Below are 122,005 nucleotides of genomic sequence, written 5' to 3' on the forward strand. Positions count from 1 at the left end.
GCCCTCTGTTTTCTTGTGGGATCATTGATGAGTCCATTTTTCTCTTTCAAGTGGTGGTAGTTTTTCTGTTATGGCTCAGATCATGTTCCTTCCCTTTTCCCCCCTAGTTTTAAATCTAATCTCATCAGACTATAATGCCCAGTATCCTTAGTCCTGCTGTCACCTTCTGATACTCGCAGTTCCCCAAAGTGCCTCTGATTTCTCAGTGGCTTTAGCTTCTTGTTTAATGTCACTCTTTCCAGCTCTGGTCCAGTTAGTTTGTGGTGCTTTCAAAGTACAATTCTGTGGTCCTTGCATCACCTTTGCCTCTCAGTTATTTCTCTCTTCCGGTGATCTTTTTAAAATCCCATCGTGCCCCCAGCGTTCCCACAGTCATGGTCATCTGTGGCCAAAAACTTCAGGTTTTTAATTTTACTTTTTTTATTAAGACTATCTTAGGGGCATCTGGCTGGCTCAGTCAGTGGAGTGTGTAACTCTTGATCTCGGGCTTGCAAGTTCAAGCCCCACATAGGGTATAGAGATTACTTTATAGTTTTTATTTTATTTTTTTACTTTTGAGACCAAGAGAGACAGAGCATGAGTGGGGGAAGGGCAGAGAGAGAGGGAGACACAGAATCTGAAACAAGCTCCAGGCTCTGAGCTGTCAGCACAGAGCCTGACGCGGGGCTTGAACTCAAGAACCGTGAGATCATGACCTGAGCCGAAGTCAGATGCCCAACCGACTGAGCCACCCAGGCGCCCCTAGAGATTATTTTAAAAAGTAAAATCTTTCATTTAATGATATCTTTATTTTAGAGCATTTTTTGGTTCACAGAAGAGGTGAGGGGAAGGGAAGAGATTTCTTATGTACTCCTTGCCCGTCTTCCCCATTATCAGCATCCCTCATCAGAGTGGTATGTGTTACAACTGATGAACCTCCATTCACATGCCATAATTGCCCCAAATCTGTAGTTTAGGTTTTGGCTCACTCTTGGTGCTACATTCTGTGGGTTTGGGCAAATGTATAATGACATGTATCCATAGAGTATCATGGTATCATATAGAGTAGTTTCATTGCCCTAAAAATCCTGTACTCCAACTATTCGTATCTTAGTTTTTGACATTATCAGTTACTGGAACCCCTTGGTAATTTCAGTTCCTGGAGACAGATCGCCCTCTGATTACCATTTCCTGTCTTTGAAACTCACTCCTGCTAGGACCCTGACTCCAGCAGTCCTTCTGTCCTTGTTGGTACCTTCGATTCATTTGGTCCTGTTACATTTTCACTGTTCTTCTTATATTCTCATCCCTTTTAACTGAATGAGCTTAAGTTCCCTTGCACGTCCATGTAATTCCTGTGGCCTTCTCTTGCTTTGTTGAATTTATCAAGTTTCAGCTTGGTTCAATGCAACTCTGTCCTCTCTGTGCCTTCATTTGTTCAGCTGAACAAGACTGGATATAAAAATATAACCTTGCTGATTGGCTTCACTTTAAATCCTAACTATGAATTTTAAGTGGGCCCTTAATGTTGCCTCGTGGTCATTCTATATTTCCCACTCACCTGGCTGACCAGATCTGAAACCTGTAATACTTTACCCCCCACTGCTACTTTAGGAGGATGACCTTGTTTTCTGTTTCAGTGAAGACACAAAAACCACCTGAAGAGAACTTTGCTAGACTCCTGCCACCACACCTGCCTTCCCACCTCCCCACTAAGACATGCAGCCACATCCTCTGCCTTCCTGTCCATCACCATGTATGAACTGTATTCTCCAGCACTGCTGCTTGTACTTTATCCTAGAGCCCCATTTTCTCTCTTCTACCCCAAACATTCATTGTTGCAGAAGGTTTCTGCCTGTCTTTCATAATTTGTCAAAATTTCCCTTTTTTCCTGGATCGTATTCCATCAGTATACCAGCATGCTTTTTCTTCTGTCTTAAAAAGAAACACTTTGATACCACTTTTTCAGTCAGTGGCCTCCCCACCAATTTGCTCTGCTTTTTAACAGAATTCAGAAATCATCCAGTATTTGTGATCTCCAATTCATTACCTTATTTTTCAACTTTTTCTTTTAAAAAATATCTTTAAAAAATGTTTATTATTGAGAGAGACAGAGTGCAAGTGGGAGGGGCGGAGAGGGAGACACAGGCTCTGAAGCAAGCTCCAGGTTCTGAACTTCAGCACAGAGCCCAACACAGTGCTTGCACTCACAGACCGCGAGTCGGATGCCAGCCAAGCCGAAGTCAGATGTCAACCAACTGAGCCACCCAGGCCAAGTGCCCCTCAAACTTTCTAATAAAACTTTTCACTTCCATCACTTTACAGTGCTGCTCTTGTCAGCGTGACTTCCATGTTGTGAAATTTAACAGTCTGTTCTCAGCCATCATTTTGTTTGAGCCATCAGCTTCACCTGACAGAACAGAGCACTCCTTTCTCCTTGAAAGGCTTTCTCTGCTGGGCTGCCATGAGAGTGTATTCTCTCCCAGTTTTCCTTTATCTTGCTGACTTTGTCTTTGTCTCCTTTGCTGCTTACTCTGCATTTTCACCAGTAAAAAAATATTGGCCACCTTGGGGCTCAGACCTTTGACCTCTTGGTTTCTTTGTATTCACTCAGTTCCTTGACAGTCTCATCCAGATCATGGTTTTCTAAGCCATCCATACATTGTTGACTCACAGATTTATAGGTTCAGCCACATCATTTCTCCTGAATTCCAGATTTGTATATTCAGACAGCCTCTTAACGTCTCCATTTGGATGACTAATACACATCTCCTAACTAATATGTCCCAAACTGTGCTCCTGATCTTCCTTCTCAGATTGCTCCATCCAGTCATCTCTGTTTGAATTGATAACAATTCCATCATTCTGCAGATTCAGACCAAAACCCTCGGAGTCATCCTTAATCCCTTTGTCTCCTGTCTCACAAGCAATCTAAGAGCAAATGCTGTGGTTCTACTTTCAAGTGGCCAGAGTCAGGCAGCTTCTTAACCAAGTGTGTGGCCACTGTCCTGGGCCAGGCCAAAATTGCCTTTTGATTGGATTACTGCACTGAACTCCTATTGATCTTCTTGATCTACCCTTATCCTCTTTGGTCTGTTTTGAGCATAGCAGTCCTGTCCATATGTATCTTGTTTAATAGGGCATCCATCTTTATATTTTGTTATTGAGGTATAACATACAGTGTACAGATCTTCAGTTCTGTAGCTTGATGTCAGGAATCTGTCATCCGTAGAACATCCCCAGCAGTCACCTGCTAGTACTGTCTCCCCAGCGGTAACCACTCTCACCATGGATTAGTTTTTGCCTGTTTTTCAACTACATATAAGTGAACCCATATAATCCAGATTGATCTCTTTACATCCAAGTCAGAATATGTTATTGCTCTGCTCACAACTTTTGGATAGGTCTCCATTTCTTAAATGAGAACCCAGAGTCCTCCAGGGCCTACAAGGTGCCCCAACTTCCTCTTTGACCCCATCTCTTGCTCCTCTCCTTTTGTTCCCTCAGCCCCAGCTGTGCTATCCTTGTTCCTTGAATACACTAAGTATGCTCTTTTTTTTTGTATCTTTTGTCTTCAGTCTTCTGTTTGCCTGGAATGTTCTCTCCTAAGCATTCTTCCTTGCTTCCTTCAGGTCTCTGCTTAGGTGCCACCTTGAAGTCTACCCTAATTACATTATTTGAAATTGTAGCCTCCTCTCAGCATTCCCCTCAGCCTTCCTATAGAGCTTGTCTATTAAACTTACATTTTTTTAAAGGGCACTTTTATGTTCACAGCAAAATTCAGCAGAAAGCAGAGATTTCCCATGTACTTTCTGCCCCCACACATGCACATCTTCCCTCATTATCCACATTTGTTACAACTGATGAGCCCACACTGACACATTATCACCCAGAGCACATGGTTTACATGTGCTCTTGGGTGTTGTACATTCTCTTGAGTTTGGACAAATTTATGAGATGTATTTACTGAGTATTATACAGTAAGTATAGTATTGTATAGAGTAGTAGTATACAGAGTAGCTTTATTGCCCTAAAAATTCACTCTGTTTATCCCTCCTGATCTTTTTATTGTCTCCATAGTTTTGACTTTTCCAGAATGTCATATAATTGGGATCATATAGTATGTAGCCTTTTCAGATTGGCTACTTTTACTTTTAAGCTTCCTCCATGTGTTTTCATGGCTTGATAGCTCATGTCTTTCTTTCTTTCTTTTTTTTTTTTTTTTTTTTTAAATTTTAAAGTTTATTTTGAGAGAGCGTGTGTGCATCTGGGGGAGAGGTGGAGGGAGGGAGGGAGGGAAAGAGGATCCCAAGCAGACTCCGCACTTGTCAGTGTGGAGTCCAGTGCAGGGCTTGAACTCACGAAAGATGAGATTATGACCTGAGCCCAAAGTCAGATGCTATAGTCCGCACCCCTATAGCTCATTTCTTTTTAGCCAAATAATATTCCATTATTTGGATATACCACAGTTTATCCACTCACCTACTGAAGGACATCTTGTTTGCTTCCAAGCTTTGGCAGTTAATGAATAGAGCTGCTGGAAACATCTGCATGCTGATTTTACTCCTTTGGGTAAATACCAAGGAGTGCTATTGCTGGATCATATGTTAAAACTATGTGTAGTTGTAAGAAACCACCAAACTGTAGCTGTTAACAGTTTGCATTCCCACTAGCACCGGGAATTCCTATCGTTCGGCATCTTCACTAGCATTTGGTGTTGTCATTGTTATGGATTTTGGCCATTCTGATAGGTGTGTAGTGATATCTCATTGTTTTGTGTTCCTCTGATGACATACTATGTGGGTCATCTTTTCATATGCTTATTTGCCACCTGTATATCTTCTCTGGCCATTTTTAAATCCAGTTGTTTTCTTACTGTTGAGTTTTAAGAGTGCTTTGCAAAAGTTCTCTTTTCTGTTCTGTTGATTTATTTGTTCTTTTACCAATACGTCATTGTCTTGAATATTGCAGTTTATAGTTAAGTCTTGAGGTCAGGTAGTGTCAGTCTCCCAACTTTGTTGTTCTTAAGTACGCATTGGCTGTTCAGGGTCTTTTGCATATCAGTTTATCGATATCCACAAAATCATTTGCTTGAGATTTTGATTGGGATTACCTTTAATCTGTAGGTCAAGTTGGGAAGAATTGACATTTGGACAATATTGAGTCTTCCTATTCGTGACCATGGAATATCTCTTTTACTTAATTTACTTAATCTTTAATTCATCAGTTTTATATAGTTTTCCCTATATAGATCTTGTACATATTTTGGTAGGTTTATACTTACACAATTCTTTTTTTGGAGCTGGGTGCTAATGTAAATGGTATTGTGTGTGTGTGTGTTTTAATGGTATTGTGTGTTTTTTTTAACGTTTATTTATTTATTTAGAGAACAGGGGCGGGGGAGGGGGAAGGGCCAGAGAGAGGAGAGTTGAGAGAATCCCAAGCAGGCTTTATGCTGTCAATGCAGGCCCAGTGCAGGGCTTGATCCCATGAACTGTGAACTTATGACCTGAGTCAAAATCGAGTCGGCCTCTCAACCAACTGAGATACACAGGCACCTCTAATGGTATCATGTTTTTAATTGCAAGTTCCATTTGTTCATTGCTGGTATATAGGAAAGTGACTGACTTTTTTTTTTTTTTTAAGTTTATTTAGAGCATGTGTGCACCATGAGTACGGGAGGGGCAGAGAGAGAAGACACAGAATCCCAGGGAGGCTCCTTATTGTCAGCACATGGAGTCCAACACAGGGCTTGACCTCCTGAACTGTGAGATGATGACCTGAGCCAAAATCAAGAGTCAGAAGCTTAACTGAGTCACCCAGGTGTTCCGCAACAGACTTTTTTTTTTTGTATGCTAACTTTGTATCTTGCATTCTTGCTATAATTGCTTATTAGTTCTGGGAATTTTGTTGTTGTTGATTCATTTGGATTTTCTACAGTCATGTCCGGTGCAAAACAGTTTCATTTCTTCTTTCCCTTTCTTTTGTTTTTTCTTGTCTTACCATATTAGCTAGGATTCTAGTACAATTTTTAGAAGCTTTGGTAAGGGGACTGACTTCTTGCTTATGTTCTTGATCATAGAACAGTTTTCCTCCTTTAAGTAGGATGCTAGCTATAGATCTTTTTTTTGTTTGTTTTGTTTTAAATCAAGGATTTTCCTTCTGTTCCTTGTTTGCTCACTTTTATTGCGAATGGATGTTGGGTTTTTGTCAAATGCCTTTTCTGTATCTTTTTATAAGATCATGTGATTTTTCTTCTTTAGTCTGTTGATATGCTAGATTACATTAATCGATTATGAATGTTGAACCAGTTTTGAGTACTCAGAATAAATCCCATTTGGTTATGGTCTGAAATTCTTTTTTTTTTAATGTATTTTTTTAAATGGTTTTTAATGTTATTTTTGAAAGAGGGAGAGAGCGACAGAGCACGGTTGGGGGAGGGGCAGAGAGAGGGAGACAGAATCTGAAGCAGGCTTCAGGCTCTGAGCTGTCAGCACAGAGCCTGACATGGGGCTCAAACTCCAGAACTGTGAGATCATGACCTGAGCTGAAGTCAGACACTTAACTGACTGAGCCATCCAGGCGCCCCTGAAATTCTTTTACACAGTGTTGGATTAGATCTAACATTTGTTGAAAATTTTTACATCTATGTTTATGAGAGATCTTAAGTTTGCAGCCTTTTTTTCCTTGTCTGGTTTTGTTGTTAGGGTAATGCTGGCGTCCGAATGAGCTAAGGAGTATTTCTTCTGCTTCTAACTTCTGGAAGAGTTTGTAGAAAGTTGTATAATTGGTATAATTGCTTCTTTTTTTTTTTTTTTTTTAAAGTTTATTTATTTTGAGGAGAGGGTGTGTGTGTGAGCAGGGGAGAGGAAAGAGCAGAGAGGGTGGCGGGGGAGAGAGAGAGAGAATCCCAAGCAGGCTCTGTGCTGTCAGTGCTCCGTGCAGAACCCATCCCAGGATTCTGTACCATGAACCGTGAGATCATGATCTGAGCCAAAATCAAGAGTTGGATGCTCGCCAGTGGAGCAACCCAGGTGCCTCTTATAATTGATATAGTTACTTCTTAAATATATGGTAGAATTACCAGTGAACTCATCTGGGCCCAGTATGTTACCTGTTTTTGAAGGTTATTGATTCCATTTCTTAGGTAGATACAGTCCTATTCAGATTTTCTATTTTCTCTTTGTGTGAGTTCCTGAAGATTATATCTCTTAAGCAATTGGTACATTTCATTTGGTTATCAAATTTGTGGGCACAGAGTTGTTTATGATCCCTTATTTTAGTGTCCATGGGATTATAGTGATAGCCCTTCCTGGTATTAGTAATTTGTGTCTTTTTTTTTTTCCATCAGCCTGGCTATATATAGGCTTATTGATTCTATTGATCTTTTCTAAGAACCAGTTGATTTCTGCTTTAATTTTTATTTCTTCTCTTCAGTTTACTTTGGTTTTAATTTGCTTTTCTTTTTCTAATTGCCTAAGATGGAAGCTTAGCTTATTGCTATTGGATCTTTGTTCTTTCCTAATATATGCATTCAGTGCATTACATTTGCCTCTAAGTGTTGGCTTTTGGTATACCCCACAAATCTTGATAAAGTTGTATTTTCATTTTCATTCAGTTCGAAGTATTTTAAAATATCTCTTGAGATTTCTTCTTTGACCCATACCCTGGAGCCTGCTTCAGATTCTGTCTCTCTCTTTCTCTCTCTCTGCCCCTCCCCCCTCACACTTGTCTGTCTTCCTCAAAAATAAATAAATACTAAAAAATTTTTTAAGTGTGTTGTTTAATCTCCACAAATATTTGGGTATTTTCCAGCTATCTTTCTAGTATTGATTTCTAGTTTATTTCCATTGTGGTCTGAGAGCAGACAGTGTAGGATTTCTGTTCTATTCAAGTTGGTGTTTTATGGCTCAGAATGTGGCCTCTCTTGGTGAATGTTCCATGTGAACTTAAGAATGTGTATGCTACCTGCTTCAGATTCTGTATCTCTTTCTCTGCCCCGCCCCTGCTTGCTCACGCTCACTCGCTCTCTCCTCTCAAAAATAAACATTAACAACAACAAAATGAATGTGTATGCTACTGTTCTTGGATGAAGTAGTCTCTACATACATTCATTATATCCAGTTTCTTGATGGCATTGTTGACGTCAACTATGACCTTACTGATTTTCTGCCTAATCTCTCAGCTCTCTCCAGCTGTAGTAGTGGATTCATTCATTCTCTTTGCAATTCTTTTGGTTTTTGATGCTCCTTTTTGTTAGGTGCATACACATTGAGGATTGTTACCTCTTGGAGAATTGAGACTCCTTTATCATCATGTAAGTCTCACCTTACCCCTGATTACTTGCTCTGAAATCTGCTGTCTGATATTAATGTAGCTACTCCAACTTCTTTTGATTAGTGTGGCAAAATTTAAAAGTTTGAAGGTTTTTGTAAACAGTCATGTCTTTTGATCCTCTCTAATTGTTTTATTTAGACTGTTGATGTTTAAAGTGGTTATAAGCTCTTGTTTTTTGTTACCTTTTAGCTTTTTTCCCCTCTTTTGTGGTTTTAATTGAGCATTGTATATGGATCCAGTTTCTCTCCTTAGCATATCAATTATTTTATTTTTGAATATTTATTTTTGAGAGAGAGCGCATGCGCCAGAGAGCTCATGGGAGGGGTGGAGAGAGAGGGAGATAGAGGATCCAAAGAGGGCTCTGCTGTGACAGCAGAGAGCCCCCATGCAGGGGTCCAAACTCAGGAACCTCACGATTGAGACCTGAGCCACAGTCAAATGCTTAACTGACTAAGCCATTCAGGTCCCCCCAAACTTCTTTAGTTTTCCCTAGAGTTTGCAATGTACATTATAGGTGGTACAAGTAGTTTATAATAAAGTATTTCTAGTTCCTCTCTTGTCCCTTGTATCACTGCTGTCATTCATTTTATTTGTACATAAGCTGTTGCTATTATTTTGAATTATCTGTTAGATTAAAAGTAGGAAAAAATAAAAATGTTATTTTACTTTCACTTTAATGCCCTTCCTTTCTTGATGTGGTTTGAATTTTTAATCCATATCATTTTTCTTCTCACTGAAGAACTTTTTTAAAGCTTATTTTTGAGAGAAATGGAGACAGTGTGAGTTAGGGAGGGGCAGAGAGAGGGAGAGAGGAGTGAGAAGATCCCAAGCAGGCTCCATGCTGATAGTGCAGTGCCTGGTGCAGGGCTTAAACCCATGAAGCCATGAAATGATCTGAGCTGAAGTCAAGAGTTGGACACTTAACTGAGCCACCCAGGCACCGCTGAAGAACTCTTCTAACATTTCTTGCAAGGCAGGTCTGCTGGCAACATATCTCAGTTTTTAATTGTCTAAGTCTTTATTTTTCCTTCACTTTTGAAATGGTACAGAATCTGCCCCCCCCCCCCCCCATTTTTTCAGGGTACAGAACTGCAGGTTTTTAAAAAAATTTTGTTTTACCTCTCAGTATTTTAAATATTTCACTCTACTCTCTCCTTGCTTGCATGACTTCTGAGAAGTCAGATGTAATTCTTATCTTTGCTTCTCTATAGGTTAGGGCTTTTTTTCCCTGGGCTTCCGGATTCTTTTCTTTATCCTTGATTTTCTGCAGCGTATGAATATGATATGTCTAGGTGTTGGATTTTTGTTTTTATTTTGTCTTTTCTTTATGGCATTTATCCTGCTTGGTGTTATTTGGTGTCTGACGCTAATATGGGGAAATTTTCAGTCAAAATTTTCTTCTGTCAATTCCCATTACAAGTGTAGTTGTCCCATACTTATTGGATGTTCTGTTCCATTTTTTTAAAGTCATTTTCCTCTTTACTTTTCAAGTTTGGAAGTTTCTATTGACATATCCTCAAGCTTAGAGATTCTTTACTCAGTTCTGTTAGTCTGCTGATGAGATAATCAAAGGCATTCTTCATTTCTGTTAGTGTTTTTGATCTCTTTTTTAAAAAATATGTGGTCTTGGGGCACCTGGGTGGCTCAGTCAGTTAAGTGTCCAACTTTGGTTCAGTTCATGGCCTCACGGTTTGTGAGTTTGAGCCCCGCATCAGGTTCTGTGCTGATAGCATGGAGCCTGGAACCTGCTTCAGATTCGGTGTCTTTCTCTCTGCCCCTCCCCTGCTCATGCTCTGTCACTTTCTCTCTCAAAAATAAACATTAAAAAAAATAAAGTTAAAATATGTGGACTTTTTTTCTTAAGTTCATTTATTTTGATAGAGCAAGAGCGTGAATGTGTGTGCATCTGGGGGAGGGGTAGAGAGAGGAGAAAGAATCCCAAGCAGGGATACGTGGGCTGGAACTCATGAACCACAAGATCATGACCTGAGCCGAAGTTGGATGTTTAACCTACTGAGCCACCCAGGCGCCCGTAACATTTTTTTGATTCCTAGAATTTCCGTTTCTGTTACTCATTTGTTTTTGTATGGTGTCTACTTTGTCCACTAGAGCCCTTAGCATATTAATCACAGTAGATATTTCTGGTAATTCCAATACCTGCCATATCTGAGTTATTTTTGATGCTCTGTTTCTTCAAACTGTGTTTTTTACCTTTTAGTATGCCTTATAATTTTTTTGATGAAAGCAGGACATGATGTCATGGGTAAAAAGGACTGAGGTAAGTAGGCTTTAGTGATGTCCATCCCCCCTTCTCCTCCCAACCTCCTGTACTCTTAGGTGGTACAGGATGGCTGGACGGAGCTGGAGTTGGGGATTTCCCTTCCCCCAGGTTCTGGTTTCAAAATGGTTGCTTTAACACCCCCCTTGCTGGATGCACAAGGGGGCTTTCTTTCATCTTCACTGTGAGAACCTTGTGGAGCTCATGGAGGTAAAGCTCACCAAATGGGGGGCATCCTCCCTAATGCTGAGACCCTCTCTTATTCTTTACTCTCAGAGTTGTCCAGACTGAGCCTCCAGCAGTTTGTCTGTTGCAGTTGAGGTTTTCCTACCCTAGTGCCGGTTCCCATGGAGGTTTCTATTCGTGAGTTGCTATTTTTGTAAATTGTGATTCTTTACATCTGCTTGTCTAATTTTTAGGGAAGTGGTTTTTTTGCCCTCATTTTTCTCATGGATCTAAGAAGATTGTGGATTTTCAGTTTGTTTAGTTATTTATATATTAAGACACAGTGATGACTTCTAAGCTCTTTACGTACTGACCAGAAATGGGAAATCTGCCCTACCTCTCTGTGCTTTTTACTTCTTTCCTCCCTTAAAATTTTTTTTATTGTGGTAAAAAATATATAACATAAAATATATTCCTTATTTACAGTTCGGTAGGGTTAAGTATATAGTCGCACATTGTTGTGCAAACCAGTCTCTAGAACATTTTTTATCTTGCATGACTGAAATTCAATACCCATTAAACAGCAACTCCCATTCCCCTGGTGCCCCCCTCCCCCAGCCTATGGCAACTACCATTCTGTTGTGTTCATTTGAATTTCAATATTATAGATACTTCATATGAGTGAAATCATATACTATTTGTCTTCTGTGACTGGATTGTTTTACTTAGCACGGTGTCCTCAAGATTCATCCAGGTCTCCTTTTTAAGACTAATATTTCACTGTAGCATACATTACATTTTGTGTCTCCATCATCTGTTGATGGATGGACACTTGATTGCTCTACCTTTTTGGCTATTGCAGTAGTGCTGTCATGAACATAGGTGTGCAAATTATCTCTTAAATATACTGTTTTGAATTTTTTTTTTGTAGTTACACCTAGAAGTGGAATTGCTGGATCATACAGTAATTCTAATTTTTTGAGGAAAAAATTAAAGCCACACTTTAGCTTTACCATTTTATTTTCCCACCAATAGTGCACAAATGTTCGAATTTCTCCATATTCTCACCACCACTTGTTTTTTTGATAGTGACCATCTTGATGGGTGTGAAGTGATACCTCATTCTGGTTTTGATTTGCATATCCCTAATGATTAGTGACGTTGAGTATCTTTTCATATGCTTGGAGGCTACTTGGGTATCATCTTTGGATCAGTGTCTATTCAAATCCTTAGCCCATTATTTGTTTATTGTTAGGTTGTAGGAATTCTTTATATATACTCTGCTTATTGATGCCTTATCAGATAACATGATAAATATCTACTCTTACCAGGGTCTGAAGTTATAATTACTCTATCCTCTTCCCTCAAAATACAGAGTTTTAAGAACACTTGAATTCTGATTTCTGTCTTTATGACTTACATATTATTATCCATCATTTTAGGTAGTTTCACTTTGGTTTTATTCTGCCCTTCCCCTTCCCACTCGCAGTCAACTTTTGCTTATTCTTTAACTGAACCAGTGTTTGTTTAGTTTGATTTCTTTGTTTACTGTTTCTTCTTGCATGTCATGTCTTTCCTAAGTGATCAGTTTCTATATTCTTTTTTTCCCCCACTTTAAGTAGACCCCACCCCCAGTGGGTGGAACACAGGGCTGGAACTCACAACTCTGAGATGGAGACTTTGAGCTGAGATCAAGTCGGATGCTTAACTAACGACCCAGGTGCCCCATCTATATTCTGAAGTACATCCATAAATAGCTTTTTCAGTGAAAGTCTGTTAATTATAAACACTTAGGTTTTTATTTTCCTTTATTTGTGTTCTGAAAGGTTTTCAGTTGTATCTTCTTTCATAAAGATATTACCATGTCTTTTGTCTTTTTTTTTTTTTTTCCTAAGTTTATTTTAAGAGAGTGTGGGAGAGGGGGAAAAGAGAGAATCCCAAGCAGGCTCCATGCTGTCAACATAAGAGCCTGACTTGGGGGCTTGAATTTACAAACTGTGAGATCATGACCTGAATTGGAATCAAGAGTGGGACCCTTAACCAACTGAGCCACCCAGGTGCCCTGGTGTTTTTAATTTTTAAGATTAATTTATGTCCAAGTTAGTTATCATATAGTACAATAATGATTTCAGTAGATTCCAGTGATTTATCCCTTTTGTCTAACACCTAGTGCTCATCCCAGCAAGCATCTTCCTTAATGTCCTTTACTCATTTAGCCCATTTCCCCACCCACAGCCCCTCCAGCAACCTTTAAGAGTCTCTTAAAACAGAGTTCCTGTTTTTATATTATTTTTGCTTCCTTTCCCTTATGTTCATCTGTTTTGTGTCTTAAATTCCACATGAGTGGAGTCATAGGATATTTGTCTTTCTCTGACTGATTTATTTCACCTAGCCATAGTCTAATACCCTCTAGTTCCATCTATGTAGTTGTAAATGGCAAAATTTATTCCTTTTGATTGCTGAGTAATACTCCATTGTATATATACACCATGTCTTTATCCATTCATCAATTGATGGGACATTGGGCTCCTTCTGTACTTTGGTTGTTGATAGTGCTGCTGTAAACATTGGGGTGCATGTGTCCCTTTGAAAGAGCACACCTGTATCCCTTGGATACTTAATAGCAAAAATTGCTGGGTCATAGGGTAGTTCTATTTTTAACTTTCTGAGGAATCTCCATACTGTTTTCCAGAGTGGCTGCACCAGTTTGCATTCCCACCAGCAGTGCACAAGAGATTCTTTCTCCACATCCTCACCAATATCTGTACTTGCCTGAGTTAATTTTAGCCATTTGGAATGGTATGAGGTGGTATCTCATTGTGGTTTTAATTATATTTCCCAGATAATGAGTGATGTTGAGTATTTTTTCATGTCTGTTAGTCATCTGGATGTTGTCTTTGGTAAAGTGTCTATTTTATCTTTTATCCATTTCTTCACTGGATTATTTCTTTTTTGGGTATCGAGTTTGATAAATTCTTTAATGTTTATTTTTGAGAGAGAGAGACAGAGAATGAGTGGGGGAGGGGCAGAGAGAGAAGGAGACACAGAATCCAAAGCAGGTTCCAGGCTCTGAGCTGTCAGCAGAGTCCAACATGGGGCTTGAACTCGTGAACCACAAGATTCACAGTACTCTGAGCCAGCCAGGTGCCCCATCATGTCTTTGGTCTTCTGTTTGACACTTAAGTTTCTATTGAGAAACCAGTTCAGTTGTTACTTCTTCATAGAATATCTGTTTTTCCTTCTTGTTGCTTCTCTTTGTGGTATTCTTCTGTATCCTTATGATGGGTCTAGGTGCAGATTTAACTTATATCCTGCTTGGTTGGGGCTTTGCTTCCTAAATATGAGGCTCCCTATCTTTCATCAACTCTTGAAAATACTTAGCTAGTAGTTCTTTAAATATTGCCTCTTCCCCATTCTCTCTATTCCTTCCTTTTGGGCCACCTGTTAAAACTTTCTCATTTTTGGACCTCTTTATTTTATTCCCCCTATAAACCTTTCTTTCACAAAATTTTTAAGTTTGCTAACCTTTTGTAATCTCCTTATATCTCTTCTCATATATATATCATCTCTTATATTCTCTTCATCTAATTTGCCATTTTTTTCTTTGCTTTTCTAAGCGATTCTGTTTGGTTAATTTTAAAATCTTCTGATCTTTGTTGGTATCGTTTGCTTGTCTCCTGGTTTTGATTCCTTCTTTTATGACTTTAAACATTGGAATGTACTTATAGTCTCTAGTGTATTTTACTAACTTTGGTTCTTATCGGTGTAACTACTCATTGTTCAGTCATAGTAAAAGATTGGTCCTTATGTGTTTTGTAATTTAGAATTGTAAACTCAGGTTCAGCAGGACTTTATATATGGGACTCTTACGTGACTTTGGTAGAGAGTGTCTGTCTCCAGGTTTCCCAGGGATTTTACCAGGCTGAGGCCATTTTAGGTTAGATTCTCAGTGAGGAGAAGTTGTTACCAGACCAGTCAAGGCAGTGTAAATCTGTACTCTGAACTCAAGTGAAGGCAGGCCGAAGATTATAAATTCTCTAGGGATGTACCCTTTTCTCTCTCCTCTCATGGAGACTAGGTCCTTTTGTCTCCCTAGTGTCAGGTGAGGTGACTGTTTTTCACTTATCTGTGTCTTTCCCTGAAGCTGTTGTAGTTCTTAATAATCTTAGGACTATTTACTGCTTTGTTACCTAGAGCTTTCTATGCATTATCTCAGAATGATGATGGGGAGAGATATGATAGGGATTATTATACCCATTTTACAACTAAGTAAAACTAGAGCTGTTACTCTTCTGAGATTATGTAGGTGGCAAATGATAAAGCTATCTTAGAGCTTGCCATGAGAAATGAGGCATTCTGTGTCTTTTTGCCATGCAGCCGCTGGTAATACTCTTCATTAGGATAAAACTAGGTATCACCTCAACATCAGTCGTAAAGAACCAGTGTTTTCCTGCAGGTTTGTTAAAATTCATTCGTTCAACAAATTTGAGCACCTGCTACATTCTAGGCACAAGAATTAAATACAGGAGGTCTGTTACAACTGGGAGCTGAAGTACAGATTTTAGATTTGCTGCCTGACATGCTTTCTGCTTTCCTTCTATAGACTAATAATGGTCTCCAGCTGCCAAAGAATGTTGTGGATGCCAAGAGAAAGGTAACCATTTCTCAGCCCCTTGAGTGGAACTGGATGCCTCTAGGAGCCCACGCCGGCTGGCAGTAGACATGGCTGAATTTACAAGCTACAAGGATACTCCCTCCAGCCGCCACTTGCGGTTTAAGTTACAGAGTCTAAGTCGCCGCCTTGATGAGTTGGAGGAAGCCACCAAAAACCTCCAGAAAGCAGAGGATGAGCTCCTGGATCTCCAGGACAAGGTGATTCAGGCAGAAGGCAGCAACTCCAGTATGTTGGCAGAGATTGAAGTGTTGCGCCAGCGAGTGCTGAGAATCGAAGGCAAAGATGAGGAAATTAAGAGAGCAGAGGATCTGTGTCAGCTTATGAAGGAGAAGCTTGAAGAGGAAGAAAATCTCACCCGGGAACTGAAATCTGAGATTGAACGGCTTCAGAAACGAATGGCTGAACTGGAGAAGCTGGAGGAGGCCTTTGGCAGGAGTAAGAATGATTGTACCCAACTCTGTCTGAGCCTGAATGAGGAGAGAAACCTGACAAAGAAGATCTCTGCTGAGCTGGAAATGCTCAGGGTCAAAGTGAAAGAACTGGAATCTTCTGAGGACCGCCTGGATAAAACTGAGCAGAGTTTAGTGTCAGAGTTAGAAAAACTGAAATCATTAACTCTGAGCTTTGTAAGTGAGAGAAAATACTTGAACGAAAAGGAGAAAGAGAATGAGAAACTGATAAAAGAGCTCACTCAAAAACTGGAGCAGAACAAAAAAATGAACCGAGATTATTCAAGGAATGCTTCTAATCTTCTGGAAAGGAATGACCTGCGGATTGAGGACGGGATCTCCTCCACACTGCCGTGCAAAGAATCCAGAAGGAAGGGCACTCTGGACTATCTAAAGCAGGTAGAGAATGAAACAAGAAACAAATCAGAAAATGAAAAGAACCGAAATCAAGAAGACAACAAAGTTAAAGATCTCAACCAAGAGATTGAGAAACTCAAGACACAAATCAAACATTTTGAATCTTTGGAAGAAGAGCTTAAGAAAATGAGGGCCAAAAATAATGATCTTCAGGATAATTACCTAAGTGAACAAAATAAAAACAAACTCTTGGCCAGCCAGCTGGAGGAGATAAAGCTACAAATCAAGAAACAGAAAGAGTTAGAGAATGGGGAGGTAGAAGGGGAGGAGGCTTTCCTATCCAGCAAAGGCAGACACGAGAGGACTAAGTTAAGAGGCCATGGGAATGAGGCACCTATGTCCAAGCACACACCGCGGGAACTGTCCCCTCAACAGAAGCGGGAGAGGCATCGAAACAGGGATATTGCACTCAACAATGAAAACTGTTCTCTGGGCAATAGGCAGGTGTCCTCACCCAATTTCACCAATAGGAGGGCAGCCAAAGCTTCCAACATCGGGGCCAGTACAGACAGTGGGACTCAGGAGACCAGGAGAACTGAAGATCGATTTGTATCTGGCTCTTCTCAGAGTGAAGGAAAGAAGTCCAGGGAGCAGCCTTCAGTGCTTAGCCGCTACCCGCCTGCTGCTCAGGAGCACAGTAAAGCGTGGAAGAGTGCTCCCAAACCAGGTACTGAGAGTGGGTTGAAGGGAAAAGTGGAGAAGACCACACGGACATTTAGTGATAATACCACCTATGGATCTGTTCCCAGTGACGTACTGGGTAGAGCTGACAAGGCTTCTGACACCCCTGCCGAGGCCCTCTTTGTCAAGAGGGGGCAGGTACCTGGCAATGGAAGTCAGGGAACTCAGGCTGCAGACTGTGGCAGTTCTAAGGCAGTTGGAGCTCTGGCCTCCTCTCGAAGATCTTCCTCAGAAGGGCTCTCCAAGGGCAAAAAGGCTGCCAGTAGCCTGGAGGCTGATACCAGTTCCCCAAATTCCAAGTCTCCACTTTTATCAAAGTATCCTTATAATTCCAGAAGCCAAGAGAACATCCTTCAGGGCCTTTCAACCCCAAATAAAGAAGGTGTTGATCAACCTGTAGCAGTTGTGATGGAAGACAGCAGTCAGCATGAGGCCCTGAGGTGCCGAGTCATCAAATCCAGTGGCAGAGAGAGGCCAGACTCAGATGACGACGTGGACGTCACATCTCTTGTTACTGCCAAATTGGTAAACACTACCATCACTCCAGAGCCAGAGCTCAAACACCAACCCAACTCTAGAGAGAAAGCCAAATCCCGAGGGTTACTCAGAAACTCCCTGTTTGAGAATGATAAAGACGCTGGGACAGAAAGCGAGTCTGTGAAACCTGTCAGAGCCTCCACCAATGCCACAGAGTTCCCAGATGCCAATGGTGCTGGGGTCAAAAGCCAGCGGCCCTTTAGCCCCAGAGAAGCGTTGCGGTCGAGAGCCATCATCAAACCTGTCATCATTGATAAGGATGTGAAAAAAATCATGGGAGGATCTGGAACTGAGGCCACAGTGGAGAAGCAGAAATCCACCTCCAAACCAGGGCTAAATAAGGTGACAAGTAGCATAACTATCTACCCCTCTGACAGCAGCAGCCCCAGAGCCGCCCCAGGTGAGGCCCCGCGGGAAAGGCACACATCCACCAGCAACATCCAGGTTGGGCCAGCAGAGCTCACATCAGTTAGCAACCACGTCAGCTCCCCTTTTGAGCTCTCCATTCACAAACACGACATTGCCCTGCAGTTCACAGAAGCTGAGAGAATGGGAGATGGGTCCCTGAAGAACAAGCCAGAAACCGTGGTCTCTCGTAGCAGCATTATAATCAAGCCATCGGATCCTGTGGAGAGGAACAGCCATGCCCCCCCAGCGGAGACAATCAGGTGGAAAAGCCATAGTGCCCCTTCAGAAGTGGGCTCTTCAGATGCCAGACATGTTACTGTGCGGAATGCGTGGAAGAGTAGGCGAGACTTGAACTCCTTAGAAGACCCCCCAATTCGAACAGGTAGAAATGTGGAAGCTACCAACGCCTACACCCAGAGGGCCTCCACAGACTGTTCAGACCTCGGACAGCCCAGGTTGTACCTTTGTGAGCAGGGTGCTCGAAGGGCAGGAAATTCAGGGGATGCCCCTGAGCTCACCTCCAGAAGGACCCAGAGTAGCCTCACCGTGTCTGAGGCGCTGACTCGTCGGAATCGGGTGGGAGACGCTGCCACCACAGCTGCAGCCTGGAACCACTCGGCAGGCACGGTGAGCCACCCCCTGCTGTCCCTATCCCCCCCCCGCGGACTCTTTTACATTCCTCTTTGCTCCCTCTGTCCTGACGTGTGTGTTTCAGGGTTATGGGGCTGGGAAATCCTGGTAGAGCTAGCTGGATTGCTCAGAGAACTGCTAAAAATAAGGTAGGTTTGGCCTTGAACAAGAGTGAAGTACCTTGAAGAAGGTATTTGGCAGAGAGCGGCATGAGTTTCCCAAACCTCCTTTTCCAGTTTGTCTCTTCTACATATGAAGGCCACACAAAAAGGAGAGCGAGCTGGCCTCCATTCTCTTGGTTTGCCAGCAGAGCAAAAAGAACTCCCCTAAAACCCAACAAAGCAGCACCTAGAAGCACAGGAACCAGCTGCAGCCATGGGAAGCTCTGGGCCAGGGTACCCAGGGACCCCTCTGTAGTGCACATAGGAGGGGGGCAGGGAGAGAGTCTCCACAGCAGAGTTTTGCCAGCTGCTGGCACACGGGGGATGAGAATGAGGGCTTCCAGTGGCCTACTTTATACACTCTGTGCCCATGTGTCACTTTATTTTGCCCCAGAAACCTGCCTAAGCCATTTTTCTATCATCGGTCTGAGGCCAGGACTGGTTCAGTATGACTCCTTACAGGATAGATAAATCCAGAACCACTACCTCCTTTGAGGGTCAGAGTGTCAGAACAGCACCTAAAAGGGAAGCCCCTGGGAGTGTCTTTTAGATGTGGAGTCTATGAGGATGAAAGACGTTTTGGACGTAAGACGTGGGTTTCCTTCTTTTTAAAAGGCAGGAGATGGTGTATTAACTTGAAATGTCCTAGAAGTCCATACTGGGTACTCACCATCTGACAGAGTATGTCCTCACCGTCTCAGTCTCTCCAAGAGCCTCCATTTTTCAGATCTGGACACTGATGGTCGGAGACACAAAAGCGTCTTACCCAAGGCCACCAAACTGAATTACTGGATAAGCTAAGATCCGCCCCCCCCCCCTTTTTTTAATTGTTTATTTTTGAGAGAGGGAGACACAGAATCCCAAGCAGGCTCCATGCTGTCAGTACAGAGCCTGACGATGCAGGGTTTGAACTCAAGAACTGAGATCACGATCTGAGCCCAAATCAAGAGTCAGACACTTAACTGGCTGAGCCACCTTCCTGTTTCTGAATCCAGTGCTCGGTCTACCCCGCCAACCTTTCTCACTCATACTTCTGTTCTTTGATATGTGTTTGTTGGGAAGGACCAAAAACACTGAAAAGGCAGAATTCTGATGGAAGAGGAGTGAAGAGAGGGGTTTAGGCCCCTGAGGCTCTGGCCGAGACAGGATGAGGTATAGGTGTAGGGCCGAAGAGGGAAGGCACCTGAGCTTTTCAGTAGTTTTTAAGTGGGAAGTAGGAAAAGCTTGTCTTGTCCTTTTCAGCAGTCTATAATCCCTCGCCCCCCAAGCAGGGAACTGCGGCCTGCACGCACAGAACTCCAGGATGGCCGGGCCTCCTTACGGGACCACATGGTGCGGCCCCGTCCTCCACTGGCCCCTGCTCAGTTGTGAGCTGCCGGTCTGCCTCTGAGCCCTGGGCAGCCTGGGGGGTTGTGGTCTACCTGAGTTCCCTCAGGCCAGAGAAGAATCTCTGCAGTTATGCGGTGATCTGCCTGCCCTGCACCTCCCTCTGCCAGGCTGAAGAGGACCACTGGGGAAGGGAGGGTCTTGTTTGTTATTCGCTATTGTCCTTTGCAGCTCACTTTTGTCATTACTGGCACAGGAGGAAGGTGATGACTGCACACTTGGTGGCCACAGACGACTGCACAACTCCCTGGAGCGGTCTGAACTGCCTGCAAAACAGGGGCTGCCAGAGCCCGGGCTCGCCCGGGCCGAGGAACGGTTACGGCCCGCCAAGCCCTGTGCCGAGGACAACTGAACCAGCTGGGTGAGGTCTGCCGTCTCTTCTGCTCCTGCTTCTCCGCTCTCCTGCCTTCCTGCCCTGTGAAGGATGCAAGGCCAGTTAACCAGGCTAGACGCCAGGCCTTGGCTGGGAGACTGGCAGACCAGGCTGTGGCTTGGGTCATTTTACCAGTTGGCCAGAGGGGATCAGAAACTACAAGCTGGACATAGTCACCCAGGCCTAGCCTTCCTTGCATGAGTTCTCTGTCCTTGCCCCTGTCCCCAGGTCGGATGGGCCACTCTGGCCCCCAGATGGGGAAAGATCTAGAAACCCCGGTTTTCTCCCTGTACCACAGCAGCTGAAATCTCTTCTCTGCTCCTTGGTGGGTCAGCGGGCAGCCCCTTCTGTGTGGTTCGTTTCTTAGTCTCTTCACCGCATCCAGTTCACTCCTTGTTTGCCCTGGGGGCCAAAGTGGCCCCTAAGACTTAGCATCCATCACCTCCATCTAGGGGGCTTCCACTCCTTTCCCCTTTGGAGTTCTTCAGACTCGTACAGCAGAAGAGGTCTGTGCTGCCTCAAAAGGATTACGGGACCAACCTTCAGGCTGAAGCTTCTCGGACACGGCCCCCTGGCTGACTGCTGTTTCCTGGGGGCAGAACACACGGGTACCCACCTATTGGAATGACATCATCATCCCTCCTCTCCCCTGGCTCTATGCTCACCTTCCAAAGGCATCTCAAAGTGCACAAGCCTCACGCATCTCCTTCCCTGGGCACCAGTAATGCTGCTGGCACTGCCTGTTCCTCCCATGGCTGGAGACATCAGGCTGACTCCGTCGTTTCCATCTTTGGAATACTTCTGGACTAAACTGGGCCTGACCCAGCATACTCTGCCTTCTAGGAAGTGCCCAGCAAGGGGGAAAGTGGGCAGGAAGAAACATTTCCCCAGTCACTCCACAAAGCAATAGTTCCATGAAAGGCATGGACTTCCTTCCTCTTCCTTCATCCCCCACGGAGGAGGAGGTATCGCACTTTACCAGACTGATGCATTCCTACAGAAGTGGGCCCACGGTTTCTGCAAACTGTCGTGATGACTTCACTGGAGGAAAGGTAATAAATGCCCGCTCAGGGCCCCAGGTGTATACAGTGCAAAATGCAGCAAACCTTTCAGGAAGCCACATAAAGTTTATTAATTTCCTTATGGCACATGGGGAAGTTGAAAAGAACCACGTATTCTTGGCACTGCTTTTTGTAGAACTTTCTCAGTTCAAAGAAGGGATCCCTTTTCAAAGGCTACTTTTAATGGCACAGATACTGTTCCTTCATAGTGAAAGAGAGCATTACTTAGGAGTCAGGAAAGCTGAATTTGCTTCATGGCTTTGTATTTTCTTGCTGTGTGACTTTGGGCAAGTCACCATCCTCTTAGGGCCTCAGCTTCCTTATCTATACAATGAATTCTTTGAATTCTGTGTAATGGTCTCTAAGGGTCCTAAATCTGGCATTCTGAGGTGGTTCTGTTTACACTGTCCTGATTCTGCTTTTGGAAGGTAGCATCCAGATGGTTTTGGGGAATGTGTCCTCCCCCAGCCTTGTTTTTCTGGGCCTTATTCTTTCTGTGTTCTAATGTCAGGAGGATGAGCTCAGAGAAGCTCCTTCATTCTTCTAGTTTGTAAGATGAAGGGATTAGATCAGACGGCTTCTGCAGCCCTTTTGGCACTAGTCTTGCCCACTTGCCACACAGCGTCCGTCTTTTGTGACACAAGGTGGCCGTCTCCTGTTGCTGTGGGCCATATTCCCTGCCTACACTTGGGAACCAGCGTCCGCCTCACCCGTGACGGCCATCAGACCCAGACATCCTGGAGGCGGCTTAGGGTACACTGATGAGCTTCCTTTCAGGGTCAGGAATGTTTTGCGCATACTTCCCATTTTTCTGGAGGTGTGCCAGTCTAAGGGTATTACTGTGTAGCTCATCTTTCCATAGTGCTGACTCAGATGCTCAGTTTATGATGCTGTTTTTAAAATCTCTTCCTGCTGCTGCTTCTGGGTCACTGGCCAGAAACTAGCTTGCCCGAAGCGTAACCTTTCTACCTGCAGCCTCCCTGCCATCCTTCACTGGTTGGCAACCTTGAGAGTCCAAAGAAAATGGACCTCTGCGGGGGTCAACTGAGGTTATAGGAAACGAAGTCTGTGGCTCTTCTCGGCTGGTGGAAACAAAAGGGTGCCAAGCCATGCCTGCAAAGATTTCGCCACTAATTATCTTCTTTGGGCGTTGGAGCCCTGGATTCTGGTGCTGTAGCTCCTGGTGCCAAAGTCTGGATCTTTCCACACTGCAGCAGCACCAACATCTGCCACTACCCAAATGCTCTGGAAGAGGGACAGCCACGGTGCCCTCTTGCTGGGGGCTGCTATCTTAAAATCTGAGTGCAATAGGGTTTGATTGTAACAGTTATTTCAGGATATTGTGTTTCCTTACTCTGCATACTTTCTAGAACCATTGTAAAATAGATTTTATTTTTAAGTGTCCTCAACATTGCAGAAGATACCAATTGTAATAGCAGATGAAGGCTGGAGGCTCAGTTCCTCTGGGTTTCAAATGGCTGGCAAGGCTGGCTCTCAAATTCCAAAGTTGGAAGGCACCTTTCTGAAAAGCAACCTCTGTGACCATCTGGACCCAGGCCTCACCATCAGGGGTCCTGGAAGAAATTTCCACATAAAGGGGAGACCTGGTAATTAAATAGCTGCTCAATCAAGCCAAATATCCCCACTGTCCCTGCCAACAAACCCACTTATATGACAAGTCTCTTCTGCAGTGTGGCTCTGACTCTAGATTTTACTGGCAGGTGTATTCATTGTGGCAGGGGGTCCAGCAAGCCGGGCGAACCTGGCACTCCAGAGCTGCTTGGTTGGAGGAAGCAGACCTGGCTGAATGCCAGAGGCTGGGTTCCCTTCCACCTGCTGCCGCCTGTGTCTCACTACTCGGGCACTACAAGCAACCAGAGAAAGCTGCAGGGCTGGTGGCCGAAGGGGATTTGCAGTGGGGCCAAGGACTCCAGCCTCTGCTCCGGGCAAGCCTGCACATAAGTCATTCCCCTCTTACGGGGTGTTGGAGGGTCTGTGGCTGATCTTGGAACTGTCCTCCTGGGGGCAGTTTTAGTGCTTTACATTTAGGGGTTAGTGCCAAGTGCTACCATTTCCCAGTAAAGGAACAGGGACCCAGTCCCTAGCTGCCTCTGTTGATGTGGGGTTTGTATGTTACTCTGACAAGACTGCTTTGGAAGAGCTGCTTTTAGGGATTAACTTTTGTCTACCCTGGGTGGGGCACAGGGTTCTCCTCAAAGCCTCACAACCAAGATCATAGGAAAGGGGCCCTATTTTCCTGCTGCTTCACAGCTCAGAACATGTACTGAATGGAATGTATTTTTAAGAGAATAAAGTCTATTTTTTTGTATTTTAAAGATTGGGAGGGCTAGGGAAGTGTAGCCCTCAAAAAACCCTGTTAATGCATTAAAGGCCCCTGTGCTAGGGGGCATCAGTATCTGTCAGTCCACATCTACTTGTTCAGGCAGGTGCTCTGGTCTCACCCCTGCCCCTTGGAGTCTAGGTGCAGCAGCTTCTACATTCCTGCTCCAAGCCTGGGACCAAGGAGGCCGGACCCTGTTGCTGGAAACCAGGGTGAAGCCATGAGCAGTGACTCAGGGCTCCTTGGGTGCATGTGTATAGTGGAAGCTGCCTGTCTGCATGTATCCTCTGGCTCTAATGCTGTCTGTTGGCTCTGCAGCACAATATGTAACCAATAAAGCTCCCTAGTTTCCATGTGCTCTGTGTGTCAGTGATGCCATTTCTCTTGCTGTCCTCTGAGTACAACTGTTGTCTATGCACTGATACAGCTAGTGTGTTTCACTGTATTTTATTTAAAATACTCAGTGATGCCCTAAAGACTGGAAACCTGCTGAGGCTTGGAAAATGACACACCTAGCACCCACAAAACTGGGCTTAGAATTGCTTAACTGCTACATTTTTTAGTTTTAAAACAATTATCATTGTCTCAAGCTACCTATGCCATGTATTAAAAAAAATTGTTAAAAGCACCTAACTGTAGAGGTTACCGTATTAATGGCACAGCTGGGATTCAAATCTAGGTCCAAAATCAATGTCTGTATACTTCCCACCACATGCTGTTCTCACCTTTACACCACTTGTCCCGATCCTGGTGTGCAGATTTTCCCCATTGCTGTTACTCATTCCAGGACTAGGGGCAAAGCTTTCTCCATCTTCATCTTACCGTCAGACCACAAATGTAATGTCCCCTAAATTTTACTAAGAATAAAACCTCATTTAGGCTAATTATAGGGAAGAATTAACATTAGTAAGCCAGTTTCCAGGAAACAGGAACACTTGAGAAGTTACTATAGTTACTTTCTTATAAAAACGTTTTACTACCTTATGTGGCAAAAGGGATTTTGTAGACAAGAGTAAGGACTTTAAATGAAATCGTAAGTAGCCTTATTAACAGGGGAAACCTGAAGACAGGACTAGAGAACAAGAGAAGCAGAGATCGGAGTAATGTGCTTTGACAATTGCGAAGTAACCTCTTTGCAATTTAAGAAGGCAACCCTCAAGGAGTGTGCTTTGCAGATGGAGAAAGGGGCCACAAATCAAGGAAAACACCAGAAGCTAAAAAAGCAAGGAAATGGAATCTTCCCTCAGAGCCTGCTGTGGTGATCTGTTAGCAGCAGCACTAGGAAACTAACAGATCAGCTAAGTAACCAAACCCTTGATCTTACAGAACACTTCCTAAAACTGTTATAGCGGGACTTGGGAGAAAAGTGGAAGGTTTGTACACACCCATGGAGGGAACCTGGGGAGTAAAGCCAGACGGTCTACTGGAGACACACTGCAACTCTGTGCCTTGTTAACGATTCACAGTTTCCCAGTATCTGTATGCTTGACATATGGCTTCATACTCTTGGCGTACAGTCTCATTCCACAGTCCCAACAGGAAACTCTCTAGTTCCACAGATTAGGGAGCCCATTGCTTCTGTGGGGGCCCCCTTGACCCTATCTTCAGACCTGACCCAACCACTTTTCTCCTTTATATAAATATTTTCCTTATGTAAACATGGATAACACTGCCATTTCCAGAGGGTCTTGTATAGAACTCCAAGGGCAAACAATGAAAGATAGGACTAATTTTATATGAAGTTTTATTTTTAAAATATAAAAAACCACCACACACCAAGAGACTAAGATGTCCTCTCCCCACACTTGCTTACCTCAGTCTTTAGGAAGAACACCAAATCCCACACTAACGGACAACTGCCTCTCTAGCTCTAAGTCACTCAAAGGAGGCAACCTCCTTGGCCACCTGGCATCATGAATTCCAGCAGCTCAACGGGAGCCCAGATGCGAGAATGAGTGAGTTTCTCCGTGGGATCCAGTATTGCTACAAGAGCTTTGCCTGCACAGCAAAAGACACGCACACTGGCTGCTCCCCTCAGAACCCACATCGGTCTCACATGCTTGGGGACTGCTGTGCAGGAACGCCTGGTGTGGCCTGGCGAGGCAGGGTGTACATGGCCCCCAGGAACTGGTCTGCAATCCTTCCTGCTTCTCGCAGCCCGCTCAGCAGAGCACCATGGACGGTGGCTGGGTAGTTACGGATTGTATGTTCTCCAGCAAAGAAGAGTCGTGGAATTGGCTGTTTCAGGAAAGAAAAAAAAATTGAGAAAATCAGAGTTTGCCAACACAACACTTTTGTGGTGTTTGAACTGCTAAATTCCTGTCGGCCTTTGAACGCTGCCCTGCCAATCACAGACCATCATTTTACCAAAGAGGGTCTCCCTGAACAGCGGGCATTCCAAAATTGACAGAAGTAGAAATGCAACAGTAAATAAATAAAATTCGGCCCAGCCTTATTCCAAGGCTGATGCAGAACCGCATCTGTTCTTATGAATCATTTAGTGCTGGGAGATAACCCAGTTTTAGAGCTTCGTTTGCCTCATACAGCACTGCTGGGGCAGAGGGGTTCCAGACTACTCTGTACCATAGAGAATCCAACATTTGTTATTATTCAGAACACCTTTGCCTCTCCGCCCGAGAGCCAGGTTCACAGCGTCCTGAGGAAGCCTTACTACTCTCTGGAGCAGGGTCTGGCATCATCTAGGTAAGGAACCCACAGGGGCATGTCCTGGAGACACCCTGCAACAATCCTATGAGCTATTCCAAAATGGGGTGCAATGTTAAAAATGTTGTCTTTTAGGGACAAAAACTTGAATAAGGAAAAAACTGGCTTATACTGTGGACTCTTCCACTGTGAACTTGGACTGCCTAGATTTACAGAGCCACAATGTGAGAAATCAGAGACAAATAATACTGGTGCCTCTGCCCTTGGTTATTTGAAAGGCTCCAACCTAAAAAAAAAAAATCATCGGCATCAATTTTACCCTGAAATCCTGGGATACTGGCTTTTTCCCAAATACGCCCTGGTGGTTTGCCAGTTTCTCACCTGTGGGGCACCTGGAATTGAAGGGCCAGGAGTGATTGGCTGAGCCATTAAGTCATAGTCATTTCCAGATGACCCCGCAGCTACATATGAATAGGAACCCCGTGCCCAGGGATCAGCACGCCAGCGAGACACCACAGTCTCCTTGGGCTAAAGGAAAAAGCATGAGCAGTAGTTACTATAGGACAAAGACAAACCAATCATCTCTGAAAGGTGGAAAAGCTGAGGTGGGTGGGGACGCAACAGAGCTATGAAGAGGCAGGAGGCACAGGCTAGCTAGGTGAGGAGTGCTGCTGCTATACGACACACAACACAAATGGCTTCTAAGTTTCCATGTTGCTTGCCCAATGAAATCTAGAGATTTACCCAGGACTTAACTTTTGTTCTCTCATTAATTCACATGAAGCATTAATATGCCTTCTCTCAAAGGAATCCTAAGGATCTAAAGTGTTTCAGTGGGCCTAAAGAATAGAAAAAGAGTACCAAGAGATTTTTTTTTAATGTTTACTTTTGAGAGAGAGCAGGAGTGGGAGAGGGCAGAGAAACAATCCGAAGCAGGCTCCAGGCTCTGAGCTGTCCACACAGAGCCCAATGAAGGGCTCAAACTCATGAACCATGAGATCATGACCTGAGCTAAAGTCAGACGCTTAACTGACTGAGCCACCCAGGCAGCCCCCAAGGAGGTCTGACTGCTTTGTCTAAAAGGGCGGAGTGGTGGGACTCCACACGTGGACACAGTGGATGGGACAAGCAGGGATATGAAGCAAATAGCTGCCTCGATTCCCCAGCCCATCTACTGGGGGGCTTTTCTAAACCCTACACTTACATCATGGACTCTCAACCTCAGCATTCACGTAAACCCAGCACCTGCTTGTCCGTTCTGGCTGAAACTGTCCTGGCCAATGTAGAGAGACCATGTCAAACTCTGCTTTAGTGTGAACTCCCGATCCCCACGTCACTCGCCCCTACCCACTTACTTACCTGGGGCACCGCACTGCTACCAAAAATCCCTTTGAGGATGGCCAGGCATCGGCCAACTATCACATCATCACTTATGTTTTCCATGATGCCGGCAGCTTCTCCTGCCACTAGTGCCAATAGTATCGGAGCTAGAGAAACAGAAAGGACAATTCCAGGGTTCTCCTACAGACTTTCCTCAAGAACCTCTTTGTCAGGTCCCACATTCTTTCTAGGCACCCTGAAATCTGATGACCAGGGGACAGACATGCAACACTTGTGCTGGAGACAAGTTATGCTTCTGGAACAGCAACTTAAATTCCATCCCTAGAAGTGAGCTGGCAAACTATAGGTGAGGAAAGTGACTCACGTACTTAACCACTTGTAATTTTGTGGAATACAGAAGTCTTGAAGATGAAACTTCAGACCTTTCTAAGGAAACCAATATTTAGGTACAGAATCCTTAGCCCTGACCACCTTAGACAACTCCAGGGCAAGAGCTACATCCTTTAAACTATTCCAGGCCCCTCCAAGCCCATCACCACCTTTACCCACCCATTTGGTGAATATTTATGTAACAGACTTCCGTGATAGGACACAGTACTAGATACTGGGACATCAAAGCTATAAACTAAATTATACACTCCACAGAGCAGCAGAAATAATCACATAGCTATAATTATGCACTGATAAAAGCAATGAAGAAAAAGGTTACAGAGAAAATACAGGGATTTATTTTTGTTTTAATTTTTTGAAAGTTTATTTATTTTGAGAGACAGAGATAGTATGAGTACAGGAGGGGCAGAGAGACAGAGAGAGAATTCCAGACAGGCTCCATGCTACCAGCACAGAGCCCAATGTGGGGCTTGAACTCACAAAACCAAGAGATTGTGACCTGAGCTGAAACCAAGAGTCTTAACGAAATGAGCCACCCAGGGGTCCCTACAGGGATTTAATTTAGATTTGAGGCAGTGGAGGTATGTGTGTCCTGAAGGGACTCTGAAACAGTGGCATTTATTTAGGTCAAGACCTGAAGGCTGGGCAGAGTATGCCATGTTGGGAACAAAGAGAAGAAAAATAAAAGCTTCCCAGGCCCAGACCACAGTAAATACAGAGGCCCTAAAGTAGAAGACATGAAATAGTTTCATATACATGCATACACACACATATATAAAATAAATATTTTAAGCACCGCATAGAAGAACAATCCAATTACAGAAGAACATAAAACAGGAGGTAGGAGTTTGATACATACATTCTAAAGGAAGTGATCAAAGATTCTGGGCTCGGTCAGATACAAAAGTCTGAGAATGAGGAATGCAAGTTTTACCTTGGGGGAAGCTTCCCTGGTTCTGTGCCTCCAGGCTTTTTATGTTTTCTTTACAGCGCTCTGGGCTTTCACTGTGACCTTCTACTTACGAGCTCTGTTCCTAGACTGCTCACCTCCTTACTGTATTTGCCACTAGTCTGTGAGCTCCTTGAAGGCAGGCTTACCCCCCTCCCCCCCATATCCCCAGCACCTAGGCAGAATTTTCAGGAATTGCTGGTTGGTTGAATTAATGAAAAATCAAGACATATGTATGTGAAAAAAACCAGAATATTCCTAATTCTTTACTCCTGTAAGGATACGAAGAAGATTAAAACCAGGAAGCAGTTACCTTTATAAAGGTTCCAGAAGAGGAAGAGTTCACCTCTGCTGGCAGTCGTACTGCCAACATGCCCAAACAAATTGACACTTGGATCCCAGAACACACGGTCAAAACACAACACCACCTAGTGTAAAAAGGAGCACATGAACTGATGACACAACTCCAAGAACATGGCTTTAAGCAGGGCTGTGCCTCAACAAGGAAATACTTCTTCCTCAGACCTTATTAATGTTTCCTCTAATCCACTCTCAATCTAAGCCTAGAAATCGCTGTTATAAATGTATTACTTAGGACAACATGTAGAACTCGGTTTTCATAGGCTTGGGTTTGAGAAGTGATCCTGGAAGACTAAGTCCTCATAGATACTTTATATATAATTAGGCACTGAAATGAAAGAACTGACAGGCCTCAACTCCCCCTGATGTCACAGAGCTGACAAGAGCTGAGAGCACAGCAAAACATACAGAAACGCAAAGCCCTGTGCTCTCTGACTGGAGGGCACCAAGACCGGTATTTGTACAGCAGGTATGCAGAGAGGCGCCTCGGGCAAGTTACCTTGTTAAGGTTGCCAAATCCCATCCTTTGGACTGCGGATGTTTTCCACTCAGGAAGAGGCGGCACAAACTGAACAGCTGGTGGCTGCTGCTTCAACACACCCAAGGGAAGGGTACAGAGAACTGCGTCACATTTATAAATAAAGGTTTGGCTTGTGGAGCGGGTATTCACAGCTATCACTTCACATCCTAGAGAGGTTGGAGGGAAAAGACTTTACTGGTGATAAAGATGACACTGAATATTCAGTGCACAGTAGACTCTACACACGATCTCCAATAATTCTTACCGTAAGTTTATGAAATCTGTTCTATTAATTTTCTTATAGAAGAAAACTGAGGCAGTGGAGAAATAACTTGTCTGAGGCCACAGGGGTAACAGGTGCCAGGACTCAAACACTAACAGTCCAACTTCAGAGTCCTGGATCTTCACCACCACCACATTATCTTACCTTCCTGATACACTAGTGATCTTCTGGAATAACAGAAGAATCTTATTATTTATCAGGGATGAAGTAAATTTAGACCAAAGTTAAGAATAAAGGTCTGTAACCATAAAAGCAATACCTCTCCACTGTGGTTAGGGACTTATTAAAGGACAAGGGAAGAATGACACCACAACACTGTGGTGCAGAGCAGGCTATTCTTGAGAATGCACTGTGACGCAGGAATAAAGCTCAAAGTAGACCGCAGAAAAGGCAGTGGAAATAGGTTAATGTTATTTTTCCTCATTTTTGATTTTTCCTTCAATAAATACCCATTTATATAATTTCAAAAAATATATAAACAGCTCAAAATTGGTATGAAAGCTCAACTCATGTCTACTTTCTCACTGTTCTTAACCTGCCTGAAAATGGCTGTTGAAAGGCTATAGGTCTCATCAGCTAGAAGCTGCATATGAAGGGAAAATTAATGGAAAACGGCTTCGGTGGTTATAAAAAATCTATATATATCTGTGGTAATCTCTGCAGTTCTAGAATATGGGCCATGAAGGGCAAGCAAGGTTGATGGCCACATCTCCACTTGTCATGAGGGTCCTGGGAGAGGGGAGTGGGTTGACTAGCTATCATAAAGAGTTAAAGACTATTAATTCCAAAGGTGGGTGGACAGCGGGTTCTCTGAACCCCGAACAGTTCCTGAAACCAGGAACAGTGAGTACTGAGCTGCCATGGGAATCACAGGGCAATTCCATCTTTGAAGTCAACTTATTAGCAGATTCCTAGAATCAGAAACTAGTCTGAGCGGTTAGCCTACATATAAAGGAATGGATCCAAAGATCAAGACGCAGATGGTGAAATACAAGGGGTAGGGTCCCACTGTGTCTAGAGGCAAAAATCTTGGCATTTAAGAACACACTCAGCAAAATGAGATCCAAACTCAATGGCTACTGTTACAATATCAAACTAATTCACGTACAAACTGCAAACTCTAAAACTTGCCTCAGATTTTTGGTTTACACAATGAAGGGATCAGAACGTCAGAGCCTCTAAAGGGTTCAATTCTTTTGTAAATGCAAATTTTTAAAAAATTAGGAGGCAGTTTACACAACATTTGATCAGAAAATGTACCAAACATTTTTTCTGTAGGTCAAATTCAACAAATGATCAGTTTGAGAGTAAGAGGTTTATCTTACTAGCGATGTAGTGACCTACCTGAAGCTGTGTACCGAACCTGCCGCACCGCTGTATTCAATTTAATGTCTAGGCCTTCTGCTAAAGCCACAGGCACACAAGAGTAGCCATTCCTCACCGTTAGGTGGCTGCCAGTAAACTCAAAGTCATCATCCTAAAGAGAGAAAAGGACACACATCCATGTTTTCTTAACTTATGCCAAATATATGGAGTTCTGGAAGATTAACACGGAAAAACACCAGTTGGTAGAAAAGTCAATATTCTAAGGCAGAAACTGAAGAACCACCACTCAGTCATCAGCTACAGATGCCCTAGGAAACTGGAAGGAAAAGAAAAGATGCTAAAATGTCCCTAATGGCCGTTATCTGAGAGTTTTCTCCTCACAACCCTACACTCTACCCCTCAATCCAGACTATCCAAAGGGGGGTTGAGATCTCGCAAAGAAAGATGATTCAGTACATTCAGATGCTTAGTTTGTTTGGCTTTTGAGTGCATTACAGATTTGACAGGATATCAGATTCGCCATCCTAATTAAATTTTCTTTTACCTAAGAGCAAAATCAGTTTTTATTTATTAAACATACAAGTTTGAAAGATGAGGAAGACTTCTAAAACTCAAGGTGGTGAAACAGATGAAAATAATCTGGGATTATAAAGAAAGGCCCAAGATGATCCATATAGTAAAGAAGTCAAGATGTGACCTGGAAGAATTCCTAAAATGATCCCATTTCTTTGAATTTACTGAAAAATTTTCTATATAGAGAAATTCTTAAAGGCTAATCAGTATTTTCTAATTTCGTGAAATTTCTGGGAGAAAACATAGCAGGATTCTTTCAAACTAGACAAAAATACCAGGATGGCAGAACTCACTACTTAGTAATGGATTCATCTGCTCCTCATACCAGTCAGTTCAAAACACTCAAAATTTAATAAGATTACAAATGGGTACATGCTGAAACTTCAAATGATAAATCAGTGTCTAGGAAGGGCCTAATTTAGTATTTATGTGAAAAAAAAACAAAACTGGGAATTCTGAAAGATTTTTACCACTCACAAGTCCAATCCTCACTCTAATTCAAATACTAAAGAATACGAAGGTATAACCTAAAAATTAAGAATTCAAACTAATTTTACTAGGAAAATGTACAATGAAAATGCAAGTATCTAAGTAAAAATATAATAGTGACTTCCGTAGTCTTCAGTCTGATCAAAGTCTGAGATTGAGAGATTAGTCCATTTAAGATCTAAAAAGCTCTGTGATTTCTCACCAGTTCAAGAGTAATTCACACTTAAAATACTTAAGAATAATTCAATAAGGGGTGCCTGGGTGGCTAAGATGGTTGAGCGGCTGACTCTGGATACCAGCTCAGGTTGTGATCTTGCTGTTTTGAGATTGAGCCCCATGCCAGGGCTTTGTGCTGAGCACGGAGCCGGCTTGGGATTCCCTCTCTCCCTCAAAAAAAAAAAAAAAAAAAAATCGACAAAAGATGTATAAAACCTGTACGCTGAAAACTGTTAAAATACTGCTGAGAAATATTAAAGAAAACCTAAAAAATGGAGAGCTATAGCATGTTCAAATCCCTATACCAATCAAAATCCCAGGAGGTATTTTTTATAAAAATCGATAAGGTGATTCTTGGAGCGCCTGGGTGGTTCATTCAGTTAAGCATCCGACTTCAGCTCAGGTCATGATCTCACGGTTCGTGGGTTCGAGCCCAGTGTCAGGCTCTGTGCTGACAGCTCAGAGCCTGGAGCTGCTTCAGATTCTGTGTCTCCCTCTCTCTCTGACCCTCCCCTGCTCAAGCTGTCTCTCTAACTCTCAGAAATAAAAAAACACCTAAAAATTTAAAAAAAAATCCGTATATTTCATAAAATACCCTTGATCTAAAACGTACTGCTTAACCACTAAGTGTGCAGAAATAAATAATATTTCTCTCAGAAATAAATAAAACATTAATAGTCTCACATGTGGTCAACTGATTTTCAACAAAGATGCAAAGACAAATGAAGAAATGGATGGTGTTAGAATTAATCAGATAACCATACGGAAAAATATGAACCCTAACCTCACTTTTCATTGTACACAAAAATTAAAATGGATCATAAAGAAAACAACAAAAAAAACCCAAAATGGTCACAGACCTAATGTAAGAGTTAAGTTCATAAAACTTCAAGAAAAAAAACAGAAAAATTAGTGATCTAGTTTAAAAATTTTTTTTTAATGTTTATTTTGAGAGAGACAGAGTGTGAGCAGGGGAGAGGCAAAAAGAGAGGGAGACACAGAATCCGAAGCAACCTCCAGGCTCTGAGCTGCCAGCACAGAGCCTGATGTGGGGCTCGAACCCGTGAGAGAGAGATGACCTGAGCTGAAGTCGGACGCTCAACTGACTGAGCCACCCAGGCGCCCCTACTGAACTAAGTTTAAACAAAAGATTTTTCGGGATACAAAAAGCACAAAGCCTAAAAGAGAGTTGAGCAATACGGACTTCCTAAAATTAAAAAGTTTTGCTCTTTGAAAGGTACTACTTAGAAAATAAAAAAGGAAGCTGTGGACTGGAAGAAAATACTTACAAAACATAAACCTGATAAAGGAATTGCATCCAGAATCTAACGAACATAATGAATTCTTAACACAATTCAATAAGTCAGACAACCAGATATTTTTTTAATGGGCAAAAGATCTAAACACTTTTCACCCAAGAAGTGATATACGAATGGCCAATAAGTACATGAAAAGATGCTTCATATCACCCATTTTCCAGGAAATGTGAAATAAAACCACAAGGAAAGAGTATTATACACCCATCTGAATGACTAAATTTTAAAAAACTGGTAATACTAAGTATACACAAAGGCTATATTCTGTGTGATTATATACCATATGGTTCAATTTATATGTAGTTCTAAAAAAGCAAAACTATAGTAACAGAAAGCAAATCAAGGTTGTCTTGGGCCAGGAGTGGGAGGGCTAGGGACTGACCACAAAGAAGCGAGAGAGAACTTTTCAGGGGATGGACATGCTCTGTATCCCGATTGTGGTGGTGGTTGTTCATGACCATGCAGGTTTGGCAAAACTTCAAACTGTTCACTTAAAATAGGTAAGTTGTACTGTCTGTAAATTATACTTCTTAATAAAGCTGTTTAAACACATACATACAAATTAACGGTTTCTCTAAGCACTCCAAGACACACACAGCAAAAGACAGGATAATGAAACTTACCTGATCCCAATGTTTAAGGGAGAGTGTAGAGAGAGGTGTGGCATTAGCAAATTCAAGATTTGCAAAATGCCAATCAAGTATCTGTCTGTCTCTTGATGAGAGATACACGTCACTGCAAAATGAAAAGAGAGGGACACAGGTTATTAAAAGAACATCACTACTATTCTCCGTGGGCTGATGTGGATGATCTCAATATTTGTGAGGGAACCCAAGCCTGGTACTGTGCCTTTTATAAAGAAACTCCTTTATTACTGGTGCCTAGAGCAGTGCCAAGCTCACTTCCTAAAGCAAATTACTATCAGGCTTCATTTGTCTGAAAAAAAGACTTCTTCATATCGATACCTGGCATATAAAAGCTTATTTGTTGTATAAAGCATGATTTTTTTTTAAAAGCAGGAATGGTAGTAGCATGCGCAACTACAGAACAGACGAGATATATATGTGGAGGCCAGATGCCCAATGGAGCACAGTATCAGCATACAAGTATTCACTGTCAAAAAATTCAATGGAAACAGTGTAATACTTTCCTAGTCCTCAAAATTATGGAAACAAAATAGTACTACCTTCTACCCCACTCAAAGAATGTATTTCATTAAAATATCAGATCTTATGGAGAAAGGTTATCTTTAAAAAATCAATATATTTAAGTATTTAAGACACTCTTACACATTAAAATTACAATCCATTCACCAGACATAAATAAAAACTCACAGTGCTTTTAATTTTCCTTCTAAATATAACAGAATAGCAAAAGCGATCTTTCTGAACATCTGTATGTTATCCTTACCTTGGGGGATTGGCTTCCAATTCTTGAAGTTTTTCTTCTAGCTTTCCTTGTGTTTCAGCTAATTCATCATATTCCTGGTAAAATTAAGAGAACCAGGTTGACCTTGATGGGTCAGAGACCAACCTAGTTGTTTATACAACAAAGCGTAAGGCCTGGACCACATCCCAGTCCAGGTCATATCCGGAAGTGTGCCTTAGCTTAAGGCTGGATCAGGGCAAGAAGAGGGCAGGCAGGTGGAGGAAATGAAGAATAGCATACAACTGAGCTACCAAATAAGGGTGAAAAAGAATAGCAACTACCATTTCCTGTGTATTCACCATGTCCTCACCATGGGATAAAACATCTTAATTTTTTTTTTCCATTTAACTTATTGTCAAGTTAGTTAACATACAGTGTATACAGTGGCTTCAGTAGATTCCCATGATTCATCACTTACAACACCCAGTGCTCATCACAACAAGGGCCCTCCTCAAGGTCCATCACCCATTTTCCCCTGCTACTCATTCCATCAACCCTCAGCTTGTCCTCTGTTTGATCTCCCTGTTTGTAACTATTTTTTTTTCCTTCCCCTATGGTCTTCTGTTAGGTTTTTCAAATTCCACATATGAATGAAAACATACGATATGTCTTTCTCTGACTTATTTCACTTAGCATAATACCCTCCAGTTCCATCTACGTTGTTGCAAATGGTAAGATTTCATTCTTTTTCATCGCTGAGTAGTATTCCAGTGTGTGTGTGTGTGTGTGTGTGTGTGTGTGTGTGTGTGTGCGCGCGCGCGCGTGCACGCACATGCACATGTTTGTATACACATCTTCTTGGGATAAAGCATTTTAGATCCCTTAAAACTGGGAAGTATTAATATCACATCATCAACGAGGTGATTAAGGAGTCTAAGATCCCATGGTTAGGAAATACTAATTAGGGATTTCAATCTAACAGTATGATACCAAATGACCGAAGTTCATGTCCATGTCCTTATTCCAAACTGTCAGGGATAAACTGTGATAAGGAGCTAAACTGAGATTTAAGTAAGTTAAAGGATGAGATTGTGAAAACAAAGTAGAAATCCTAAAGAAAAAGCAGATCTCAAATCACACTAACCCATTTAGTCCCCTTGGCTCCTGTTACCAAACCTGCATCCTTCCTACCATTGGCACCTGTAAGCTAGTTGCTTTCCCTCTTCCAAAACTTCCTAGATCTATACTCTTTCTTAGGATTCCAAGTAAAACCACTTAGGCATGTATGTTTACCACACCTTGCACAGGGCAGTCAGATCCCTGTGTTTACTTTTCACTAAGAACTCTGCAGTAATATCTCTGGGTGGCTTGACCTCAGATGCTTCTTTGTATTGCTGATGGAGTTCTTTAATTTTCTCTTTCAAATTTACCATCTAAGAGGGAAAAATACAAAGTTACCATTTCAGATAGTGATATAATCCATCTCCAAATCACAGGCTTTCGTTTCTCCCCTAAACTGCTATTATACCAAAACAGGTTACGATGCAAGTCCTTAGAATTCTTGAATACCTCTTCTACACATTTTAGGACAGGAACAAAATCTTGTATGGCTCAACACAGAGATATCCCATCATTATCAGAGAAGTAAGATCATCTGTCTTCCAAAACAAATGGAGAGCCAGGAATGTTCCATTAGTATATATAACATACATATTACACATCATATTCATAAATATTAACATATATATAAAAATCAATATATGTTATATTTATATTTCCAGGGAAAAAACCCACTACCAATTTAAGTTAAACTTACTGTTTTGGGAAACAAATCATTATGATTTGTTTTCTAAATTACGTAAAAGGCTAAATCACCACACAGGACCACCCACAGCCATTCCTAATGTTAGTTTCTCAGGTTTCTGATGGTACTGGGCCCTACAGCTATCCCATCAGCCGGCCATTCTCTAGCTTCTCTGCTCATTTCACACATGCTACAACCCATGAAGAAGCTGTGCCACAGACCTCTTCATCTGACAGGATGAAGACACAAGACAAAGAGTGAAGCAAGACTCTGGTCACAAGATGCACCCAGTTTGCATCCTGCATTAAGATTATTGCATTAAAAAGCTCCCCACAGGGCTGTCCCTCTTCATGTTTTCTTCCTAAGCTGATGCTATATTTGCCGCTGGCAGGATCAGGAGAAACAAATAGTCTCCCAGTCTGGAGCTGGGCCTCTGGGAAGGGGTGGGAAAGAAGAACCCTCAATAGGCACACAACTGGGGAATATCCCCATATTGGGCACCTCAAGCAAAGTAATCATGGCAACGAATTATGGTCCTGGCTGTTGACTTGTTGTCTTCCTCAGTGGGAACTTCACCCCAGCACAGCTAATCTCCCTTTTATCCCAGAATGTAGCAGAGGGCACTGGGCTACCTTTGCAACAGCCAAAGGGAACCTGACATGAGAAAGACCGATTTCCCCTGGCAAAAATTTACCAATAATATTGTACTGAAAGACTGAAGATGAAAACAGTGCCTTTTGTTAGTCACTATTTTCTAAGAAAAAACAAAAAACAAAACTTTAAAAACTTCTAAAGGCTTTCCCCCCACTACTGATGCAGCTTTAACTATGAATTCAAAATTTCACCTTATTAAGAAGTTCTTTCAACTCCTCCTGAGTCTTTACTATCTTCTTCCAATGTTCAATCTGCTCATCTTTGACATGTTTTTCTTGTAACCTAGAAGAGATAATACACATGCCCTGGCCACACAGCCAGCTTTGCAGCACAAAACAGGAGCCCAACAAAACCATTCAAGGACATCAAGGCCCAATGAAATTTCTAATACTTTGGAACAAGAAAGTTAGCTGGTGGCAAATTATTTTCTAAGCTATGTTAAATATAGTTCAGTACCATAAGAGCTATGAATTTTAGAACTGAGAGGGGCCTTACAGATCATTTATTTTAAATGGTTTTACTTTGGGATTTAATTAATTCACGTGAAAACTAGCTCAAATAATACTTGCTGAAAAACTCACAAACAGCAAATGTCTAAATGTGATTCACTATACAATAAGCAGTATCAAAGTACTTACTGAATGACAACTTCCAATGCCTGTCCAAGGGACACAGGCTTATTATTGAGGACATTGAAGTCTAGTTGATGACTAAGGTAAGATGTAGCTTCCAGCAACCGGTTAAACTCCTGCTCTACCATTTCATCTTTCTCTTTAGGAACCTGAAAATCCGAAGTATAGCAGAGTTGGTCCTTATAAAAAGGCTAAAACATAATAACCATCCATGAAAACACAAATGCTCTATAGTTTTTAAAAGGTCAAAATATGTACCTCAAAGGGGGAAACTTTGAGGGCAATAATTTAAACTTTCTTTTCTATGAAGGGGTCAATTTCATTAAATGACGTATGAAATGTTTTGGCTCTGATATTTTCCTATTCTCCCAATTTAGCTGTCAGAGCTGGGACTCCACCTCTATTAATAGCCACAGGATTCACACTGGTGCTAATTGGTGCTAACTGAAGCTTTGTGGAGCACAGGGTGTCCTGGAGCTGACATGCACTGAGATAAGCTGGGCCAACATGCAAACACCACACTGGAGAAGTCTCAGAGAACAAAAACTGTGTCAACACACCTGAGGACCTTCCAGAGTAAGGGCAGGATGGAAAAATAAGAAGCCCAAGGTATTGCCTTCCCCTCAAAGATGAATTTCAGGTGGGAGTAGGGAAGAGAAGTGACATTCATGGCCATTAATAAGAACACAACAGCACCTTCATTCTTTTGCAGGGTAACAGTGTTTAACAGCACCAATTAAGTTCAGAGTTGAATGTCCAAAGCTCTTAGACTATGAGTGACTGAGGTACCAGGTCTGGCTCATTATTGTTCAAGAAGAGAGGAGACTGCAAAGCAGATCATCAAGCTTTAAGACCATGTTCCTAATCCTTACTGTGCCCCTGCCTACTGATACCATCAGTTAGTTGACACAAACCTCTCTGCTACTGCTTAATTCTTAAGCAAAATGTAAAATGCACCTGCAACTCTCCTGAACTTGTGGTAGTAGCAAGAAGGAAAAAGCATATCTAAGGCAAGCAGGCCTACAGCAAGCATCTCTTGCCAGGATAAACTGGGCATCAACTGGAAATGGAATTCAAAATATGGAATTTCACTTTACAGTCAACCTAAAACTGGTTAACATTAAAGAAAGTTCTAATAAGCACTAAGGCCAAGGAGGAGTAATCTTTTATTCAGAGGTAACTTGTGGACAAGATCATCACAGTAATACGACTCTCATTTCAAACTCCTTAGTTTTTGCCTTTCCAATTAAACAGTCAATTTTAAAGCACTAGTCTATGCTCTTTCACTGAGGAGTTGCACAAGTAACTGCAGGATGAACCACGGTGTGGCAAAAGAATATAGCGGGAAGAACAATCTGAACCAAAACAAGAAAGGGAAAAGGACCACAATTCTCTCTGGGAATTAGATACGACACCATAACTATGGGTTCAATCAGAGTCATATTCTAAAGCATCAAATTCTAAAAGGCCACAGATGAGAGTGATCAGGAAATCTTTATGAATCAGAGAATCCCCCTTGGCCCAAGAAATAAAAATCCCTGAGAATCTTCTGGCTTATGCTGAGAAATTTAAGGCAGACAATCAGGCTTTGGATGCTTGGTGCCCTTTATATATGATTGGTACCTAAGACTTGGTGGATTCTACAAATCTGACCTACGCATTCAATTCCATGGCCAAAGAAAGGAGCTCTTAGTGACATCCCTACTTGTTCTGATTCCACAGCATCAGGGCTGATGGAAGAAACCTCTTAACAGGAATTTCATTTACTTGCTCATCAGTTACTTTTCCTCAATGATATGATGGATCATATATCGAGATCAGCTCAAAACAATGCTGAAATTTTGCTTGGTGTAACTCCTACAATGATGTTACCAAAGACAGTTCTAGGAAGTCTAAATTTGGTACTTCTTTAAATAAGGAAACAATTATATTTTTAATATAAAGTCTATATAGTTAGGAGCTCTTAACTGATCACTGATGCAATGTGCATGACTGCTTTCCCTGGAGTACAAAATAGTGGTATTTCTGTATGCGGCTTCAAAAATGCCCAGCAAGAGGATGCTACAGAAACAAGAGGAACCAGATCACATGTGTCTATGCAATAGGGCAGAATGCGCCAATACACAAGTGTGCAAATGGTACAGATTAAAGCTCTTCCAGTGTCAACTGGATGGCTTGCTTCAGACAAGCTTTAATCTTTGTAGCTAGGGTGACAGTCACAATAAGGAAGTTCATACTGAAAAAGTATGCAGCACTCAGGCTCAGTAACTGGGGTCCAGGGTGTGTGGTAGAGAAACATTTAAAGGGACACTGTCAAGGTTAGAGGGACCAAATTTGACCTTTTGTTTCTTCCCTCTATCTGCTGAGCAGCCCACTTGATTCATAACACTTTCTCCTTTAATCCACCCACACTCCCCACAAAAAAACCTTTTTACATGCGCTTTCAATGACAAAAACTCAAATGGCACCAGCCCAACATATAGGCGCAACTCTACAACAACAAACCAGTGTGAATGTATGATGGAGAGGATCTTTGGAAGGGAAAGAATCTAAGTTTCAAGCTTTTAATGGGTTACTGTAAACAGTGAAGAAAATGATTTGAAAAATTATTAAAAAAAATACCTTGACAGTGTCCTTTTAACCAGTGCAGCAGAGAGAGAAATAAACTGTAAATAACAGCCCAACAGCCACGTCAAGTTCAGTTTTGTATGACAGCAATAAAATCAAGGCTTTAAACACATAGCATGACAGAAGCATTCTGTTAGCTCAGAAGCTGCAACAACCAGAGAAATAAGAAACAGACTGTATAGAGACCAAAATGGGAAAGTCAAGGCATATAAATGGGCAAAAGAAAAGCAGTTGGTGGGGGATGGGGGTAGGGGGAGTGAGGGTGTAAAGGGAGACGGTGTCAGAAAGCAGTGAGGAATAAAGCAAAACTCAATAAAACAGAAAAGGAAAAACATAGAACAGTAATGAGAACAAAATCAAACAAACAAACAAACAAACAAACAAACACCAAAGCAAAAGATTACTGCCTCGTCTGACTGACAGCAGGATGACAGACTGCATCTCTGGTCCACTGCTCTAATTTGAGACTCTGCTTTCCAGAATAAGAGAAATAGCACTTAGGGCCCCACCCGTTTTCCACCTAGTTAAGCACTTTTAAGACTTGCCAGAGAGACCAGGGATGGCTGTGAAACCTGGATTTTTCCCCCATTAACTTTAAAATTCCATTTTGAAATTTAAGAAATATTTGGAAAATAGCAAATACTTGTCCATTAGGAAGTCAACACTGACTGGGAAAAAAAACAATATTTTTGATATATTTGAACTTTGAATCTGATACTAAAATTAAGCTAGTCAGGTTATGTTCTACTTGACATGCTCAGACAATGGAAAGAGCGTTAGCAACTGACTACCCCTAGGCACCCCTTAAGTACCTGTTTCATGTCACCGGAGGAACTGAAATACTGGTAATCTTTAAAAACAAGTTGCAATAATTTTAAGTTTACCCGAACATTCTATTGTAGCTTCTTAAACTGCATCCTGAGAAAAGCAACTCAGCAAATGATTGCAAAAAGGCTAAGTACCATGTTTGATGGCAGCTGGATTACAACATATTAAGAACCTATTAACAGCAAACTAAGAAGGGAAAGGGTCTTTGATATCATTTTCTAGCCAAGGATCAAACAAAAAGGGTATCACTTGACACAGATTTTTTAAAAACAGGTTTTGATTCTGACCTTTCAAGCCATTTATTTCTCTGTGAAAGGCTCCAAACAGTTCCTTCAAGCTAAAAATCTGGTGAGTCTCACAGCTCTGAATGGGTACAATCTTGATTGCTCTGGTCCTGTTAAAATTATATGGAGCTTCCCTGAGCACGGCTGGAGGAAGAGCAGCCTGTGTATCTAGCCCATGTAGAATAAATTCAGGGAGAACCAAGCAACTTTCTGGATAAGGCCCCTGATCCTACAAGAACTCTTCTCATAGGACGGCAGCTCTCCTTAGTTCTACCTCTGGTTGCACTGTCAATCATGGGCTCTCTTTGGTAGGTCTTCAAAAACACTGTCCATTTCTCTTACTTCCAGTCTGCATAAGTTCTCTAGCAGCAAAGCAGAATGGAGTTAGGGGCAGGTAGTTTCTAGACACCCAAAATACTGATAAATCTGATTTAGCCAGAGAAATCCTCACGAAGAGTAATACAATGAAAAACAGCTGTAATGACTCAATCTAGCCAGAAGAGGCTATAGTAAATCCCATGCACCTCTAAAATTTTGATTAAAGATTAAGATTAGTTCCTTTATTAAAAGTTGGAAGAAAAATTTACATCTGAAGAGTCTCTAACTTAGATTCCCAACTACCTAAAAGAAATGATATATAGCTATAATCCCTAAAGGGAGAATAAGAACAATAGGTATATTCCTAATCTAAATAAGATTCACTGTGATTCTAAAAATGGAGATGGTTGTACCTTCCCAAATTTATTTAACCTTGTAAGAAATCTTTAGGGGATATAAATAACAGATGTTCATAAACCAGTAACTGAGCTGCGTGGAGAAGGCACACACATGTCTAAGAAGTTCATTCTAGCAGTTTTTAGCACACAGTAGAGGTGCTCTGTAAATTTATTAAATGAATAAACTAATAAAGTTTGGAAAAGCAAAGTCAGTATTATAACTATATTTGAAAGGAAAGTAACTATTTTGCAACTTTAGAAACATTAAAGGCAGGCATGAGATTTTTATATTTATATAATGTAAAAGAAAAACTACCATTAAAATACCAAACCTGTTTCCACAAAGGATTAGGAAAACTGAACAGGCCAGCAGGACTGTGTCAAAAGTGTAACTAACCTAATAAGCATCACTGTATATGAAAACAGCTGAAAACCTGCTCAACTGTGGTAGGTACTGAGTATACCCAATTAATGGCATTTATAAAAGCCCCAGCACTGTTACCTGTCAAGTATATCTTTCTTCCTCCTAACAGTCGAGCCCTTCCCAAGAAGACAAGATCAGTTCCTCCAAGTAACTGAGTCTTTAGGCCTCACTTAGTTAAAAAAAAAAGAAAGAAAGAAAGAAAGAAAGAAAAACAAAACAACACAACTCCCTCTCCACAATGGAGACCAGAGATCTTATAATGAATGCATAATGTTATAGCACTGAACGAATTTGATTAAATTACTAGTAACCCTGAGTTACTAGTTGGTATATAGGAGATACAGAAAACATTTATAGTTATAGTTCTCCCATCTTCCCAACAATCCAGGTTTCTGGTATCCTCACTGGTAACTCCCAAAATATTCCTGAAATATGAATTACCCTATTTCCCCATTAATCTCCATATTCAGTTACAACATAGTTCAGAGTTTAACTTCATCATCAGTCAATCTGAGGGCAGCAGCTGTACTGGCTCTGTTCTTACAGGCTGAGAAGACACTTCTATTCACTGGGATATGCTATGTTAGAACCAAATAAGAAAGCCCTTGTTCTAGTCCTCTGGAGCCATAAAATAAGCTTCTATCAAAAACAAACACAGAAGCTCAACAGCTTAGCTGCCAGTGCAGAACCAGTGAGAATAAAAAAGTGAACTCTTTCAGGGATTCTTATGATTGTGATTAAAATAACATGTTAACAAAGTAAAACCGCTTGCTATGCGTTTTTTCACATAGCAGCAAAATGACTGGGTATGGTGGATATGTTCTGAAGACAGTATTACAAATGATATTTGTCACTCTCAGTTAACTGCTGACTTTGTGTAAGATGAGAATTAATTTCTATGTATTAACAGAACGATTAAATAACCCTCTTCTGTACTGAGGCTGTTCATAAAGAATGGAGGAAGACAATCCCATTCCATTCAACAGTTTACTAAAGAAAAATCAATGGCTGAGTGAATGTCCACTCTAAGGGGGCTTTGATGCCTCCTTAGAATTAACTATTAAAAGAAAGCTCTTGGAGGATACTCAGCTGATACACACAGGCAGCTGGAGTTATACAAACTTAATCTAGCCCTCGTCTTCCCTGCAGAATTTTTTGGTTTCCCAGTGCATATAAAAGTTGTTTACACAGTATTGTAGTCTAAGTGTGCAACAACAGCATTATGTCTACAGAACAATGTACACACCTTAATTAAAAATACATGTACACACCTTAATTAGCAACCTTATTGCTAAAAAAGTGCTAACCATCATCCAAGTTCTCAGTAAGCTATAAATAATCACTGATCACAGATTACTGTAACAAATAATAAAAAACTTTGAAATACTGTGAGAATTACCAAGATGTGACACAGAGACACAAAGTTAGCAAATGTTGCTGGAAAATGGTGCCAATATCCTTGCTCTATGCATGGTTGCCACAAACCTTCAATCTGTATTAAAAAGGGGAGGGGGAGGCAATATCTGCAAAGTGCAGTAAAGCAAAGTGCTATAGAACAAGGAATGCCTGTAAGGAAATCTGATCTGGAATATCAGGCAATATATCTTGGATTCTACAACTTACTGACTACAATGACCCTATGCAAACACCATGTCTCAGCTTTAGATTCTTCCCCTGCAAAATGAGAGAATGAAGTAACTGACCTATTTAATCCTGTTTCTAAAGTCAAGAAGCGTATTTGCAATTATAAGCAAAATTAAGGAATTTAGTGCCTGTCCGATAAGCCAAAAGCCAATCTACTGTTTAAAAACTATCCATTTGTACTCTGGGCTGGACTACTGGGGACAGCAAGATGCAGAAACATTAACATGCCTTATGTTTGATTAACTCGAGGCAAACAAGACTCAAAGCTGCCAAGAATTTCCTCCTAGATTGGAGAGTGCCTGAAGATTCCCCCTTGCTACTCTAGCTACTGCAGCAGATAGGAACAAATTGACTTAGGCTACATTGGAGGGGAATACTGGTATACAGTTTGGAAACAAATGTTTTTAAAAATGTGTTAAAGTTCCTCTAATACCAAGAAAGGAGATAACCATTTCTCTACATATTTCCACTAGAAAAAAATTTTTACTATTAAAAAGATTAAGTAAACCTGCTCTAAATTCAGGAAAATCTAAAGAAAAAGAAAACGTGTCTCAATGATCATCTTTGGTTTGGATTCCATTACTTCTTGAGGACTAATGTAATATTCACCTCAGAAGCTTTGCTTCATTTCAATTGTCTACATTATTGCTTATCTCCTTAAAACACCTATCTGCTCTCAACTGTCTGAAGTGCCAATCTACAAGTCAGCCTAGTAAACAACACCCTCCACCCTCAACTTCAGCTTTATATCTTACCCTCACCAGTGTAATCCCATCCTCCTTCAGAAACCTCTCCTAGTAAACATGTAAGAACAAAACAAAAAACCAAAAGGGCCACCTGGGTGGCTCAGTCAGTTAAGTGTCTGGTTCTCTATTTTGGTTTAGGTTGTAATCTCACAGTTCAGGGGATGGGGTCCCGTGTTGGGCTCTATGCTGATGGCGTGGAGCCTGCTTAGGATTCTCTCTCACTTGTGCTTGTGCTCTCTCTCAAAATAAACATAAAAAAAGAAACCTCTCTTAAACCTTCCTCTACAACCACAGTAAGTCCTAAGCCATTTTCACAAATGCTTTTTCCCTACAAATCTCTTCCCATTCTGCCCCTCCCACTTTCAGAGAGAGTGTCTCTCTCTCACCACCCCCCACCTTTGGCTCTTCCATAGCAATTTATCCTTTATCTACCCTTGGCAAATGTGCCTTGATTTTATGTTAGTCATATTATGTATGAATAATAGATTTGTGGTTGGGGTCAGTTTTGGGGGTGGGGGAGAGCAGGGAGAGCCCAGATTAAAAAAAATTTTTTTTTGTTCATGAGAGAGAGAGAGAGAGAGAGAGAGAGAGAGAGAGAGAGAGAAAGCATGTGAGTGGGGGAGGGGCAGAGAAAGGAGACACAGAATCTGAAGCAGACACTTGGCTCTGGGCTGTCAGCACAGAGCCTGATGCAGGGCTCAAACTCAAGAACTGTGAGACAATGACCTGAGCCGAGGTTGGACACTTAACCAACTGAGCCACTCAGGTGCCCCAGGGGTAGCACAGATTTTAATGACACTTACAATTCCGGATGTTCTTGGGTTCATAAAATATCTGGAGTCACTAGAATTTAAGACCCTTGAGGGCAGAGAATACATAGTCAATACTGAGAACAATGCCAGATTTGGGTAAATATTTAATAAATACTTGTTGACTGACCGTGATTTGCTTTAAAATACCCCAGACCAGGGGTGCCTGGGTGGCTCAGTCAGTTGAGCATCCAACTCTTGATTTTGGCTCAAGTCATGATTCCAGGGTTATGGGATCCAGCCCCATGTCAGGCTCTGCACGGAGTGTGGACCCTGCTTGGGAGTTTCTCTCTCTCTCCCTCCCTCTGACCCTTTTCCCCTCACCAGTTCACTCTTTAAAAAAAGAGAGAGAGAAGAGAGAGAAAACTGAATAGATAAAACTGGAATAAGTGAAAAGTTTATTACTATACTATTCTACTATTTTTTTTTTCTTAAAGATTTTATTTTTAAATAATCTCTACATTCAAAGTAGGGCTTTTTACTCACAATCCTGAGATCGAGAGGGGCATGCTCCACTGACTGAGCCGGCCAGGTGCCCCTGCTTTTGTACAGGTTTGAAAATTTCCAAAATAAAAAGTTGGGGGAAAAATAATCTATGTACAAGTCCCACTAGACTCTGGGGTCTTATATGGCAGGGACTGTGTTATTCCTCTCTACAGCCTTTACAGTTCTTTGCACTGTAACAAAGTTTACTGAACTTTTGGTTTTGAGAGGAGAGTGCACACTTCCGTGGGTGCACGTACACGCATGAGGGGAGGGGAAGGGAGATAAGAGAATCTTAAGCAGTCCCTGCACCAATTGCAGAGCCCGATATGGGGTTTGATTTTACCACCAAGTAAATCATGACCTAAGCCAAAATCAAGAGTAAGATGCTCAACTAACTGAGCCACCCAGGAGCCCCAGAAGTTTACTGAATTGTTTTTTTTTCCCCCCTGAATCATAACTCTACCTCCTCCTTTTTCTCTTGCTAATTCTATTTTGCTTATTCTGCCAGAGACTGCCCTGCCCCCTCAAAACAAGCCCTGGGAGGAATCTGAATGCAGAATGATGTGAATGGGAGCCAAAGCATTCCCTGAAAGTCTGTCTTCTTCTGATAGAAACCCCCCAAACCCTAAAGGCTTTAGTGAGGATGTACATGGAACTTAGTAGACTAAATTCAAGATGGGACCTTACCATTTTTAGCAACAACAGCTAAACTACAGGCATAGCAAATCTTGCCTTCCTCAAAATATAATGATGCTTATATCCTGAGAAATATAAACTTCCTCATTCCTTATAAGGGAGAGTTAGTAAAATTTCTAAACACAAACTTGTGAATTTCACCCCCCTCCAAAATCAGGACTGACTTACATAATCTAAGCCTCTCAACACAGTTGTTAAACTACTCTCACTCTTCATAGCAAACATCACTTTCATGCTATTGCCTACTAAGTAAGGAAGCTCCTATGCCTCTGGTCAACAAGTACTTTAATCTACTTAAGCATCTGAGTTCAGTATCACCATCTGGTTATTAGCTCATCAAAATCTTGAACCTACACACATAAAACTGAAGTCATAAAGAGAACACAGAGCTAAAACACATGATGGAAGGCACAATACAAAGAAATGAAGAATCAGGTGTCAATTCCACAGGTAGGTGGCCACAGCCAAATAAAATTACCTGTCTACGTAGCCTTCATTAAATGTCTAAAGAAAGATAAATGTCTAAATAGGCTTGCAAATTTGCATTTATATAGTAATAATCCCTTCCTATATAGCTCAGAGTTAAGGAACAATCAGAATATCACATAATTTCTACCCTCGGTTCATACTGGTATGTGTGCACATTTCATCCACACATTTCCCCCAAATTGTTATCAACTGAATCAAAAGTTTTGAAAAGTTCTGTTTGTCCTCAACTTACTGCTTGTCCATTGGCTTCATAAAGTGGGCATTTTTGCTTGATCTTGGCCAGTTCCATATTTACTTGTTTGCTGACCACAGCCATGGGATTCCCTCCTAAAAAAAACTCAAACTGTTAAATTCAACACAACTATGAAAAGAGAACAAAAAAATCTAAGCAAAAATATTTTAACTCAAAATTTAAAATACTCAAAGCTTAGGGTATGTGAATTATAGATCAAAAAATGCACAAAGTAAAAAGTTAAGATAAGCATAAAGAAGGAAATATACTATAACCCCATATTAGATAACATTTTATTACAGACTCTCCTAGATTTTATGTGCATAAAATTAGATATACACACACAAAAGGATAACACATGTTTTGTAATCTTTTTTCAACTTAGCAATAAACTGTGGCCATCATTTCAGGCTAATATAAAGCTACATAATTTTTAGTGGTCGTGTAGTTCTCTTTGTATAATAATTTTTGGAACTATGAGTTCTAATGTTTTGCTGTGCCACATGTAAAAAGCTCCAGATAACATGGTTCACTTGTCATTTTCTTAGGATAATTTCCTAGAAGTGAACCTGCTAGTAGGTCAAAACATATGTACAATTTAAAATTTTCAGATTGATATATCTTTTCAGGAGGACTATTTGCCAATTTCCTTTTTACAAACACTAAGAACAGTTTATATGCTAAACCAATATATCTTAAAGCCACATTTATGGCTTTAAAACAGAAGCTTAATCATGAGTCTCAGACCCTGTACAACAGCACACAACTAAGGACTACTTACCAAGACCTGTTACTACCATAGCTCCAAGATCAGCTACGTAGTTTCCCTTGCGAAATGTAGCAACTCGTCCACCCACTCGATCCTGTTTTCAGAAATTAAATGGCTAGAAACATCAATTCTATTTTAACCATAAGAACCTGGCATGGTGCCATCCCAGGCCTGTCTTTTATAATTTAAAAAGTATAATTTATACATAGTGTGCAGTGTGGGCACAAAGACAAATGAAGTTTAACTATTTGAGAAAGTGGTAGGTTAATGAATGACAAAGAATTAAGTGATAGGGGAAAGAAAACAATTTGACAGCCAGAGATACTATTCAGCCATAGCTATGATTCTCTCTCTACCCAGCTTTCTCTAATGTCATTTACTATACAGGCTGACCAAGGGCCACTCAGAAAAATATCGGTTTACAAATTGTAGCATAACACTAAATGCTATCTTTCTATCACCATGTTCTGACTCTTGCCCCCTCTTCCCCAAATTCAGCTGTGAATGACAGAGGACCTCCTGGGACAAATGATTCTCCAGTGTAGCCCCATGCCCAGGGCAGGGTGTCTACTGAGCATAAACTTTTGACAACAGCCATCCCTCAACAGGCCCAGGTTTATCTCTGCTGAGTAGGGAGGTTCCATAGGAAAAATTACTGAGCTGTAGTGATACTTCAATCATGGGTATTATGAGAATGCTCCGTAAACTCAAATAAACAAAAGTAAAATAAAAACCTGTCAGCTAGATTAAGGCCATGCATGAGTAGGGATCATAATGATCCCATTATTCATTACGGTATTGCTAGTACACAGGACAAGTGAGTACACAAATGTTTCCTGAATTACTTATAAAATATTATTTTTAGTAAGACTTCATTAAAAATTATTTTTATTTCCTCATACTCTATTTGAAAAGAATACTTAAAAAAAATCAGCAACTAATAAAAAGCAGCTAAGATTGTACTGCACAAAAGATTTTGAAAGCTTCTATTAAATTTTTGTTTTTTGGTTACCTGAGAAGGGTTTGTTTTTTGGTTTTTTTTAAATGGTGTTAAGCCCAGGGGGGCCTTTAAGCCACAGGAAGACAACTAAATGTCAAAAATTACCCATGAAAATAATCTGAATAGCAGCATCCTAACTTGATGTTCTTTTCCCCCACTCTGTGCCATTATCTCTTTCCTCCTTCAATTTCCATTTCTCTTTCTAGGACAACTGATAAGGGAACCAATATATCTAGCTACTACACCAGGACCTCAAGATAGTTGCTGCCTGAGAAACACCTCTTTTCTTTTACTATTAAAAAGGGAACACAATTCACTCTGTTCCACACTAAAAATAACTGCCACATGCACAGGTTATGTCCATGAAGACTCAAAATTTGAAAGTTAACTGCAAGAAACAAGGATGTGAAATATCCATCAAAAGGCTTATACGAGCCATTCAAACTCTAAATACTCACTGAACACCTTTCAAAGCTCTATGGTCAAAAATACTTTATCCAATATAGTAACTATCTAAAACACTTTGAGTACTATATAAATCAGTGTGGTTTAGTTCAAATTGTAAGACTCATGAATTTGCAATAGATAATTTCTTATTGCACTGATAAATACCTATCATATTTCTAATAGGTCAGGCTTCTAAACACAAAATAAAATTCTTACCCTGGCTTCCAGGAGTGTAACATCCATTCCGAAACTTTGTAACTGACGAGCTGCTGCCAAGCCTGAGACCCCAGAGCCTATAATAATTACCTTTCCTGTCTTTTTAGCTAAAAGTAAAAAACAAAAATTACAGTATTTTGTTGTAATGGTTTAAGAATTTATCTTTATCATTTTTATAAATCATAAAACCTCTAGGTTCTTAATATATCATGATGTCTAAGTAAACAATTCATTTATTTTCAAAATAGAGAAACTGAATACAAATTAGCAAATATCTGAAACTTATAAACTTTAATTCGAAGTTAAAAAATTATATATGAAATCCTTTAAAAATGTACTTTCTCATTACACCTCATTCATGTGCTTTGGTATCTGTGACTAGTTAACTTATGAATATCTGCTTCATTTACTTTCCAATTATACTAGAACAATTTGAGTAGCCAAACTATTTATTCTTAAAGCTGTTTTAAGCTCTACTTCTGCAGTCCTTAGTATCCCTTTTTTGAAGAACTATTTTTTTTAAAACATCAAAAACAAATTAAAAATAAATAAATATATGTGGTAATTCCCAAAATATCCCTATCTTCTGGATTCCTGGCAGTATAAAGAACTGGTCAATGAGAGAAAACCTCAAATCTCCGCTTTCATAATGAACTTTTATTTTTAACAAATTTTGTTTTCTGACTGATTTTCTTAAATTTGAAATTCAGTCTTTCACTAAAGTACACCTGTCAGACCAGAAATGACAAGAAATGCATGTTTATGAAGAGATTGTACTTTAAATCTGAAATATAATGAGATAAATTTTGACTCCAAATTTAGACTAAGAAATCAAAATAAATGCTAAAAGCCTCCTGGAAATAAAAGAGAGTCCTAGAATTGTAACTTAAAACCATTAAGTCCATTGGCCAGGTCCTTACTTGGTAGGGGTTTTATCCTCTTATAGATGCCAAAGTTGATAAGACCGTGACGCTCTAAATAACTGTGAACTCGGTGGACAAGCACAGTGTCACCTATGGAATAAATGAATTTTACAACATATTTATATTTTATACAGTTTAAACAGAAAGTTCTTTAACTCTCTTTTTCCATCATGAAGTTATTCTGTACATATTAGTGGAGATTTCAGACCATGTGACTCCTTTAGAAAAGTGATTCCTAGCATATTAGTTTATGATGTAGTCCAAATGCATAGCATAGAATTTGCAGTTTTTAAGAATGACAATCCATTATAGATGAAGAAAAAGATAAAACCAACCCTTTAAAAGTAGTATTATACTCAGTTTCTTTGACATAAATTTTTCAAGACTTTGTTGGTGGTAAGTGGAAAATGAGAAAGCCAGCCAGCCAGCCAATCAAATGTTAAGTGTTCCATGGATTAAAGTTGAAAAGTAGTCCTTGGGAAATTAGTAGCAATCTCTTAAACTCACTCATAATTTAAAAACCAACAATTACAAACACACATAATAGTTTTCTACAAGGCTTATTTTTGCATAGCCCAAGGTAAAGATGGAAATATGAATGAAAAAACTCATTATCAGGGAACCATGAGCCAAAACTAGTCCCATTAAAAACACCACTTACTGTTGTAAGGTGCTTCTAATTGTTGAAGAGTAGCCTCAAAGGTCAGCTGAATCTTTGGATTATCCAACCACAACTGCAACTGTATTTAAATGACAGAAATTTTATTACACAAGTAGACATAGACCACTTGACCACTTTAAAATATCTTTTCAACTTTAAGGCCTCAAATATAGGTTCTCCTTTCATGGAAACAATGAGGCTTATATTCCTAGCAAACTGATGAAACACAAAACCATGTCAGATGAGTGAATTATTGAAGAAGCTGGAAGACATTTAGCCTAAAAAACAGAAACAAAAAACAAAAAAACCTAGTAACTTGCCAGTATCATACAGCTGACAGGGAGCAACTAGGTTACATGACTCCAGAGATACTGAGCAGATAAAAATCCGCAAAACTGGGGCACCTGGGTGGCTCAGTCAGTTCAGCACCTGACTGGCTCAGGTCATGATCTCATAGTTTGTGAATTTGAGCCCTGTATCAGGCTCTCTGTTGTCTGTGCAGAGCCTGCTTCAGATCCTCAATCCCCGTCCCTCCCCTGCTTGTGCTCTCTCAAAAATAAACAAACATTAAAAAAAAATCCACAAGGGGTGCCTGGGTGGCTTAGTCGGTTAAGCGTCCAACTTTCGTTTAGGTCATGATCTCGCGGTTCGTGGGTTCGAGCCCCGCGTCGGGCTCTGTGCTGACTGCCAGCTCAGAGCCTAGAGCCTGTTTCAGTCTGTGACTCCCTCTCTCTCTGACCCTCCCCTGCTCACGCTGTCTCTCTCTCCTAGAAATAAATAAAAAAACATTAAAAAAAAATCCACAAAATCAAATGATGATCCACAAAATCAAGTGATCAATTAGATATGCAGAGACTAGGGGGGCGGGAGAAGAGGTGCCAAGGACATTCCAGTTTTGGGCTTGTACAACTGAGTTGGTATGCTACTCACAAAATGAGGGTCAAAGAAGACATAATGAGTTTAGTTTTAAGACAACCTAGAAAAGATACAAGACTGGCATCTAGATAAAGAGCTAGGGGTTCTGAAGAGAGTTAAGGTCTGGAGCCATTTCCTTATGAGTGATAAATGAAATGAAGCCAATGTGCAGAAGAGGGCTCCTAGGGGGAAAATACACCGGAGGGAGGGAAAGACTATAAGGAACCTTAAGGAACTCCAACCAGTTTACATAATGGCCTGTTTTTAAAGGTAAGACTACAAAGCTGTCAGAGAAGACAACAAGGAGGGAGGCAGGAGAAAAAACAGAATACCATGTTAAACTAAGTGTGTTTAAGAAGAAGAGAGTGGTCAATTATTTCAAATACTGCTGAAAAAGCAGTAAAATGGGGAATGAAAAATATTATGGTACCATTAATAGACTCCAACATAAATGCTCTTCAAGCTCAATAGACATCTGTAAAAATGCAAGACCAACTAAATACCCCCAGCTAAAAAATTAACTGCTCCACAGACAAGGTTCAATGAAGAAATGCAGTTATATATATAAATAAATCCAATTACAAAGAGATATGACCAAATTCATAGGTACCCGCTACTTTTCTTGGTGGCCACTGTCAAGGCAAAATGGACTTCCTCACGTAAACACCAAGCCTAAGCTCCTCACTCTTCAACACAAGCTTTCTTCCTCTAACCATCCTATAAAATAGAGCTCACGTCATGGTTTCTAGTTCAATAATCCTAAAGTTGTGGTTTCAAAATCTAGAGGCAAAAGATGTAGTTTAAGATGAGAGAACTGATACAATTCTTATAAGAGAATGATTTATGTTCAGTTTTATAGCCAGAGGCCACACCTCTAACTTGGGCCAGTCCTTCCTTCCCCAAATCTGGATTTTGGTCACAGAATATAAATCAGAGAAAATAGAGATCACTGTAAACCAACCACTCAAATTCAAGTAAAGAATGAAAACTTCCCTCAGAAAGAAACAAAAAAATGACAATCTTATTGAAAATTCCATTCAGATCAAATGTTCATATGCTATACACAGAAGCGAATTCTAAGACAAGTGTCAGAAATAAACAGAATTTTCCACTTAAAAAAAAAATCACTTTTTTTTTTTTTAATTTCTGAGACAGAGAGAGAGAGAGGCAGCGTGAGCAGGGGAGGGGCAGAGAAAGAGAGGGAGACACAGGATCTGAAGCAGGCTCCAGGCTCTGAGCTAGCTGTCAGCACAAAGCCCATGCGGGGCTCAAACCCACAAACTGTGAGATCATGACCTGAGCTGAAGTCGGACGTTCAACCGACTGAGCCACCCAGGTGCCTCCAAATGACCTTCTTTTATACATTCCCAAATCCCTTTATTCTGTACTATAAAAACCCAGTACAACCCATCAATCACTCTAGCTAAATAACATTTAGCAATCTAATTTCAGCAGTGTTTTGCAATCTAACATCCAATATAAAGGAGTCAGTCATAGCTAAAAAGCTGACATGCTAAAAATAACATCCATGAACTATATTCAAAGTAGCTAAAATTACAACATAAATTTCTTTTACTTTCTATCACCTTAGAGTACAATGAATATGTGCTGCCCTCTCCTCTACTCTAGGGCTAAAAAATTTCTGATGAGGGGCATCTGGGTGGCTCAGTCGATTAAGCATCTGACTTCAGCTCAGGTCATGATTTTATAGTTCGTGAGTTCGAGTCCCGTGTCGAGCTCTGTGCTGACAGCTTGGAGCCAGGAGCCCACTTGGGATTCTGTGTCTCACTCTCTCTTTGCTCCGCTTTAGCTTGTGTGCTCTGTCTCTCTCTCAAAAATAAATATTAAAAAAAATTTTTTTAAATAAATTAAAAAAATAAATTTCTGATGAATAAAGGACATGAAAGAAAAATTCAGAGAAGAAATACAAATGACTAATAAATGTGAAGAAGTCAGAAATGGAAAAGAAATGAAACATGTTTAGTCTATTACAGCAGCACAGATTATCATTGTTTTGATAACTGAAGCAAGGGCAGAGCAATGGGAGTGTTGACTGAATCAGTCTCTCTGAGAAGCAATTTGACAATATATACCATAAATGTTCATATTTTTTTGACAAAGTAGTTTTCCTGCTAGGACTCTACCATAAGGAGATAACCAGAGATAGATTCAAGAATATATAAAGCTACTCAGAGATTAATAAAGCACAAATGGACATTTAAATGCCTCAAAGTATGACTCAACCATCAGATAAAATATTATGCAGACATTAAAATCAAGTATTTAGCCTGAGGAGGAGGTTGAATCAGATGACCAGAACAGAGTTAAGAGTTTCTCTTATTCTAAAAAGGGAAGACAAAACGATTACTAAAAAAAAAAGTTTTGGGGCGCCTGGATGTCTCAGTACGTTAAGTGTCCAACTTCAGCTCAGGTTATGATCTCAGGGACCGTGAGTTCCAAGCTCTGCATTGAGCTCTGTGCTGACAGCTCAGAACCTGGAGTCTGCTTCAGATTCTGTGTCTCCCTCTCTGTCTCTGCCCCTTCCCTATTCATACTCTGTCTCTCTCTGCCTCAAAAATAAACATTAAAAAAAAATTTGGGGGGCACCTGGCAGCCTCAGTCAGTAGAACACCTGACTCTTGATATCAGGGTTGTGAGTTGAAGCCCCACATGGGTGTGGAGTTTATTTAAAATAAAAGGGAGAGCTGAGTGGCTAAGTCAATTGAGCATCCAACTTCTGACTTTGGCTCAGGTCATGATCTCATGATTTGTGGGATCAAGCCCCACATGAGGATCCATGCTGACAGCACAGAGAGAGCCTGCTTGGGATTCCCCTCTCCCTCTTTTTCTCAAAATAAACATTTAAAATAAATAAAAATTTTAAAAAAGTTTAAAGATTCTTTGCATTTATGAGGTTATGAAGAATGAAAAGGATCCATAGAATTATGGAAACAGCTTTTCAATTTCTTAAAAAAATTAAATATACTTCTAAAAAAAACCTGAAGAGAAAAAACAACTAACTTTTAACAATGGTTACCTCTGGATAATTGTACGTGTTGTAGAGAATTTTATAATTCTTTCCTCTCTTTCCCCCCATATTCTCCATAAAAGCAATAAGCATTTTTTATAACTCAAATGGAAAAAAGCAGCCATGGAAACTTACTGTGCGGTTTCTAATGAACAGAAAAACCTTCTGGGTCTGCTGCGGTCCACTGATAATATCTGGAAAACAGGCTGCTTCTTGAGAAGTCATCCGATCATGAGGAAGTCTACTCTGGAAAGCTGCGCCCTCCACACCTAGCAAAGAAAGCAAAGGACTTCTGGAAAAAGTGCAAATAAATACAAAACTAGGGATAATAAGACTGCATTTTTTACCTATAAAGCCCTGCCTCATTCACAAACTGATCTCACCTCTTTAAAAAAATTTTTTTTATTGTGCCTAAAAGCTGCAACATCTTTAGAATTTACTCACTTTTTTGAGCCTAACATTCCAAAAATTAGTTTAGTAATGAGAAAACCTAACAAAGCCTTTGGCATATTTTCTCTATCCACAAAATAACTTTATAACACTAGAAGATACTCTAATTAAAATTAGCATCATTGATTGTGTACATTAAATCTTAAAACTAAAGAACCAGGATAAAGGAAAACATACTAACAGGAAAGCAAAAGAAACTAAATTGAAAACACAACCATATGCTGTCTTTTAAGATTACAGCAGAGATCATGGAGAGGTCTCTAAGGTTCAATAACAGTAAGAAATGCATATCTCATCAGTGGTACCACTATTAGTGCCATAAGTCAATGCTGGCCAACAGTGAGCTAAGTTAGGTAGACTACAGTGAGGACACAGAGCAAGCAAGGAATTTACCTTTCCCAGCAAAAGCATTGGAAATGCTTTACTACACATTGCAAGTAAAGTATGTTGCTGCATATACCGTATACTACATCCACATATGATATACACATATTCTCTATACAAGTAAAATATGTACTATTTGAAACTCTTCAAATTGGGTGTTTTTATAAGTTTGTAGTTAAGTACATCTTTTTAAGATGTCCTTGGAAATACACTTACATGTATTTTACCTCTGTGTCTAAGATCACTTTATAAAAGATATACTTAACCACCAGCTCATGGAAATATCAAGACATAATTTAAAGAGTTTCAAAATTCAACACCATTCAAGTAATTATATATCATAATATAGGCACCAGATATCCATATTTAATCATTTAAAACACATAAAACAAAAGTTAGAAACACTGACAATAGAAACAAAATTAAAGGAAAGGCACAGTAAGATTAAGAAAATAAAAAGAACAAGGCAGGTAAAGATGTAACTTAGAAAATTATAGCTAAGCTATCAGGGTGTTGTTTCCACAAAGACATTAAACATTGCCTAGAAAAAAATTGTTACCAAGAGGTCAAGCAAAAATGCCTAATGCTAATATGGGCTGCACATTAAGAAACAATATTAATGGGAAAGAAAAGTATCCACTGACAGTAGATAATGAGGGCACATGTACTTACATTACTTAATCAACAATTCTCTCATTTAATGAATTTCAACCTAAAATTAAAAACTGTTCAGGACAATTAATTATTCCCTAAGGAAAAAATAATCACTAAGAGCCATACTACTGAGGGTAGAACATGAAATTAAGGCAGGAAAAGAAAAATGCTGGGTTAGGTTATAAATAAATAAAATAATAAATAAATAGGTTATTTCAGTAATGTGAAATTTTCTAAAACTATACACACAGCTTTGATGTTCCTAGTCCCCTACTACCCAATCAAAATAAACAAAAATTAAAACCAAGACCAAAACCAAGTTTTATTATAATGGGCATTATCTACACAATAATTCTGAGTACTCAGAACAAATATCTCTTAAAATTGGTTACCTGTGTAAGTGTATGCTATTAACGTGAAAAACAATGAACTCTATAAACTGTACTTCTTTCTCCCCAAAACGGGTAGCTTTCTTTCTTAGCTATACTATTTTCTACATGCTTACTAAATCATCATCGGGACGCTCAGTTGGTTAAGTGTCCAACTTCAGCTCAGGTCATGATCTTGCAGTTTGTGAGGTTTGAGCTCCATGTCAGGTCTATGCTGACAGCTCAGAGCCTGGAGCCTGCTTTGGATTCTGTGTCTCCCTCTCTCTGCCCCTCCCCCACTCACACTCTGTCTCTCTCTCAAAAATAAACAAACATTAAAAAAAAAATCAATGAACATCAATCCTACTTCAAAATATTACTGTCAAGAACAGTCAAAAAACCATGTAGGGAAAAACACTAAATTTTATATTATATGTGGCTCCTCATTCCAAGTGCTTATGTCAAAAATCACTTTAAAATAGTTGGCTAACTTTGAGAATCTTGAGAATATGTTAACAATTAAATTTTAGGGGTGCTGGAATGGCTCGGTTGAAGTGTCTGACTTTGGCTCAGGTCATGATCTCATGGTTCGTGAGTTCAAGCTCCACCTTGGGCAATGTGCTGACAGCTCAGAGCCTGGAGCCTGCTTCAGAGTCTGTGTTTCCCTCTCTCTCTGCCCTCCAGCCCCCATACTCTCTCAAAATGAATAAATGTTTAAAAAAATTTTTTTTTATTTACGTAAGTCATGTGGCAGTTTTAAAAGTATCTTTAAGGGTACCTGGGTGGCTCAGTCGGTAAGCATCTGACTTCAGCTCAGTGATGGGTTCAAGCCCTGCATTGAGCTCTATGCTGATAGTGCAGTGCAGAGTCTGCTTCTGATCCTCCGTCCCCCCTCTGTGCCCCGCCCCTGCTCGCTCGGTCTCTGTCTCTCTCTCAGATAAATGTTAAAATATTATTTCAAGGAAGGAAGACCCTTATCAATACAAAGGTGAAAATTACGTAGGATAAACCTTTTTATCAAAGAAATGTGTTAACTTGGAACCTAAGCTGTGCAGAAGCTAAATAAAGCATTCTTTTAATAGGATATTTCCAAAATGAACTAACAGACCACTCTGGATAATGTAACTCATAAGTATCACCTTTTGAGGGAAAAACCTTAAAGAATACAACTGAATTTAATAATATCCTCATTAAAAAGAAGTATCAGTAGCACATATAATTCAGGCCTAATTTACACTTGGTGTTTATGTGCTCTTAACACAGTCTGGTATTCTGGAAATTCAGAATGTTCTGAAGATGCTATCCTAATTTTTTTTTTTAAAGCTCCAAGGCTGCCTACATATCAATCTTGCCCCTCAGTTCAATTCCTTTCTCTCATGTTTCGCACAGGAAATTCCAGTATCACCTTTCAAAATGCAGTCATGCTAAAACAGAAATGGGCTGACAGGCTCATACTTTCTCTGAAAACATAGTTAAAAGTCATAAAATATTTAAGGGAATATAAAGACCTTTTTGGAGAGATCAGAGAAGTAGAAAAGGGCGGGGGGAAGGTGAGGATATAGACCTTCTTCTATTACATGAAATCATTTCCTCCCTTATTCTGACATATAAGTAGCATCTTGAGTAGAATAAAGCAACAGAGATATAAAACTTAAAAGGCCTCCATGAAAGTTACTACCTTTCATTTTTTTTTTCACGAAGTAGATAAATTAACTAGATTTCTAGTTAAAGAGGGAAAACAAAAGCCTGACAAGAATCCTCATATAAACTACTACTTAAAATTAGTAAACTAAAGATGCACCGTATCCAGTCCTATAATAGTTTAAAAATTAAATAAAGACTAGGGGAAGAGGAAAGAAATAGAGGAGAATCATATGGTTTCTTATGCTTTAGATTTTTTTTTAGGGTAAACGCACACTTTAAATGATTCTATGAGGGAGGATATAAAAGACTAGTCTATGCATAAGAAAGAAGACCTCTAGGTTCTCACTCCTCCAATTGTTTGTGTATCCTTGTCGTACCATTTAACTGTGTTTCAGGTCCTAATCCATAAAACAGATGAATACAATATTATCTGTTTGACCGCAGGATGCTACAGAAAATGACCTCAAGTTCCATTAACTTTTAAGATTGAAGATGTTTATTACCAACTTGATGTGGATTTATAAAAGTCAAGATATGATCCTGGTCCTAAGATGCTCATGAGGGCCATTTGGCTTTATTTAAAAAAAGAATGCTGATCGCTTACAAGCACATGCTTCTAACTGATCTTACAAATGCATGCTTCTGAACATGGCAAAGATCTGAAGAGAGATCTTGAAGGGTTCCGAATAGTCACCACCATTCTTGGAAACACTGTAAAAAACTCACGTTCTACTAAATAGTAAGTCAGAAGCACCACAGTTTTAGACAAAAGTCTGTTTTTACCTTTAGGAATACAACGTATTGTTTACTAAAGCAAGAGAGTAAATTTACTCACGTTAAAACAAAAAGCAACAACAAAACTCAATTTATTTCTTCGAGATTAAAGCTCTAAAGGCTATCCCTGATCCTCAACAGTTCCATGGAAGATCCAATAGTGTGTCATTTAATAAATAGCATTCTTGAAGGTTTATCTGCCAGAGATACTCTGAATGAGGATTTTAACTCCTCTAAAATAACCACGTACTGATTATCAACCTCCAATCCTTGAGATAGCATTGAAAGAAATTTACCTCTAACATTCTGGATCCCCTAAGTACTACACTGCATTAACATGAACTTTGATCCAAGAGAGTAAAATACAAATAGTTCCTAGACCTGGTGTACATGAACTGCAAAAGACAAATAATTTTAAAGTACACTTAACAGCTGAAAGGTGACAAACTGCAAAAGTGAAGTAATACCTATTCCAGTTCTATCATAATGTATATATTAGTCAGCTTTGAGCACTGAACCACACAAAAACATCCTGGGCAAAGGAAGAAATCCCGACATACTACTTTGGATTCCTGGAACAAACTTTAATGGCTCCAGATGGGCCCTATAAATCATTTAACCCTTTATTTTTTCCTACAAGTAAAAATCTCAGTTTTGTCTGAAAAGAGACTTTTGAGCAGACTTTTAAAAAACGACTAATTTTCATGAGACAAAATGTTTAAACTACAAAATAACTATGCAATGTTAACTGAAAAAAGGTACCCAACACCATCTAACAACCATATCTGAAAAGAGTCCCTTGCCTGTGTAATTCCTCTGACTAGTCCTAGAATGCCTTTCCGTCCTTTTATTATTTTTGAAGGCTTTCAGCCTATGGCTCCTCCTCTCAGTATGTTCAGCTATATTTCTTTTCAAAGGTCCCATGATTCTGTTTTATATATTTACTGTCACTATAAAAGCTGCTGGGGAGAAAAGTACCCGCCATCTCCTCAAAAACATGAAGAGTGGAGGGCTGAGATCGGCCTGAGGACTTCAAAAGGTTTTGCTTGCCTTTGTTCTGGCTACACTCTCCTAGTCTACTGCTCTGTCCTGCAAGTTAAATTTCCCCTGCGCTTCTGGCTAAAATGTGGATACCGTAGCCAAAAACACTTGCAAGCATCAATCCCTGACTTGGCGGCTCTTGCTACTAAGTGGCAAGCATCTAATGCCACCCTCACCTGATGCTTGGCCGTCTCCATACCCTCCAGAACTGTCGTCTTGAAGTCCTCCTGCTTGCCCTGTGGAAGGAAAGAGGAGAACTCAGGGACCTTACTCCATAAATTAAGATAATATCTGGACATAAAGGCCTAATAGTTGGCGACTCACAAATTCACCACCAACTAGTAAACCCATATTCAGAGAGCTCCTTCTCGAATCAGTCCCAGGGAATCACATCATAGTCTTCCAAATTCTGGTCAGAAAATTTCAACTGTACACACTGATTCTTGTTGAAAGGTAGCAGAACAAAGTACATAGTATTTCTAATCACTAAATCTTTGCTGTCAGTCAAACATGGATGGGGGAAAACGGATTCCAAAGGTCTTTTACTACTTGTTGCTAGGCTCAGAGTGGTAGGTGTGGCAGGGCTCTAGGCCTAGAGCTGCAGCAATTTAGCCATCTGCTCAATCTCTTTATCTTTACCTTTCTATCCAAAAAGAAAATACATAAAATAACAAGCAAAGACTTAAAATTTTTATTTTATTTTTAAGTAGGCTTCAAGCCCAGTGTGGGGCCCAAAGTAGGGCCCAAACTCATAACCCTGAGATCAAGACCTGAGCTGAGATCAAGAGTTGGACGCTTGACCAACTGAGCCACCTAGGTGTCCCAAGACTTACAGTTTTAATGAGAAATTCTCCCTTTGACTGCAAAGCAGGGACTGTAAAGACTCAGCTCCAAAACAAGTTTCATTTAAGCATGCTAGACAGTGCTAGATCTGAATATGCCAGGCCTCCTTAGTAAAACTTTCAACCACACCACAAGACATCCTGCAGTCATATGCCAAGTAATGTAGATAGACACACATGGTGGTGGTGGTGGGAAGGGGGAGTTATGGGGGGGGGGGGTTCCTACCTCAAGCTACACAGTGAGCCTGCTAAGACATTTTCCTCGTTGACTAATATATAGATATAACTTCAAGAAAAGTATCACAGCTTGAAAGTTCAATCAGACCAAGTCAGGATAGATGATCTTCCAGATTCTTCCAAAATCTATCACCAAGACAGATGCTATGATCTTCTTAAGCTTCTATCTACCTGGTACATTATGGGAAAACTATAGCATGATCTTTGGAACATATGAAAACACTCTCCAATGATCTAAAACGTGACAGGCTTCATTAAGTAGTTAATTTTAAAAGAATCTCAACAAGAAAGAAGACTGATTATCCATCATCCACCATTTGAATCAAAAGGGAACATGAAAGTAAAAACGACATCTCTATCCTCATGTATACGAAAGTGTTTAGATAGAAATGATTCCTGACATGATAATGTGTTGCTAGAAGGCACATGCCCTGCTTTGAAGAATCTCATTCTAAAGTTATTTTACTATACTCCTGACAGGCCCTTTAGGCTCTAGAAGGTTATGGTTCTCAGACAAGGCACAAGGTTGTTGTTTTATAGCCTTTAAAAAAGGAGGATACAATTATGAAAAGATGACTCCAATTACAAAATCCAATCTGAAAACATCTTGAAAATGCAGTCCCTACATTTAAAATTTTAAAGTCTAAGTAAAAAATACATATTCTCAATTACTTCTAGATTTATTCATAAAAAATCTTTCAGCGGTTTTAAGAAACTGTCATTGTTCTGTTTGGAACCACCCTAGAACAAAAGATTGACTCAAGGGGGAGGGCTTGGCACAATGAAATAAATACAGTTTCCAAGAATAACATTTAAGCATTAGGAACAATATAGCGCTTCCCTCTCAAATTATGTTCCCAGCTTGGCAAAGAATAAAAGCACAGTCTCTTGTCACAAAGGCATCACCATTTCTAAAAATAAATAAAAACCACTTTCAGGCTAGCCATTAAGTCTAAATTATTTTATCCTTCCTATTTCTATCATTTTCCCTCTTCCCCAACTACATGGCATATAGCATGCTAAATTATTTTAACCTGCAGAGAGCTCTTGGCTGTTTTCTGTCAATGGTATTTAATAGAAATACGGATTTAAGCCTGACTTATGTGCTCAAAAGGTTAACAAGACTGCTCTTTCATAACAAGGTAGGGCAGTCTTTTTTTCTTCTGCTTTTGAAAAAAGCAGCAAAAATTCACATACTGTTCTTTGATAAAAATATATAGGAGTAATATGAAAAATATTCAATACCCTGGGAAGATTTTTTTAAACGGATGTCTCTTAACAGCAGAAAGTCAAAAAAGAAACAAAGCACTGCATTAGCAGAGAAATAGGGGAAAACCAAACAGGTGATATAAACATGTAAGAAATGATGAAAAACAAAATAAGTGCTTAAAATTAAGTAAAGGAACAAGGTGTCATTTAACTTGATGAAGGTTTAGAAGAGGAGGCTGCTATTTTCTAATCATAACGCAGTCATGAATATTTGGAGGGTGCCTACTTCCCCAAAGACAGATGATAACAGCATCATCTTTATTAGTGATATTGTAGACCAATTCTTTTATCATTTTCTTAAAAACACCACACATACAAATGGTTGCAGCTAACTTTCCATCCAGGATTGTCTCTGATTAGAACACATAAAATACCACAGTATTTGTTCTTTGGGTCTTCTGGCCTAGGACTCTGCACAAGGACATGAACAGCAGGCAAGTACAGCTGTTATCTTCCATGAGTTCAAACTCAAAATAGAAAATGAAAATATATAAAAGCAGCCTTTTCATATCACCTTGATTGGACACCACCGCGCAGGAGACCTCCTTTTGTTTTCATTCTCATTACGCGCATGCGCGTTTCTCTCTCTCACTCTCAAGTTTAGAGACCTTAAGACCTATATTTGTGTATATCTTCTACAAACTGAAGATAAAATCTTTTTATCTTACATAAAAGCCCTTTGGTTGCCTTCTAATAAATCTTCTACAGACCTGTTAGGTTATTCTTGAAGAACAGTGACGCATTTTAGTTACAGTCTTGATTCAGATTCTCAAGAGATCACTCTTCCAACATCTTAAAAGGAAATCTATAATATATATATATATATAATTTTTAGACAAACATAGAGGGCAAGATCACTGATATGTTGTTTCCAGGTACATATTGACCAAGAGATTCACATTGTAACTCTGTAGTTTCTTGAAATCACATTCACATTGATAACTTTTGTACACGATTTAAGAAATTCCTAAATCTTCTGGGAAGCAATGATTTTTAAACAAAAAAAATCAAATTATTAAAATTTAATAAAAAATTTACCAAATTTACAGAATAAAGTGACTGACATGCTATTGGTTTCAATCAAACCTGACACATTAGCAGAGGGGAAAAAAATCTTAAAAGTTTAAACCATCTTTAAACACAATTAAGTTTCCACTCTATTAACACCTCAGTTTATATTTTAATAGTCTCATTAATTCAATGTTTACTGAATACCTATCCCCAAATTGCCAAGCACAAATAGAAAGTGGAACAGGTTAAGTACCTATTTTCAAAGAGCTTATAATCTAATTGGAGAAAGATTTTAAAAAATCCACAAAGAAACTTTTTTAAAATTTTATTTATTTTTTAATGTTTATTTAATTTTGAGAGAGAGAGAGAGAGAGCGTGAGCGAGCGAGCAAGCAGGGGAAGAAGAACAGAAAGAGAGGGAGACACAGAATCCAAAGCAAGCTCCAGGCTGTCAGCACAAAGCCTGACGAGGGGCTTGAACTCATGAACTATGAGCTCATGACCTGAGCCAAAGTCAGATGTTTAACCAACTGAGCCACCCAGGTGCCCCAAGAAACTTTTTTTTAAAAAAAGGAAACAAGAGGCTAATACAGATGAAGAATCAGAGAAGTGTTTCTGAATAAATCCACAGAGAGCTGGACAAACTGGGAGGCAGTCAAACCACCAGCATGATCTGGAACACTTACAAAAGCAAGGAGAAAAGCACAGACATGGTATAGAACCACACAGTACTTGCAGAGGTGGGAGGGCAAGATAGAGGGGCCACCTTCCATGTCAAAACCTAAACTGATCTTAATAGTAATGGGGCAGAACCGTATGGCCTGTTGCAGAAAAACAAGTAATATTTTAATTAAACTAACCTGGTCACTTTGTACCAGATGGATTACGGGAAAAAGGTGGCCTAGACAAAGGAGATCCAACTGAAAGGCTGATTAGTTTAGATAGCAAGTGAAATTCACTAGAAAAGGTGACAATATAAATGAATAGGGCATAACAATAATAAGTCAAAGAAGCCATGCACAAGAAGCTACATGACTTTACAACAGACTTGATAAAAGGGATAAAGGACTTTCAAGATGGTTCCAAGTTCTTTTAAGTGCAGGAATGGTAGTGCAATGGACCAAATGAGAAATTTAGAAAAATTTAGATAAAATTAAATGGAAAAAGGCTTTACTTAATTACTCAGTCTTTGAAGTAATTAAAGACTAGAACTTTAGAATAGGGCTAAAACTTTAAAATAGCATGGGGGGGGGCACCTGGATGGCTCAGTCAGTTGAGCATTCCACTTAAGCTGAGGTCATGATCTCATGGTTTGGAAGTTCAAGTCCAGCATCACATGTGGCTCTCTGTTATCAGCACAGAGCCCACTTCAGATCCTCTGCCCACCCCGTCTCAGTCCCTCCCCTGAGGTCTCTCAAAAATAAATAAAAACATTAAAAAAACATAAAAACATTTAAAAATACTTTAAATATTTTAATTTAAAATATTTAATTATAAAAATATTTCAAATATTAAAAATATTTTTAAATGTTTTTATTTTATATTTGAGAGAGAGAGAGAGAGCATGCGTGCAAGAGAGCATGCACGCACACGCATGGGGGGGAAGGGGGAAAGAGAGGGAGATACAGAATCTGAAGCAGGCTCCAGGCTCTGAGCTATTGGCACAGAGCCCAATGCAGGGCTCGAACTCACAGAGAGATCATGACCTAGCCACTCAGGCGCCCCTAAAAAAAATATCTTAGAATGGAGGTTAACAATAGGCTCAGAGAATCTGAAGCAGTGGTAAATATATGACTAATCTCATAAGGAAAGTCAGTTTCAAAGAGGAATTGGTCAACACAAATGACAAAATAATTTTTTTAAATAATCGAAAGGTAGCAAGTTATTGGTGCCATCCAGTCCTCTCCGTGGTGAAAGGTGGCTTTAAAAATATCCTCAAATATACTGTTCTTGATACATCCGTTTCCTAACTTTTTGACTATGATTCTGGACAGAAGAATAAATGATCTATAGCAGTTCAATGAAGAAATGCAAAGGCAAGTGAATTGGGCTCACTGAGGTAGAATAAACTGGTCTGAAAGAAAAGCCACAGACATTCCTTTGAAGCACATCACAGGCATTAGACACAGCTAACAATGATCAATACCCTCCAACAAAATTATCCAGATGAAATCTATGGGTTCCAACTAGAATAGCAATCCTAGGGTTATACTGTCATTAAGGCCCAGAAGGCAGGAAAAGGGTGCCACTTAAGGTAGGAACCTGCCTAGAATTTTCTTCCTTTACCACTGGTGGAGGAGTAGCACTGTTGATCTGCACCTGAAGATTTAACATTGGAGCAGAAGTGAGAAACCTCAGTATCAGAAATACTATACAAAATAAAAGCCCTATAAGCTAAAAAGTAACGCAAAGCAAAGCGTTTAGAAGCCAGTGGGAAAAATAGACTTTTTCATATGCTTTTCCCCTCCATATTCCATAGTAGGGATTTTCCTCACCTATTTTGTTGTAAAATCCTGGTTTGCAGTTCACTTTACAAAACGTTCCAAAGAAACTGTTTACAATTTAGATGCTATGTTATGTTGCTCAACTACCAAGCTTAATGTGAATTTGAGCTTACTTTTCTAGTTATTTACCTGTTTTTTTTAAGTTTATGTATGTAAACAATCTCTACACTCAACGTGGGGCTTGAACTCATGACCCCAAGATCAAGAGTCACATGCTCTTCTCACAGAGCCAGCCAGGTGTTCCTCCCGTTTCTAAAAAGGCCAACAGTGAATTTTACCCTGGACCTGCTATTAAAAGAACTGTAGTAACTTTTCACAACTGATAACCATGAATGAATTTCAACAAGAGACTCCCTTTTTCTTGCTCAAATAAGTTTCTCAGAATCTCAGAATGCTGGCTATCTATATCTTCCCAGACCATGATCAGAGGCTCTTCCCATCCTCAGTATGATTTGAGTCTACACTGCTACAGGGAGATTTGACTTCTTAGGCATTAACCAATCATATATGTTCTTCTATCTTCACATCAGAAGATAAAAAGAAAAAAATAGGAAAAAACACAACCCTATCTTCAAACGTTTGAGACCTCTGTAATTAGCAAAAACTGCAAAATGTTAACATTTTTTACCTTATTCCTAGTTCAACTCTGTGTTTAATAAATACAAGACATTTGTATACAAAGGTGGAATTCATATTTTCTCATTTGATCTCTCATATCAAGCCCCATTTTGCAGATGAGAAAATCCTCATAAACAAAGTTTCCTGTTCAATTATATCATGACCAGACCAAATAAAGGATGGTAGCAAAAAGAATTAAAGGAAATTATAAAAGTTGCTCAGCTAAGACAAATGACTATTTTGGCTTAATAAAAAAAACCCCAAAACAATCAGTAAAATGAAATCATTAAAAGCAGTTCAATCTGTCAAAGACTGAGCCTAAAACTCACAGCATCTGATTCAGTGGTTTCAGCCAAAAGCAGTAAACAGTTAATAATCAAGGATCTCAACTGCTTCATAAAAGCCTAAGTTCTCACCATACTTTGAATATACTTTTATTGTATTGTTTCTTTACTTTAGCCAGTTATTAAATTTGTAACACTAAAGTGGACCCAGTCTTCAGCTCTGGACCCGGAGAACCCAGGACCATAGTAGGAACAAAACACTGTAGCTTTACAATTAATGGGTTTGTAATAAAGTGAATGAGGAACTGCCAAGTTTAGAGCAATCTTACTCTATGTAGAAAATATGTCTTTTTTTTTTTTTTTTTTTTTTTAATTTCTTGTCCAGGGGAGCTCTGGTGGCTCAGTTGGTTGAGGGTCCAACTCCTGATTTCAGTTCAGGTCATGATCTCATAGTTTGTAAGACTGAGCCCCATGTCAGTGCAGAACCTGCTTGGGATTCTTTCTCTCTCCTTCTGCCCCTCTCCCCAGCTTGCACTCTTTCTCTTTCTCAAACAAACAAACAAATAAATAAATAAAAGTAAAAAAATAAAGAGTAGGGGAGTGGTCTTAAAAAAAAACAAACAAAAAAACAAACTCCCTCCCAGGGCATTTGGCTCAGCCTGTGGAGCATGTGACTCTGTACTTTGAGGTTGCGAGTTCAATTCGAGCTCCCTGTTTGGTGTAGAGATTGCTTAAAAAATAAAATCTTTAAAAAAAAATTTCACTTTCATACTATTTAAAAAAAAATTCTTTCAGTAAGCCAAAGATTTGGGAAGACTTACTTTCCTCCCACTCTTGTTCCCTCAAAGTCCCTCCAAATTTTTATACTAAAATGTAATTATTTCAGAGTTATTTTACCTTCTATTACAGATTTATGTATACATTTGTATCTCTACTATGCTATAAATTATCTGAGAGTGGGGACCATGTATTATATAGTTTGCATACCTTGGTCCAAATGTTATCTCTCAAAACAAAAATTTTGAATTAATCTAGATTACTTTCTCAGACTGTGACTTTTTTCTCAGTCCTCCGGTAAATTATTATGGAGCATAGTTCCAAATCAGAACACTGAAATGATGCTATACAAAAAAAAGAAAAAGAAAAGTAATCCTAGGTTTACTTTCTAAATGTATGCATCATACTTCATATAATGAGAACTAAAATGATTTTGGGTAATTATTTGACACTAGCAGATCAAAATGGCAACATGAATGACTCTGTTAAGAGTGAATTTCCCAACAACTTCTATTAGACCAACAAATGAGGGTCTCCTGCTGGGTATGGGGTTGTAATAGAATTCTATAATCCTCCCTGTGGAGGTAATCCGAGTCCATTCTCAGGAAACTTGAAAACTACACCTGCTCTCTGACTGCACCTGAAGGTATGGCAAGAGAAATCAGAGAGAAAAGCCTGGTATAAGCCACATGAAAATAGTTATGGCATGATAAAATTATTCACCTAACGTAACCTGCCATGCCACCAAACCCAGGACTTTTACTGACTACCTCAGTATCACTGTCTCACACAGTACCTAAGAACAAAGAGCTATGAAAATATAAGGACCATTACATAAGTATTAGGACCACCATTTATTTTTTCTTTCAAAGTAATAAGGAAATCCATCTTCAGCTCTTTTCTGATCAAAATCTATTATTATACTAAGTTCTAAAGGACAGTCCAAAAGATTCTGCCTTTTAGATTTTTTGCTATACTGAATAAGCAACTCATAAAACAGTTGGTCATCAATCTTTTGTCATAAATATTTTCATTATAACAGTATTTGTGATCAAACTTCACTGGATTTTAAATTCTTCTACCCATACACACCCATTTTACATATTTTATATAATTTAGTATTTTTAGTAATTCATGTTTCATCTCCTTTCATGTGATTTTGAGAAATACTCTTTCAACCGACAGTAAGACTATTACATGAACAGGGCCCCCAAATTATTAAAACCATAAAAATTTTTTGTCATACCAATCTCTCACATCAATGATTTCTGTAATCTGTTTAACAGCCTTCATCTCTTGCAAACACACACCACACACTCACATCCAAGATTACCATGCCAAGACAGAGAAGAGGGCAGGTACCTTCTTCTGTTTACATTCTTGTAAGAGTTATGTGTTCTTAAAAGAATATAAACAAGGAGATACAGTGATTCTTCCTACAGTCATTCAATAAAATAGATTATAATACAGAGTTGTCATCAGCTAACCATATCTAACAAATGAAACAATAATTTGATGTAAGGCTTCGAGCTTCATTACAGCATTAGCGTATCACTGAGGCTGGAAAACTGGTACACAGACACATGCACGTGCTTTTACGTACATGAATTTTTAAACATACTTCTGATATCTCTATTAAGAAATTCATTAACTTGAAATCTTGAGAAAGGCACCTTAATAGCCATCTCAAATTTCATTTTATTTTTTTAAAGCAAGCTTCTGTAAAAGTGTTAATAAGCTTTACACAACTAAGCTATTTCTAACTCAAAATGAAATATGTCTTCCCAAACCAGAGTTCCTAAACAGCTGACCAACACAAAATTTAAATTCAGAAACTACTAGTAAGATTTTCTGAAAATTTTCAACTGCTGAAAGGCAGTGGGGGTTTGAGAAGAAAATCATGTTTTTGTATGAAAGTTAAAAAGTTAAGTGCTAACAAATCAGTTAATATGTAAAACGTCTTTGAGGAACAATCAAATATACACAGGGTAACAACTGAGCCAAGAAAGGAAAAAACAATTGACTAACAGAAGACTACTTTAATGGGAATATCGAAACCAGTAAAGACCAACCGAGATTTTTAGTTTATAGACGCTCCACTATTATTTGCACTACTAATAACCACACAATTCCAAGGACATTTTCAGGTTCAGGTGGCATAACTTTAAAAATGTCTTGATTGATGAGGTACTAGGAAACCAAATAAACCCATCATTTGTTGAAACAAATACGTTCAGAAGTGTATAATAAATGTAAAATTACACGGAAACATTTAGGAAAACTTTAAATATAAGCAGCAATACTTAGTATGAAAAATACATTATTTACTCATGTGACTACCACAGGACTACAAGCCACATTATCATCAAAAGCAGACAAATATAAAAATAATTTTTATGCCACAACAGAGAACTTCTTCCCAATTACATAAATCCAAACAAATAAAAAAAAAACTCCACACATTATTTCCATACAAATTCAATTTTGATACTGAGATTTTTTCCACTGACCAAAATTCACTAAACTTGGTTATCAATACAACCAAAATCATCTCTCCAAGCCAGTCTCTTTACCTCTTTAGTTCACTTTTTTTTTTTTAAATTTTTTAATGTTTTAATTTCTGAAAGAGAGAGAGACAGCATGAACAGGGGAGGGGCAGAGAGAGACAGGGAGATACAGAATCTGAAACAGGCTCTAGGCTCTGAGCTAGCTGTCAGCACAGAGCCCAATGCGGGGCTCGAACCCATGAACTGTGAGATCGAGACCTGAGCCGAAGTCGGACGCTTAACCGACTGAGCCACCCAGGCGCCCCTTTAGTTCACTTAAATAGAGCACATCAGATTGATTTTTCCAAAAAATGTATTTTGGTACAACGCCTCTCACTCAAAATACAAAATATCTCAATGCTACCCTGACAAGATCCTCTCAGTGTTTAAAGGATGAGTTCAAATTTCTTAGCCTTGTAATGAAGGCCTCCCTTATGGCCTCCTCTCAGAATTCTCCTAAAGGAATCTTCTCCAGGAAGATTACCTGACTCAACAGACTTCACAATATCTTGTGCTAACAAAATATTTTCTTCTTAAGATTAACATTGCAGTAAGCAAAGCAAAATTTTCTAAACAAACTTAAAAGCGGATAAAAATGTATTCAAACCTTACTTATATATTTAAAGGGAGTAAGTTAATTTCTCATCGAAAATGACTGAGATGAAGAAAAGATTTAGTAAAAAAACAAGACCCACATCTTCTCTCAAAGACTTTAAGATACCCATATGGCAATGATTCTATTCAAATTTTGAATGAAAACTCAAGTGAAAGAGCTAGTTCTGATGAGACAGAACATCTGGAATCCCTGGACAGTTTCTAAATACTTGAATTCACCTGATTAATATTTTATGATTCACTATTAGGGCCCCATCTAATTCTAAATTACACAGGCCAGTAAGTTGCCACTACTTTACTGGGGAAAATACTTCCCTAATTCACCCTGGAAATCCTTTCTTAAATTTCAAGTTGTTTTAAAGGAAAAATAATTTTATTTTCATAATCACAAATAATATACTGCAAGTTTTGGCTGTGATCAACACATCTCTGATCACTGAAGATATTCTATAATTTTTTTTAATTTTTTATGTTTATTTATTATTGAGACAGAGAGAAACAGAGCATGAACAGGGAAGGGTCAGAGAGAGAGGGAGACACAGAATCTGAAGCAGCCTCCAAATATGAGCTGTTAGCACACAGCCTGACGCAAGGCTCGAACCCACGAACCAGGAGATCATGACCTGAGCTGAAGCCGGATGCTCAACCAACTGAGCCATCGAGGTGCCACTGATCACGAAAGGTATTCTAAACTTAAGAAACTTTAACTTTTCCCCCCAAATACTAAGATAATTTATTTAAACTAAACCAATTATTTATTAATTAATAAAATTAATTAATTTTAATTAATAAAAAATTAATCAGAACATAATATCATAAACACAGTTCACCAAATCCTGTATCACTTTAATAAGATATTTACTTCTTGTGGCAACAATGCCTGACATTTATGGGAAAACAAAACACCTCTTTCATGAAAAGAAAACACCAATACCAGGTTTAAAATGTTCAGAGGACAAAGAAAGCACATATCAATTTGGTACCTACTTAAGTCAGCTGTTTACTGGAGACAATGACAACCACACAAAAAAAAGGATGAGGAAGCATCTAAAATACATCTACTGAAGAATACTTAGAGCCTTTGAACCAAGAAATCAGCAGACTCTTGAGCTATGAGAGATATGAAAAGACATATCCCCAGTACCTCACCTGCAAGTCTACAGCAAAGGTAGAAGAAAAGAAAGGCAAGAATCAAAGAAGAATACAAAAGAAAAAGGAGTAGAGAATCAAGGGAGGAGGTTGGAGCTAACGACAAAAGGAAAAGAAGAGAGCTAAATGTAAAAGACTAGAAAGAAAAAAAAATACCAACAAAAAGAGAGAAGGTGTTCTGAGGGACAGGGAAGGCGACATTTACCTCAGGGACACTAGTCTTAGAGGTTACATATCACTCCTAATAGCTGCCCAAGAGGTCATTTTAAGAAACTTTTAGGAAGGCCATTCTTAGAAAACCCCGGATTCCTGAGATAAATTATACCCAGAATCTAATCATCTTGTTCTAAATGTTCTCAAACCGTGTTTTTATTATAATTACTCTAAATTAAAATTTTAATTTTTGAGAGTTTTGGCCAGAATCTGTTTGGTAAATTCTAAATCTAATTTAACGCCTGACTTGTAATTTTCTCAAGTAATACCTCAGTAATAATCCTTTTATTTTAAATAACATCTAGTGATTTATATAACATTACAGAGGAGAAAAAAGACTAAAAAGATAAAACTTCTCAAATTAAATATGTCTGTATCTGGGTATTTATGACAGTCTTGGAAGATATAGCAGATGGCATCTGAAACAAACATTCTATTTTTAATTTTTTTTTAATAGTTATTTATTTTTGAGACAGAGAGAGACAGAGCATGAGCGGGGAAGGGGCAGAGAGAGAGGAAGACACAGAATCTGAAACAGGCTCCAGGCTCTGAGCTGTCAGCACAAGCCTGATGCGGGGCTCGAACCCATGCACCATGAGATCTGACCTGAGCAGAAGTCAGACGCTTAACCAACTGAGCCACCCAGGTGCCCATTCTATTTTTAAAAGATACAGGACTAAAAGGATTGAAGAGGTAAATGGTCCTGGAGCTACAGAAATATTAAATGTATTTTAAGAAGAACTTAGTAAAAATTCAAAGTCAAGAAGAGTTAATGAAATGCCATTAAGGACAGAAGATACAAAAAATTAAGATTCTACTTTCGTTTGGTCTCTCCAAATCAGAAGCGTATCCCTACTTGGTCTGGGTATCCTCAGTAGGACTCAATCTGAGGGGAGGCTAGTGAGAATTCCTTAAAGATATTTGAAGCTCTGAAACCAATACTTTAGTCTCCAATAATCTTTCCACTGTCATAGGAAGACTGTGTGAGTTTAGAATCTCTTCATAGCCTTTTCTTCTACCATTCCTTTGATTGGAGGGCTCAATACTAAATAATAGGCACTAAGGCCTCTTCTTTTTGACCTCATTATGTATTTTTACATTTGTTCACTAGGAAATTCTCAAAACTGATCCCCACTCTGAAGGTTCTAATCCGAAAGTATCTATACATGTGATAAATGCATAATTTAACCAGAATAAGTTTTGACCTATCTATCTATAATTCGAAATCAGAGATAAATCTGAAGGGTTTGGGTCTTTGGATTTGGTTTTCTGTATGTTTTCTCTGTTTATTTCTCCAACATTCCAAGTGCCATATACTGCCACTATCCTTCTGGCCCCATCTTTTACTTTCCTTCTATGTATGCACAGACACACACAAAGAATATCAGTACTACTATATATGTATGTATGCATGTATGGGTGTGTGTATATATTTACACAAACATACACACACTACAGACACACACGGCCAATATCAGAATATAAACCAAAGACATAAATAACACTATAGAATAGGAATTAACTCATTTATTCTTATTTTCAGGACAAAATAAAACTGATTGGTTACTATTACTCACCAGATGGTTCTTCAGGCTCGCTTTCATTTTCTTCTTCAGGTGGGGCTTGAGGAGGTGGTGGGGGAAGCTTCTTTTCCTTCTCTGCTTTAGCATTTCTTTCTTCTTCTGAATAATATTCATCTTCTGAGAGGTTGGCCAAGCTTTCATCCATCTCTCTGTATTCTACCTATATGGAAATTATACCAGGGAAAGCTAAATACAGTGAACATCTAAAACCAGGGACTCAATTTGGAACCATCAGTGAATGTGAATTGCTTTTTAACTTCAAATTTTAAGGGAAACAAGCAAATAACAAGGAATAAGCTAGATCATAACAGGTAGCTATTTAATCTTGGGGCACCTGGCTGGCTCAGTCGGGAAGAACATGGGACTCTTGATTTCGGGGTCATGAGTTTGAGCCCCATACTAGGTGTAGAGATTACTTAAATAAATAAAACAAAACCCTAAAATCTCTCATGAAACAATCTCATGTCAGTGGAGATTTACCCCAATCTATCACAACGAAAGACTAAAATAACCCTGAAATACAAATACAGTCAACTAGAATAACAAATCTAATGTTAAGCCTATACGTTTTTCTGTTCCATGGTAAAACAGCGAAATTCCAGAAACCAAATGGAGAAAAATGGTAGGTAATAAAAACTGCAAATGGCAACAGTCAAACTGAAACTATGAAAAGATCTACTTGCTTAAAAAATAACTGATGATCTCATGGTTCATGTGATCAAGCCCCGCCTGGGCTCTGCGCTGACACCATGGAGTCTGCTTGGGATTCTCTCCCTCCCTCTCTCTGCTCCTTTCCCCTTCCTCATAATAAATAAACATTAAAAAAAATAACTGTTGACCTAAAAGTTTAATGATGAAAGCAAAGAATACAACAAATTAAGAAGTGAAACGAAAATGGAAACTACAGGTCATACTACTAATTCATACTCTGGGTGTAGAGGAGAGAACCAGGTAGTAAGTAGAAAGAGGAAGCCTTATTAGGGGTAAAACAACTTAAGACAGGGACGATTAGGGGCGCCTTAGTGGTTCAGTCGGTTAAGCATCAGACTTTGGCTCAGGTCATGATCTCGCGGTGCGTGGGTTCGAGCCCCAAGTCGGGCTCTGTGCTGACAGCTCAGAGCCTGGAGCCTGTTTCAGATTCTGTGTCTCCCTCTCTCTCTGCCCCTCCCCAGACAGACAGACTGCCCCTCTGTCTCTCTCTGTCTCAAAAACAAATAAACATTAAAAAAAGGGAAGATTATATAATGGACCTGTTTGCCAAAATGTATAATACAGTATTACAAATAAGTCACCAACCTTAGGACACTAGCAAAATGTCACTGTGACTCCCATCCTAAAAAACATTCCAGGAAGCCACAGAAACAACAGCTCTCTATTCAGATTCAATTAAATGATAAAATGAATAAAATAAAATATGGAACACTGAGTACATGGCCACAATGGAGAAAACAACTATGAATGAGAGTCTCCTTGCCCTTCCTTAATAAGCTGAAATTTCAGTTGCAAACTAATGGTTCTTACCAGGAAAATCATCTCATAGAGAGGCTTTAAAATAAAGCCTTCAGAAGTCCGGACACTCAACTTCATTCTATTTGACTGAGATAAAATGTAGGAACAAACCTCAGGACAATGGGCAAAAAAGCAGCAAGGGAAAAGTTTCAAAAGAGGGAGAGGGGTCAGAAAATGTAATATATGTTTAGAGTATGCAGTATCCTTTCTTGTTTTAGCCTTTAATAGTATTGCTTGGATGCCTCCCTACCCCCCAAGATTCAGCCCTTTAATCTTCTGCTCATCAATCTCATCCATTTAATCAATAATCACTTAACAAGCACCTATCATGGAACTGGGCAACGTGGAAATTATGAAATAATAATATAAGATCCTTTCTACTGCCGTAATACTGCTCTTTCCAAAGGATGTTCCACAAGACACTATACCCTTTGAAGGAAAAAGGAATCCATGATCAAGTTTGGGAAGCACTGCATTTATAGGGCCCCTCTAGGAGAACTACAATGCACATTAAAGTTACTGAGCAGTTTTGCAGCAAAAACAATCTTTTCAACATTGTTTAATCCAATGTTTTGATGAAGTAGTAGCTACTGAGAAAGAATGGAATTCTTAGTTTTCAGGGGGAAAAAAAGAGATTAGAAAAATACCTAGAAGTAGGAACAAAAATATCTAAAGATAGTATTTAAAAGCAACAATGTCAAGAAAAAAACATCTGTGATCCACAGAACCCTAAAATTCTTCAGTATTTCATTTAAATACACTTATATGTGTTAATCCTTTGGAGACCAACAGCACACGAACTTGTACTGGCTTATGTAAATTTTGGGTAGACCTAAGAATGAAATTTCTTCTGCAATCTGTGCAACCAAGCCAGTGTCCTGAAATGGCAAGGCAAGCTAAAAAACAACCTTTTGCACTACTTATCAAGCACTAGATTTTATCAAGCACTGGGTTTTCACAATACTCCATAAACAAAATACAGAAATAAAATTGGACTCGGAGACACAAATAAGAGTACAACTATAAAGTTTAAACTCCTTTCTCAAATTTGGCTCTATTAAAAAAAAAAGCCCCACTTTCTGAAAGCTGGACAACTAAAGATTACAAATTTAAACTTAATATAAAACAGGCAAATAGTACTTTACTTTGGAATTTTGCATAAAAGTTCATTTTGTAAAAAGAGGGGCTCCTCAGTTGGAGGAGCATGCGACTCTTGATCTTAGGGTCGTGAGCTCCACAATGGGCGTACAAATTACTTTAAAAAAGGGGGTTCCTCTAATGGGGTGCCTGGGTGGCTCAGTCAGTTGAGCAACTGACTCTTTGATTTCAGCTAAGGTCACAATCTTGGGGTTGGTGAGTTTGAGCCCCGCATTGTCAGGCAAAGCTTGCTTAGGATTCTCTCTCTTTGCCTCTCCCCCACTTGCTTTCTTTTTTCTCTTTACTCTCTCCCTCTCTCAAGATAAATTTTTTTTTTAAAAAGGGTTCTCTACTTAATAAAAAAGTTAAAACTACCTGAAAGAATCATACTAATTCTCAAAAACAAAAACAAAAACAAAAACAAACTATTCCCCAGAGCAAAGGAACTGAAAACAAAGGACTGGGAACCTCTCATCCTTCAGTAAAATCCTCAAGGACTGGAGGTTCTACAACTACTTACAACCAAGGACATAAAGGCATCCAATAGGCAGATTTGTCATTAGGGTAATTACTCTTACTTTTACACAGATGACTCTCAAATTTATACCCCTAGTCTCTCCCTTCTCTTCTTCACCCTTACTACAATGATTCATTCACTTCCCAATCACTTTAAAGCTCCAGCCATTTTAATTGTTCCTTTTAATTCGCTAGGGCACAACTACCAGACTGATTTTCCAATCCGTACATAATATTTTCAGATAGATTAAAAGATGAGTGCCAAGGGGCGCCTGGGCGGCTCAGTCAGTTAAGCGTCTGACTTTGGCTCAGGTCTCGATCTCACAGTTCATGGGTTCAAGCCCCGCATCGGGCTCTGTGCTGACAGCCAGCTCAGAGCCTGGGGCCTGTTTCAGATTCTGTCTCCCTCTCTCTGACCCTCCCCTGCTCACGCTCTCGCTCTCTCTCTCTCAGAAATAAATAAAACATTAAAAAAAAAGAAGAATGCCAAATTGTTCAAACCAGCTATATAAACTTACTGGCTCTAACTATCCAAACTTACACCTTTAGCCATTTTCTAAGACACTAGTCAAAAAGTCCTCAATGTTGTTCTACTGATCCCTAAATTTCCTAAAAGCTTTTTCTGTTAATCCAATGCCTGAAATTTAAGGCACCCCTCCTCCACAAATTAATCCCTAACTATTCCAAACTTACAAATATATCTTTCCTTTCTCTGAACTGTCCTAGCACTAAAGATCTGCACTTATAGCCAAGTGTAGTGTTGTCTGATACATCTGTGATAATGGAAATGTTTTGCATCTGTGCTTCCACTATGGCTGCCCTAGCCACCCATGTGGCTATTGAGCACTTACAATGTGGCAATTTAAGTTTAAAGCAAAAGCAAAAACTCAGTTTCCTCTGTTGTACTAGTCACATGGGCTAGTGCCTACTATACTGAACAGCACAGATCTAGTGTCTGGCTCTCTATAACCTGAACATGACTCTGCAACCCAAACATTACTGATCCCTCCAATTTACCTTGCTCCTAAAAAACCTCATTTCCAATTCATTTGGCCATTGTTCCCAACATTCAGTTGTCCATTGTGGATTCCCTGCTGCTTCTCAAACCACGCTGCATAATATGCCAAGTGTTTTTCACTTCCTTTCTCCACTGGTAATACTTAATTACTGGGCACCTTACTATAAGCCAGACACTTAAACAAAACAAGTGTTTTGTTTACATGGTAACTAAACCTAAAAACCTTACAAGGTAGAATTTATTTTTCTGAGGAAAATTAATCATAGCAAGAAAAATTAATTCCAAAAAGTCTGTCCTTTTCAGAAAACGTCTCTAAATTCTGCACTTTTTCAAGGTCCAGCTGAATGTCACTATTCCTGAAGTGTTCCAACCCAACTTAACAATTCCAACCCTTAAATACTTTGCCATCATGTTAGGATACACACTCAGGGGTGAATTTATTCTGAAATTTACCAAACAACCTTCAGGGACCCTCAAATGCATGGATCCCTTCCAATATCCTTAACTTGGTTTTAGTTACATAATTTTATATTACATCTGTATCTATAGATAACAGATACACCTCTGCATATACCTCAGAACTCTTGAATTAAGGCCCATCTACTACAATGGACTCAGCTTACTTTTTCTTCCTTTAATGGATACTCTAACCCTTAAGGTCTGTTTTCTCTGGCTCCCAAGACTGGCTAGGAATAGGACTGTTTCCCCAGTTTCTTCCTTCTTAGTTACTCCCCCAAATAAAAGGTGACCCACTTTTCTTTTGAGAGTTTCATAGTTAATCACGATAGAAAAAAACAACATAACGGTAATTAAAAAACACAGGGGGGCGCCTGGGTGCCTCAGTAGGTTGAGTCTGACTTCAGCTCAGGTCATGATCTCACAGTTCGTGGGTTCGAACCCCGCATCAGGCTCTGGGCTGACAGCTAGCTCAGAGCCTGGAGCCTGCTTCAGATTCTGTGTCTCCCTCTCTCTCTGACCCTCCCCTGCTCACGCTCTCTCTCTCTCTCTCAGAAATAAATAAAACATAAAAAAATTAAAAACAGTATTCTTGGCTGCAGATTAAAAAAAAACAGGATAATTACAAAGAAGAAATCTACATACTTAAAACAATCCCAATCAGAATCAGCTGCCTTTTTTTTTTTTTTCTTTTCAGAAACTGATAAACTGATCCTAAAATTCATATGGAAATGCAAGGGTCACAGAATATCCAAAGCAATTCTTGAAAAAAAAAAGGAGCAAAGTTGAAAAATCAAACTTCCTGATTTCAAAACTTATTACACAAAGTTAAAGTGATCAGGACAGTGTGATACTGGCTTAAGAATAAAAATACTGATCAGTAGGACAGAATTGAGAGTCCAGAAATAAACCCTTATATTTAGGGCTAACCAACAAGGGTGCCAACCATTCAAAGTGGGGGAGAACAGACTTCAATGTGCTGGGACAAGTGGATACCCATATGGACAGGAATGAAGCTGAACTCCTACTTGATACCACATACAAAAATTAACTCCAAAATGGTCAGAGATCCAAATCCAAGAGCTGAAACTTTAAAACTCTTGGGAGAAAACATGGAAGTAAATCTTCACGACACTGGACTAGGCAATGATTTCTTGGATTTAATCAGAAGCAAAGGGTGCCTGGGTGGCTCAATCGGTTAAGCATTTGACTCTTGAATTCAGCTCAGGTCATGATCTCGTGGTTCATGGATTTGAGCCCCTGTGCTGGGCTTCACGCTGACCATAAGGAGCCTGCTTGAGATTCTCTCTCTCCCACTCTCTGCCCCTCCCCAGTGCATGCTCTATAATAAATAAATAAACTTAAAAACAAAACACCAGAAGAAGGGACAAAAAGAAAAAGAGATAAATCGGACATTAAAATAAAAAACTTTTGTAATCACCATATACAAAGAACTCTAACTATTCAGCATAAAGACAACCCAATTTTAAAGTGAGCCAAGAATCTGAACAGACATTTCATCAAAGATATACAACAAAAAAAATGGCCAATAAGCACAAGAAAAGGTGTTCAACATTATCAGTCATTAGTGTAATGCATATCAAAACCATAATGAGACATCACTTCACATGCACAGGAACAGCTATAATAAACAGACAATATCAAGACAAGGATATGGGGAAACTGGAACCTTCATATACTGATGGAAATGTAAAATGGTGTGGCTGATGTGGAAAAAAGTGTTTGGCAGTTCCTCAAAAAGTAAAACACTGAGATACCATATGATCCAGCAATTCCACTCCAAATATATACCCAAGGGAGCTGACACACTGTTGTTCACGCACACAAACCACTGTACATAAATGTTCATAACAGCAGTGCACATAATAACCCAAAAGTGGAAACCCAAAGGTCCACCAAAATGATGAATGGGTGAACAAAATGTGGTATATCCATACAATGGGAGATTATGCCATGGAGTTGTCAAGTACTAAATGGAAATAACGACAACATGGGCGAAACTTGAAAACATACTGAAGCCAGACACAAAAGACCACATATTCTAGGATTCCATTTATATAAAATGTCCAGAATAGGCAAATCCACAAAGACAGAAAGTAGACTGGTGGTTGCTAGGGGTAGTGGAGAATGAAGAATGATTGCCAGTGGTACAAGTGTCTTTTGGGGGTGATGAAAATGCCCTAAAATTAAAACTAACTGCGGTGGTGGCTGCAAAACTTTGTGAATATACGCTAAAAACCACTCAACTGTACAACTTAAAATTGGTAAATTTTATCTTATGTGAATTATCTCAATGAACCGTTTTTAAGAAATATTTTATCACATGCTTTCTGGCCATACCTTCTATTGAAATAGTAAAATAAAAACGTTTGGGCCGCTTATTTCTGAAGAGTTGGGAGTCCCCAATCTGTGTCTTTTCTAACTCACGCTTTGGTTAAAACTCCCAAAAGCCTTTACTCCCTTTAGCACAGGGTATTTATTCTTGGAGACAGATCTCTCAAGAGGGCTCAGTCTGGGTAATACTCAAGAAGCTCCTCATACACACGGACTTGGCATATCCACTTAAAAATTATAGTCAGATAGGAGGAAACTTGTTATATGCATAATTTATATAAATCGCACGATTTTAAATATTTCTTCTAAAAGTATACATCTCCAGAAAACACCCAAGTCTAAAAAAGTCTGTGTCCTAGTCCTGCCCTTAGTGGCCTGCACAGCTGGGTGTTCCATGTGGTCCTTTGTCTGAGGCCACCTTCTCACAACATAAACGTAGATTCCAGTTCTACCACTTAGTTGCGTGACTTTGCCCAAGTTGCTTAAACTGTGTGCCTCAGCTTACTCACTTCCTAACGTGGGACTAACAAAACCCGCCCGTTGGTGCCGAGCAAAAAATAAACTCTAAGTGACGCTCTGAACACAGCATCTGGCACTCAGGGATGTGAAGCAGCTGCTGCCTGTATATACTGTTCCGTGACAAATCTTTTTCTTCCCAGATATTTGCACCTTGACTAATTGATATTAGCCCTCTCAATCAGCTTCCTCATCGGTAAAAATCTACGTCAAAAGATCGTTGAGAGAATAAAAGGAAAGAGGAAAAGGAGCGCACAGGAGGGCTTTAAAAAAATGTTCATTTCTTTTCCGTCCCCACAGCCAAGGCCATCTCTTTAGCATTGCCCTCCAGCCCCAACGCGCGCCCAGCTCGAAGTCCTTAAACACGGCCGAGGGGCCTCCCCACGCCGCCGCGGCAAACCGGCGGTGCCCGTCTCCCACCGCGCCGGCCAGGACCCCACGCCAGGGAGCCATGTTTCCCAGGCCGGAAAACGCAAAGGTGCACCTATGTAAGGAGTAAAGCACCCTCCCCAGCAATCCGCCTCTCCCACCCAAGACGACCGCGTCCCGGCACAAAGACCGCTTTCAGCACCGGCGAAGCCCTTCGCCTCCCTCACCCCACCCACCCAGCTGGTGGGGAGCCGCGGTGGAGACCCGACGGGCCGGGGGAGGTCTGGGTGGGCGTGCGGCTAAAAGCCCAAGACAAGGGGGGCGGAGGTCACCGCGGGCCGGACAACCTCGAGGAATCCAAGCCCCGGGGGTCTGCGGCGTGAAGGAGGGGGTCGCGCCTCACCTTCGCTCGCTTGCGCCGGCTGGTCCGTCTCCCCTCCGGAGTCTCTGCGATTCCCGTTTCCATCGGGGTCGCAGATCCAGGCACGACGGTAGGCCCGGCTTGAGGCCCGGCGGCCCCCGGTGGCTCGGCCAGGCCCCCGGGCGGGGAGGCCCGCGGAGGCTCTTTCTTGCGGGGAGTGCGCTCCCCCGCCACCCCCGGCCCGGCCTCAGCAGGGCCCGACAGGCCCGCGGGCGGCGCGGCCACCTCAGAGCCGTTCTCCGCGCCGCCCGCTGCCCCGGGGCCGGCCTCGGTCCCGGCCGCCGCCGCCGCCGCTGCCGCCGCCGCCGCCGCCGCCGCGGCCTTCTTCCCAGACAACATCTCGGGCCGCCTGGCCGCCGACGGCCGGAGGGGCCGCTCTGTCTGTCGGTCCGTGAGTCCGGAGCAGCCTCGCCTCGCCTCACTTCACGAAGGTAGCTCGCTGCCAACCGCCACGGCGTACGCACGCGCTGAGCGCGCTCCCGCAGCGACCGGACAAAAAGGCCCCGGGACGCCCACAGCCCCGCCTTCCCCCGCTGCCATAGAGCTGCATCCTCGCGGCTAGAGAGGCACCACGGCACTAAGCACGATGCTTTCCTAGAGCGTCGCCTTGGCCTTTGGAGTTGGCCCCAGCACCTTCCCGCTCCTAGGGCTTCTGGGCCAGACTACACCTCCGAAGGTGACCATTCGCTCCGGGGACTTGCATACATCCATAAATTCATTCATTCACCTACTCAATTTGTCAGTTCAACCAATATTTATTAATGCTTTCTACGTGGCAAGGGTTTAATTATGAAGTTTTTGCTTTCAAAGAGCTTACAAATTTAGTGAAGAGAAAACACTGAAATGTACCTCGTAAGTCATCTTACTGTTTCCTAATTGTACTGCTTGGACAGGGGAATCTTAGAGAGCAAGTGAGTTTCGTGGTAATAAAATGGACAGAAGTCAGGAAATCCAGGGTTGAGTCCAAATTGGACGGCTGTTGCCTCGAGGGCTGTGTTCATGCTCTTCTGTCTGGACCTCTTTCCCATTAGCACTCCCTCACTCGCCCTCATACCTCCTCCCATTCCAAGTCTTCCATACATAACACCTCTTTTTACTTGAGGTTAATTCTTTCTAGTGCTGCAGATGATGGTGGTGAATTTTTTTCAATTCCTCCAGGACTCCTTTAGTGACCGAACACTGGAACAGCTTGTATTCGTCAAGCTTGTTTCTACTTATTAGACACAATTATAATTGCTTTTTTACACGTCTCTCTTCAAATTGTAATTTTCTTCCCTTTTTTTTAAAGCCTTTTTTTTTTTTTTAAAGCAATGTTTACACCTAGCTTGGGGTTGATCTCACGACTGTGAAATCAAGAGTCGCATGCTCTTCTGACTGGGCCACCCCAGTACCCCTTCAAACTGTAATTTTCAAAAAATAATTACACTTACATGAAGCTCAAGGACTAGTAAAACTAATCTCTAGTGCTAGAATCCAATCAGTGAGCCCTTGGGATGAAGGTGAGCCCTGAGCAGGAGGGAATTTGCTGGGGTTGATGGAAATGTTTTTTTTATCCCGATTGGCCAGGCTACACATTAGTCAAAACTCACTGTACTATACTATCTGTATTTTTATATTTTACTTATGCCAATTTCAGTTCAATGAAGTTGAATTTTTTTAACTATGCAAATAAAAAAAAAGGAAGGAAGGAGGGTAGTTAAGTCCAGGAAAATTTTCTCTGTGCGAGAAAAAAGGTGTAATCATAGTACAATGATTACAATGACATATGGCTCAGCTATGAACTACACTGATGTGGCCTTAATAACATCATGAATACTGTTTTCACCAAAGTGATAGAATTATATTGAAAGAATGGAGAAAAGAGAAAATTTGCGGAGGAGAGAGGTGAGAGGGATTTACAGAGGAGGGACAAAATGGGAATGGGGGAGGTTCTGCACAGGAGCTAAATCCTTATCTTCCATCATAAAAAGATAGTATGTAATGTTAAAATTGAGAAATCAAGAAATAACAGTACAAGCATACAATATAGATATATCAAGATAAATACCAGAAGAAACAGTTAAAAAGTTGGAACAAGTTGTCTGAGTCATATAATTTGAGGATGGGAAGGGGTGAGATAGGAGATCAAAGATTGTTTTAAACTCTGTAGTTCTATCTGACTTGTTTGCACATTTAATAATATTATAAAACTTAAAATTAGATTTTTAAATATGCATATCCTTTGACCTAGCAATTCCACTTTCAAGAAGACATTCTAGGAAAAGATGTAAGTGTGTGTACAAAGATTTAACTTTAATGCTGTTTACCTCAGGTTATATATAATAACAATAAAGGAAAACTAACCTAAAGGCCCAACAAGTGGCCACTAATTAAATAGAATATCATAGCCATTAAAATTGACATTTGAATATGAAGAACTCCCATACAAAATAGTGAGCATATGTCAAAGATTTCTTTAACTCATTTTTAAAAATTTTTAAATGTTTTATTTTTGAGACAGAGCATCAGCAGGGGAAGGACAGACAAAGAGGGAGACACTGAATCTGAAGTAGGCTCCAGGCTCTGAGCTGTCAGCACCAAGCCTTTCTCAGGGCTGGAAGCCATGAACCATGAGATTATCACCTGAGCCGAAGCCAGACGTTTAACTGACTGAGCCACCCAGGTGCCCCAGCAGGATGATAACACTGGTTCAAAGCAAAATATAGGGGCACCTGGGTGGCTCAGTTGGTTAAGCATCTGTCTCTTGATCTCAGTTCAGGTCATGATCTCCAAGTTTGTGGGATTGAGCTCCATGTCTGGCTCTGCATTGACAGTGTGGAGCCTGCTAGGGATTCTCTCTCTGTTCTTCTCTCTCTGCCCCTCCCCTACTTTCTCTCTCTCAAAATAAATAAACATTAAAAACAACAACAAGAGAAAATATGAAAAACTGATATTTAGTCACTAGTCAGTGGAAAACAATTCTGGAGTAAGAAAAAAGTGGTTAATGTCTTACAAGACTTTGATGTTATCTTTTCTATCAGATAGAACTCATTTGCCTCTATTTGCAAAAAAATCATTTGCAACTTACTCATTTAGGATTTCCTAGAAATAACTAATTTATTTCATTTTTTAAAGTTGTGGTAGAATACACATAAGTCTTAACCATTAAAACAATTTTTTTAATGTTTATGTATTTTGAGAGAGAGAAAGAGAGAGAGAGAGAGAGAGAGAGAGAGAGAGAACAGGGAAGGAGCAGAGAGAGAAGGAGACACAGAATCCGAAGCAGGCTCCAGGCTCTGCCTGATGCGGGTCTTGAACTCACAAACCGTGAGATCATGACCTGAGCCAAAACCAAGAGTCGGATGCTTAATGAACTGAATCACCCAGATGCCCTCACCTTAAACATGTNTAAAGTTGTGGTAGAATACACATAAGTCTTAACCAGGTGCCCCAACCATTTTTTAAGTTTATTTATTTTGAGAGAGAAAGAGAGAGAGAGGGGGGGGGGGTGCGGGGGAGGGAGGAAGGGGCAGAGAGAGAGGAATAGAGAGAAAATCCCAAGCACTGTCAGTGCAGAGCCTGATGCGGGTCTTGAACTCACAAACCGTGAGATCATGACCTGAGCCAAAACCAAGAGTCGGATGCTTAATGAACTGAATCACCCAGATGCCCTCACCTTAAACATGTTTTTAAAAGTTTATCTATTTTGAGAGAGAGCACATGCATGAGGAAGGGGCAGAGAGAAAAGAGCTGTCAGCAGGAACCCAGCGACCCACGTGGAAATCTAGAATCAGATCCTCAACCAACTCCATCACCCATGTGCCCTTCACCATAACCATTTTTAAGTGTATAGTTCACTAGTGTTATAGTCACATGATTATACAATCTCTCCAGAGCTCTCCTCATATAAAATTCTGTATCCATTAAACCACAACTTCTCGTTCACCTGCCTCCTGGCAACCGCCATTCTACTTTCGGTCTCTGTAAATTTGCCTACTCTGGATATCTCATGTAGGTGGAATCAAAGAGCTTTTGTGTTTTTGTGACTGGCTTATTTCACTTAGCATAATCTCATAGTTCAAACCTGTTGCAGCATGTTTCAGAATTTCCTTCCTTTAAAAAATTTTTTTAATGTTAGCTCATGTCTTTTATTAACACATATATGATCACTTGTCTTCTGGTTTGTTAAAGCAATAGGTCAGACAACATTTGGCACAATAATGTCTGTTAAAGTGGCTAGCCATAAAAACTCTAGCACCACATTCCTCTGAAGGGTACTCCCGATGAAGGTGACTGATTCTGCCATTCTCATCCACCTTACAGTATTTCAGGACAGCCAGCTTTACCTTCTTTCTCTCATGCTTCTTCATCTTGGGAGTGGTGTAAGACTTCTTTTTCTTAGCATCACCATGAAATCGCACCACGAGAGTGGATTCCTTTTGAACGTAGTTGTCGGACAAAGTATGTCCACCATCCAGTTGCTTTGCCAGCAAAGACCGGTCTCTACTGATCAAGAGGAATTCCTTCCTTATCCTGGATCTTGGCCTTTACATTTTCTACTGTATTTTAGGGTGCCACCTGGACACTGATGGGTTTTCATGAAAATCTGCATCTTGGTAGTGGTTCCACCTTGCACATCAGATGGAGGATTGGAAAGGAGAGCACTGCAACAGCCCACAGGGTTTTCTGAATTTCCTTCCTTTTTAAGGCTGAATAATTCCATTGTAAATATATATATATATATATATATATATATATATATATATAGTGTTTTGTTTATCTATTCATCTGTTGTTGGATTTTGGGGTTGCTTCCACCTCTGGCTACTGTGAATAATGCTGCTATGAACATAAGTGTACAAATATCTCTTCAAGACCTTGCTTTCAGAGTGCCTGGGCCACTCAGTTGGTTGAGCGTCCAATGACTGATTTTGGCTCAGGTCATGATCTCACAGTTTGTGGGATCGAGCCGCATGTCAGGCTCTGCACTGACAACTCGGACCCTGCTTGAGATTCTCTCTCTCTCCCCTCGCCCCCTGTTCCTTCCTCCCTGGCCTCTGGCCCTCCCCCCTCCTCCTCCCCCCCCATCTACACTCACACACACGCACTTCCTCTCTCAAAAATAAATAAATAAACATGAAGGAAAAAAGAAGACCCTGCTTTTAGTTATTTTGGATATATACCCAGTAATGTAATTGCCAGAGCAACTTATCCAACTTTTAAAAAGTTAACATCTGACTATACAGAGTCAGTGCCCTAATCAATATCAAACAGTAAGTCAAAGTTACCTTCCCCTAAAGCATCAGATGACCAACAGGTAGACCAGCTGGACAGAATTTTAGTATGACGGTAAACAGGCTCAATGTAATCTTCTTGCCTTATTTCCTGATCTTGGGTAATTTTTCTTTGCAGACCCTGTCACTATGAGAGTAGGGGCTCTGTGCTGTTGGCCATTTTATCCCCAGTGGCTAGGCCCAGAAGTACTGCTGAATAAATGAGGTATCACTAAGGCCTACATCGCCTGGCTCTTGTGAGGACGTCATGAGATATTGCTTGCAAGCTGCCTGTCAAAGTCTGGCACACAGTGGCTGCTTAAGACATAGGAGTAGCTAATATTATTGTTATGCGGCAGCTGGGAGAGGGGGACTGGTTATGACTCAGAGGAGGGGGCAGCCACAGCTCCTGTCATGGAGGGTAACTGTCCTAGAGGGGTCACCAAGGCAGGGTCTTGGGGCCTGGGTGCCTCCAAGCCATAATGCTGGGGGAACTAATGTCTCTTTTAAGGAATCTCCATGGGATACTTGCTTCCTCGGGCACCATAGGAACATTGGTGGCTTGGCTGATCAGCTATAAGCCAGTCTTGTTTGGGTTCCTATTCCTTCTGCTGTTGCTTAGCAACTGGTTGGTCAAGCATGAAGTCCAAGTCAAGCCTGCCCCACCAGAGCCCCAGAAGGTGAGTGAGAGGGGCCTTGGCTTCAGCTGAGGATGATGGGATGTTTACAGCTAGACTGGGGGATGGGGGGCAGGGAAGATGTCAGGATAATGGGGCAAGACTGATGAGTCCGTAGCTCTGGTCTAAGCCCCTGCTCTTCAGCTCCCACCTGGGTGATGCAGGACAAAGCGCTTCCTTCACAGGGCTTCAGTTGCGTTGGCTATAAAATAGGGACCATCCCTAGAAAAACAAGAAGACAAACTCTTAAAATACAGAGATCTGGTAGTTGCAAGAGGGGAGGTGGGTGGGGAAGGGGTGAAATAGATAAAAGAGATTAAGACTACACTTCTATTGATGAGCACTGAAAAATGTCTGCAATCGTTGAATCATATTGTGCACCTGAAACTAATACAATACTGTATATTATATTTCAATAAAAAGAGAGAAAAATTTGTAAAAAAAAAAAAAAAAAAGAAAGAAAGAAAGAAATAGGGACCACCCCAAACTCTTCTGCTTCATGCTTAATGTCAGTCACTGTGGTCTGACAACAATAACAACTACTTTAAAGTGGAGAAATTTTAAATAGATGAACTAAAGATATCTGTGTAACATAGACACATCTCTAGAATAACATAATAAAAACAACAGAAATTGTACCCAGATTATGACATCTTTTACATAAAGTTAAAAAACATGCAAAATAATACCCTGCCTTGTTTATGGATGCCTATGTGTAATGAAAATATATTGAGGCTGGATTTCTCAACCTCTGCACCACAGATACTTTGAGCAGGATCGTTCTTTATCGCGAGGGTCTGTCTTGTGCATTATTGGATGTTTAGCAGCATCCTTAGCCTCTACCCACAGATGCATGACAAGCAACAATGTCTATAAACATTGCCAAATGTCCTGTGGGGAGGCAAAACAGCCTCCCACTGAGAACCACTGATATAAAGAAATGTATGGAAAAAATAAATACCGAATTCAGGATTGCAGTTGAGATGAGCTTCAGGGAGGGAGGGGACCCCTAGGAGAGGGATCCACAGGGGACTTCACATTACATTTGTCATATTTTATTTCTTAAGCTGGAATGAGAACATGGCTATTTGCTGTAATACTCACTTGTCTTGCATGCCTAAAGTATTTAACTTTATATTTTTATTAAAAATTTTTTTAATGTTTATTTATTTTTGAGAGAGGGAGAGAAAGCATGAGCAGGGGAGGGGCAGAGAGAGAGGGAGACACAGAATCCAAAGCAGGCTCCAGGCTCTGAGCTGTTAGCACAGAGCCCGACTCAAACTCACAAGCTGTGAGATCATGACCTGAGCCAAAGTCGGTTGCCCAACTGAACCACCCAGGCACCCCTGTATTTTTAAGTTTATTTATTTTGAGAGACCATACATATGCTCAGGAGTCAGGGAAGGACAAAGAGAGAGAGGGAGAGAGAGAGAAACCCAAGCAAACTCCACACTCAGTGGGGAGCCGGACTTGGGGCTCCATCTCACGACCACGAGATCATGACCTGAACCGAAATCCAGAGTCAGTTAAGCCTCAGACTTCAGCTCAGGTCATGATCTCATGGTTGTGAGTTCGAGCCCTGCGTGGGGCTCTGCGCTGCCCAGGGTGGGGTCTGCTTGGGATTCTTGCTTTCTCCTCTCTTTCTGCCCCTCCCTCCACTCATGCTTTCTCTCTCAAAATAAATACATTTTAAAAAATTAAAACATTAAAAAAATAAAATGGTTTTAAAGATGAGGGATTTGTAGCTGAACCCTGAAAGAAAAAAAAATCAAGTGTTACAAACTGCATGGGGGCAGATGAGGATTATAAAGGTGAGAGTGTATCATGAGGCCACTGGGACTTGGCAGTTGGTGATTTTATGAGGCCTGACTCAAGTCGCAGAGAGGCACACGTGAAACACAAGCTCCGGACACAGATATATTTGGGTTCAGCGTTTATGTCCCCTGTGAGTGCAGATTACGGGGCCACTCCATTTATTCCTATGAACCCAAGGCAAGTATGGGTCCTGGCAGTTTTGGAGGCTCCCAAATGCAGGTTGGGTGATACTGGGAAAGGGACTTTTCCTCACTAGACCCCACATCTCTCACCTACCGGGTGTGGCAAAGATGCTCTCCTTGCAGGCTGGTTGTGAGGCTTGATTACCATGACGTTTGTAAATCTGTATTAACCAAGGTTTCCTTTTCTCATGGTGGGTGAGTTTAGGAAGAGGCAGAGAAACCTAAGCCTCCTGAAGCCAAACCCAACGGCTGCATCATGAACACAAAGGAAGTTGAGAGGCTGCATGCCTGCTTTGCCCTCCAGGACAAGGTCCTTGAACGGCTCATGTTCAGCGAAATGAAGCTGAAGGCCTTAGAAAATCAGATGTTCGCTGTATGGAACAGAATGAGTCACCACAGGAGGTCAGGCCGGAAGCGGACTTTTCCCATGAGGAAACACAGACTAAGGAGGCATGACTCCATCTTCTCCACCATCTCTGATTGTACTTCTTCTAATTCCCCTTCATGAGGTTAGAGAGACTGGGGTGGGCTGGCCTCTTCTGATGTTACCTTTGCTCAGTAAAACCCAGTCGGAGACTATTGAATTTTCTTAGTAGATCACACTGGACAGCAGAATTGGAGGCTGGAAGGCCGATCACTTTTGGAAAAGAAGTCAGTGCTAGGTCAGCCAGACAGCACTCTAAGATACGACCTGACAGGGGCTCAGAACCCAACTCTTCCTCTCAGCTGGACCACCTCAACCCTAGTCCACGGCCCTATACCTGTTCACCTTGTAATGGCTGCCCAAGCCCCCAGTCTTCCACTTCTCTTTTGCTCAGAGGCCAGAGCCAAGGCCTGCCAAGCACGGCTCTGGGCAAGTCCACCGCCTCTTCTTGAGCCTACGCCATCGCTGTGGCTGACAGAATAAAAGCCACACTCCTTGCCATGGTGTTCAGGCCCTCCATGATCTGACCTCCTTTCCAGGCTTCCCTGACCCCTTACTCTCCCTTACGTGCTTTATGCCTTGTGCCAGAACCCTAAACATCAGTCACTGGGGTACCCCCTTTGTGATTTTTGCCAGAGCCATGAACCACCTGAATATTTAACTTAATATTGTCCCTTTAAACGGACTGTATTTTCCTTAGATAAATTTATCTGTGAAGGAAAGTAATAATAAAAATAAGAATAATTATCTGTACACTAAAAAGCTCTATCATTTGCCCAAAATAGAATATAACTGTCAACGGGCACCTGGGTGGCTCACTCGGTTGAACGTCACAGTTTGGCTCAGCTCATGATCTCACAGGTTGTGGGTTCAAGCCCTGCACTGGGCTCTATGCTGACGGCTCGGAGCCTGGAGCCTGCTTCAGATTCTGTGTGTCCCTCTCTCTCTGCCCCTTGCCCACTCATGTTCTGTCTCTCACTCTGAAAAATAAATAAACGTTAAAAAAAGAACATAACTGTCAACGACAACAAGACCGTGAAGACAGAACAATGTTACTTTTAAAATGCCAATCAGAGCTTGGTTCCCCATTGAAGCATCTGAGCCTGGGAACTTCGGGTTAAAAAGAGATTAGCAGGTATTAGTGTTTGAGAGAGATGCTAGCACCAACCTAAGACTTCTCCACAGGGGGAGCTGGGAAGGAAATCACCACCTCGCTGTGGGGGCCAGAGTGTCTTTCCGTCTTGTTGGTGCCCCTCCTAAAGTGATCTCTACTCAAACCAGATGACTGGTCATCCCCCAAATGCCTCCACATCTTTCTCACTTGTTTTCTTTCCCTGGAATCCCTTATCTTCCCCTTTCTCCTTACAATCCTTTAGTGCTTCCGGCCTCCAGAACACTTCCCTCACCCAGCTGCACCCTCACCCAGCTGCAAATAGTCTCTATCATTAGTGCACCCCCAGCATCTTATCTACAGTTCAATAGTATATCATCCACAGCCTGCTGGGATCTGATTTGCGCACTTTTCCATATTCCCTCCCCACCCTCTGGCTAGATTATAAGCTCTCTGAGGCAAGCTCAGCATCTTGTTCATGTGTATTTTGCCCCACAGCACCCAACACTGTGGCTAGTATATAGTCAGTGCTCAATCAACAGCATCTCTGAATGTTGATCACAGTCATGTGTCCTGACATTTTCTCTGCCCTTTCCGTTTATGATGGCTCTCCTATATCCTGTTTTGTTTAAGAGCAGGATCTCTGGACCCTAACTGCCTGGCTTTAAACCCCAGCTCTATCAACTGCCAGCTGTGTGATCTTGGACAATTCTAAGTTGTTTATCCTTGCTGTACCTCAGTCTGCTCAACTGGAAAATGGGGGGAGTAGCACTACCAACCTGATTGCTTGCTGTGAGGATTCAGTGAGTTTCTACACCCTCTCAGGTCTTTGCTCAAATGATCCCTTCTTACTGAGGACTCCCATGACCTCCCTACTTAAAATCACAACCCTCCCTTATGGGTCCAATATCTTCTCCTTGCTCTCCAACTCAACTCTCCATCCTGGGGTTGCCTCAGGCTGGTTTAGGGCTGGCCAGGTTCCTTCACAGAGGATCACTCCTCTCAGGGAGGCTCTCTTTACCAAACCTTCTTCTTCCAGGTTTCCTTTGGAGCCAGGGGTGGGTGATAGGGTTCACCTCCATTTTTCCTGCCCAGCGGTACCATGCTATCTTTGTGGATTCCCTATGTGTGCTGCTTACATCTTTGTAACAAGTCCCCTTCATACAGCTTCGTGGGCCATTGCTAAAGGTCTTGCTGTATGACCAGGCCTCGGGACTACCCAGAACTGGAGCGTTAGGAGCACATCCACATGGTACCCTCTGCTGTGGAAACAGATAAAGCAATTAGCCACAAACTCCATCTGTATGTGACAACGAACAAACACACAATAAGGCACTGCACCTTGACAGAGCCTCTGGACAGAAAAGCTGATCAAAATGACATGCTATCACATCCACTTGGTATACCAGATCCATGCCTGGACCCACCACAATAACAAAAAAACAAAAACCATCATGGAGGTCTAAGGTGGCCCAATGAGGATCCATTTGATCTATGATGTCACTGGGCTCACAGAGTATGTCTTACTTGCCAGAAGTCCTGGCTCGTGGCTCCAGGTGTACCACAATGACTTGGGGATCTGGTCCGTGCACAACAGGCAAATTGGTTGCAACGGATTCTGACCACCAAGACCTGGTTTAGGATATAGGGTGGCTAGATTCTTCCCCAAGCAGATATCACCCAGACTCCTAATGTTCTGATGCACACCTTTGCTGTGTGCTAAAATTTCCCAATATGGGGGCGCCTGGGTGGCTCAGTCGGTTAAGCGTCCAACTTCAGCTCAGGTCATGATCTCACAGTCCGTGGGTTTGAACCCCACATCAGGCTCTGTGCTGACAGCTCGGAGCCTGGAGCCTGCTTCAGATTCTGTGTCTCCCTCTCTCTCTGCCCCTCCCCCCCCTCAGAATAAAACAAAGACATAAAAAAAAATAGTGTTTAAAATTTCCCAATATGATACAATCTGACAATGGAACTCTGCTTATAGCTTCTACCTCCCAGTCCTGGCCCTTGTCAACACAGAATTCACTTGTTCCTCCACACTGGCCACCTGCAGGTAGTGACGATGAGGGAGCTTTGCTATGACTCGCTCAGGGTACAGTTACGTCAGCCGCTCATCGTCCTCTGTGGGCACCTAGGAGAGGGAGGGGCACGGCTGATGTGTCAGGCAGAATGCTGACTCCTGGGCTCCTACAAGGTCAATGCTCTGGGAAAGGACAAATCATCTGGCTCGTCCTAGGCACCTGACAGACTGCAGCTAATCTAGCAAGAACACATGCAAGCAATCTCAGGAAACAAGCCAAGGTGGAGGGCTAAGTGACCTCTTAACTTCTCTTCCAGATTTGGACAATGTTCAACAGCCTCTAGCAGCTGCCGAGGCCAATGCCCATGGCACCAACCTGTCGCAGTACTGAACTTATCATCACCCTTGCCCCTGGCCACCATACCCAGCTAGAGGAGACCTCCCGGTGACTCACCCTCCGACAATGGCTTAGACATTGCTCCTAGTTGGCCACAACCACCAACAGCTGTGTCTCGGGCCTCCACAACCGTGTCCCCATCCCTTGCTCAGATGGGGTTAAGGCCCATGGGCAGAATATTGAGCAGTTCACTTTATATCCCGGGACTGTTTTATGATTTGGATATAGGTCTTTGCGTCTGGCATGGACTCCATGGCCGGATGGCTCAGGCCTCCACAACAGGCTCTGGACTGACATTCTAGGCCCCCCTTCCTTCCACAGTGCCTCCCCTGGAGTTGCCAACAACCACTGGACATCCCATTACAAGACCAGCTCATTTCTACCCCTGTTGTTCATGCCACTCCAGTTGATTTCTATCCCCAGCGGTCAGGCTTATGTTTGATGAGCCCTAGGTCAGGGGATAGACCTTGAAGAAAACAATTTGGATTGTATTGGAAGACCCTGGGAGCTCACTCCAGGTTCTAGCAATGAGATGACAGCAGGTGGACTCCAGCCCCTTGCTTCCCAAAGCAGAACTGATTCCACATGGTCTCCATGCCCCTCAGCGTCTTCAGGTGGCTTCAGCGCTGCAAGCAATTTCTCTGGTGCCTGAGCTCAGACCAGTTTATCTTTACTTGCAAGGCTGACCTCACACTGCCTATAAAACAATACAGTAGAAGCTAGGGGGTGGGTGGGGGTCTTTTGGACACACTCCAGCTGGATGTTTCCAGCTATGCCCGGACCCTCAAACCTCTCTCCAGACGATGATGAGAGGCTGTACGATGTACCAGTGCCTCGTGTCCTGCTGACCCACTGCTTTAAGTTTCTGCCAGTAGGCGATTTGCACCCACGCTACATGACTTGGTGGCGTTTGCCATCATCCAGCACTCAAATCTCCTGGACCTCGGGGCTCAGTCCTCAGACTCTTTCTTTACATTGTTTCACTCCCTGGTGATGGCTTTAAATATTATCTACTATTTTCTAACACCGATGATTTTCTAAATTATATCTGTGACACAGACTTCTAAGTTCCAGATTCAAATTTCCAATTACCTATGTCCATACTTTCATATCTCAAAATTCTGCTCCAAACCGCCCCCCCCTGCACAGGCTTCACCTTTCCAGTTGCTTAGGCCCAAAACTCGAGCTGGGGTGGCTTGCTGGCACAGTCAGTTGAGTTCCCACTCTTCGTTTCTGTTCAGGTCATGATCTCATGGTTTCGAGGGTTCAAGTCCCGCGTCAGGCTCTGCCCTGACAGCATGGAGCCTGCTTGGGATTCTGTCTCCCTCTCCCTGCCCCTCCCCCGTTCTCCCTGTCTCTCTCTCTCTCCAAATAAATAAATAAACTTAGAAAAAACCCCAACTCTGGAGCCGTTCCTGGTCCTCCCTTTCCCTCTCATGTCCTGCTGTAATTCATAAGCGAGTCCTACTGGCTCCATCTCTGGAGCGTGTCCAGACCCCCGCCGTCTGTCATCTGAACACACTCCCGCCTGCTCTCCCCGCCCCTGTCCTGGCCCTCTAGTTGGCTCTCAGCACACAAGGCCAAGTGGTCCTTTAAAAATGTCAGTTGGGTCATGCCACTCCTCTGCTCTAAACCCTGCAGTGGCTCCCATGTCACTCCGAGTGAGGACCAACGTCCTTCCCACAGCCTATGAAGTTCTCCACGACCTGGTCTGCCATTTCCATTCTGACCCGGCCTCCTGCCCTGCTCCTCACTGAGTGTGCTCCAGCCGTCAGACTCTTTGCTTTTCCTTCAACGTACCAGGAACACTCACCATCCGAGAGCCCTCTGCATGTCCCCCTACCGAGGACTCTCTTCCTCTGCTGGCCATATCCCTACCTCCCTTACTTCCTTTGGGTGATTTGCTAGACATCTCTTTCTCAGTGAGGCCATCCTCATCTCCTAGTCTAATACTATAATCCACCCATCTCCTCCCCTCTATTTACTTTCCATAGCATGTAACACTTTCCAACATGCCACTTGATGTATTTATTCTGTTGCCTCTGCTATAATGTAAGCTCTACAAGATCAGGGAATCTTTATCTGTCTTGTTCACTGAGATAGCTTCAAGCACCTTGAACGGTGCCCAGGACTTAGTAGGTGCTCAAGAAATATGTACCGAGAACCTGGCTGGCTTAGTTGGAACAGCATGCAACTCTTGATATTGGGGTTGTGAGTTCAAGCCCCACATTGGATGTAGAGCTTAATTAAATAAATACTAAAAAAAAAAAAAAAAAGGGGGTTAACGGTGAGTACTTGTTGCCCTTGTGTCCTTCCCCAGACCTGAGTGTAAGACCTGGTGAAGAGCAGACCCTCCATGAGTGTTTCTTGGATGACTCAATGGATACATGTGCAAACAGATGAGCAGATTGATCAATCCAGGCCTGTCTTAATTTCAGACACTTTCTTCATTCTTCCCAAGAAGATGAGGGTGGTGACAGTTGTTTCCCCTCTATGGGGATGTTCTGGAGTGGATCTGGGGACAAGGGAGTGCCCTCAAAATAATGTGGGGAGCATGTGAAATGGAGAAGTTGAACTCAGAAGGAAGAGTTTCAGGATGAGGGCCAAAGAGGAACCCAGCAGGAGTCCCCAGGGTCCACAGTCCACTTGAACTCTGGAGCCTCCTGCCCCTCTGTGTAACAAGTCCTGCTCTGAGCTCTAAAAACCCGAACATGGTCCACAAAGAAGAGACATCAGAAAACACCTTCAAGAAGTGTTGGGACTAGGCTGAGTTCTGTAACTGGAGGGAGAAAGATGGGGAGGAAGAGAGCAGGGGAGACGGCGAAGTAGGCAAACAGGAGATGGAGAGAGAGAGGAGAGACCAGCGGGGTCATGAGTAGGGAGCACCGGGAGGGGCCGATGGTCATCACAGCGGCTCACATTCGTTGAGCACTTACTGTGTGCCAGCCACAGGACTGTGTGCTCTGGGTGTCCCAGCACATGTAATCCTCGCTCCCACCACAAGGGGGCAGGCTCTATTTTATGACTCCCTTTACAGGTCAGCACACTGAAGTCCTAGAGAAGTCAATAAACCCAACCAAAGTCGAATAAGTAGCAACTGGTGGAACTGGGATTTGAACCCGGGCAGTCTGATTCAAGGGTCCGATTTTTTATTTTTCCAAAGAGCAGTGGGCAGCCACAGAAGGTTATTTAAGCAAAAGTCTAATATGATCTCTCATGTATAAAGAGGATGAATAATTCCTCCCTCACAGGGCTGTCGTGGGGATTATCTTTGTTCAACCACGGAAAGCCCTGGGACAAATGCCTGGAGGAGGGGAAGCACTCAACGAACAGATGAGCCTCCACAGGAGGTTGAGGTGGGGGCCTAAAGATTTTACACGTGGGCATCTGCTGCCGCCATGTGGCCACTCTGCTGTATGGCATGCTACAGATAACCACTCACTTCAGAGGGGTGAGGCTGATCTGGGTTGTAAGTGGCTGCTTTGGGGCACGGGGTTAGGGAGGAGCTCAGAGAGTAGCTGGTGTCCTGGGGGTGAGGGTCTCTGTCAACAGAGGTAGAACCCTGGAGTGGACTGATTCATATATTCAGCTCTGGTTTGGAGACACAAACCGAAGCGAGACATGGTCCTTGCCCTAGAGGACCTCGTAGTCTGATAAGGAGACAACAAGGGAGGTACACCGTGTTTGGGAAACAGGACTTCGGGGTCCAAATCCCATTCCTGCCACTTCCTGGGAAGAACAGAATATGCCTCATGGGACTGTTGTGAAGGCCAAAGGACATAACATGGGAAGCACTAAGCACTGATTTCTGGCACAGTAGGCATTCAATCTGTGACCCAGAGGCAGGCTTCCCACCCTGCTTCAGCCTTGGCAAAGACTGACCAAGCAGGCAGGTACAACAGAAAAGAAGACAAGGGTTCCAGTCCCACCACTGTCACTAAGCTTGCTGTGTCACCAAACTGGAGTTTGGGCAAAATCACTCAGCCCGCTTCTTGTCCTAATTTAGCAAGCCTATTTCGAGGCCAGCCCACGGGGGATGCAGACTAAGATCCAGAAGGCCTGCCTCCACCCATTTACATACCGGACCCTAAGCATCAGCGAAGTGGGGAGAACCAAGCCCTGTCAATGACAAGGTCGCTGGGAAGCAACTGTGGGGCCCGACTGACACAGCGAAGTGGAAGTTGGTGCAGCCCAGGAATGGCGGCGTGGGCTTGCTGCTCAAAATGGTGTGGGCTTGCTGCTCAAAATGGCGTGGGCTTGCTGCTCAAAATGTGGTCCGTGGACCGGCATCGATGTCACCTGGGAGCCAGTTAGAGATGCAGGATCTTAGGTCCTGCTCTGACTCACGGACTCCAAACCTGCGGCTTGCCTTGCCCCCCAGGGTGTTCCTACACAACTTTAATATGGGGTGGAGACACACTGGTTTGGGGCGGTGCTTCTCAACCTTGACTAGATGGTAGAATCACCAAGCCACGCCCGTGGGCACCTGTAGAGGTAGGACCCAGACACCAGTGGTTTTTCAAAGCTCTCCAGGTACTTCCAATGTGCAGCCATATCGAGTGTCAGGAAGGCAAATACATTTTCTCTTTTTGGGCCAAGTATAATCAAGGGACAGGGGCGCTTGGGTGGCTCAGTCGGTTAAGCATCCAATTCTTGATTTTGGCTCAGGTCATGATCTCACTGTTCATGAGCCTGAGCCCTAAGTCAGGCTCAGTGCTGGAGCCTGCTTAGGATTCTCTTTCTCTCTCTCTCTTTCTCTCCCCTCCCCCGCTCTTTCTCAAAAATAAATAAACTTAAAACTGACAATAACTTTCTAGAATGTTCACTGAGAAAGATCTGATGCCTGACACAGGGGCTGGGTAGAAGTTGTGGCACAAAGCTAAGTTATAACAAGAGACTGGCCTTTACAGAGCCCTCACTCAGTGCGAGGTTCTGGGCTACCTGCTTTACCAACATGCTCCAATTTAATCCTCATGGTAACCGAGATATTATTAACCCCACTTTATAGACCACCCCCCCCCCCAAGAAAACCAAAGAGGGCACGCCTTATCCAAGGCTACACAAGCAGCGACAGAACTGGTTATCTGAATATTTAACAACTAGGTTGACCCCTAGAAGTCTTCAAACTGTGTTCCTTGGAGCCCCAGGTTCCTCAGAGGCAGCTGAAGAGCTGGAGTGGGGGATGGACAGGTCTGGGAGGCCTGTGGGTCACCTCTCTTGCACACTGGGCTTGGCAGACACTCCTTTTGGAGAGAGCATCATTCCTTTTCCAGCCTGGAGCATCTTGGATCACGTGGTGCTGTCCAGGATCTCTGACAGATGTGCCCCCTCCCTGTTGCTGAGGAACCCCAGGAACTAATCCTAATGGCGGAGGGCACATGGTGGAGGGATTAATGCTGCGGTAATCGGCACCACATCTGCCAGTCCCCGGGGAGCCTGGGTGAAGCCTGCACCTCAGAGCCCAGCAAGCCACTCCTGTCCCCTGGACTCCTGGACGGCACTGGCCAGCCATGGCCGGGCCTGAATTGCCCTGTCCTACCTGAGGCTTCCAGAAGAGAGTGAGTTAGGGCTAAGAGCCTGGGGGTCTGAAGGGGTTGTTCTGAGGCTGGAAGGGGAGGCAGGGGTGGAGGGGATGACCAAGTGTCCTGATTTTTCTGGAACTGAGGGAGCTGGGACTTTTAGTGCTAAAATCATGAAAGACCCGGGCAGACCTGAACAGCTGGCCAAGCTCACGGGTTCCTGAGTTTGGTTCCCTCTGCCTTTGAACTGGAGCTTCATGAAGGGGAAGGTCTGCTTTGCCCCAACCTCGCCCCCTCCTTGTCTTGTAGCATTTCTGTCCCTTCCTCTCTTTTCCAGCCTCCAGGACCTCTCTTTGCCTTCACTGCTCTGACTCGATTTCCCACTCAGAGTCTCCTAGGCTGTAGACCTGAATCCTCAAGGAACTGGAATCTTCCACACCTTGGAGAGGATGAAGACCCAGGTGAGGCACAGCCCCATGGAACCTTGCTTCAAATAATGGACTAAATCACCCACATCACCTCCATCATCATCATCATCATCATCACTAACATTTCTAGAATTTGCATTGTAGGGCAGGAACAATTTTGAGTGTTTTACATGTCATAACCATTGAATTCTCAAAACAAACCAAAAATTACTCCTCTTCTTCATATCCCAGGCCTTTGACTGGCATGGCCCCCAATTCATCCCTGCTATCTGTTCAGTGAAGCCTTCCCCCACCTCCCACCCAGAGGCTGAGTTCATGGGGACCTCGGACACCCAAGAGCTGTCTGCACATGATCTGTTACATCTGTCTCCCACAGAAATTACTACGCTAGTGACCAGTTAGTGAACAGCTTTCTAGGGGCTTTGCATGCATTATCTCACTGACCCTCACCTAAATTCTACAAGGAGTAGGAACGATGGTCCTTCCCATGATGCAGTCAAGAAAATGGGGACTCAAAGAGGAAGCCATTTGTCTAAAGCCCGTAAGGGTGGGGCTGGAATCAAGTCTTGCTTTGCTTGCTCTGCCGTCCTGCCAGCTCCATGGGGACAGATGTTGGCCAATGGCTCTGTGTCCCCGGGGCTCAGCACTGTGACCAACACACCGCCGGCCCTTGGAAACTGTACTCTGGGTGCAGGAGTGGATGCAGTGGGATGTGCCAGAGTGGGCAGTGAGAAGGAGAAAGGAGGGGAATGTCTTGGGGTCGTAGACCACCCGGGAAAGGAGGTGGGGGAGTTGTGGTTATGGGTGGGGCTCGGGGGAGCCAGGCTCTTCCTGAACCCCCAGCCCCCACCCCCGCTGGAAAGGGGGAGGGGAGAGATTCCTGGTGCCTACTACTGCAAGTCCAAATGTGAGCAGCTGGTGAGCAGCTTAGAGGTTGAATACCGACCCCACCTTTGGGTCTATTGGAATAAATCCTGAGATTGGAGACAGGCATGAGAGGAGGCTGGGCCTCAGAGGAGAACTAGGAGCTGGGGGTGTGGAGATCCCAGTCACATGTGAGGTGGGGTGTGATGGTGCATAGCACGGAGCTAGAATCCCAGATCCGTCGTGTGCTGTCCGTGACTTCAGTAAGTCATTTTAAAGTCTCTGAATTTCATTCTTCCCTTGAAAATGAGATGCCCGTATCTTGGTCATGCTATAGGTGCCTGTTGAGGTTAGGCTGCCCTCCCTCAGGGCCACCAGCCTGCCCCGGTGACTTTTGCTTGTGCTCGAAAGGAAGAGCCTTCCAACTTCCCTCCGACACAAAGGATACCAGAGCGGTCTCCCTCCCCCCCAGTCTGCTCCTTGAGGCTGAAGCAGGGTCTTGTGCCTGATGTTACTCCTCTGACACCCAGGTGGAGACATGTCCTTAGGCTCCTTAATGGCTTCATTTTTTTTTTAATGGAGATACAGTTTACATGCATTAAAAGTCACTCTTTTTGGTGTACAATTCTGAGTTTTGACAAATGCACACGGTCCAGACGGACCACAATCAAGATACAGAATGGTTCCATCACCTCCCACAGTCCCTTCTGCTCCTCTGTCATCTCCCCCCTCCCTACCCACAGGCAGCCATTGAATGGTCTTCTGTCCCCACAGTTTTGCCTTTTCCAGAACGTTATGGAAATGGAATTGCATTGACTATAGCTTTTTGAGTCTGGCTTGTTTCATTTCGGGTAATGCATTTGCGATTCATTTGTGTCACTGCCTGTACCAGTAGTCTGTTCCTTTATACCTGCTGATCAGTATCCAGCTATATGGATATACCACAGTTTGTCCACTCACCAGCTGAGGGACATCTGGGTTATTTCCAATCTCTGGAAATTATGAATAAAGAGTGGGAACCCCAAATTCTAAAGCTGGAAATCAAAGGAGATTTCCAGGTGTAAAGGTAAACTCAACAGAAAAGTCTATCCTGCTAACAGCTGAAGACACAGAGGTCCAGAGAGAGGAAGGGACCCAGCCATAGTTATAGCTGACTCAGGAAGTGGGGCTGAGATTCGAACCTGAGGCTTTCAACTTGCAGGACAGTGTAAAGTTCAAAATATGTTTCCTGAGCATCTGCCAGTGCCAGGAGGAGTGCCAAGTGTTACAGGCATAAAGGCCAAGAAGGAAGGATGTAAGAAGGCTGCAGACACCGGCCAGGGAGGAGGGAGCAGACAAAGCAGCCAGCAGTACCCAGCGCAGAGTACTGTTACAATGCACTAAGGCATGCGCGTAAAACAGAGAGGAGAGGCCCCTCGGTTCTGTCTGGGGGAGAATCAGAAGGTTCTACAAATGGCCATGGGTTTTAAGGGAAGAACACAAGTTTGTCAGGTGGAAAAGGATAGAAAGGGTCTCACAGACCCTCCCAGAGGGACCCTGCCTCACAGAGGGACTGGCAGGTGCAAAGCCACAGAGAGTGGGATGTGGGGTGTGGAAGTCTAAAGAGGCAAAGGGGAGGGGGGAGGAGGAGGGGAGGGGGAGACGGCCTGTGGAATCTGCTGGGGTCTGATTACAGCAGGCCTCTCTGGCCAGACTGCTTGCCGCAGCCTGTGCTGCTGTGTCAGCTCTCCTCATCATGGAAGAGCAGGCAGGATTGGACAGAGAGAGAAGGAACTGAAACTCAGTGAGATCCTAATGGAACAGAGTCTCCAGAGCGGGTGTTGGTACAGACAGGCACTTAGTATGTTTCAGAGATGGTGGCACACAAGTTAGTGCGGCACAGGACTGGAATCAATCATTCAGTTAATTAAAATTTTATTTATTTATTTTGAGAGAGAGAGAGAGTGAGTAGGGGCAGGGCAGAGAGAGAGAATCGCAAGCACAGTCCGCGCTGTGAGCGTGGAGGCCAGTGTGGGGCTCGAACCCACAAGCCATGAGATCATAACCTGAGCCAAAATCAAGAGTTGGACGATTAACCAGCTGAGCACCCCCAGGTGCCCCAGGACTGAAGAATTTAATAATACGTGCTGAGATGACTGATTGTCCGCATGGAAAAAAAAATAAAATTAGATTCCTTCTTTATACCGCAACCAAAAACAGTTTTGTGTGTGATGGTACAGAAATCTACATTTACAACTTCTGTATACAGGATTTCCTAAGCACACAACACACACACACAACACACACACACACACACACACACACAGAGCAAACAAAAAGGGCAATACTGATGAATTTGATTGGCAGCAACTAACACCCAAACCCTATTCAACAATAATAGCTAATAGAGCTTACAATGTGTCAAAACAATGAACTTTAGGAACATTAACCCAGTAAATCCTTATTAATTTATGAGGCAAGCACTATTATCACTTCCATTTTACAGGTGCAGAAACAAGAGGCACAGAGAGGTTCAGTGACTTTCTGGAGGTCACACAGCCAGGGAATGGTTGAACTGAGATTCAGAATTAGGCAGTCTGGCCACAGATTCACCACTACATGATTCTGCCTCTCAGCCAGTTATCATAAACACAATGGGAATAGACAAAACACAAGCGAGAGTATCTGGGACTTAAAACTAACTCTAATAGGGGCGCCTGGGTGGCTTAGTCGGTTAAGCGTCCGACTTTCCCTTGGGTCATGATCTCGCGGTTCGTGGGTTCGAGCCCCGCGTCGGGCTCTGTGCTGACGGCCAGCTCAGAGCCTGGAGCCTGTTTCAGAGTCTGTCACTCCCTCTCTCTCTGACCCTCCCCTGCTCACGCTGTCTCTCTCTCTCCTAGAAAAAAGTAAAACATTAAAAAAAAAAAATTAAAAAAAAAAAACTAACTCTAATAAATAAGGAAAATTGAATAGGAAAAAATAGGCAATGGATAAGAACAATCTGTTCAGAGAAAAGCAAACCCAAGTACCTACAGTAAACATAGGAAAATGCATTCAACCTTATTAGTAATCAAGAAAATACAAGTTAAAAGTAGCAATGAGGGGCACCTGGGTGGCTCAGTTGGTTAAGTGTCTGACTCTTGGTTTTGGCTCAGGTCATGATCTCCCAGTTCATGGGATCAAGCCCTGCGTCAGGCTCTGTGCTGATGGTGCAGAGCCTGTTTGGGATTCTCTCTCTCCCTCTTTCTCTCTCTGCCCCTCCCCCTGCTGGTGCTCTTTCTCAAAATAAATAAACTTTATTATTATTTTTAAAATGTTTTATTTATTTCTAGGAGAGAGAGAGAGAGAGAGTGAGCAGGGGAGGGTCAGAGAGAGAGGGAGACACAGACTCTGAAACAGGCTCCAGGCTCTGAGCTGGCAGTCAGCACAGAGCCCGACGCGGGGCTTGAACCCACAAACCGCGAGATCATGACCTAAGCAAAAGTCGGACGCTTAACCGACTAAGCCACCCAGGCGCCCCAAAATAAATAAACTTTAAAAATAGTAGTAATGAGAGTCACAGATGGTTGAACTGGTAACTGGAACAACTTTGGAGAGCAATGGGATAGCATCTAGGAAGCTGAGAAAGGCCACTCCTTCACCACCTAGCAATTCCAGTCCCAGGTAGAGTGTTCTCGACCCAAAATGCATGTAGTCATGTTCTTAAGGCAGCCTGGTGCCAGACGCCATGCTCTAACTAGTGTACTCTGAAGTATATTCGTACGGCAGGATACTCTACAGAAGTTAAATTGAATAATACAGAATACATGTACCATACGGGGGGGATCACGTTTCAGGAGGAGAACACGGTAGGATATATTTTACATAAGCATAAAAATGTGCAAAGTGATACTACGTGCTGTTTATGAATGCACGAACACATAGTAAATGAATGAACACAGGCATGGTAATAAACACCAAGATCAGAATGGGCATTCCATCTGAGAAGAAGGGGAGGAGACTGGCACAAAAAGGTACAAAAGGGGCTTCACCTCCACCTAGAATGTTTTATTTTCATCCATCCATTCATTTGTTCGCCAATTATTTATCAGGGTCTGCTATGTTTCCGGGACTGTTGTGGGCAGTGAGAATACCACAGGGAGCAAAACAAACACGAATCCTTGTCTTCTTCCTTCCTCCCTCCCTTCCTTCCTTCCTCCCTTCCTTTTGAGATGGAGACAGAGCGAGAGCATGGGCAAGGCAGGGGCAGAGAAAGAGGGAGAGAGAGAGAATCCCAAACAAGCTCCAGGCTGTCAGCACAGAGTTCGACATGGGGCTCCATCACATGAACCATGAGATCGTGATCTGAGTCAAAACCAAGAGTCGGATGCTTGACCGACTAAGCCATCCAGCACCCAGGCGGAAATGTTTATTTATTTATTTTGAGAGGGAGGGAGAGAGGATGTGAGCACGGGCAGGGCAGGTGCAGAGAGAGAGAGGGAGGAGAGAGAACGAATCCCTGTTTTCTAATGGGTTGGGATGAACAGACCATAAACTAAACAAGTAGCTGATGTGGTACTTTTTAAAATGTAGAGATATAGGGGCGCCTGGGTGGCTCAGTCGGTTAAGCACCCGACTTCGGCCCAGGTCATGATCTCACAGTTCGTGGGTTCGAGCCCCGCATCAGGCTCTGTGCCGACAGCTCAGAGCCTGGAGCCTGCTTCCGATTCTGTGTCTCCCCCTCTCTCTCCCCATCCCCAGCTCGTGCTCTGTCTCTCCCTGTTTCAAAAATAAATAAATGTTAAAAAAAAAATTTTTTTTTAAATGTAGAGATATGAGGAAAACAGGGTAAAATGTTAAGATCTAACAAGATTGAGTGGTGAGTGCCCTGCGCTTGGAGAACTCACACTCTATCATGTACACCAGCTAATAGTAGTTGAACAGCTGTTGTATTAGAGAGCTGGACTCGCACCATAATGGAGGCTTGTGCAAAGTGCCTTGGAGGGGGCCTGGGGAAGGCTTCGTGGAGGAGGCGGCATTTCAGCTGGTCTTAGATATTTCACTAAGTGCACAGGAGAGAGATGGCATGCCCAGCAGAGGAAACGGGCTATGCAAAAGCCCAGGGGTGCAGAGATACTTGTGGCATAGCTGCTGAAGGGGTCACACTAGGAAGGACTTGGTTTTACAGGTGTGATATTCCAAGCCGTGGGCCTTCGTGATGTCTGGGTGAACCCAAGGCACGGCAGGGTCCCTCTCTTGCCTCCCTCGGGCTGACCCACAGGGCCGTGCTGTGTCATGCCCCTTCCAGGTGGTTCGGCGGCCCAGCCTGCCGAAAGTGAGAAAGAAGTGGCTCTTCCCAGCTTTCTGCAGCCTCTTCTTCCTGCTCTCTGTGGTTATGACTGGCTGCTTCCTGTGGCAGTATCACCTCACCAAGCTGGACACCAGTAAGTGCACACGCATCCTCAACTTCCTTCCCACCCCCAAAGGTCCTGGGGGCCTGGAGCTGATGCTCGGTGTAAGGGCAAGACCACAAGATTTAGACTCAGAAGCTCTGGCCTTCATTTTGACTGCAACTCTCATCAGCTGTGTAGCTTTGGACCAGTCACGTGACCTTTCTTGTGTTTTGATACCCTTGTGTATAATTCTTTTTTTTTCTCAAATTTTTAACATGTATTTATTTTTGAGAGACACAGAGAGACAGACTGTGAGTGGGGGAGGGGCAGAGAGAGAGGGAGACACAGAATCTGAAGCAGGCTCCAGGTTCTGAGCTGTCAGCACAGAGCCTGGCACGGGCTCATGGACCGGGAGATCATGACCTGAGCCAAAGTCGGACACTTAACCGACTGAGCCACCCAGGCGCCCCACCCTTGTGTATAAAATGAAGATCCTAATGCCACTGGGGTTTCCTTAAACCACCCAGTCTGTCTGTAAAACTCAGGGTCTCCCAGTAAGTACAATAAGATCTTGCCTGATCTTCAGCCCCCATGGTAGGATCTCCAGGCCCTATCCCTGCCCCCCCCCCTTTAAAGATCTTCCCCCAGCTTTATCTAAGACCCTGGGAGGAACAACGAGGTGTCCATGGACAGAAGCTGCCACTTCTTGGAGCCTCTCCATCCTGGGCTGGTCAAGGCGTGGCTAGTGAGCCACCACTGCTGGTAACGTCCACCAGGCCCTTTGTTGCTATAGCAACCCCTGCACCCTCCAACCTGGATCGTCCAGAATCCCAGTTCTCTGCTAAAGCCGGGGAGAATGTCTGTCTCCGGTCCTCTGTGTTACAGATGCCCAAGGCTCGATTAGGTGGCCTGGACTCCCAAAATCCCACAGAGACATTTTGCAAAAGTGGCTCCTTTTATTTTCTTGCTGGCTTTTTCCTCTCCCACCCCAACCCGTTCTTTCTAGGGTAAATTCTTTTATCAGGGGCTTCTTAGTCCCTCAAGCAAACAGTCCTCAAGTAGGCAGGTCAGCCTGTCCTATAGGACCATGCTTCTCAAACCGTCAAAGTACCAACCCAAAGCAGACCAGTATTACTGTAAATACATACAAATGAAATTAAATGGAAAAAAACCCCTACAAAATAGAAGCCCAAGTTTTAAGACTCCACACAAAATTACTGCATCAAACTGCTATAGAAGTTTCTAAATGTGTGTGCTCAAATTTTGTACTCAATTTGTCACAAATGGGAAACAAACAGCTCATGGACCTGCCTGGGTCCACTGACCACAGTGACCTACGGCCTCTCCCTTGCATGGGCACCACCTGAGAGGCTGTTAGAAATGAGGACGTCCTGGGGCGCCTGGGTGGCTTAGTCACTTAAGCGTCCGACTTTCGCTTAGGTTATGATCTCGCGGTTCGTGGGTTCAAGGCCCATGTCGGCCTCTGTGCTGACCGCCAGCTCAGAGCCTGGAGCCTATTTCAGAGTCTGTATCTCCCTCTCTCTCTGACCCTCCCCTGCTCACGCTCTCTCTCTCCTAGAAATAAATAAAAATTAAAAAAAAAAAGGGGAATCCTTGGTGATTCTCCTTAAAAAAAAATAAAATAAAAAAAAGAAATGAGGACGTCCTGGCCCTGTCCCATATCTACTGAATCAAATATGTGTTTTAAGATTTTCAGGTGACTTTTTGTGCACATGTGTATATTTTAGTGTCTTATTTTTGAGAGAGAGCGTGCCAGTGGGGGAGGGTCGGGGGGGGGGACAGAGAATCTGAAGCGGCTCCTCACTGAGAGCAGTGAAAACCCCATGCAGGACTTGGACCCACCAACTGTGAGATCATGAGCTTAGCCGAAGTCAGATGCTCAGCCAACGGAGCCACCCAGCAACCCGTGCGCGTGCATGTTAACACAGGGCTGTGGGCACCAGCCCTGCCTGAGTCCCAGGCTGAGCAAACCTTAGGTTCTGGCCGAGACCTCTCTACTCCAATGATTAAACCTATGTCATCAAGTTGTTGAGAGATCTTCCTTACGGTTTGTAATTTTTCTGTTTGGGACCTTATCTATCAGTTATCCGATGCTGGGGAAAAACCCCCTTCCCCCCCACCCCCTCAACCAACTAACTTCAAAACAGCAATTTATTACTGGTCATGATTCTGTGGGCTTGCTGCCAGTTCTGCCGCTGGTCTAACCAGGGCTTTTTCAATGCAGGGGGCAAGTCACCCGGGCAAATCCCTTCATGAGCACACCTGCTCTCAAGGCCGCTATCCCAGGCTTGTCCACCCGGGGGCAGTGTTCCCAGGGAGCAAAGGCTGATGAAGCCCTGATTTTTGGAAGGCGCGCAATTAATTTGTCCTGATGAAGTCACAAAGCCAGCCCGATTCAAGAGCTGGGAGGAGCTGGAGGAATTAATGGCAATAGTAAGCCTCCCGCAAAAAGGCTCCTCTCAGTTCTGGGTAGGATTCGAGAAGCGTGCAGCTTCTCTGGGCGCTTAGACCCTCACTACCCTACACTGTTCTTCGAGGATGAGGGGAGCTCTGCGGCCCATGCGACAATCTCTCAGCCTGAGTCGTGCCCTGTGAGGATCCACCCCTTCTCCCCAGAGGTTCCAAGGAAGCCATACATCTGGACCAAAGCAGAACGGGGCTGAGACTTGATATCCTGGACACACGGCTCTGGTGACAGAGGCACTGTCCCTGCGATGGAGGCCTGACACCTAAGTGGGGCTCAAGTCCACTTCTCCACCCAAACATATAATCTGAACTAGAGACACAGAGCCTGTCCCAGGGGGCCGGAACTTTCCTACTTCTGCTGCCTACACAGAAGAAGGAAGCTGGTGACACCAGAGAGAAGGGCTGCCAGCCAGGAGCTGTGGCCTTGTCATCAGGCGGCAGGTGCGGGGCTGCGCCTTCTCCCCGGCAGACGCCCCATGGTGGGCCGCCGTGCCCTGCTACCTGTCTCCCGGTGAGGCCGTTGCCAGCCGCAAGAGCCGGCCCCGAGGCATGGCTCTGGCCTCTGCTGCCACTTCCCACGTCTTCCGGGATGATCCCTAGACTCCCGCCCTGACCTCTCCCTGCCCACTCACCATGTGATGCTCCTTCTAGGGTCATTGGGACCAGAGGTGGCCTCTGCCCCTGTGAGGATGTGTCCCCGGCACCCCGAGCCCGTGCCGCTGGCCCACCCCCTCCCTGTATTGAAGGAGGCCCTGGAAAAGGTGGGTGATGACCCCAGAGGGAACTGGGTATATGTGCTCAGCCCGGAGATGAAGGGGAGGGCACGTTCCGTGCGCTAAAGTGACATTTACTCGGGCATTCAACATTTAATCCTTGAGTGCCTACTCTGGGCTAGGCGTCAGGGACGTGGCAGGAAGAAAATACATCCTGCTCTCAGGAAGCTACCAGTCTGGACACGACAGCATAGCCAAGACAAATGACATCTCTAGTACAGGGGTAAGAGCGAGGACAGGGACAGTCGGGGGCACACAGAAATTGGCTTTGGGGTCAGGCAAGGCTTCTGGAGGGAATGGCGTCTGATTTTTTAAAAAATGTCTTTTATTTCATATTTGAGAGAGAGATTGAGAGAGAGAGAGAGAGCGAGCGAGAGAGAGCGAGCGAGAGACATAGAGTGAGCAGGGGAGGGGAAGAAGGACGGAGATAGAAACTGAAGCAGGCTCTAGCCTCTGAGCTATGACCTGACAGCACAGAGCCCAGCAATGCGGGGCTCAAACTCACGAGCAGTGAGATCATGACCTGAGCTGAAGTCAGACACTTAATGGACTAAGCCACTCGGACGCCCCCGGGAATGGTGACTAAACTGAGATGTGAACAAATAGGAGGAGGTACCCAGGTGATGTGCATATGCGGTAAGGGACCTGGGGGAGGGAAGTGTGTGCTCCGGGTAGTGGGACCAGCGTGTGCACAGGTCTAGAGGCGGCAGAGGGAGTGCAAGGCACACACACAGAGCCACGAGAAAATGCAGGCTGCTGGGGTCACAGGTGGGGGAGGGAGAAAGGTGAGATGGCGGAGGAGGACAGAACCCACATCACAGAGGCCGTTGCAACAGTAATTAAACACACACCCCCTCCCCCCACAACACAATTCCTGCCACTGCATGACGGCCTGACGCTGGGGGGAGGGGTTGTCGGGCAGCTCACTCACCGTAGGAGACATGCAGACAAATGGAACACGATGGGAAGTGTACACGCAGCAGCAAGGTGGAGGGATGTGACACAGACATCCGAGGAATGGCTGAATGGAAGGAAGGTGACGTGTCCATGTAAGAGAAGGCCTGGGCCAACACAGAGACACCATCACCGTCTGCAAGTACCTGAAAAGCTTGAGTGAAGGAGAGGGAGCAGAAGGGTGCTGTGAGTCTCCAGGGTCGTGGTAATTAAAACAAGAAAGAGCAACAATAACCGTAGCCGCCTTCTAGTGGGCACCTCGCACGCGGTAGCTGCTTGATACGAATGACTTGTGAATCTGTCTACAGAGGAAACTGAGGCACAGAGACACAAAGTCAGTGCAGGGGTGGAAACCACACATGGACAGAGCTCAATTCTGGATGTGTAAAATCACTCGGCAAGGTGGCCTGGCAGTTAATTGGGACCCAGGGCCGGAGTTAGCATGGGGTCCTAATCCTGACTCCACTAACCATTACCCACATGAGCAAGTCACTTCATATCTCATAGAGCCAATCTTCTCATCTGTAAAACAGGGAGAAATTAGCACTGGCTTGTTATGCGGATTAAATGAGACAATGCATGAAAATCACTTTATATTGTGCTTGGCACATTCCAATAACTTTGGCTGTTATCATTGTCACTGTATTTCATTATTGAAAACAATGTCTTTTCAATAAATGTTCAGAGAGGGCCTAGGGACCCTCTATAGTGAATCCTCCAACATTATGGGGTCAGACCAGGCCTTTTTGAGGTTTTCTAGGGCAGCAGACAAGGGTTCAACTACATCAGTAGTTTAACCCCTCCTTCCTTTTACATCTTCCCAAAGAAATGTTTCTTTGAACAAAAATCTTATGAGGAAGTCCTACAAAGAAACAAATTTAGAGGAGCTGTTCTGGTTTTAACTGGGTGTGCAGGGGGATCCCTTCCCAGGGGTTTTGAGAACCTGAGGTCCGGAGGCTCCAGCAATGGGGGGCTGAGAATGGAGGGGTCCAGGCAGGGGGCGCTGTGTGCGAGGTGTGACGTGGGAATGGGCAGGGCACGCGGGACGGGAGGGACGTGCCTCTGCACCAGCGCTCCGAGCCCCCTGCTCTTCTCCTCCAAGGTGGACAGGATCCTGCGTCAGGCGCTGTCTGCCCCGGGCCTGGCCGCCATGTCTGCAGTTGTCATCCACAATGACACGGTGCTCTGGACTGGGAACTTTGGGAGGAAGAACGGATCAGACCCGGCCTCTGGGCCCCCCAATGAGTACACCATGTACCGGTCAGCTGGGTGACCTCCAGGGGTGTGTGGAGGGGGGCGTGGGACAGGACAAGGGAGACCTAGGAGGTAGGGGGACTCTAGAGAATAATCTCTGGGGGTCCAAGCTGCCAGAGCCCTTTATTAAGTCCTGACAATTTTATAGATGAGGAGACTGAGGTCCAGAGAGGACCAGACAGTGCCCAACATCACACCACTCGGGTAACAGGTCAGGAAGGAATCCCTTCTGGAGAGCCCTTAGGCCAGAACCTCCCTAACTAGAAAACACTCCCTGTGTCCCCTCTCACACTCCCTTATACGTGCCACAAAGGAACTGTAACCAGTTCCTGGGCCCCTGCCCCAGGCCCCTGTCAGCTGGCTGTAGTGGTCCCGGTGGAAGAAACCTGGGACCCTCTGCTGCACACCGAGTCTCCCCTCCTAGGTGCTGCCTGCAAGATCCTCAAAGCTGACAATGCAAAGTTCACTCCCAGAGACACTGAGGATTACAGAGGCTCCATGCACACTGTCTCCCCCACCGACCCCCCCTAGGTGCTGCCTGCAAGATCCTCAAAGCTGACAATGCAAAGTTCACTCCCAGAGACACTGAGGATTACAGAGGCTCCATGCACACTGCCTCCCCCCCCCCCCCCCCCCCCCCGGCCCCCGGCCAGGCGCCAGGCATGGGCCCACAACTGTATTGCTATCACTTCCTGCACACTTCCTACCTACCTGCAGGTATGGCGCCAAACACTTTACATGCTCAGCCTCACTCAATCTTTTCCACAACCTGTGAAACGGACAATGAAACAATCCGAGAAAGATCTGGTACTTGCCCAAGACCACTCGGCTAGTGAGAGTCCCAACCTACATCTGTCCCGGAATAGGAAGGGCCTGGGTTAAGGCCTGGCGTGGGGCAGGTCTTCCTACCACTGTACTGTATTCTTGAACATCCCAAAGGCAGTTCTACAGGGACCAGTGAATCTCCGCCTGAGACACTGAATAGGGTGGACTCAGGGCTTTCCTACAGCATTAGAACGTTGGGGCCTGGGGTGCAGGATGAGGTTGTGAGGCCAACGGCACGTCCTCTGCACCCGTCAGGATCTCCAGCATCTCTAAGATCTTTCCAGTCCTTATGCTGTACCGGCTGTGGGAGGAGGGCATCGTAGCTTCTCTAGATGACCCTCTGGAGCGGTACGCCAGCACCTTCACCATTAACAACCCGCTGGGCGTGGCCTCAGCCCCGGAACAACAGAGCTCGATGGATGAGTTGGAGAAGGTGGGCCCAGCCCCCAGGCCTTCGTCTGTCACCCTCCGAAGGATGGCCAGCCAGCTCTCGGGTGAGCAACCCCAAATTTCCGCAGCTCAACCCAAACCATTTCAGGCGCGGGAACTGAGCAGCAGGTTTTGGTGTGGCCAGGCCAGCCACTCCTCCTTCTCACCCGCCCTGGATGGTGGGCCACTGGTAGGAGGATCTGGTGAGGGAAAAGCTGGGGCAAAATCTGGGCGTTTAGGTCAGGGGGACAAGTCAAGATCAGCTGGCAGATTGAAAGTCAAGATCTGCTTATGAGGTCAAGAACAAGTCAGTACGGGGCGCCTGGGTGGCTTAGTCGGTTAAGCGTCCGACTTTCGCTTAGGTCACGATCTCGCGGTTCGTGGGTTCAAGCCCCGCGTCGGGCTCTGTGCTGACTGCCAGCTCGGAGCCTGGAGCCTGTTTCAGTCTGTGACTCCCTCTCTCTCTGACCCTCCCCTGCTCAAGCTGTCTCTCTCTCTCTCGTAGAAATAAATAAAACATTTAAAAAAAAAAAGATACATTTAATAAAAAAAAAAAAAGAACAAGTCAGTACTTGCACACAGTTCTACAATGAAGACAATTTCCCTCAATATACAAAGATTACGTACAAATCAATACAAAGACTAAGAATCTAACGAAAAACGGGTGAAGAATAGGACCCGAATAGACAATTCACAGGAAAGGAAATACAAATGGCCCTTAAGACTATGAAAACAGGGGTGCCCGGGTGGCTCTGTGGGTTAAGCGTCAGACTTCAGCTCAGGTCATGATCTCACAGTCTGTGGGTTCCAGCCCCACGTTGGGCTCTGTGTTGGCAGCTCAGAGCCTGGAGCCTGTTTCAGATTCTGTGTCTCCCTCTCTCTCTGCCCCTCCCCCACTCATGCTCTGTCTCTCTCTCTCTCAAAAATGAATACATGTTAAAAAATTAAGAAAAAAAAGACTATGAAAACATATTAAAAGATGTCCAACTTCATTCATAACAACATAAATGCAAATTAAAACCACTGAGAGACATTTTTCCCTTGGCAAAGGCCAAAATGGTGGGTGCACTGGGTTGGTGAGGTTATGGTGAACTAGATCCTCTTTACATCAGTGGTGGGAATTTACATTGATGCAACCTGGATGGGGGACACTTGGTAATATCTTTCACAAGTAAAAATGCATATATTCTTTGGCTCAGCAATTACCCTTCTAGGAAATTCTCTTACAGATGTATTCACACACGTGTGGCATGAGGTATGCGTGCATTCACTGCAGCGCTGTTTGTGATAGCAAAAGACTGAAATAACTATGTATCTAGAAGCAGGGGAGTGGCTAAATAAACAGTAACACAGCTATACAATCAAATAAGGTGTAGCCTTAGAAAAAAGGGGAATAATGTTCTCTATGTACTGAGATGGAATAAGATACAGTGTTAAGTGGGAAAAAAGCTCAAGCAGCATATATTATATGCTACCATATGAATAAATAAAATAATATACACACATACAGTGCACATATGTGTATGAATGAATATGTATAAGAAAGTGTAATGTACATATTACTTTATATTTATATAAACTAAATGAACATACATATGCCTGCTATTAAAATTTTTTTTAATGTTTATTTATTTGAGAGAGAGAGAGAGAGAGAGAAAGAGTAAGCAGGGGAGGGGCAGAGAGAGAGGGAGACACAGAATCTGAAACAGGCTTCAGGCTCAGAGTCAACACAGAGCCCAACACGGGGCTTGAATCCATGAGCTGTAAGATCATGAGCTGAAGTCAGATGCTTAACTGAATGAACCACCCAGGTGCTTACCTGCCATTCTTTAAGTTTATTTATTTATTTTGGGGGAGAGAGAGAGAGAGCGTGCACGCACACACAAGCAGGGGGAGGGACAGAGAGAGGAGAGAGAGGATCCTAAGCAGGCTCCACACTGTCAGTGCAGAGCTAGATATGGGGTTCAAACTTATGAATCTGGAGATCACGACCTGAGCCCAAACTGAGAGTCAGACGCTTAACCCACTGAGCCACCTAGGCTCCCATGCCATTTCATCATTTCCAAAGGCCTGATGTCTCAGTCAGTAGATGTGGCTGGTTCTAACTCCTGAGCCCCGGTGGTGTCCCCAAGGCTCAGCGAGAGGGCGGAGCCTCCGGAGGCAGCTCGGGCAGGACCGGATCGCTCTTCTTGGGGGAGGGTGGCCTGATGGTTAAGGGCATGAGCACTGAACTTCCAGCTCTGCCTTCGCCCAGGGGTGTGACCTTGGCCGAGTCACGGAACTTCTCTGAGCCTTATTTTTCTCCTCTGTGAAATGACTGTGGTTTGCATTATTATTGGGGATTAAATGAGCTAATGAGTGTAAACAGTTAGCAGAGCTGGCACACAGCAGGTATTTGTCAATGTAGCTTCGGTTATTTTAGCCAGGGTTAGACCTAGGTTTAGTGGGGCCTGATGTGGATGTAATTATGGGGGTACTCTTAGAGAATACATTAAAAATTCAAAAGTAGATATAGGGCTTGGAAGGGACCGTGCAGGTAAGGAATCCTCAGGCTTCCCGCAACCTGTCAAATCCACCTGTTATAACTCTGACTCCAAGCCTCTCTCTAGGGGTGTATTGTGGATTCTTAGTTTTAAAATATCCCACATGTCTTCCACAGTCCCAAGGGGCCAGCTGAGCCAACCTCTGCCTGAAAGACTCTGTTCTAGGCTCTCAATGTCTTTTATGATTCACCTTCGCTGTAATCTAGAGCTGTCCCGTTCTTGGAGCTTCTCATCCATTCTCTGAGTTAAGCCTTGTAACACCTCACAGAAACTACTGCAGTGTTGCAGCCCATTTAAAGATGAACAAGTAGAGGCTCAGAGAGGTAAAGTACGTGGTTTGTGGCCACACAGCAAGAAGTGCCAGAGTCAGAACTTACACCCGAGACCTGGGACTCATCTCCCAGTTGCTCAGGCCAAAAGCCTTCTAGTCACCCCTGATACCTCCAACCCCCAAACCCTCCACATCCCCTCCAGTAGCAAATTCCATTGACTCCTCACTCAAAACATACCCAGAATCCAACTGCTCCTCACCACCTCCACTGCTAGCTCCTGAGTCTCAGCCACCATGAATAATATGCAGATTTTTCAAGTCTCCTTAGAGGCTTCCTCTCTTCTGCCAATGCCCCGCAAAGCCTGTTTTTCAAACAGCAACCAGAGCAACCCCGATAAAATACATGTCAGATTTCATCACTCCTCTGCTCACGACCCCAGCAGTGGTCGGTCACATCCCACTCAGAGAAAAGGCCAAGACCTTCCAGCACCCTATAGCACCCCACGGTACCTGGTGCCTGCACCCCCAGTATCTCTCACCTCCAAAATCTTCCCCTTCTCACTCCTCTTCAGCCACACTGGCTGTTCCACACTGGTCCTCAAACAAGCCAAGACATTCCTGCCTCAGGGCCTTTGCACTCGCTGTTCCCTCTGCATGACACATTCTCTCCTCACACTGCTGCTTGGCTCTCCCCCTCACCTCCTCCAGCTCTCTCCTGCTCAAGGGTCCCCTTCTCTGTGAGGTCTTCCTCTGCTCACCTTGTATAAAACAACCATCCCTCCCTTCTTACATGCAAATACTCCATAGCTTGAGTATTTATCTATCACTAGAATGGAAACTCCATGTGGGTAAGGACTTTATTGCATTCACATTACTGAATGCCCAGGACCCAGAACAGTCCCCAGAACAACAGGGATGCTTGAAGACTATCGCTGAGTGGAGGGACGGGAAGAATCCCCATCCTGTAATCCTTCCAATACTTGTCGCATCCAGTAAACACAAAATTCCGAGTGGTCAGAGAAGCCAGTTCTGCAACACCTGTTTGGGAACCGACCTCAAAAATTTTATGGAATCAAACTTCTATGGGTTGATGCTAACAATGATTTTTTTTTTAAATATTTTTTATTTATTTCTAGGAGAGAGAGAGAGAGAGAGACAGCGTGAGCAGGGGAGAGTCAGAGAGAGAGGGAGTCACAGACTGAAACAGGCTCCAGGCTCTGAGCCGGCAGTCAGCACAGAGCCCGACGCGGGGCTCGAACCCACAAACCGCGAGATCATGACCTAAGCGAAAGTTGGACGCTTAACCGACTAAGCCATCCAGGCGCCCCAACAATGATTTTTTTGAGCAGTTACTATGACCAGGCCCCAAGCTAGGCATTTTATCTCACCGGATCCTCACATGAGCCCCATGATATAGGAAATTAAATTATTTCCCTTGTGTTACAGATAAGGGGACTGGGGGTCAGAGAGGTTAAGGGACTTGCCCAATAAAACACAGGCAGGATCAGAGTCCATGGTAGACTTCTTCTTTTCTTTTTTAAGTGATTTTGCAGTCATTAGCTCTCAATGCATGGAAGGTGGGGGAGGGAGTGCATCTGGGGGCTCACTATCCCCTCTTCAGCTGGCCCAGCAGTTTTTTTTTTAATTTTTTAAAATGTTTATTTATTTTTGAGAGAGAGAGAGAGAGAGAGAGAAAACGAGAATGAGTGGGGGAGGGGCAGAGAGAGAGGAAGACACAGAATCTAGATCAGGCCCCAGACTCTGAGCTGTGAGCACAGAGCCCTATGTGGGGCTCGAACCCACAAACTGTGAGATCATGACCTGAGCCGAAGTCAGACGCTCAACCGACTGAACCACCCAGGCGCCTTCGGCGCAGCAGTTCTGATCACTGCTCTTCCCCAGGGCTGCCCAGAAGGCTCCGCTCCACTTCGCTGCTGTGGAGGGGCAGCACCCAGGAAGCCCTGAGCCTGCTCAAGGATGATGTGCTGGTCGCAGACCCGGGAACCAGGTGAGAAGTGTGTCTGAGGCCCCACCAACATTAGGAACCTCCAGAGGTGACACCCCCCTCCTAGGGGAGGGCCTGAGTCACCTCCCCCTAGATGGCTGGAGTCAGGGCAGATGCAGGGATCCCTGAATACACCCCCTATTCCACAGCTGGGAAGACAGGCCCAGACAGGCGGGCACAAGGCAGGGGAAGCTGGGCCCAGATTCAGATCTGTGTGAACCCCATATTCTGTCCATTCACCAGCTCAACTTTTATCAAGCATCTACTCAACTAAGATACCACGTCTACCTATTGAGATACAGCAGGGAGCAAATACAACCAGACTGTTCCTCATGTGGCATGCATTCTTGTGAGTGAACAGTGAACATTTTTTTAAAGTTCTATTTATTTATTTTGAGAGAGAGAGAGGGAGAGAGAATCAGCAGGGGAAAGGCAGAGAGAGCGAGCGAGGGAGAGAAAGAATCCCAAGCAGGATCTGCGCTGCTATGAGCCCACCAACTGTGAGATCATGGCCAGAGCTGAAATCAAGAGTCTCATGCTTAACCGACAGGGCCAGCTAGGCGCCCCAGGACTCTAGCTTTCCATTTGATAAAATAAATCATACTAAAGCATAAAGGACCAATAAGATTTGTTTTACCACTTTCCCAGGTGCGTTGCTGTGTCCAGCTCATCCCCAAGTTGCTGTGTGACTCTGGGCAGTTCTGCCCCTCTCTGGTCCTTAGTCTTCCCAGAGGTAGGATAGTGGCTTGTATTCAGTGATCTCTGGAGTCTCTGCTGGGTCTGATCGCCTGGGATGCAGTGAAGCAGGTTCTTTCTCAACCCCACCCAGTCCAACGAAAGTCTGGTGGCATTTCGGTCTGAGCAGGTGGGGCAGAGCTCTTCAGGGCCTGGCCATACTCCTCCAGGGCCACATCCCAGTTTCCACCCCTCCTCTTCCAGGTGCCACTACAGCACTCTGGCCTTCTCGCTTCTGGCCCATGTCCTGGCAGCGCACACGGCTCAGGGTGACTACCAGCGCTGGGTCTTGGAGAACGTGCTGGAACCGCTGCGCATGGAGGACACGGGTTTCGACCTCACGCCCCCGGTGCGCGCCCGCCTGGCGGCTGGCTTCTACGGCAGCGGGCGCCCGGCGCCGCTCTACGACCTGGGCTGGTACCGGCCGTCCGGCCAGATGTACTCCACCGCGGCAGACCTGGCCAAGCTGGCCACGGTGCTCCTGGGCGGCGGGCCCCGGCTCCTGCGGCCCGACGCGGTCAAGACCCTGCTGGCGCCGCTGCTGGCCTGCTCGGGCGCCTACTTCGCCAACGAGACGGGCACACCGTGGGAGTTCCACGCGCAGGGGGGCTACCGCGTGGTGCGCAAGGACGGCGACCTGGACGGCTACGCCGCCACCTTCTCCCTGGTGCCGCCGCTGCGCCTGAGCCTCGTGCTGCTCCTGGCCGGGCCGCGGCCACCTGGGCGCGACCTGGTGGCGCAGGCCTACGACGTGCTTCTGCCCGCCATGGAAAGGGCCCTCCGCGAGGCCGAGCCCAGCCCCGCCCCGCCGCCCAGCGCGCGCCCCTTCGTGGGCTACTTCACCTTCGCCAACCAGACCTTCTACGAGGTGCGCCCCGGGCCCGAGGGCGAGCTGCGCCTGCGCCAGTTCGGGCCCCGCATCGAGGCGCTGGTGCCGCCCGCGTTCCGCACGCTGGCGCTGCGTCACCTGCGCGGCCGCGTCTTCCAGCTGCACGTCGCCCGCGAGTTCCCGTGCGCGCTGCCGTTCGGCGACGCCTGGCTCTCCCTCGAGGCCCAGCACGGGCAGCTCGTCAACTTCTACCCCTTGGACCGCCACGGACTGTCCCCTGGCTTCGACGTGCCGGGCCTGAACACCTACCGGGTGCTGCGGCTGCAGCGCAAGCCCGTATTCAAGACCCAATGACCGCGGGCTCTGTCCGGAGCCTCCCCGGTACAGGCCTCCCGGCTTTCCCCGTCTAGATTTGGAAGGTGGAGCTGGGGAGATGTGTTAGAGAACCCCAGTAGTTGACACAGTGGGGCAGGGCCTTTGCTACTCAGAGCGTGGTCCGCGGACCGCAGCTGGGCTTTGAACTGTACCTTATCCATGGGGTGGAGGAGTTAAGTACAGAAATCTAGAGTAAGCATGTAGAAACTTTCATAGCAAGTTGACAGAATCCTTTTTGGACTTGTATTTTGTCTTTGTACTAAAAATCAACCCTACCGAGTTTTAATTTATATAAAATGAAATACACACGTTATCAGGGTACAGTTCCATGACTTTGACAAATATTTATGCCCAGTATAATCAAGATACAGAAAATTTCCATTATCCCCCAGACTTCTTTCCTGTTCTTTTGCTGTCCCCCCTTCTCTGTACGCAGCCACTGATCTACTTTTATCACCATTGATTAGTTTTGCCTGTTCTAGAATTTCAAACAAATGGAATCATACAGTGTAGCCTTTTGGGT

General features: G+C 42.8%; 4 protein-coding genes and 1 pseudogene across 13 annotated transcripts in view; 3 read left to right on the forward strand and 2 right to left on the reverse strand.

The window, feature by feature from the left end:
• Positions 1-24,236, forward strand: part of LUZP1 (leucine zipper protein 1) — a 99,004-nt gene extending 74,768 nt beyond the window's left edge. For 2 of the 5 annotated variants that reach the window (XM_039231465.1, XM_039231473.1), the window contains 2 exons: positions 15,363-18,553; positions 20,300-24,236. In XM_039231465.1, coding sequence (XP_039087396.1) covers positions 15,482-18,553; positions 20,300-20,455 — 3,228 coding nt within the window. In that variant the 5' untranslated portion in view covers positions 15,363-15,481 and the 3' untranslated portion in view covers positions 20,456-24,236. The remainder of the gene's footprint in view (positions 1-15,362; positions 18,554-20,299) is intronic. The other 3 variants (XR_005528310.1, XM_039231491.1, XM_039231482.1) reach the window with 3 other exon arrangements.
• Positions 24,237-25,605: 1,369 nt separating this feature from the next.
• On the reverse strand, positions 25,606-84,458 carry KDM1A (lysine demethylase 1A). Of its 2 annotated transcripts, XM_039231508.1 has the most exons (20): positions 83,946-84,458; positions 75,661-75,826; positions 62,196-62,255; positions 56,840-56,973; positions 52,762-52,840; positions 52,098-52,190; positions 51,178-51,284; positions 49,527-49,608; positions 48,746-48,840; positions 38,770-38,912; positions 38,323-38,413; positions 36,972-37,106; positions 35,716-35,789; positions 34,929-35,040; positions 31,730-31,862; positions 30,082-30,269; positions 29,536-29,650; positions 27,902-28,029; positions 26,924-27,070; positions 25,606-26,116 (listed from the first exon to the last, which is right to left on the reverse strand). In XM_039231508.1, the coding sequence occupies exons 1-20, from the start codon at positions 84,300-84,302 to the stop codon at positions 25,931-25,933; spliced, it is 2,625 nt and encodes an 874-aa protein (XP_039087439.1). In that variant the 5' UTR covers positions 84,303-84,458; the 3' UTR covers positions 25,606-25,930. The 2 variants fall into 2 exon arrangements, with proteins under 2 accessions (XP_039087439.1, XP_039087448.1); XM_039231517.1 differs by lacking the exon at positions 62,196-62,255 and having other exon boundaries at positions 83,946-84,457.
• A 282-nt stretch (positions 84,459-84,740) lies between these two features.
• Positions 84,741-96,256, forward strand: TEX46 (testis expressed 46). Of its 5 annotated transcripts, none has more exons than XM_039231557.1 (4): positions 84,741-84,815; positions 89,354-89,440; positions 89,726-89,894; positions 92,094-92,472. In XM_039231557.1, exons 2-4 carry the CDS (start codon positions 89,436-89,438, stop codon positions 92,394-92,396), a joined length of 477 nt encoding a protein of 158 aa, XP_039087488.1. In that variant the 5' UTR covers positions 84,741-84,815; positions 89,354-89,435; the 3' UTR covers positions 92,397-92,472. The 5 variants fall into 5 exon arrangements, 3 of the variants coding, with proteins under 3 accessions (XP_039087488.1, XP_039087478.1, XP_039087461.1); XR_005528313.1 differs by lacking the exons at positions 84,741-84,815; positions 89,354-89,440 and adding exons at positions 94,057-94,226; positions 95,761-96,256 and having other exon boundaries at positions 89,599-89,894; positions 92,094-92,397; XR_005528312.1 differs by lacking the exons at positions 84,741-84,815; positions 89,354-89,440 and adding exons at positions 94,062-94,226; positions 95,761-96,256 and having other exon boundaries at positions 89,599-89,894; positions 92,094-92,397.
• Positions 88,090-89,395, reverse strand: LOC120231098 (annotated as a pseudogene).
• Positions 96,257-107,932: 11,676 nt separating the features above from the next.
• On the forward strand, positions 107,933-121,461 carry LACTBL1 (lactamase beta like 1). The gene is made up of 6 exons (XM_039230995.1): positions 107,933-108,053; positions 111,141-111,250; positions 113,319-113,476; positions 114,551-114,789; positions 119,441-119,546; positions 120,483-121,461. The coding sequence occupies exons 1-6, from the start codon at positions 108,005-108,007 to the stop codon at positions 121,459-121,461; spliced, it is 1,641 nt and encodes a 546-aa protein (XP_039086926.1). The 5' UTR covers positions 107,933-108,004.
• Positions 121,462-122,005: the final 544 nt, after the last annotated feature.

This window comes from Hyaena hyaena, unplaced genomic scaffold (genome assembly GCF_003009895.1).
Source record: "Hyaena hyaena isolate Hyena2069 unplaced genomic scaffold, ASM300989v1 scaffold_3, whole genome shotgun sequence".
Lineage (NCBI taxonomy): Eukaryota > Metazoa > Chordata > Mammalia > Carnivora > Hyaenidae > Hyaena > Hyaena hyaena.

What these genes read in the sequence shown, in the direction of transcription:
- KDM1A (XM_039231508.1), bottom strand. Translation starts at nt 84,302, where the DNA reads ATGTTGTCTGGGAAGAAGGCCGCGGCGGCGGCGGCGGCGGCGGCAGCG. An exon ending in TGTTCATTAGAAACCGCACA is followed by an intron (nt 52,841 to 56,839) that starts GTAAGTTTCCAT and finishes ATTTAAATACAG; the next exon opens with TTGCAGTTGTGGTTGGATAA. An exon ending in GTAGCAGTGCGGTGCCCCAG is followed by an intron (nt 27,071 to 27,901) that starts GTAAGTAAGTGG and finishes TTTTTCCTTTAG; the next exon opens with CCCAAGGAGACTGTGGTGTC.
- TEX46 (XM_039231530.1), top strand. Translation starts at nt 89,697, where the DNA reads ATGCTGGGGGAACTAATGTCTCTTTTAAGGAATCTCCATGGGATACTT. An exon ending in CCCCACCAGAGCCCCAGAAG is followed by an intron (nt 89,895 to 92,093) that starts GTGAGTGAGAGG and finishes GGGTGAGTTTAG; the next exon opens with GAAGAGGCAGAGAAACCTAA.
- LACTBL1 (XM_039230995.1), top strand. Translation starts at nt 108,005, where the DNA reads ATGACTGGCTGCTTCCTGTGGCAGTATCACCTCACCAAGCTGGACACC. An exon ending in AATGAGTACACCATGTACCG is followed by an intron (nt 113,477 to 114,550) that starts GTCAGCTGGGTG and finishes TGCACCCGTCAG; the next exon opens with GATCTCCAGCATCTCTAAGA. An exon ending in GATGGCCAGCCAGCTCTCGG is followed by an intron (nt 114,790 to 119,440) that starts GTGAGCAACCCC and finishes GCTCTTCCCCAG; the next exon opens with GGCTGCCCAGAAGGCTCCGC.